This window comes from Schistocerca nitens, chromosome 2 (genome assembly GCF_023898315.1).
Source record: "Schistocerca nitens isolate TAMUIC-IGC-003100 chromosome 2, iqSchNite1.1, whole genome shotgun sequence".
NCBI classification, from domain to species: Eukaryota; Metazoa; Arthropoda; class Insecta; order Orthoptera; family Acrididae; genus Schistocerca; species Schistocerca nitens.
Genome location: NC_064615.1, coordinates 1,099,293,152 through 1,099,430,746, shown reverse-complemented (window position 1 = coordinate 1,099,430,746; position 137,595 = coordinate 1,099,293,152). Strand labels below are relative to the sequence as shown.

General features: G+C 41.2%; 1 protein-coding gene across 2 annotated transcripts; it reads right to left on the bottom strand.

The window, feature by feature from the left end:
* Positions 1 to 58,084: 58,084 nt before the first annotated feature.
* Positions 58,085 to 126,524, bottom strand: LOC126237491 (angio-associated migratory cell protein). Of its 2 annotated transcripts, none has more exons than XM_049947641.1 (9): positions 126,432 to 126,524; positions 90,489 to 90,762; positions 87,493 to 87,620; positions 80,570 to 80,707; positions 67,447 to 67,591; positions 60,468 to 60,667; positions 58,854 to 59,039; positions 58,529 to 58,710; positions 58,085 to 58,419 (listed from the first exon to the last, which is right to left on the bottom strand). In XM_049947641.1, the coding sequence occupies exons 2-9, from the start codon at positions 90,742 to 90,744 to the stop codon at positions 58,350 to 58,352; spliced, it is 1,305 nt and encodes a 434-aa protein (XP_049803598.1). In that variant the 5' UTR covers positions 90,745 to 90,762; positions 126,432 to 126,524; the 3' UTR covers positions 58,085 to 58,349. The 2 variants fall into 2 exon arrangements, with proteins under 2 accessions (XP_049803598.1, XP_049803599.1); XM_049947642.1 differs by lacking the exon at positions 126,432 to 126,524 and adding an exon at positions 126,299 to 126,316.
* Between the last annotated feature and the right edge of the window lie 11,071 nt (positions 126,525 to 137,595).

The following is a 137,595-nucleotide window of genomic DNA, read 5'->3' as shown; positions in this document are numbered from 1 at the left end:
AATGCAATTGGGACAATGAGCAACAAACGTTCATGCTAAGTTGCTGTAATCTTGTGATGCAATAATTTTAAAAGTTTGAAAAGCTTAGGTCTGTCATACACTTCTAAAACTTTACGTGCTTCCAGTCTTCCTTGTTGGTTGATTGAAGGTTTGAAGCCGTCGATCGAGGAGGTGGCGACAGTCACTCATTGTCGGCCGTCGCTGTTGCAGAAGCTGGATGTTGGCGCGCCTTCTTCTCGACACGGTCACCAGACGAAACGGGCTCTTGATGTGCGCCAGCTAATGCATCCCGTCCGAGACACCATGTCAGAAACTATCATCGCAAGTCGAGCGCAATTACATGCTGCCAAACCCCGAAAGCGCGGCAACTCGCGGGAGCTTCACTCAACACACCTGCTCCACTGCACTACTCCCGCCAGACTCCTTTCTGCCCCGCGCTCCACGCGGCAGAGTTAACACTACCAAAGATCCTAAACACTTTCGTTCTCCACACGACCTATTGATGTATTCGTTCGATAGTATAGTTTTCCCTAGGCCAGACCCAGCGTATAAATACAAATAATATTCACAAAACAAACCAATTATACATCGACATAAATGCATATATATACAAATAGTAAAACAATTACAATATACAAAGACACAGAAATGTTATATCTTCAGGTAACAAAATAAGGAAAAAAATTTGCAGTGCAATAGATGGAAATAGGAGGATATGCATTTCCGGCGTTACACGTGCCCCACATTGTCTGAGGATGTTCGTGTAACCTAAACAGACTCAGAAAATGTCCCAAAAAAGAAACAGCGGAAATGCATGTGCTCAAAGCATCAACAAAATTTAGTATTCGTCTAATTAAGCATAAATCAATTTTTAGACCATACTAATTGAGTGGAGACACTCCTAATCTTATTCCACTCTGACATCTTGCACAAAATAAAACAGGTTGACAAAATATTAAAATTCATAGAAAACAAAGAAAATAGTTTAGCTATTCTAAAATCGTCAAAATTCCTAACAGTATCAAGAAATGGAATATTATTTACAAAATTAACCAGAGTACATGGTCATAAAAAACAGGTATATCAAAATACGCAAATTAATAATTAATTACATAGAATACACATTTTTATGTAACCTTTTCACAATTAATATTCTCGACATGAGAGTCCACTTAACGCTAAACAAGAAAATAATATTCAGCAGATCGAAAAAAAGCAAATATTGACAGCAGAATTCTTTCACATCAGCTGTCCGGGAAGAAAAACTATTCCGCCTTTCGTACCCGCAAGTACAAAGAATGCCGAGAGCGGCACAAGAGCCGACAGCGGCTCCGCCTGGCCAGTATTGTTACGCTCGCCTGTGTGGCACGCTTGATCTCACTCGCCTGTCTAACGGCATTTCCAGAACGTCCGTTTCACTGAATTCTTTGGGAAAAACTCACTCCCGAGTAATCTCAAAGAGTCCATTAACACAATCACAGTGGATAACTCAACACTGTCCATCATCACACACACATACTAGCCTGAAACTTAAAACAGCGTCTAAGTACATCGGCAGTGACTAGTAAATCACATATTTATGGAATCTTACAGCTAATTACAAAATCATTTTTACATTCCTTAATCTCCCGTGACTCAGCTGAAAACTTAAATTAGCTGCTTGGATTTTTCAATTGATTATTAATCAATTCCTCTTAAATCATTTAGTCAAAATTAATTACTTATTAATTACAACTTCTTTAATGTCCTCTTGGTCAGGCAAAAGCATGGCAATGTAGCAAACTTTAAATCTTACACTCTATATTTACATACTGTACAAATTACCCATTGTGTGGTATTAATCGATCCTAGGTTGGTACAATTTCAAGTCTACCATGTTCCGTGTACCTAATAGTTTTCCTGAGCTTGGATACTCTAACCAATAGGCATTTGTGTGAGGTATACCAATGACTTTATATGGTCCATTATAAACAAACTTAAATTTAGAGATTTCATTGTCTATCTCGCTCGATTTCTCATGAGCTTTTACAAGTACTAAATCTCCGATTGCAAACTTAGCAAAACGCGCTTTAGCGTCATGACGACGTATGCGAGCATCGGCTTTTAGCTTCATTATTTCTCGCAAACGATCTTTTTTCACACCAATACTAATGTCAATCCGTGGAGGGAATTTGATTATCTCTTCCACTAGTCCCGGTTTGTCTGAAAACACACTCTTATTCTTCATTATCACGTCATACAGGCCTCTTCTTTGTTCGTGTGTTACGTTTGACACACCGTCTACAATACTTTCCAAGTCACTTTCTCCACTATTGTCAGTGCTGAGATTCCTCACGTTACAGTAGTTCAAATTCATGCCTACGTCAATGGCATCCAGCCAGTTAACAATGTGTATAGGCTGGTTTTGCCTATGCACGCCGTCTCCTGCCTCGTGAAAACTAACTACTATTGTTTTATCTTGTGACGTACATGTCAAAGTTTTGCTTTCGCAATTAATCACTGCACGGTACTTTAATAGCCAATCTAACCCGATAATTACTTCCGTAGCTGAGTCTGGCACGACGACAAACACTTGTCCAAATCGTGCCCCACATATCTCGAAGTTGACAAAAATCTGTTTTGTGACCGGTTTACTGGCCTTCCCAGTAGCACCGATAATTTTCACCCCTGTTACTGGCATAACTACGATACCAGGTCTGTCTTTCAGTAACTCAAATATTTTCCCAGATACAGCACGCAATTCTGCACCGGTGTCAATCAACACGTTTAGTTGTAGGTCGTGCATATTAACAGACACTACTATCTGTCTACACTTATCCTCGACTGTTTCTTTATTTTCCCACAGTAAATCCTCGTCTATATCCAGGTCATTCCAGAAAAAACCATCCGGCTTTGATCCTAAAACCGGCTTATCTGGCGGCTTTTTCAGCATCTGTTCACATACAGTTTTAATTTCAACACGTTTGTCATGAGGATTAGTCTGTAGCTTCGCCTCCAATCAATACCGAAACCTTTTCCTGTAACTCGTCAACTAGTGAGTGTTGCTTTGCTATCAATTCACTAATTGTCACCTTCGTTGATTCCACTTTGGTCAGATTGATCTCATCTGCCAATCTACCTGGAGGAATTTGCCCAGTAGTATCTGCAATTACTTCCTCTGGATCTGCGCAACCCACACTGCTACGGTCTGACCGTATAACATCAGCTCTAACCTCATACACACTGTAGTCTACGTGCTTTTCTACCAATCGTGTCCGGCTATCACTAAAATTCTCGTAATCTTTCTCCTCAATACTTTCGCAATGTTTAAACTGGAGATTTGCGTCGGATGGGTCGGCCACTTCTAACACTATAACTTTCGGTAAAGTCTGCCGGTTAGGGCCAGAACTTTCCGTTACTACTTCAACATCCAACTCCTGCGGGACGAAACACGACGAATCTTGGTCGTGCTCCCCATTAACATCAACTATTTCTGGTAAAGTCTGCCGGTTAGGGCCAGAACTTTCTATCACTTCACAAACACTACCTTCCTGCGGGACGAGACGCGGCAAATCCTGCCTGCGCTCCCCATAAACACTTCTCCCATACAGGCCCCTATAATCTCTTAGTTCGTCGTACAAGCGACCGAACTGCCTTAACCAGACCTCATCCCTCTCTGCATCCCCTCGCTCGATGACGGACGTATTATCCGACATCTGATCTTCTCTCAACAATTGCGAATCATTCTTAAACTCAATCTCCATTTCCACTGTGGGTGTTACAGCTGCCACTTTATAATCGATTTCCGGAACACTACGTAAATTGTTCTCACTGACAATGAATGTATTTTCTACTGCCGTGTCTACAGCTGATCTACTACTTGTGGGCGCACTCCTTTCTCCTAACACTGGCACACTCTCCCGCCGTTGATTATTCCACACGGAATTTTCATAACGACGACACCTGGGTTTTCTCCTGTTATTGGGCCGCCAAAATTTCTCCACGCCCGGTCGGCCCCTCACCGGCGCGGCTAATGGTTTCCCTGTCTCGCCCCAGCAGATACGCTCCCCGGATGCTGCTGAGGCGGCTGATCACACCCTCTGGCGTTATTACTATTCTGCGAAGCCCGTATCACGCTAGTATGATACTGGTTTCCGTCATTCCTGTTATTATTTGCATTGTACCGATTGTCATTACGGCCCGAACCACTATTGTTATTGCTGCCAAGATTGCGGTATGCATTATTCCCATAGTTATCATTGTTGTGGTTGCAGGGGTACCCGTTGTTGTTACCATGGCCTCTACCAGTATCCAGATTATTGCGCCAATTGTCCTCGTCCTCAACTCTCTCCAGGAAATCATTGATTGTCCTGTAATTGCTTCCTACGTAGCGTTTTGTATCATCTGGAAGCTTCTTGTAGAGTTCCCAGACTATTTCGGATTCCGTGCGGCGATCACGCAAATATTCAAACTTGCGGATCCAGCCCTCACAAAACTCCTTCATCGAACCGCGCGAATTCGCATCGAAAGGCCTCGATACGACAAATTCGCGCCAGACACTTTGCTGTTTTTGCTCTGACCAGTATTCAGCCAGAAACAAATTTTTAAACTCGTCAAAAGTCAGGTTCGTAATGTTGAGGTTTAAGCCCCAACGCTTGGCATCACCAGCCAACACATCAATAACCGCATTAATTTTTCTCTCATTAGTCCATGATCTGGGTAAAACTCTTTCACAATTTTTAATGAAATCCGTCGGGTGTATACCGCCTTTTTTCAAGGGGTCGAACCGCTCCTCTTCCGTCAACAATTCCGAACTATGTGCACAGATTGGCACGTAGCTCTGTTTTTCGTCAAGTTTCTTTTCTAATTCCGACACTCTCGTAATTACTTGGCAAGTGGTTGTCGCAAGCGTTTCTACTTCCCTTTTTCTCTCTTCACAGGTATTAGCCTGCTTCGTCACTTTAGCATCAACCTCGGACACTAAAGCCTTTAAAGTTTCCACCTTCTGTTGATCCTCTTTTTTCACTAATTGAATTTGTTCCGTCACCTTATTCTCGATGATCGGAGCAACTGCTTCTCCTACACTTTTCTCGATTCTGCTAATTTCGGAATTAAAACGAGTATTTATGCTCGCAATTTCCGCCTGAACGCTTACCATTTCCTGTTTAAGATTACCGATTTCGGTATTAATTACAACAATATCTTCTTTCATTTTATCAACTTTTGTGTTAACAACTCCAACATTGTTGTTAACAACATCAATAGCTTTCTTCTGATTGTCTAGCTTCCGTTCAATTTTTTCAGCCTGAGCTTCTTGCTTGGCAACCTGAGCTTTAATTTCTGCCGATTGACTCTTGATTTCGTTAATCAAAACATTCAATCAATCAGTTAAATTCCCGGAAACTACCGGTTTTACTACCGTAGCGGGTTCCTCTTTAATTGTCCCCCCGTAGTAGTCATCAAGGGATTCAGATTTGATTTTCACTTCCGATTCCGAAACATTTTCTAAAGTTTGGATTTCCCTTTCTGCTCTTTGTTGCGTTTCGGCGGTCGCGTCTTTCATGCTAGCCGCCTGCCCCTGATCAATGGGTACCGCGGTGCGCGTTTCCCACTGTTCGGCCGATTGTTCCGTATCCAAGTCTACCAAATTTTGGCAATTGTTGCCTTCACTCATTTTAATAATTTTCAATATAAATGCCGAATCTCAGATCTAATTAGGATTCCTCACACTAATATTCTCGCTGACGTATCGACCATTTCGTAACCGCTACTTTGTTACGAGATTTGCACAATGCAAAATTCGTGTCCAGGACAAGCTCAAATCCGAAGATTGTCCTGTCACCAGGTCGCCACGTGTAACCTCCCCCTCACTTATCGACCTTAATGACAGTGAAAAATTAAACCGCGTGTACCTAATGGAAATTTGGGAGAAGCAATCGTCACCGAAGTCAATTTGTCGGTAAAGAGGGAGGAAAGGGTTACATCTAAATGAAAGGAAAAATGCAAATGAAACTGGTGGAAATTAATTTTGAAAAGGGGTAAAGTTAATAAAGAAAGTAAATGTGCGGCCGTTACGTTAACAATTAACTAGCGGTAATTAGATATTTGAGATTTGGGGGAAATTACGGTCGCCAGTCCTAAGGACAATTACTATAGGAACTGAAAAAAGAAAGGTTATTACACATATAATTAGCACTAGAAGCGTGGCAACTGAAGGTTGACACGTGTAGTGTGAAAACTGAAAGTTTGTCAGAAGTAATAAATTTCGCTACACTCTGACTTAATTTAGCAAAAGAATTAATAAAACCGGAAAATCGAAAGTTAATTTAGTGACTGAAGTTAATAGTGAGCTTTCTTTCTGAAGCACATCGAAATTCAGTAAAATACGGTTAGTCTTGGACTACCTCAACAATCATTTCAAAAGCTACTTAAATCTACGCAATTTAGAAATAAGAGATTTAACTTTGAACTTGAATTAAATGATTCTGAACAATTAACAATAGTAAAATTTAGTACGTACCAAGCTGAGCTGCAGTCACAGGTAAGCTAAAATACGGTAACAAAACTCGCACTCTTAATTTGTGCTTGTGTAATCTAAATATTGTAGCCAGCTATGAATACCCTTACTGAACTTTGAAATTAAAGCAGTGAAATCGAATGATGCTGGCGTTTGAATTTCAACGACACTCGGGTTCATTCCGGAAAAGGAAGGGACCCTGCTTGGTAATGCAATTGGGACAATGAGCAACAAACGTTCATGCTAAGTTGTTGTAATTTTGTGATGCAACAATTTTAAAAGTTTGAAAAGCTTAGGTCTGTCATACACTTCTAAAACTTTACGTGCTTCCAGTCTTTCTTGTTGGTTGATTGAAGGTTTGAAGCCGTCGATCGAGGAGGTGGCGACAGTCACTCATTGTCGGCCGTCGCTGTTGCAGAAGCTGGATGTTGGCGCGCCTTCTTCTCGACACGGTCACCAGACGAAACGGGCTCTTGATGTGCGCCAGCTAATGCATCCCGTCCGCGACGCCATGTCAGAAACTATCATCGCAAGTCGAGCGCAATTACATGCTGCCAAACCCCGAAAGCGCGGCAACTCGCGGGAGCTTCACTCAACACACCTGCTCCACTGCACTACTCCCGCCCGACTCCTTTCTGCCCCGCGCTCCACGCGGCAGAGTTAACACTACCAAAGATCCTAAACACTTTCGTTCTCCACACGACCTATCGATGTATTCGTTCGATAGTATAGTTTTCCCTAGGCCAGACCCAGCGTATAAATACAAATAATATTCACAAAACAAACCAATTATACATCGACATAAATGCATATATATACAAATAGTAAAACAATTACAATATACAAAGACACAGATATGTTATATCTTCAGGTAACAAAATAAGGAAAAAAATTTGCAGTGCAATAGATGGAAATAGGAGGATATGCATTTCCGGCGTTACAACCTCTGCCTACTCTGCCGGAACCTTTACAATCACTTCTTGCATATTTAAAATACAAGGACAGGTGTATCATAAGACTGGGTCGCTGAAGCCGATGCCTAATGATGATCCGAATTTTTTCCAAATTTATTTTATGGGCAATTGTGAGGAACGCGGGGTCTTGTGAAGCAGGGGATACAACCCGTCGGTTTTGACCAATGACGTCAGAATTGGCCAGAGAGTATTTATTACACAGATGAAAGAGCTGACAAGACTGTTCAGAAACAAAGGGATGCGAGAGACGAAAAATATAGTTGACATATATCAAGGGAAGTAGTATTTTCACGTTAAGGATATCGCGTGTTTGTATCGTATTATTTCTGTGGAAAATGAAGGGGAAAAAAGGGATGGAAATATTGGTAGCATAGAATACCTCACGTCACATATCTATGGGTTGTGTCTCGAACCTCATTCCAACTGTATTGGTTAACTGAAGTACGGGATACAAGTTTAGCGTACGTCGATCTCTTCGTTTTCGTTAGCAGTAATATCCTGTTGTTCAGTTGAACTATACAGGTCAACTGAAGCACGGGATTCAAATTTTACATGTGTCGTTTCTTTCGCCTCCGCTACCGCTAATACTCTGTTCTTACGTAGGTAGTTGTACTACCGATAGCAGGAGGAGCTACGTACATAATATTTGTATCCCATACTTCTCTTGACCTATATACATGTACACTGCTAACGAAAACGCGGAAATGGACGTACGTTACATATGCAACCTGTGCCTCAGTTGAACTACGCGAAGAGGCAACAAGACGACACACACACAATTTGTATCCCGTACTTCACTATGGGGTACAGGTGTTTTTTTAGCCTTCGATGCTAATAGTATCGACTGAAAGTTATAGTTTTGATCGCAGCAGTGACAATAGTATCCCATTCTTTAGTTGAGCTATATAGCTACGTAATGGTATGAGATATTCACTCTGCAGCGGAGTGTGCGCTGTTATGAAACTTACTGACAGGTTAAAACTGTGTGCACTGTAGAGCACTTGCCCGAGAAAGGCAAAGGTCCCGAGTTCGAGTCTCGGTCCGGCACACAGTTTTAATCTGTCAGGAAGTTTCATACGTAATGGTGTAATACAACAATGAAATACGTCAAAATACTCAAATGCAGTAAAAGAAAAAAATGGAAAACTGAACTTACCTCACGGCAACTTCTTAAAAGAACCGAAGCTCGCCTAGAAAGACATCAACAAAAATCACATACCCACATACACAACAAACAAAACATTATGAACACACACACAGACACGCACAGACACACACATGCCCCCCCCCCCCACTCTAATGTGAAATTAGCTAACATATTTCGGACGGTACATCTGCCCAACACGTTTAACAAAACATTTAAACGGGCAATGTGTTTGGGGAATACTGCGCCTCCATGAATATTCGTCTAAGTGACTTTGAAGTGTGGAAATCCGGCGTTTCCCCTTTCCCTACAAGAGATTTCACAGTTGACCAAAACCCTCTACACTATTTGTGCAAGCCCCTATGGATAATGATCTGAATATTGTGATTAACTACGAGACGCTGATAACCTCTTTCCCCTAAATCCCTATAAGAAGAAAAACCAACTGAAATTAGAATGGAACCCTCTGCAACGTGGTCTTCAATTAAGCTGACGAAAACTTCCTTCCTTGGTTTGAGTACTACTTTAAACACTACATCGTCACACTCTTGACCTGAAACTATAGCCCCCCAAACCCATAATCCCACCGGAGGTTCCGCCCTGTTGTACTTCCTTTTGCCAAAATGCGACTCGTCAATTTCGACCATAACACCCTGCCTCCACAACGGCTCCCTATATTTCATGTATTCCCCACAAACTTCCCTACAAAAAGAGTACCAATCCACAACTGTACGCTTACTCACACGGCATTCATGGACACGCAGGATATCTCAAACACCAACAGTACGTGATTTTCATAATGTCTCTCAAGGCGAGCTTAGATTTTTCGAACTATGTCCCTCGTCTAATGGACCGCCACAACCGATCTTTGCTGCAGAGCCATACGAATAAGTCTTGAGTACGGTGACGAGATACACTTGTGAGGCGCATACGTTCACCGCACTCGCGACATCGGCAACGAGACCACACATTTGTAAAAAAACAAATAGTGGCCAACATGTCTACGCCCATAGCCGCTCTCAAATCATCCAGGTTCATCGGAACAGATAAATCCATATCTACAAACGAAAATGAGATACTAAAAATTGTCCCGAAATAAGTAAATAATAGTCCAAATTACCTCAATATCACTAAGAATGAAATTAAGTACCGAATGAATTGCAAACAACCAATTATTTAAATAAATGCACACGAAGAATATTTTGAGCTGTATGTAGCGATCTCTTTTAAAATCACATTCAATTATTTTAATGTACAATGATAGCACTTAACCGAACACAGAACTGTTTTACTATCTATGGCTGAAAGTGAAGACATTATTATCTATCAGTGCTTCACTAGACCCGGATCGCGTGACAACTCGGTGCCAGGATAAATCCATCGAACAAACAGAAGAGAGAGAAATTGTGACATTGTTGGAAAATTTGAATCAACTTATACAGTTGTTTAAAAGAGTGTCTCCACAAGTAAGAAATGACAACTATCGAATCGTCATCAAAACCGACAAAGTACCATTAGAAGAACACGCTGGCAGGTTCAACGTGCCAACCGTAGATGACGTTGCTGTTATTATGACTCGAGATCCAATTGACAACAACAGATATGAAAATCACACGTAGAGACAGCACTGTTAGTTCAATTCCAGGCCTACACCGTTCGTATGAGGCACTCCAGTATCGTCTAATACTCTGGCAAGGGCAGGATGAATATCACATCACCATCAAAGAGTGCGATCCAGTTAATGGTACGTTTGATAGTCAACTATTTAATTCCTTAATTTCTTATTCTTAATTTTTCTAACTTTTTAATTACTCATTTTTTGATAATGAAACGAATAAAAAAGTATGTTGAATGAAATACTACGTGCACCGATTGAAGATTAGACTTAATTGAGATAATTATATTCTTTGATATCGTCAGCTGTACTTTCAATACGTTGTGGATGTGTACGCTAAGATCGAAAGTGAACGTTTACGATTTATTAGAAATAACCAGGCTAAATTACGATCGGAGGAATACATCCATTCATGAGATGCTATTATCGAAAACATCGACGTAAATTTAAACACCAATGACATCGGTGCTGCATTTATTTTACCTTCAAGCTACATCGGCTATCCACGGAACATGCAGAAATAGAAACAAGATGCGATGACTTACGTACGTCATTAAGGTTTACGGTCGTCCTGATTTGTTTATTACATTTACATGTAATCCGAAATTGGAAGAAATACAATCTTTTCTATTACCGGGCCAACAATCAATATATCGTCAGGATATCAATGCACGTGTGTTCAAACAAAAATTAAAATCATTAATTGATTTAACCGTAAAAATTCGATTTTCGGTAACACGTTGCTGGCTGTATTCAATGGAGTGGCAAACGCGAGGTTTGCCCCACTCTTACATTTTGATTTGGCTTGAAGATAAAAACCGGGCAGAAGAAATTGAACAAATAATTTCTGCCGAAATTCCGTATCCACTAATTGACCCAGAATTGTTTGCTATTGTTACCAGTCACATGATCCACGCACTGTGCGGCACTTTTAGCATGACATCGCCATGCATGGGAGACGGAAAATGTAAGAAGCATTTCCCAAAACAATATACAAATGATACTATTACGAATATCGACGGTTATCCATTGTACCGCCGCAGAAACGCTGAGGATGGTCACCACCCATTTACAACGCAAATGTCAAATTCGACAAATCAAGTTAAAATTGACAATCAGTGGGTAGTACCACACTCAATACTGATTTCAAAAACGTTTAAGGCTCATATTAATAACGATATTTGCAGTTTCGTAAAATGCATTAAGTACATTTGCAAATACGTTAATAAAGGTAGTGATTTGTCCGTATTCCAAAGTATACCGTCAGAATCTCCAATACAAAACAAAAATGACGAAATAAGACGATACCATATGGGTAGGTATATCAGTAGCAATGAAGCTATCTGGCGTATTTTTAGTTTTCCCATACACGAAAGAGATCCTTCTATCCAACATCTTACAGTACATCGCGGAACGGTCAACGTGTATATTTTACCGAACAAAACATTCTCCAAAGAGCACTTGAGCCAAGAGAAACGGCACCAACTGAATTTTTCAGATTGTGTCAAAAATGTGATGTTTTCTGCCGATTCGCAAAAACATTATTACATGTTGATGTTCCACTCTATTTTACATAGAATAAATAAGGGCAAAAATGGGAGCCACGTATCCAAAACAACGTGAATACTTTTCTTGCGTTTGTTGTTGGTGAACATTACCGGACCAACATCTTTCTAATTTTTACGGACTGTTAAAGGTCGAGTGTTCAATATATATCGAGATGCATGTCGCGAGTTGCAGTTACTGGAAGAAGACAGTCATTGCGACATGACATTTGCTGATGCAGCGTTGACGTGCACGCCGAATAGTACTCGTCATCTGTTTGCAATTATTTTGACGACATGTTATCCAACAAATTCATCGACTTTGTGAGAGAAATACAAAAACTATATGACTGAAGACATATTGCACCGAGTTAAACAAACAAACCGATGTCCTAGTCTAGATTTCACACCAGAAATACGTATATAATGAAGCATTAGTGTTGATCAAGGTTTATGTATTTTAATTTCAATTTGTCATTTAGTCACTATGGTATGCCATCATCTGATCGTAGTTAACAGTGATTTGCAACGAGAAAAACAGTACAACGAAGTTGACTCAGCTACAATTATTGCAAATAATGAGCCATTACCGACAGCTGAACAAATAAATATTTATAATCGGATTATCTTGACTGTTGATGCTGAACAAGGCGTTTTTTTTTCTTAGACGCACCACGTGGAACCGGTAAGACACTTTTAATATCGTTAATGCTCGTCAGGCATTGCTGCCACTTTGTTAGATGGTGGACGAACTGCACATTCAACATTTAAGTGGCCATTATACATTCGTAACAAACCAAAGGCAACGTGTATCATTAAAAAAAAGCGGAATCGTTGTAGTGTTGCCAAATACTTCAATTATAATTTGGAATGAGTGTACTATGCCTCATTAACATTCACTCGAAACATTTCATAGAACTATGCAAGATTTGAAAGGCAACGATAAACTTTTTGGTGGGACTGTCCTACTATTCCAGAATGAGATTTTCACTCTGCAGCGGAGTGTGCGCTGATATGAAACTTCCTGGCAGATTAAAACTGTGTGCCCGACCGAGACTCGAACTCGGGACCTTTGCCTTTCGCGGGCAAGTGCTCTACCATATGCGCTACCGAAGCACGACTCACGCCCGCTACTCACAGCTTTACTTCTGCCAGTATCTCGTCTCCTACCTTCCAAACTTTACAGAAGCTCTCTTGCGAACCTTGCAGAACTAGCACTCCTGAAAGAAAGGATACTGCGGAGACATGGCTTAGCCACAGCCTGGGGGAGGTTTCCAGAATGAGATTTTCACTCTGCAGCGGAGTGTGCGCTGATATGAAACTTCCTGGCAGATTAAAACTCTGTGCCCGACCGAGACTCGAACTCGGGACCTTTGCCTTTCGCGGGCAAGTGCTCTACCATCTGAGCTACCGAAGCACGACTCACGCCCGCTATTCACAGCTTTACTTCTGCCAGTATCTCGTCTCCTACCTTCCAAACTTTACAGAAGCTCTCCTGCGAACCTTGCAGAACTAGCACTCCTGAAAGAAAGGATACTGCGGAGACATGGCTTAGCCACAGCCTGGGGGAGGTTTCCAGAATGAGATTTTCACTCTGCAGCGGAGTGTGCGCTGATATGAAACTTCCTGCCAGATTAAAACTGTGTGCCCGACCGAGACTCGAACTCGGGACCTTTGCCTTTCGCGGGCAAGTGCTCTACCATCTGAGCTACCGAAGCACGACTCACGGCCGGTACTCACAGCTTTACTTCTGCCAGTATCTCGTCTCCTACCTTCCAAACTTTACAGAAGTTTCATATCAGCGCACACTCCGCTGCAGAGTGAAAATCTCATTCTGGAAACCTCCCCCAGGCTGTGGCTAAGCCATGTCTCCGCAGTATCCTTTCTTTCAGGAGTGCTAGTTCTGCAAGGTTCGCAGGAGAGCTTCTGTGAAGTTTGGAAGGTAGGAGACGAGATACTGGCAGAAGTAAAGCTGTGAGTACCGAGCGTGAGTCGTGCTTCGGTAGCTCAGATGGTAGAGCACTTGCCCGCGAAAAGCAAAGGTCCCGAGTTCGAGTCTCGGTCGGGCACACAGTTTTAATCTGCCAGGAAGTGTCCTACTATTGTCTGGTGGCTTTTGGCAGACATTACCAATCATTCCTCGTTCTACTTTTGCTGATGGGATTAACGTATGTTTAAAACAATGGTTTTTATAGTGAAGTGTCGTGACACTTCGATTGACCATGAACATGCGAGTACAAATGCAGAATAATCCACCGGCACAGGTATTTTCTAAGCAATTGCTGGATATTGGAAGCGGTGAAATTGAACTGCATCAACATACACAATACATCATATTGCCAGACAATCTCTGCATTGCTGTAATCGTGCTATTTTGGCAGCAAGAAATGTTGATGAAATTAATTTCCAGATTCAACAGTTGTTGCCCAGTGATTTGATGTCTTTTAAATCAATCGACAGAATAGTTGATGAAAACGAAGCCGTAAATTTTCCAAGTGAGTTTTTAAATTCTCTAGATATACCAGGAATGCCTCCACACAATCTTCGGTTGAATATTGGTTCACCGATTATTCTTCCCCGTAATTTAAATCCAGCTAGATTATGCAACAGTACACGTTTGGACATCAAAAGGCTAGATTATGCAACAGTACAAGTTTGGACATCAAAAGGCTCACCAGAAATGTTCTTGAAGCAACTATTTTGATGGGAAAGTTTAAAGGAGAAATCGTCCTGTTGCCACGTATTCCAATGATACCGTCAGAATCTCCAATACCATTTAGAAGGCTTCAATTTTAGATTCGTTTGGCTTCCGCGATAACCATCAATAAGTCTCAAGGCCAAACAATTCTATTTGCGGTTTGGACTAGGAAACAAGTGTTTCTCTCACGAGCAACAATATATCGCTTGCTCACATGTGGAAAAACCATCAAATCTATTCGTGCTAGCAAAGGACATGTTAACCAAAAAGATTTTTCACCAATTAGCACTTAGATAACTGAAAATTTTCAATTGTAATAATTTAAAATAATGGAAATAACAGTTAAAATCAATGTTACCCCCCTCATCTACACTGCTGGCCACCGTAAATGCAACACCAAGAAAGACAAGAGGTAGCACAACAAAATTTATTTTGTAGATAACATGTTGACCAAGTATCAAATGATTACGTTTACAGACGTCTGTGACATGTGGTTCCTGCCAGAATCAGTAGCCAGAGTAGCCGCCATTGTTGGAGATCACCGCTGCCACACGTCTCGGCATTGAGTCAAAGAGACGTTGGATGTGTTCCTGGGGTACAGCAGCCCAAGCAGCTTCCACACTTTGCCAAAGATCATCTGGTGTGTCAGCTGGGGATGTAATCTGGGTCACTCGTTGAGCAACCATGGACCACATGTTTTCTATCGGCGAAAGATCCGGAGAGCGAGCCGGTCAGGGAAGCAATTCAATCTGGTTATTGACGAAGAACCTTTGGACAATGCGTGCCACGTGTGGTCGCGCATTATCCTGTTGAAATATGGCTGTGGCCGAGCCCTGAAGGTAAGGAAGGACAACTGGCTCCAGCACCTCAGATATGTTGCGCCGGTTATTTAAAGTACCGGCAATGCGTACTAGAGGCGTGCGAGAGTAATATCCAATACCGCCCCATACCATAATACCCGGTGCAAGACCAGTGTGGCGGTGCATAATGCAGCTGTCCAGCATCCTCTCTGCACGGTGTCTCCACACTCGAATCTGACCATCGTGGTGCTTCAGACAGAAGCGTGGCTCGTCAGTAAAGACAACGTCATTCCATTCTTCCGTCCACATCCGTCTGTCATCACACCATTGGCGACGGAGACGTCTGTGGTTCTGCGTCAATGGTAGACGAAGCAATGGACGTCTTGCGGACAGACCACTCTGCGTAAACGGCGTCGAATGGTACGCGCAGACACTGGATGATGCGTTACAGACGCAGTGTGCTGTGCTATGGTTCGGGATGTCACTGAGCGATCCGTCACTGCCATGCGCACAATTTGCCTATCAGCACGTGCAGTGGTGCACCGAGGTGAATGCGATACCCTCCTGCATCCAACGGTCACATATCCGCATTACAGTTGTTTGGTTTCGTCCAACACGACTAGCGATTTCTCTGTATGATAATCCACAATCTCGGTAAGCCACTATCCTTCCTCTGTCGAACTCGGATACTTGATCAAACGATGTTCGCTGTTGTCTACGAGGCATAACTGATCGTCTTGTGAAACAAACACAAGGTAAACACACGTGCCGAACGTACACTCGTCGAAATCGCCAAGCCTTAAATGGCGCTATGAGGTGGCGCCACAGGCGCGCGTGATGTGCGTCTGCGCTGAAATTCTAATCAGTTGCATATCTCATCGCTGCAAACCCATGGTGTAAATTTCACTTGATTCGTATGCTTCCTTCAGGGTGTTGCATTTACGGTGGCCAGCAGTGTATAAAATTCAATTTTTATCTGTTACTAATTTATTAAATATTCTGTAAATAAGTCATTGATTACAAACTATAGTTGAATATGAGATGAATAAAACGCAAATTTAAAAATTGTGTGTTGGTTTGTGGTTAATTTCACCATTTCGATACTTTACCAATCACTTTCAAATTTTGGCAGAACGTTTCGTTCTCATTCTCGAATGTTTTAGAATCGGCTAAACTATTTTTAGCTTTATTAGTGAATATTAATTTGATTATATTAAAAAGTTGAGTGCAAAATTAATTTAACCTATCAGAACTACTGAGCCACAGCGACGAGTGACCGGGTCAGCTAGTATCCAAATAAAGGCCAAACAACGTCGATGCTCCCACTTACAAGGCAGCGGCACAAGATCTCATTGCCGCTCACCGTCGAAGACGTGGTGTGTGGAAATCACTGGTGATCCTGACTGCGCGCTGACCCAAAATTCTACCTGCTCTTGAAGCAGTCAGCTGCGCACACGATCAACTGCACGTGATGGTCAGTGTCAGAGAAAACCAAGTTCGCACTATGGCATCTTCTACCCATTTTGAGAGACTTAGGACTCTCTATGACTGCTAAGCTAGACCAATCATAGGTGTAGTTAAACATGCTTCATAAAATACTCATCTCATAACGAAGCACTCGACAAGGTATTTAAACGGACACGAAAACTCTTTTCAGTCCTTATGATAATAATAAACGCTTTTTAAGAAATTCTGATGGATCATAGTTCCATTTCTGTACTTCAAAATCAACTCGAAGAACCGATCATTGACTTGAATTGGTTATGTTCGGCTACTTAGAGACCATCTGCAACCATTCACGGACTTCATTTTTCCATGACAGTGTGTCATGTCACCGGGCCACAATTGTTTGCGATGGAATTGAAGAGAATTCTGGACAATTAGAGCCAATGATTTAGCCACGCAGAGCGCCTGACATGAATCCCGTCCAGCATTTATGGGGCATAATCCAGAGGCAGTTCGTGCGCTAAATCCTGCAACGGCAATACTTTCGTAATTATGGACGGCCATAGAGGCATCATGGCTCAATATTTCTCCAGGGAACTTCAAACGACTAGTGGAGTGCATTCCACGTCGAGTTGCCAGGCAAAAGGAGGTCTAGACGATATTAGGTTTCTCACGACTTTAGTCGCCTCAGTGCAAACTCTCCCCATCACTTGGATGCTTAAGACCGCTTTTCTCTGGCAAATTAGATTCTGTCATCAAAAAAACTTTCCAGCACTTCCTGTTGTGATAATTGTATGCATAATAGCACCATTAAAACAATCGATCAGATCATACGTCTTCATCCGGACTTTCAATATCACCGTCGTCATCCTAGTACATTTAAATGTTGAGGACAGTTAACAAGTTGTTCAACCACTAGGGTTCTCATCTTTTGTTATCACAATGTTTCTACAGTCATCTGACTTCAAAACCAACGAAAGATAGCAATGGGCTCATAATTTACTTTGTTTTCAGATACCTGTCGAATTTACTTCTTGTAGACAATACTATACTGAGCAAAAAATGGCTCTGAGCACTATGGGACTCAACTGCTGAGGTTATTAGTCCCCTAGAACTTAGAACTAGTTAAACCTAACTAACCTAAGGACATCACAAACATCCATGCCCGAGGCAGGATTCGAACTATACTGAGCACAAAATACTTACAACCCCAAATATTTCTGGAATATAAGCATTTATGGCCAAGCAGTGACTATAATTACTATAAGGGGGAAGAGTTACTAAGGGGACCTCGTGGTTTGAGAGGGTGGGGGGGGGGGGGGGGGGCAAATGACTTCAGTGATTTATTTAAAAATTAATCATTGTATTAAGTCATGGAAACTCAATGGAAACTCATTAAGGAGAAGCGGACAGAAGCTTGCCGGTAAGCATTTCGTATCCTTTCTGGTTTAATGTTAACAAGAATGCTACAGCACTGTTTTCCTACGCGGGCAGTGACAGGTGCGACAGCTGGTACTTTGGAGTTCGCTGTCCTCTTTAGTCCTGTAACGGGATACATTTTGCTTGCAAAAAATAAGTAGAAGATTTCATTTTTTAACTTGTGCATATAGTGAAGAGGTTGTTGAATCCAAGTTTTCGACCTGAAAAACACTCGGGACAACTTTATGTGGCCAAAAAAACAAGAAATTTTGGCACTTTTTTCAGGTTTTCACCTATTATTCGGAAACTAAGCATCCTATTACCAGAATTAAGAGCATTAGATTTTGCGTCCATCGGTGTAGCCGTTTGGCCGCAATCAGTTGTCGCTGTTAGCTCACTTTTACCAACTTTGCCAAAAAGCCAGCTCCGACCTCTGTAACTCGAAAGCGGCTACTCCAAATGAAAACTGTCAAGTTATCAAAGTTGTACAGCAGTTCTTGTTACAAGAGCACCTATTTTTTCAGATTTAGGCACTATTAAACGTTCATACACTTGAAAGTCAAACTAATTCCATTTAGTTGTTTTTTGTAACTCGAAGTTATTCAGTGTAATAAAATTACCAATAGGAAGGCATAAATCTGTCCCAGCTTCGGGTGTAGAGGCATCTCTATACATCTCCCATGATTAACATGTAGTAAACAGCTGATGTTGCCATCCCCTACGTTCCTTTGTTATTGTTTCATTGTTAGCCACGCCCAGGGATCCTGTATTGAGCGACAGATGCGTTCGAAATTCCTTGTGTCTTACAAAATTATCGTTTCCTCGTTTGCGTTTACATTCGTTGCGCGGTCATTCCCCTTAAAATAAGTGCTCCAGATCGTACGGAGGTGTATTTGATAGACGACGGTGATTTGGCATGCTGATGTGGTTAAAGTGAAACAGATTTTTTAACCAAGTTGATAAAAATGACCGATCTTTGACAACTGATTGCGGCCAAACAGCTGCACCGATTTTAACATTTAAGAAGGTCATGCGACACAAAATTTAAAGCTCTTTCACTTTGGTCGTGTGTTCTGAGCAATAGGCGAAAATCTGAAAAAAATACCGAAATTTCGTGGTTTTTTTGCCACAAAAATTGTCCACAGGGTTTCGAATATCGAAAACTTGGATTCTATATACTCCTAACTATACATACAAAATAAAAAATAAAAATCTTCTACCTCATTTTTTTGCAAGCAAAGGTCATTTTTTTGTGACACCGTTACTGGACTGCTTCGTTGCCTATTTCCTTCTGTTAGTATTAACAACAATAGGGTCTCCTAGCAACAATACATCACGATTCAGTATGTTTACGACGGACGCAGTGTTACCGTGCAAGTAAGCTGGTAAGACCAAGTAAAAAGTACATCATAATGGTGTACAGGGTGGTTACGATCAAACTTTAGCTACTTGAGAGGGCCCTCGTGAAAAACTAGTGAGCGTAGGGCAATGGAACTTCGTGCAAATATTTGCAAGAACATGCCAAAGAGAATTAACGAATAAACCACTGAAAGAAACACATTTTAATCTGGACATGAGACGGCAACGTCCATTAACTGCTTGCCATGTTTACGTTGCATGGTACAAAAATTGCTCAATATGACGACAATCTACATCCACGACAGCCCGGAACAGCACTACAAATATCATTTCACAATTGTTCGTAACACTTTTCGTACGATGGACCGTGGAATGTTCAGCTGTCTTCACACAGTTCTTGCACTGCTTTAAGATCGCACATTGTGGTGAGCATTGCCAGCCACGGCAAAAGTAACTTCTTCAACAATTTTTGGCGCAGCTGGCCGTCGGCCTGTCCCAGGAGCGCAGTTCCCATATCGCCAATTAAATCGAACCTCCGAGTCACGTTCTTCAACATCGTTGTGGAAAGAGGAGCTCTCCGTATTCCCTTAATGGGGGTAGGACGTCAAACGGGCCGACTTGGAGCAGGAGAGGCACCACAGGACATTTTATTTTCTACTGTTTATACTTTTACAAATAAATTCATAACACTTTGTCAGCATGACCAGGAATGATTCTGGATTCTCACTCATAGCAGTGGAAGTGCAAAAACATAACAAAATAAATTTTTTTAGATATGAAATTTCATCATTTTTTCACTTACTGTTGGCTGCATTTGTTGCTATAGGTACATTTTTCTTCACAAGTAAGAGAGATTCTTTGATGAATTTTGCACAGCATACAAACCATACTTACAGGTGTATGAAACTCTATAATTTTCCAAATCTATTAAAAACTGTGGTAAAAATTGAGAAAATTAACTACAAAATTTAATTTTTTTCTAAACATAAAGTTTAAAACGTGACAGATCATTCATTTTTTCATAAATTAAATAGATTCTAGAGTTTCAGACACCTGTAAGTATGGTTTGTATACTGTGCAAAATTCATCGAACAGTGTCTCTTACTTATGAAGAAAAGTGTACCTATAGCAACAAATGCAGCCAATAGTAAGTGAAAAAATGATGAAATTTCACGTGTAAAAAAATATTTTGTTATATTTTTGAACTTCCGCTGCTATTAGTATGAATACTGAATCCTTCCTGCTCATGCTGACAAAGTTTTATGAATTTACTTGTAAAAGTACAGACAGTGGAAATTAAAATGTCCTGTGGTGCCTCTCCTGCTCCAAGTCGGCCCGTTTGACGTCCTACCCCCCATGACGCGTCAATACCCGAGAAGTGCAGCAGCACTATTGCTGTTATTTTGATAAAACAGCTGTACAAGTAAAGCTCTGCTCACCTTTTCCAGACTCATGTCGTCTGTCTGCAGCTGTAATGCACACCGATGCTCGTGATCAGCTCCGCGTAGCCGTACCATTACCAGCGACTAACGGCAACTCGTGGCACTGCCACTACTAACGTAAATCCTGCAACACACACGGTGAACATCGTTCCTGTTGAAGTTGGCTACCGTGACAGTACTTAATAATTTTTCGTCTAGACTGTCTCAAGTAGCGAAAGTTTAATTATAACCACCCTGTACATCAGTTATCTGTCTAATGCAATTCTCTTCATCTAAGCTCTGCTTGCATTAATGTAAAAAAAAAAAAGTGTTGTGGTCTCTCTTATATTTACTCTTATTAATGTAAACGTGTAAGTTAAAACCACAATGTCTAGAAGTAGGTCATATTTAAGTGGCACTCAAAAAAGAAAATTAGAAGCCTATCGAGACGAAGAAGTTAAAAAGAAATGAAGACAGATACAGTCTTCCAGCAATCAACTTCACACCGATTACAGCTGTGCACTAAAATTAATAACGAAAGTGAAACTGAAGAAAAGTCTGGCAATTTAAAAGTTGAAAGTAGAAGTCAATACAGTTGCAAAAACGAAAAGAGGGAAGATTCTGGCAGTTTGCAAGTTTATAGAGGAAACGATACCAGCTGTGAAAATGAATCAGGTGTAAATTCTAGCAATGCAGAATTTGAAAACTGTCCACCAGTAATAGACGTCGATTCACCACCACCAGATTGTTGTTCTCAACTTCAAGAAAATCATCAAAATGCACCTTTTAGCATTGACACACGATTATTCCATGGTAAACTGAATTAAGATACTCAACTAAAAATTATAAAGAGCAGACCATGCAAACCTCAGGGGCCTATCCATAGAGATACTAAGACCAAAACATCGTTTACCTACTATTATTGCAGAAATTATACTAAAATAGGTCAGAAAATTAAACGAAATTGGCTATGACGTTCTCCTACTTCAAATGTAGTATAATGTCTATTACGCTGGTTATTTGGAGATGGAGAAAATACATGGCGTATAGACAAATTAATGACTGCAAAAGTCAAAGCACATTTAAATGCTTGTGCTATTTGCAGCATTTGGAAACGTGGCAAAAGCAGTAATACACTTTCCGGCGGACACAGTGACGAAATGAAGCTATAATTTCTAGAATGCCTGAGTGTAACGAGTACATTAGCTCTGTATCAAATTTCCGCAGCCATCGAGGATATGAAATAGTGGAGCAGAGTGGCAATTTTTTAATTATAATAATCTCTTCAGATAGGATCCTTTTAGAGGAAAAAACTAAATCAAAATATGTGAGACCACAAATTCGACACGAGTTGTTACAACAGTTAAATGACTGTATTTTAGAGCGGATCATCAGTGAAATTAAACAGCAGCCATTCTATTCCCTTGTTCTAGACCCAACCCCCGATATACCAAGAGAGGACCAACTTAGTTGTAACATATTTCCACTTAGATTTCAGCAGACCTGATAGAAAGACGCCTGAATGAAAGAATCGTTTTTAGGATTCCATAAGGGGCCATGATGCTGAGAGTTTTGAAAAAGAAATAATTGATTTATGGAAGATGGAGCATACAACTGGATTCGTGCAGAGGTAAAGGATACGATGGTGCTGCATCTATGGGTGGCAAATAAGTTTGCAGTCAAGAATCAAGGTACGTGTCGCAAATGCTGGTTTTATATACTTTTCAACAAAAAATTGTAATTTGATTCCACCATGAATAGCGCGTAACTGCAACAGTTTTATGAGAAAATACAATGCACTCACGTTTTCTTTACTGTTTCAATGGTTCGATAGCAACAAATAGATGAAACTGTTGCAAAAAAAAAAAAAAAAGGAAATGTTAGCAACTCACAGGTGTGTTCAGATGACTCGCAGAAACTGCGCCCAACCAGATGGTCTTCTAGATTTCATTCATTGTTATCAATTAAACAGATTTTTATACAAATTTTGCAATATCACTTTTAAGATCAAGACGAAAGCACAGAATTCAGAAGCTTCTAATTTGATAAAAAATACGGAAAGTTTTGATTTTTCCCTTTCTCTAGTATTTCAAAGTCGGATCTTGAAAATTTTAACCTGGCTTCCAAAGCACTGCAGTCCCATATGCTAACACACAGGATGCCTCTCTGTTCGTTCAAACTGCAAAAAATAATCTAGTCACCTTAAGAAACAATTTTGAAGTTGTAGAAGAAAAAGTGAAAGTACTAGCGGAAGTTTGGTGCATTAATCCAAAGTTGGACTAGAAACGAACCCATGAAGTGAAGAAACTTTTGGACTAGCTTGCTGCATATCGTAGAATCATGGATCATTAAATTCTTTTCAAGTGGCAGTATTCAGTGCTTCTATTCATGTTTTAATTCAACAATATTAAACAAACGTTTCAGCACATGCAAAATGTTGATAATTATTTTTCTTTCTTATAGACTGTTCCATTTTTTAAGGAATAAAATGGAAGATATACAGGAAAGAACAGAAAAGCTGGTTAGAAAATACGAAAGAGATTTTACCATAAACCTTTTAAATGAACTTATTTGCCTTAAAACATTAACTTCAAAAGAATTTGGAAAGAAAAACAAATGTCAAATACAGATCTTACGAAATTTTTGTTTGTTGAAAATAATTTTTGCAAGTAGTCTCCCTGATCAATGTGCACAGCTCTTCAGCTGTATTAACAGGTGCCCGGAAACTAAAGACGAAGTTTAATTTTGCGCCATTTTGTCAGATGATGATTGGCAGCCATGGTTTCCTTACCAATAGTAGCCTGACAGCTTTTGAATGGTGAGCAGTGTTGTCTGACGTCTATTTCCGTCATGGAACAGATGAAAACTGAGCACCGCATCCAAGTGATAAAAAAGTTAATACAAAAACAGATAAAGTCCCACGGCAACCGTTTGTGAATTGCGTGTGACACTCTGACGTAATGCTGCTGCAACCGGATAATCATTTCGGAAGTTAATCCGGAAGCTGGAGACCACGGGTTCTATTTCAAACGTTAAGAAAACAGGATGACAGCGTTCTGTTTGAACACAAGAAAACATTGCTATCGTACGTGACAATGTGACCGTAAGCCCCAGAAAATCGGTTCACCGACGAGTTCAACAATTGAATTTATCACCAAGTTCACAGTATGAAATCCTTTTCATGCGTACTTACAAGATTTAACTTACACAAGAGTTGAAGCCTGCAGATGATGGAAAGAGAGATCGATTTGCTCAATGGGTCTTGGCTCGACAAGCGGAGAAAGAGAACTTCACATAAAGAATAATTTTCCCAGACGAGGCGCACTTCCACGTCAGTGGTACGTCAATAAGCAGAACTACAGAATTTGGGGTAAAGAAAATCCGCGAGTGACTATGGAAGATGAGATGCGTTCACAACGCACGATGGTGAGGTGTGGCTTCCGGACAGTAGCAGTGATCGGCCGGTACTTTTTTGAAAATGATAAGGGAGCCGCTGTCACTGCGAATGGCGACCGTTACCGAAACAGGCTTTCTCATTTGTTTTTCCCTTTTATTGATGAAAATGACGATTTTTGGTTCCAACGGTGCGATATGTCACACATCCAGTGAAACGATTGCTCTGCAGAATGAAAAGCGGCAACCAGGAATGGCCTGCTAGATCATGCGATCTTGCGCCTTGTGAATTTTTTTGTGGGGATTTGTGAAAAAAAAGTGTACGTGAACAAACCGCAAACAATATACCAATTGAACGACGAAATTAAAAGGTTTATTAACGGCACCCCACCAGACGTTCGTGAACGAGTCATCGAGAACTTCAATGAACGCATTGCTCGTTGCCGCGCGGCCTTGGGTGGTCATAGGAAGATATAATTTTTCATGTATGTATGGGAGAAGTTACTTTAATACGTTTGTAAAAAAATAAATTTTCCAATAAATTTTGTATGTTCTATGGCACTGTAATATTCGTCCTTGCTCCCAGACACCCTCTACACTGCCAGTTACTTCTGCTACGGCACAAAGATCATTTTCGAAACTGAAACTACTCAAAACTTTTATTAGAAACTCAATGTGAACTTTTCTGAACAAACAGCCCGAAAAAATGAATTGGAGTTTGCTTTGATGCCTATGGAAGAATATTCCAGCGTTCTGTCATTTTAATATCACAGTCCTACTTAATTTGTATGGCTCTTGTGACATATAATGAAGACACGAACACAAGATGATAGTTACACAATACTACAGTTATTTTCATAGCTAACTTTTTACGTGTTTCGTCAAATATTTCCTTAACTATTCAAGTTGTCAGCTATATAACGGGAGAAGCTGTACACTTCACTTTCTTCAATTGTCCTACTATAATAAAAAATCAATGCACCTTTCGGTAATCGAGTTATTGTCAAGAATTACATGGCACAAAATTTTGGGATAGGGTATATCTTTCACATTCAAGCCATGAATTGCATTACCATTATTTTGAACATGCCAGTCGCGATACATTTCACATTTACTGATCATTCCTTCCAGGTCACATAATTACTTTAATGACTCTGGTCAAATAGTCTGATTATGTGTGCTTTAAGTTATAGCGATATTAGGTTGCGATTTCTCCGAGCGTTGCTTACGATCTTCAGGATGTCTGCCACATGACGATGTACAAAGATACGTAGAGCAGCAAGGCGTCAGATTGGGAACTGTATCTTGAAATTCCTGCTATTATTAATTAATAGGAATGTCATTTGTAGTGTACAGTTGCGTATGGTTCAAATGGCCCTGAGCACTATGGGACTTAACATCTATGGTCATCAGTCCCCTAGAACTTAGAACTACTTAAACCTAACTAACCTAAGGACATCACACAACACCCAGTCATCACGAGGCAGAGAAAACCCCTGACCCCGCCGCGAATCGAACCCGGGCGTGGGAAGCGAGAACGCTACCGCACGACCACGAGCTGCGGACAGTTGCGTGTTTCCGCTGGTAAAAGCTGTGGAGAGGGGAAGGGAGGTCATAATTTGCTGATCAGCACTCACATAAGCTCTCTACAAAACTCATCTTTCTTCAGACGAGGATTATCAGGGAGCAGTGGAAACTTCTCAGATTTTGCTCCCACTACATAGTTCACACATCTGTAAACTTAACAAAGAGATGCGAATTCGTATCCTAAGGACTAACTGGACTTTGTGTCATGCTTCGTATATTATGATTCACACGACAAATATCATTCTCACACTTGTTCCATTACTAGAAAAATTTAAGGAGAAGCAAAAACAAATTTAATTCATATTTACTATGGGATGTAATTATCTCTGTGCACCAAGCGTGTGCACATTTCACGTAACTTTGTCACTTTGGGAACTGAATACGCTAACTTTAGGACCTTATAAGTAGTGATCTTTACAGACAAGAAGGCAGTATTTCGTGTAGCCATAGTTCAGCAGATATTCCTACTACAGTGCTTGTTGTTGCTAACAACTCACTGATATGTTAACAGCAGTAACAGTTACAACAAGCATGGAAGGCTATAGGCTGTACATTCGTGAACTTATGTCCTTCATCGTTGCAAACGGGATCAGTTACATACCAGTAAAACCCGATTCTTTGAAGAATCCAACTCCGATGAATAAAGCAGCTTCAAACGTCTGATTACTTTACAAATGATATGATGTGTTAAATATTTGGCTTTCAGTAAAAATTGAGAAAAAGTTTAGGAGAGCTTTCAGATCGTGCTTAAAGTCTGTTGGAAGTCGCTAAATGCCCTCATTATAAGCGTTGGGTAATATAGACTGGCAATTCACCCTCCATTTTAAGCATAAGCTTTCCATGAATGTCCATGTTTACGGCGCCATATCTCCTGCACTACGTGTCGTACAATGATGTAATTTAACAGGTACGCTTGGTGATATATGTGAGTACTCCCCGAAAACTGTGTTACGAATAGGAAGTAATAAACTAAATGTAATGCCTGATGCTGAAGTTTGTGTGCACAGCGAAACGGCGTAAGCTATCAACTTTTGTCCTTAAGTCATTTTGGGAGTTTTTTTTTTTTTTTTAGGGCGCTCAACTACTAAGGTGATTAGCGCCCAGTCACAAACGTTAGTGCACTAAGAGTGTAGAAAACGCAAGGGGGCAACACCAGAAAGTACTTACAAAGACGCAGATAAACAAAATAAAAGAGTTAGATCTTTTTGGACAAGTCCGTCAATGTAATAAAACTAAGGACACGAGAATCTGCTCGAGCGTCATCAGTTAAAAGTCCCTGTAAGGTAGACTGCAGACACAGGACAACGCGAGTGTGAATAAAGCGGGGACAGGACAATAAAACATGGCCCACCGTCAATGGATGACCACAGGGCACTGCGGGGCGGGGTTGACAAACTACACACAGCTGGCGTGTATGAAATTGGTTGTGCGTGTGGATTAGTCTACATAGGTGAGACGGGACGTCCGATTAGCACAAGGCTCTCGGAACATGAAAGATATATCCGCCTGAAACAACACACCAAGTCAGCAGTGGCGGAACACCGAGACGAGTGCGGGAAACCAATATTTTTTCAAGAAGCCCGCGTCCTGGCGAAACAGCCTCTCACTTTCAAAAGAAAGATTAGAGAGGCGATAGAAATAGCCAAAAGACCCGCCAACATGAATAGAGAGGACGGGTACAAGCTTCCGAGGTCTTGGCTGCCTGCAATAGCAGGGCTACGGAGCGGCGGCAGAGCCGTGGCGGCCCATGCAGACACGCGGAGAGCCGCAGTAGTGGTCGCGAGCACACAAAGCAATGGCACGCCGCAGCCGGTTTCTGGACAGCATGGAAACAGTGTGACGTCACAGCCATCACCTGTTCGCTATTCGTCCGTCTCCTCCAATGGGGTGGATTAATATAAAGACCAATAGAAAACAGCTATTTCAGCCAATGACAGATAATAAAGGAAACACCAATAAAGCATACCTTTCACCCCTCCTCCTCCTCCTTTTACAGCCAATCAAGTAACGACACGGTTTTCTCGTGCAGCTATTTAAGGAACCAAGTGTGTTCATTTAGCAGTTAACGTAAGGCCCTGATGAAGGCTAGCTGCAACGCTGGCCGAAACGTTGGCGCATTTTAAATTATGACGATGCGGTCTGATACCCTGAAGAATTTTATTGAAGAAAACAACTGTAGTTAAGATACGTTATTTAAGACCCTTTCAATTCCAATACTTTAACATTATATGTAAAATAACAGTGGACACACAGCCTCAATTTTAACACGAATACTTAGAACATATTTATTAAAACGTAACTTGGGCAATCTTGCAACTTACTAGACTAGAGAACCTTGCAGAGCGAACCACGAAATTATTCAAATGCCCATTGACTTGTAAGATGGGCTTTTAGGACATAAAAAGTTACAACTTTGTACAATCATAAATGTGTTAAAACAGAAGTAAGGTGCAAGCTTGTAAGGCCGAAGTTTAACCACGCACGGTGGGACAGACTGAGGAACGTAATACTTAACTTCGAACCAAGGCGTGGTTCCGTTTGCAACCCCACGTAGAGTAGGCCACCGAAATGTGAAGCCAGCAAACGCTACCGAAGAGGAACAAACGAGCTCAGGCGAAGTCCACCGCTCATAAGCCGAACTTGTAATCTAAAGGGAAGCTCTGCGCTCGGTTGTCCGCTGCCTCAGCTCACTGAAACACAGACCCCACCCGACAACAGGAGGCCAAAAAACATTTCTTAACTTTAACATTCAAGATTGACCAGTAAATTAACACTATAAAATCAAGGCTGAACAACAACTAATTTCACTCGCAAGTACTTTAAGTGAAACAGTAACTGATAAACAAACGCTAAGAGTGCGAAATGAACTGGCTAACGAGAACCGACACTCACTAGAACACAATGACACACTTATTGGCCAACTTGAGTGGGCCTGCAAAGCTCAACACTCATATTGCCCACAGAGGACATATTGACATGGATTAACCGATATCGTAAGCAAATTAAACACTTGCTAATAATAGCTAATGAACTAACGTTCTGTAAATACATCAATATTATGCGGAAGCAGAGCACACGCTTAGTAAGAGGAATCAAATGAAATCGAATACACATACCATCACACGTCCAGCAACGTCTTGCTATACCAAGAGCGATCAGAATCACAGATAACCAAGCGCTCTTAGTAATTAGAGTACTTAACTGGGTGTCTTGATGCTGCGGCGATTTTGCGAAGATGTCAGACCATCACTTTGCAAGACCTTAACCGCGTGTCCCTCCAAGGAGGCGGGCACATCCACAGCTCACGAGGTTGCCGGCGAATGTACAGCGCCGGCCAACTAACGCCCCCCCCCCCCCCCCTCCTCCCCAGTATAATCATGTGATAACCACCGCCCGGGCTCCGCTGCCTTCGCTTCTGCCCGCCAGCCAATCGCCGACTCGCGCACCGCCGTATTCCGTTCTCAAAGCGTTGTTCTCATGGAGGTGAAAATTAGAGGAGTTGTCATGACGTCACAAACTTGAAGCCGACCCAAGTTCATATCCGCCATGTTAGCTACCCCAAAACATTCGCTTCTGGTGGTTTGATTCCGTGTAGTCGTGAAGTGTTTTTATAAAAAAATGCCGGCTTGCGTCGCTTACGGGTGTACTAATCGTTCTGATTGTAGTCTAAAGTTTAAACAAATCACATTTCATTCGTAAGTGGACTTATTGAAGCGCTATTTTCTTATATATACTTGAAATTCTGATGCACTGTAAAGTTTTGCAGTATGGTTTTATTTCTGTGATTTGACTTCAGATTTCCAATCAATCCAACGCGAAGAGCTCTCTGGAGGTGAGCAATACACTTGGTTTTCATTGTTTGGTTATTCCCAAGTAACTGAAAAGTCGTGGCAAGAAATATCCTGGAAATGGGGACTAATGTTTTAAAATGCAATAATTTAATATAAAAGTAATGTAACTACATGTAGTTAATTAAATCTTCAGTTAAATGTGTAGAACACCTGTTACGGTGGTTAAATTATAAGTACTTAAACGGTTATGGCGCAGTGGTTAGACACTGGACTCGCATTCGGGAGGACGACGGCCATCCTGATTTAGGTTTTCCGTGATTTCCCTAAATCGCTCCAGGCAAATGCCGGGATGGTTCCTTTCAAAGGGCACGGCCGACTTCCTTCCCCATCCTTCCCTAATCCGATGAGACCGATGACCTCGCTGTCTGGTCTCCTTCCCCAAACCAACCAACCAGCTTAAACGGTTACATATGTGTTAAAGCAAAGTTCCCTATCTAAGTCCAGGCTATTTATATCATTACATTAACCACTATGTTATCGTGTTACCCTGTAAATTGCTGTTATTTGCCACACTGAATATCACTTGGTAGGTACAATTTAAAAACAAAGCAGATGTGTAAACTACAATGTGCCTAACATTCTTAAATTCCGTTCTTTTCCTTCGTAATTTAACGAATCTTTCACTTTGTTGACATGACAGCTGGCTTGTTTACATCATCCCTGCATACATCTATGGGACACCAAAGGAAATATGGTAAGTTTCTTGCAAACTTGAACATTTAAAATTTGCATTTGACTTGAAAATGCAACGAATACAAATCGGTGCCTCTAAACTATCAATCATTGCTTTTGGAGTTCTGGCTTTATCAATTATCGACACAAGCACAATGAAAGTAAACAGAAATGGGTTACGAAAGCACGTTTTTCGTAGCACATACTTCTCTTCTCGGTTTTTCAAAGTGTATCAACAAGAAGGAATTACATTACTGAGGCCAGAAACGTCATACTTTGGTCTATTACTGTATCGAATACGCATTTAAGACCAGAAAAACGTTTGAAGTTGCATTCCTTATGCTGTGTTGTTCACTAAAACCGTGTAACATTTACAGTTTAAAACAAATATCGCGTGCACATGACAGAAATAACGAACAAGAATCAATTGTAAACACTCCTCTGCTAATGTTTTGGGGGATCCAAGATGGTGGCAGGCTTCAAAACAATGTACAGCGTTAAGTCTGTAACGCCGTCTGCCCTTATTCTGCCTCCATGATTGTTCCCCCTACTCACGGTCGGCACTCGCTTATATCCCTAGCCGGCCCAAGGACACAAGACAGACCTCTGTACTAGGCAATCGATCGTCAGAGATACTACTGGCGCCGGTCCCGCAACGGCTCCCCGAACTGAGGTCTCCAGTATCTGGTAACTGATACAAAAATGCAACTTTACTGTAGCCCACTCACCCTCACATTGACGATGTGACGCAGAGATTGCGTCGCGATTGCATACTACAACATCCTCGACGACGTATCTTAAAGAGACTAATACCAACCTCAGATCTCTGGTCTCTAGTACCTTATAACTGACGCAACACTGGCATTTTACCGTAATCCCCACACCCTCACACAGACTAAGCAAAGCAGAAATTGAGTCGCAATTGCATACTACACGCTCCCTGCCTACGGATCTCAAAGTGGCTAATAGAGCCCTAAGGCCTCTAGCAGCTTCTAACTGGTGCCCAGCTGCCACTCAGATATAGTCCCCACACCATCGCACTGAAGATGCAACACATAAATTGCTTCACGATTGTAGGCTTCCGGCGGACGTATTTCCAAGAGACTAATACCGCCCTCAGGTCTCTAGTAGCTTGTAACTGATGCACCTTTGCAACTTTACTATAGTCATCGCATCCTCACGATGATGATGTGACACAGAAATTGCATCGTAATTGCATACCACAGGCTCCCTGCCGACGTATCTGCAAGAGACTAATACTTCCCTCAGGTCTCAAGCAACTTAAAAGAGATGCACCGCTACCACTTTACTGTAGTCCCACACCCTCACGCTGAAGATGCGGCACGGAAATTGATTCGCGTTTGCGTACTACAGGTAGGGTTGCCATACGCCACGGATTTCACGGACAGTCCGCGATTTTAGGGTAAATGAAAACGTCCGGGCCGAAAAGGCAAATGCCCGCGATATTTGCTGGATTGGAAGTCAACTTCCAGTAATTTCAAAAATTGCTGTCAAAGAAGCATCAATATGTTATCTCTTTGCCTTAACATTATATAAAATCCAAACAGAACAGGCTTTCGAGATATGGAAACAATGGGCAGTCAGGCTCAGGCGTACGGTACATCCTCTTCGATTTGCGAGATTGCGAGTTGTCGATACAGTGGGCGGTCAGTCATCTCTGGCAATGAAGAGTATTATCCTCTTTGATTAGCGTGTTGAATGTTCGCATGGTTTGTTGTGATTGCGATTTCGTTGTGTTATATTGTATTAAATAGTTGTTGTTATTTGCCTGGTGGTTTAATAATGTCGGCTAGACGAAAGGTTAAGTACAGGGAGGAATATACTGAACAGTTTCCAAGTATAAAGCGAGGAAGAACTGAATACGAAGCTCAAATGATGGCAATAGAACTTCGTGTACAGAATAATGTAATGCATATTCTTATTTTTTGTAATAAATGCTTTCTTAATGAAGCAGTCCTTCCTAAACTCTGGATCATTAATTACACGCACATTTCCGTTAGCTTATGGGCATGAGGACTCCTTATTCCTCTTATTTCCTTCGATCGGATACGGTGACCGTAAGTTTCGTCCTGGTTTTGGATTCCGAGATTATGGCAACCCTAACTACAGGCTCCCTCCCGCCGTATTTCCAAGAGACCAATACCACCCTCACGACTCTAGTAGCTTGTAACTGATGCACCTTCGCACCTTTACAGTAGTCATCGCATCCTCACACTGATGATGTAACACAGAAACTGCTTCGCAATTCCATACCACAGCCTCCCTGCCGACCTATCTGCAAGAGACTAATACTTCCCTCAGGTCTCAAGTAACTTAAAAGAGATGCACCGCTACCACTTCACTGTAATAACCAGACCCTCATACAGACGATGCGACAAAGAAATACCTTCACGACTGCATGCTACAGGCTCCTTGCCGAAGTATCTACAACAGACGAATACCACTCTCAGGTCTCTATTAGCTTATAAATGGTTCATCGCTGCCACTTTACTGTAGTCCCCACAACCTCACACTGGCGATGAGACACAGGAAATGTATCACAATTGCATACTAGAGGGCCCCGACCAATGTATCTCCAACTGACTAATACCGGCTGAGGTCTCTAGTAGCTTGTACCTGATGTAACGTCGCCACTTTACTGTAGTCTCGCACCCCCAAACTGACGATGCGTCACAGAAATCGCTTCGCAGTTGCATACTACAGCCTCCCTTCCAGCGTATCTCAAAGAGACTAATACCACCCTCAGGTCTCTAATAACTTGGAACTTAATCACAGTTGCCACTTTATTGTAGTCCCAGCACCCGCACGTGGAAGATTAGAACTCAAATTGCTTCGTATACGAGGTGTGGCTAGAAAAAAAAACCGGACTAGTACTGGTGAAACAATAAAGCGAATGCAATAAGGCTGAAAGTCGCGTGGCCTGTCACGTGACTCTCGCTCCGCCTACTGCTCGAGTTTCATCTGCCTCCTGCACTCAGTCTGCCTGTGGCGACCGTTTTAAGTAGTTGACGTTTTGTCTGTGCGTCGGAAAATGTTGAGTGTACAGAAAGAACAGCGTGTTAACATCAAATTTTGTTTCAAACTAGGAAAATCTGCAAGTGAAACGTTTGTAATGTTACAACAAGTGTACGGCGATTATTGTTTATCGCGAACACAAGTGTTTGAGTGGTTTAAACGATTTAAAGATGGCCGCGAAGACACCAGTGATGACACTCGCACTGGCAGACCATTGTCAGCAAAAACTGATGCAAACATTGAAAAAATCGGCAAACTTGTTCGACAAGGTCGCCTTTTAACAATCAGAGCAGTGTCTGAGTTAACAGGAGTTGACAAGGAAAGTGTCGAACAAGTTTACCGATTTTTTCAATGTTTGCATCAGTTTTTGCTGACAATGGTCTGCCAGTGCGAGTGTCATCACTGGTGTCTTCGCGGCCATCTTTAAATCGTTTAAACCACTCAAACACTTGTGTTCGCGATAAACAATAATCGCCGTACACTTGTTGTAACATTACAAACGTTTCACTTGCAGATTTTCCTAGTTTGAAACAAAATTTGATGTTAACACGCTGTTCTTTCTGTACACTCAACATTTTCCGACGCACAGACAAAACGTCAACTACTTAAAACAGACGCCACGGGCAGACTGAGTGCAGGAGGCAGATGAAACTCGAGCAGTAGGCGGAGCGAGAGTCACGTGACAGGCCACGCGACTTTCAGCCTTATTGCATTCGTTTTATTGTTTCACCAGTACTAGTCCGGTTTTTTTCTAGCCACACCTCGTATGCATATTTCAGGCCCCCTACCAACACATCTCAAAGAGACAAATACCACCGTCACGTCATTAGCAGCCTGTAACTTATGCACTGCTGCCTGCTTACTGTGGTCCCCGAACGTTAGAAGTGATCACGTGACAGGGAAATTACTTTGCGACTGCATACTAAAGGCTCCCGGCTGAGGTATCTGTAAGACAATAATACCGCCCTCAGGTCTCTAGTAGGTTGTAATAGATGCAGCGCTCCCTCTTTACTGTAGTCCCTATACCATCACACTGACGATGCGGCACAGATATTCCTTCGCGATGGCATGGTACAGGCTCCCTGCTGACGTACCTCCTTCAGACTAATAGGGCACTCAGATATCTAGTAGTTGTAACTGAGTTAGCGCTGCCACTATTTAGTAGTCTAGGCACCGTAACACATACTTTGCGACACAGAAATTGATTAGCGATTGCTTACTACATTCTCCCTGCCTACGATTCTCCAACAGACCAATACTGCCCACAAGTCTCTAGTATATTATAACTGACGTATCGCTGCCACTTTACTCTAGCCCCCTACCCTCACACTGACGATGCAACATTGAAATTTACTAGCGATTGCTTACTACATGCTCTCTGCCAACGTATCTCAAAAAGACTAATACCACCCTCAAGTCTCTAGTAGAATGTAAGTTATGCACTGCTGCGTCCTTACAGTGGCCCCCGCACCCTAACAGTGATGATGCGACACAGAAGTTACTTTTCAGTTGCATACTACAGGGCCCCTGCCGACGTATCTTCCAAACACTAATACCTCCCTCTGGTCTCTAGTAGCTTGTAACTGATTCTCCGCTGCCACTTTACTACACTCCTGGAAATGGAAAAAAGAACACATTGACACCGGTGTGTCAGACCCACCATACTTGCTCCGGACACTGCGAGAGGGCTGTACAAGCAATGATCACACGCACGGCACAGCGGACACACCAGGAACCGCGGTGTTGGCCGTCGAATGGCGCTAGCTGCGCAGCATTTGTGCACCGCCGCCGTCAGTGTCAGCCAGTTTGCCGTGGCATACGGAGCTCCATCGCAGTCTTTAACACTGGTAGCATGCCGCGACAGCGTGGACGTGAACCGTATGTGCAGTTGACGGACTTTGAGCGAGGGCGTATAGTGGGCATGCGGGAGGCCGGGTGGACGTACCGCCGAATTGCTCAACACGTGGGGCGTGAGGTCTCCACAGTACATCGATGTTGTCGCCAGTGGTCGGCGGAAGGTGCACGTGCCCGTCGACCTGGGACCGGACCGCAACGACGCACGGATGCACGCCAAGACCGTAGGATCCTACGCAGTGCCGTAGGGGACCGCACCGCCACTTCCCAGCAAATTAGGGACACTGTTGCTCCTGGGGTATCGGCGAGGACCATTCGCAACCGTCTCCATGAAGCTGGGCTACGGTCCCGCACACCGTTAGGCCGTCTTCCGCTCACGCCCCAACATCGTGCAGCCCGCCTCCAGTGGTGTCGCGACAGGCGTGAATGGAGGGACGAATGGAGACGTGTCGTCTTCAGCGATGAGAGTCACTTCTGCCTTGGTGCCAATGATGGTCGTATGCGTGTTTGGCGCCGTGCAGGTGAGCGCCACAATCAGGACTGCATACGACCGAGGCACACAGGGCCAACACCCGGCATCATGGTGTGGGGAGCGATCTCCTACACTGGCCGTACACCACTGGTGATCGTCGAGGGGACACTGAATAGTGCACGGTACATCCAAACCGTCATCGAACCCATCGTTCTACCATTCCTAGACCGGCAAGGGAACTTGCTGTTCCAACAGGACAATGCACGTCCGCATGTATCCCGTGCCACCCAACGTGCTCTAGAAGGTGTAAGTCAACTACCCTGGCCAGCAAGATCTCCGGATCTGTCCCCCATTGAGCATGTTTGGGACTGGATGAAGCGTCGTCTCACGCGGTCTGCACGTCCAGCACGAACGCTGGTCCAACTGAGGCGCCAGGTGGAAATGGCATGGCAAGCCGTTCCACAGGACTACATCCAGCATCTCTACGATCGTCTCCATGGGAGAATAGCAGCCTGCATTGCTGCGAAAGGTGGATATACACTGTACTAGTGCCGACATTGTGCATGCTCTGTTGCCTGTGTCTATGTGCCTGTGGTTCTGTCAGTGTGATCATGTGATGTATCTGACCCCAGGAATGTGTCAATAAAGTTTCCCCTTCCTGGGACAATGAATTCACGGTGTTCTTATTTCAATTTCCAGGAGTGTATATTCCCCGCACCCTCACACTGACGCTGCGACTCAGAAAATTCTTCGTGATTGCATACTACAGGCACCATGAGGGCGTATCTCTGAAAGCATAATACTCCCCCCCCCCTCCCCAGGTCTCTAGTAGCTTGTAACTGATGCACCGCTGCCATTTTACGATAGTCCCCGCATCCTCACACAGACTTTGCGACACAACTGTTGATTTGCGATTGCTTGCTACAGGCTGCCTGCCGACCTATGTCCAAGAGACTAATACCGCCATCAGTTCTCCAGTAGCTTGTAACAGATGCAACACACCCTTCTTACCGTTGTCCCCACTCCCTCACACTGACAATGTGATACAGAAATTGCCTCACGTTTGCATGCTACAGATTCCCTGCCAACGTCTATCCAAAAGACTAGTACCGTGCTCACGTATGTGTTAGTTTGAAACTGTTGCACCACTAAATCTTTACTGTAGTCCCTGCACTCTCACACCGACAATGAGATGCAGGTATTGCTTCACGATTGCATACTAAATGCCACCTGCCGACGTATCTCCAAGAGAATAATTCCGCCGCCAGTCTGCAGAAGCTGTAAGTGATGCCCCGCTGCCACTTTACTGTAGTGCTTGCGACCTCACACTGATGTTGTAGCACAGAAATTGCTCCGCAATTACATACTACAGGCTCCCTGCTAACGTATCTAGAAGAGCCTAACACCGACTCTTGTCTCTAGTAGCTTGTAACTGATGCACCGCTGCCACATTCCTGTAGTCCTCACACCCTTGGACAGACGATACGACACACAAATGGCTCTGTCATTTCAAACCACATGTTCCCTGAAACTTCCTGGCAGATTAAAACTGTGTGCCCGACCGAGACTCGAACTCGGGACATTTGCCTTCCGTGCGCAAGTGCTCTACCATCTGAGCTACCGAAGCACGACTCACGCCCGGTCCTCACAGCTTTACTTCTGCCAGTATCTCGTCTCCTACCTTCCAAACTTTACAGAAGCTCTCCTGCGACCCTTGCAAAACTAGCACTCCTGAAAGAAAGGATACTGCGGAGACATGGCTTAGCCACAGCCTGGGGGATGTTTCCAGAATGAGATTTCCACTCTGCAGCGGAGTGTGCGCTGATATGAAACTTCCTGTCAGATTAAAAGTGTGTGCCCGACCGAGACTCGAACTCGGGACCTTTGCCTTCCGTGCGCAAGTGCTCTACCATCTGAGCTACCGAAGCACGACTCACGCCCGGTCCTCACAGCTTTACTTCTGCCAGTATCTCGTCTCCTACCTTCCAAACTTTACAGAAGCTCTCCTGCGACCCTTGCAAAACTAGCACTCCTGAAAGAAAGGATACTGCGGAGACATGGCTTAGCCACAGCCTGGGGGATGTTTCCAGAATGAGATTTCCACTCTGCAGCGGAGTGTGCGCTGATATGAAACTTCCTGTCAGATTAAAAGTGTGTGCCCGACCGAGACTCGAACTCGGGACCTTTGCCTTCCGTGCGCAAGTGCTCTACCATCTGAGCTACCGAAGCACGACTCACGCCCGGTCCTCACAGCTTTACTTCTGCCAGTATCTCGTCTCCTAACTTCAAAACTTTACAGAAGCTCTCCAGAAGAGACTGGCAGAAGTAAAGCTGCGAGGACCGGGCGTGAGTCGTGCTTCGGTAGCTCAGATGGTAGAGCACTTGCCCGCGAAAGGCAAAGGTCCCGAGTTCGAGTCTCGGTCGGGCACACAGTTTTAATCTGCCAGGAAGTTTAATATCAGCGCACACTCCGCTGCAGAGTGGAAATCTCATTCTGCAAACATGTTCCCTGTCGACGTACCTCCAGGGTCTAATACTGTCCTCACGCCTCTAGTAGTTGTAGCTGATGAACTATCAACACTTTACAGTGGACCCCAGGCCCCCACACTGATGATGAGAAACAGAAATCGCTCTCGATTGAATAGTAAATACTCCGTGCCGACGTATCTCCGTAGACTAACACCACCCTCAGGTCTCTAGTAGCTTGTAAATTATGCAACACTACCACTTTACTCTAGTTCCCACACCCTCACAACGATGGTGCCACACAGAATTGCTTACTACAAGCTCTCTGCCGACTATTCTACAAGAGACTAAAACCACCTTCAAGTTCCTAGCAGCTTGTAAATGATGCAACGCTGCCACTCTACTGTAGTCCCTGCAACCTCACAGAGATGAGGCGACACAGAAATTGAGTCACGATTGCAGACTACAGGCTCCCTTCCGGCGTATCTACAAGAGACCAATAGCATTCTCAGGTCTCTAATAGCTTATAACTAATTCACCGCTGCCATTTTACCGTAGTCCCCGCACCCTCACAATCACGAAGCGACATAGAAATTGCTGCGTGATTGCAAACTACGGGCTCCATGTCGACGATTCACCTAGAGACTAATACCACCCTCAGGCCTCTAGTAGCTTGTAATTGATGCACTGCTACCACCTTACTGCAGTCCCCGCACACTCACACTGATGATGTGGCACAGATATTGCTATGCGATTGCACACTACAGGCTCCCAGCCAACGTATTTCCAAGAGACTAATACCACCAATATTTTTCTTGTAGCTCGTAACTGATGCAACACTGCCACTTTAGTATAGTACTTGCATCCTCACACTGACAGTACGCAACAGCAATTGCTTGGCGATCAGATACTACAAGCTCCCTACCGACGTATTTCCTAGAAACGAATACCTCCATGAGGTTTCTAGTCGCTTGTAACTGATTCACCAGTTCCACCTTACCATCATCCCCACACCATCACACTGACGATGCGACACAGAAATTGCTTTATGATTGCATACTACAGGCTCCATGCCCACGTATCTCCAAGAGCCTAATACAACCAACATTTCCCAAGTGGCTTGTAACTGATACACCCGTGCCACTTAACTGCACTCCCCACACACTCACACTCATGATGTGACACAGATATTACATTGCACATGCATACTACAGGCTACCAGCCAACGTATTTCCAAGAGAGTAATACCGCACTGAGGTCTCTAGTAGCTTGTAACTGATGTATTGCTACCACATAACTGCAGTCCCCACACCATCAGACTGATGATGAGGCTCAGATATTGCTACGAAATTGCATACTAGAGCCTCCCTGCAGACTTATTCAAGAGACTAATACGGCCCTCAGGTAGTAAGTAACTAATAACTGAAACAAAACTGCCACTTTTCTGTAGTCCTCGCATCCTCACAGTTACAGTGCGACACACCAATTGCGATTCACCAGTGCCACTTTACCATAGTCCCCATTCCATCACACTGACTAGGAGACACAGAAATTGCATTGTGATTTCATTCTACTGGCTGCATACCCACGTATCTCCACGAGCCCAATACCACCAATATTTCTCTAGTAGTTTGTAACTGATTCCCCAATGCCACTTAACTGCACTCCCAACACCTTCACACTGATGATGTGACACAGATAATAGCTTCGCGATTGCATACTATGCGTTTTTTGCCGACGTATTTTCAAGACACTAATACGACCCTGAGGTCTCTAGTTGCTTGTAACTGATGCAACACCACCGCTTTAGTGTAATCCTCGCACCTCACAGTGACAGTGCACCACGGCCATTGCTTGGCGATTGCATACTACAAGCTCCCTACCGACGTATTTCCAAGAGACTCATACCGCCCTCAGGTGTCTAGTAGTTTGTAACTGATTCACCAGTGCCACTTTAACATACTCCCCACACCATCATACTGACGATGCGACACAGAAAATGCTTCGTGATTGCACACTACAGGCTCCTAGCCCACGTACTTCCAAGAGCCTAATACCACCAATACTTCTCTAGTAGCTTGTAACTGATTAACCAGTGCCACTTAACTGTACTTCCAAAACCATCACGCTGACGATGTGACACAGATCTTGCTTCGCAGTTCCATACTACAGTCTCGCAGCCAATGTATTTCCAAGAGACTAACACAGCCCTGAGGCCTACAGTATCTTGTAGCTGATTCACCTTGGCCACTTTACCATGGTCCCCACAACATCACACTGACGATGCGACACAGAAACTGCGTGTGGTTGCATACTACAGGCTGCATGCCCACGTATCTCTAAGAGCCTAATACCACCAATATTTTTCTAGTAGCTTTTAACTGATTCACCAGTGCCACTTAACTTAACTCCCCACACCCTCACATAAGCGATGTATGTTGTTGTTGTTGTGGTCTTCAGTCCTGAGACTGGTTTGATGCAGCTCTCCATGCTACTCTATCCTGTGCAAGCTTCTTCATCTGCCAGTACCTACTGCAACCTACATCCTTCTGAATCTGCTTAGTGTATTCATCTCTTGGTCTCCCCCTACGATTTTCACCCTCCACTCTGCCCTCCAATGCTAAATTGGTGATCCCTTGATGCTTCAGAACATGTCCTACCAACCGATCCCTTCTTCTAGTGAAGTTGTGCCACAAACTTCTCTTCTCCCCAATCCTATTCAATACCTCATCATTAGTCATGTGATCTACCCATCTAATCTTCAGCATTCTTCTGTAGCACCACATTTCGAAAGCTTCTATTCTCTTCTTGTCCAAACTATTTATCATCCATGTTTCACTTCCATACATGGCTACGCTCCATACAAATACTTTCAGAAATGACTTCCTGACACTTAAATCTATACTCGATGTTAACAAATTTGTCTTCTTCAGAAACGCTTTCCTTGCCATTGCCAGTCTACATTTTATATCCTCTCTACTTCGACCATCGTCACTTATTTTGCTCCTCAAATAGCAAAACACCTTTACTACTTTAAGTGTCTCATTTCCTTATCTAATTCCCTCAGCATCTCCCGACTTAATTCTGCTACATTCCATTATCCTCGTTTTGTTTTGTTGATGTTCATCTTATATCCTCCTTTCAAGATGCTATCCATTCCGTTCAACTGCTCTTCCAAGTCCTTTGCTGTCTCTGACAGAATTACAATGTCATCGGCGAACCTCAAGGTTTTTATTTCTTCTCCATGGATTTTAATACCTACTCCGAATTTTTCTTTTGTTTCCTTCACTGCTTGCTCAATATACAGATTGAATAACATCGGGGAGAGGCTACAACCCTGTCTCACTCCCTTCCCAACCACTGCTTCCCTTCCAGCCCCTCAACTCTTATAACTGCCATTTGGTTTCTGTACAAATTGTAAATAGCCTTTCGTTCCCTGTATTTTACCCCTGCCACCTTCAGAATCCAGTCAACATTGTCAAAAGCTTTCTCTAAGTCTACAAATGCTAGAAACGTAGGTTTGCCTTTCCTTAATCTAGTTTCCAAGGTAAGTCGTAGGGTCAGTATTGCCTCACGTGTTCCAATATTTCTACGGAATCCGAATTGATCTTCCCCGAGGTCGGCTTCTACTAGTTTTTCCATTCGTCTGTAAAGAATTCGCGTTAGTATTTTGCAGCCGTGACTTATTAAACTGATAGTTCGGTAATTTTCACATCTGTCAACACCTGCTTTCTTTGGGATTGGAATTATTATATTCTTCTTGAAGTCTGAGGGTATTTCGCCTGTCTCATAAATTTTGCTCACCAGATGGTAGAGTTTTGTTAGGACTGGCTCTTCCAAGGCTGTCAGTAGTTCTAATGGAATGTTATCTACTCCCGGGGCCTTGTTTCGACTCAGGTCTTTCAGTGCTCTGTCAAACTCTTCACGCAGTATCATATCTCCCATTTCATCTTCATCTACATCCTCTTCCATTTCCATAATATTGTCCTCAAATACATCGCCCTTGTATAGACCCTCTATATACTCCTTCCACCTTTCTGCTTTCCTTTTTTTGCTTAGAACTGGGTTTCCATCTGAGCTCTTGATATTCATACAAGTGGTTCTCTTTTCTCCAAAGGTCTCTTTAATTTTCCTGTAGGCAGTATCTATCTTACCCATAGTGAGATAAGCCTCTACATCCTTACATTTGTCCTCTAGCCATCCCTGCTTAGCCATTTTGCACTCCCTGTCAATCTCATTTTTGAGAGGTTTGTATTCCTTTTTGCCTGCTTCATTTACTGTATTTTTATATTTTCTTCTTTGATCAATTAAATTCAATATTTCTTCTGTTACCCAAGGATGTAACACACATATAATTCTTAATTTCTTTGTGTGTTTTTGGGTACTTGCATTGTTTAATTCATAAATTTCGGGCGTATTATAGTATTTGAGAGTTGTAGCATCGTCCTTTAGTACCTGAATAGTGTAAATTCGCGTAGTTGTCTGTCTTCTGTTTTTATTTTGAACGGCTAGTGTATGTTGGTCACAGCCAGTGTGCTCCCTGCCGCCGTTCGATAAGCAGCTGCCAGCAGCAAGTCGTATACTCTTAGCTCACTTATTTGTTATATAGTTTAATTCTTAATTTCTTTGCGTGTTTTTGGGTACTTGCATTGTTTAATTCATAAATTTCGGGCGTATTATAGTATTTGAGAGTTGAAGCATAGCGCTTTAGTACCTGAATAGTGTAAAATCGCGTATTCTGCCGCCGAGCAGTGTGTCAGCAGTGCGCAAGTAGCAGCAATACTGCATTTACTAGGCAATCTTGTATTTTAGTAACTGTTTAAATTTTGTGTCGAATTGTTTGTGCTCTCTGTAGATTAGTTGGTTGGTTGGTTGGTTGTGTTGGGGAAGGAGACCAGACAGCGAGGTCATCGGTCTCATCGGATTAGGGAAGGACAGGGAAGGAAGTCGGCCGTGCCCTTGGAAAGGAACCATCCCGGCATTTGCCTGGAGCGATTTAGGGAAATCACGGAAAACCTAAATCAGGATGGCCGGACGCGGGATTGAACCGTCGTCCTCCCAAATGCGAGTCCAGTGTCTAACCTCTGCGCCACCTCGCTCGGTGTAGATTAGTTCAGACGTTCTTTGCACAACAGTTTTTAGCATGGATAGGGACTGCGACTGCTGTGTTCCGATGCGGGCTGAGTTGGCATCCCTTCGCTCCCAGCTTCAGGCAGTGTTGGCTTCGGTCACGCAGCTTGAAGCTGTTGCCAATGGGCATCACTGTCGGGGTCCGGATGGGGGTTTGTCGGGGACAGCCAGCTCGTCCCACGCATCCTCCGATTGGACTACGGCTGTGGCTGCCCGGAATACTGCTCACATTGAGGATGACCCCTCACCCGTGGTAGAGTGGGAGGTCGTCTCGAGGTATGGCAGGGGACAAAAGACATTCCAGAGGGCTGAACGGAAGGCCTCTCCAGTTTGTCTGACGAACCGGTTTCAGGCTCTGTCTCTGGCAGATACTGAGCTTCGGCCGGACATGGCTGCTTGTCCTGTTACAGAGGTTGCCCCTCAGTCTGCAAGATCCGGGCGGTCGCAGAGGGTGGGCTTACTGGTAGTTGGGAGCTCCAACGTCAGGCGCGTAATGGGGCCCCTTAGGGATATGGCAGCAAGAGAGGGGAAGAAAACCAATGTGCACTCCATGTGCATACCGGGGGGAATCATTCCAGATGTGGAAATGGTCCTTCCGGATGCCATGAAGGGTACAGGGTGCACCCATCTGCAGGTGGTCGCTCATGTCGGCACCAATGATGTGTGTCGCTATGGATCGGAGGAAATCCTCTCTGGCTTCCAGCGGCTATCTGATTTGGTGAAGACTGCCAGTCTCGCTAGCGGGATGAAAGCAGAGCTCACCATGTACAACATCGTCGACAGGACTGACTGCGGACCTTTGGTAAAGAGCCGAGTGGAGGGTCTGAATCAGAGGCTCAGATGGTTCTGCGGCCGTGTGGGCTGCAGATTCCTCGATTTGAGCCTCGATTTTGGTGGGGTTTCGGGTTCCGCTGAATAGGTCAGGAGTCCATTACACATAGCAGGCGGCTACACGGGTAGCAGGGATTGTGTGGCGTGGACTGGGCGTTTTTTTTTTTTTTTTTTTTTTGGTTAGATGGCCACGGGCAAGTACAGAAAGGGCAACAGCCTCAAAGGGTGCGGGGCAAAGTCAGGACATGCGGGGACCAAGCAGAAATCGGTATTGTAATTGTAAACTGTCGAAGCTGCATTGGTAAAGTACCGGAACTTCAAGTGCTGATAGGAAGCACCGAAGCTGAAATCGTTATAGGTACGGAAAGCTGGTTGAAGCCAGAGATAAATTCTGCCGAAATTTTTACAAAGGCACAGACGGTGTTTAGAAAGGATAGATTGCATGCAACCGGTGGTGGCGTGTTTGTCGCTGTTAGTAGTAGTTTATCCTGTAGTGAAATAGAAGTGGATAGTTCCTGTGAATTATTATGGGTGGAGGTTACACTCAACAACCGAGCTTGGTTAATAATTGGCTCCTTTTACCGACCTCCCGACTCAGCAGCATTAGTGGCAGAACAACTGAGAGAAAATCTGGAATACATTGCACATACATTTTCTCAACATGCTATAGTCTTAGGTGGAGATTTCAATTTACCAGATATAGACTGGGATACTCAGATATTTAGGACGGGTGGTAGGGACAGAGCATCGAGTGACATTATACTGAGTGCACTATCCGAGAACTACCTCGAGCAATTAAACAGAGAACTGACTCGTGGAGAAATATCTTGGACCTACTGATAACAAACAGACCCGAACTTTTCGACTCTGTAAGCGCAGAACAGGGAATCAGTGATCATAAGGCCATTGCAGCATCCCTGAATATGGAAGTAAATAGGAATATAAAAAAAGGGAGGAAGGTTTATCTGTTTGGCAAGAGTAATAGAAGACAGATTTCAGACTACCTAACAGATTAAAACGAAAATTTCTGTTCCGACACTGACAATGTTGAGTGTTTATGGAAAAAGTTCAAGGCAATCGTAAAATGCGTTTTAGACAGGTACGTGCCGAGTAAAACTGTGAAGGACGGGAAAAACCCACCGTGGTTCAATAACAAAATTAGGAAACTACTGCGAAAGCAAAGAGAGCTTCACTGCAAGTTTAAACGCAGCCAAAACCTCTCGGACAAACAGAACCTAAACGATGTCAAAGTTAGCGTAAGGAGGGCTATGCGTGAAGCGTTCAGTGAATTCGAAAGTAAAATTCTATGTACCGACTTGACAGAAAATCCTAGGAAGTTCTGGTCTTACGTTAAATCAGTAAGTGGCTCGAAACAGCATATCCAGACACTCCGGGATGATGATGGCATTGAAACAGAGCATGACATGCGTAAAGCTGAAATACTAAACACCTTTTTCCAAAGCTGTTTCACGGAGGAAGACCGCACTGCAGTACCTTCTCTAAATCCTCGCACAAACGAAAAAATGGCTGACATCGAAATAAGTGTCCAAGGAATAGAAAAGCGACTGGAATCACTCAACAGAGGAAAGTCCACTGGACCTTACGGGATACCAATTAGATTCTACACAGAGTACGCGAAAGAGCTTCCCCCCCCCCCTCCCCCCTTCTAACAACCGTGTACCGCAAGTCTCTAGAGGAACGGAAGGTTCCAAATGATTGGAAAAGAGCACAGGTAGTCCCAGTCTTCAAGAAGGGTCGTCGAGCAGGTGCGCAAAACTATAGACCTATATCTCGGTCGTCGATCTGTTGTAGAATTTTAGAACATGTGTTTTGCTAGCGTATCATGTCGTTTCTGGAAACCCAGAATCTAGTTTGTAGAAATCAACATAAATTCCGGAAACAGAGATCGTGTGAGACCCAACTCGATTTATTTGTTCATGAGACCCAGAAACTATTAGATACAGGCTCCCAGGTAGATGCCATTTTCCTTGACTTCCGGAAGGCGTTCGATACAGTTCCGCACTGTCGCCTGATAAACAAAGTAAGAGCCTACGGAATATCAGACCAGCTGTGTGGCTGGATTGAAGAGTTTTTAGCAAACAACACAGCGTGTTGTTCTCAATGGAGAGACGTCTACAGACGTTAAAGTAACCTCTGGCGTGCCACAGGGGAGTGTTATGGGACCACTGCTTTTCACAGTATATATAAATGACCTAGTAGATAGTGTCGGAAGTTCTATGCGGCTTTTCGTGGGTGATGCTGTAGTATACAGAGAAGTTGCAGCATTAGAAAATTGCAGCGAAATTCAGGAAGATCTGCAGCGGATAGGCACTTGGTGCAGGGAGTGGCAACTGACCCTTAACATCGACAAATGTAATGTATTGCGAATACATAGAAAGAAGGATCCTTTATTGTATGATTATATGATAGCGGAACAAACACTGGTAGCAGTTACTTCTGTATAATATCTGGGAGTATGAGTGCGGAACGATTTTAAGTGGGATGATCATATAAAATTAATTGTTGGTATGATTATATGATAGCGGAACAAACACTGGTAGCAGTTACTTCTGTAAAATATTTGGGAGTATGAGAATTGTTGGTAAGGCGGGTATCAGGTTGAGATTCATTGGGAGAGTCCTTAGAAAATGTAGTTTGTGGTGTCACCGCCAGACACCACACTTGCTAGGTAGTAGCCTTTATATCGGCCGCGGTCCATTAGTATACGTCGGACCCGCGTGTCGCCACTGTCAGTGATCGCAGACCGAGCGCCGCCACACGGCAGGTCTAGAGACACTTCCTAGCACTCGCCCCAGTTATACAGCCGACGTTCATAGGAATGGTTCACTGACAATCACGCTCTCATTTGCCGAGACGATAGTTAGCATAGCCTTCAGCTACGTCATTTGCTACGACCTAGCAAGGCGCCATTACCAGTTATATTGAGCTTATTATTAAACCTGTACCGTCAAGAGCGATGTACACCAATTATGGATTAAAGTTAAGTATTACATCATCTAGGTACTTTATTTGCAATTCTCAAGACATTGTCCTGTTCCAGTCTGCGTGTAATTAAACGCGTGCATTTCGGCCTCCTCTAGCAACACGGTGTTGGCTCTTCTGCCAACACTTCATAGTCCATCACCAAAGGAGGTGGCTTACAAAACACTCGTTCGACCTATACTTGAGTTTTGCTCATCAGTGTGGGATCCGCACCAGGTCGGGTTGACGGAGGAGATAGAGAAGATCCAAAGAAGAGCGGCGCGTTTCGTCACAGGGTTATTTGGTAAGCGTGATAGCGTTACGGAGATGTTTAGCAAACTCAAGTGGCAGACTCTGCAAGAGAGGCGCTCTGCATCGCGGTGTAGCTATCCAGGTTTCGAGAGGGTGCGTTTCTGGATGAGGTAAAGTGCCCACTGCCACACACCGTTGGGTGGCTTGCGGAGTATAGATGTAGATGTAGATAGCTTTGAGACTGCATACTACAGGCTTCTTGCCAGTGTATTTTCAACGGCCTCATACCACCCTGTTAGTAACTGATACAACACTGCCACTTTAATGTAGTCCTCGCACGCTGCCACTGACAGTGTGCCACAGTAATTGCTTTGCGTTTGCTTCATACAACGTCCCTATCAACGTATTTCTAGGAGACTAATACCACCCTCAGGTTTCTAGTTGCTTGTAACTGATTCACCAGTGCACTTTACCATAGTCCCCACACCATCACACTGACTATGAGACACAGAAATTGCATTGTGATTGCATACTACTGGCTGCATGCCCACGTATCTCCAAGAGCCTAATACCACCAATATTTCTCTAGTAGCTTGTAACTGATACACCCGTGCCACTTAACTGCACTCCCCACACACTCACACTCATGATGTGACACAGATATTACATTGCACATGCATACTACAGGCTACCAGCCAACGTATTTCCAAGAGAGTAATACCGCACTGAGGTCTCTAGTAGCTTGTAACTGATGTATTGCTACCACATAACTGCAGTCCCCACACCATCAGGCTGATGATGAGGCTCAGATATTGCTACGAAATTGCATACTAGAGCCTCCCTGCAGACTTATTCAAGAGACTAATACGGCCCTCAGGTAGTAAGTAACTAATAACTGAAACAAAACTGCCACTTTTCTGTAGTCCTCGCATCCTCACAGTTACAGTGCGACACACCAATTGCGATTCACCAGTGCCACTTTACCATAGTCCCCATTCCATCACACTGACTAGGAGACAGAGAAATTGCATTGTGATTTCATTCTACTGGCTGCATACCCACGTATCTCCACGAGCCCAATACCACCAATATTTCTCTAGTAGTTTGTAACTGATTCACCAGTGCCACTTAACTGCACTCCCCACACCTTCACACTGATTATGTGACACAGATAATAGCTTCGCGATTGCATACTATGCGTTTTTTGCCGACGTATTTTCAAGACACTAATATGACCCTGAGGTCTCTAGTTGCTTGTAACTGATGCAACACCACCGCTTTAGTGTAATCCTCGCACCTCACAGTGACAGTGCACCACGGCCATTGCTTGGCGATTGCATACTACAAGCTCCCTACCGACGTATTTCCAAGAGACTCATACCGCCCTCAGGTGTCAAGTAGTTTGTAACTGATTCACCAGTGCCACTTAAATGTACTTCTCAAACCATCACGCTGACGATGTGACACAGATATTGCTTCGCAGTTCCATACTACAGGCTCCCAGCCAACGTATTTCCAAGAGACTAATACCTCCCTGAAGTCTCTAGTCTAGTAGTCGCGAAGAGACCATGAGGATAAAATCAGAGAGATTAGAGCCCACACAGAAGCATACCGACAATCCTTCTTTCCACGAACAATACGAGACTGGAATAGAAGGGAGAACCGATAGAGGTACTCAGGGTACCCTCCGCCACACACCGTCAGGTGGCTTGCGGAGTATGGATGTAGATGTAATTGATGCAACGCTGAAACTTTAGTGTAGTCCTCGCACCTTCACACGGACAGTGCGCACACAGCAATTGCTTTGCGACTGCAAACTACAAGGTCCCTGCCAACGTATTTCCAAGAGACTAATACCAACCTGATGTCTCTAGTAGCTTGTAACTGATGCAACACTGCCACTTTAGTGTAATCCTCGCACCCTCACACTGACAGTGCGACACAGTAATTGCTTCGCGATTGCGTACTACAAGCTCCCTGCCGACGTATTTCCTAGAGACTAATACCTCCTTCAGGTTTTTAGTAGCTTATAACTGATTGACCAGTGCCACTTTGCCATAGTCCCTATACCATCACACTGGCGATGCGACACAGAAACTGCTTTGTGATTGCATACTACAGGCTCCATGCCCACGTATCTCCAAGAGTCTAACACCACCATTAATTCTCTAGTAGCTCTAACTGATTAACCTGTGTCACTTTACTATACTCCCCACACCCTCATACTGACGATATGAGACAGATATTGCTTCGTAATTGCATACTACAGCCTCCCTGCCGACGTATCTCAAGAGACTAATACCGCCCTCGGGTAGCAAGTAACTAATAACTGATTTGACACTGCCACTTTTCTGTAGTCCTCGCTCCCTCACACTGACGATGTGACACAGATATAGCTTCGCGATTGCATACTACGGGCTTCTTGCCGATGTATTTTCAAGAGACTAATACCGCCCTGAGGTCTCTAGTAGCTTGTAAATGATGCAACACAGACAGTTTTTTTGTAGTTCTCGCACCCTCACTTTGACAGTGAGACACAGAAATTGCTTGGCGATTGCATACAACAGACTATATGCCGACGTGTATACTACAGACTAATAAAAAACTCATGTCTCTAGTACCATGCAACTGATTCACCACTGCTACTTCACCATAGGTCCCACACTCTCACATTGACCATGTGATACAGAAATTGCTTCCTGATTCCATACTACAAGCTCCCTGCCAACGTTTGCCAGAGAGAATTTTCCCTTCGTAAGATATGAAGAGGAACATAGATCGGTGGCCTTTCTTCCTTATGCTGGAGGCTTATCGTTTAAGATTGGACGAATTTTAAGAAATTTTAACATTAAGAGTGTGTTCCGTCCACCTTCTAAGATAAGGGCACTGCTCGGCTATGTGAAAGATTATTTGGGGCTTAGGAAAACCGGGGTGTACAAAAGTCCGTGTCAATGTGAGAAAGCTTACATTGGCCGTTCGATTCGCACAGTGCATGACAGGTGTGTGGAGCCTCGCCGTCATACGAGGCTACAACAGCCGGAAAAATAGGCAGTAGCAGAACACTGCTTAAATGAGGGACACAGTATGAAATTTGATGAAACTGTGGTAGTTGCCAACATTTCCGGTTTCTGGAACAGTGTCTATAAAGAGGCGATTGAAATTAGGTTGGCAGATAATTTAATCAACAGACACAATGGGTTTCCTCTAAGCAAGACGTGGAATCCTATATTATCTCGCATCAAAATTGAACGTTCTTCGGTGGCCCTGAGTGCAATATATCGTTGCCAGCAGTGTTCCATTAAGGGCGGCGCCACCTCCCTGTCTTGGAGGGCAGCAACTGTGATGGCGGCGCATGCGCCGTGTACTGAACGGTGGCCTATATATGACGTCGATTTGCAGCCTGGCGTCAGTTCTCAGCGGGACTCCATCAGCAGAAGCAGCATTTTCCTGAAGATGGCGAACAGATGGATCCACAACCCAAAATATCGAGTCAAGTTGATTTTAGGATCCGGCAGCAAACCCGAAGAGACTTTCAAGACTTATTACGCCGGGAAAGCCTATGCAATCACAAACTGTGTCATAACTAACGTGATGCATGAAAAATTGACGCCTCATGCATGATGTTTAAATTTATTACTTCTGTGCTACTAACTCCGTTTGTAATAATTTTCACAGAAATTATCCAAATATGCTGCTAAATGCACCTGCAAGATTGTATCACGGTACAAGGGATGTTCAATAAGTAATGCAACACTTTTTCTCGCCCAGTCTCTGTTGAAAAAATGCAGAATTTGATGTGGGATATCATGGAATATTCCTGCCCATAGCTTCATGAAGTTTTGATAGCTGGCAGCACTGTAGTCATGGCAACTTTAACAGAGGTGCAAGAACTGTCATTGAGTTTCTTTTGACAGAAAACCCGAGTTGCGGAATGTCTACGGACACCTGGAAGAGAAGAAACACATGGCAAGTCATTGGGCAAGGAATCTGTCATCGCAAAAAGTTCACACAAACTTGTCCAATGCCTAGTGTGCTGGCCAGCCGTGCACAGCTGTGACTCCTGCAATGTTGGAACATGGGAACACTCTCATTCGAAGTGATCGATGGATCACAATCAGACACCTCACTGTTCAACTGGATGTCTATGTTGCTGACACACTCATCTATCAGTTGGGATAAAGCTGTGTGCCCCCTGAGTTCCTCACCACCCAACAGAAGAGCACGAAGACCAACAAAGGACCATCTGTGGGGAATTATTTACATATTATGAGGTTAATCGTGACAGGTGATAAAACATGGATAAATCACTTTGAACTGGAAGTAACATGGCAATTTGTGGTGTGGCTCCACACCACCTCCCCTACAAAGAAATAGTTCAAAGCTGCCCCCTCGGCCAGTTAGGTCACGGCATAAATTTTCTGGAAGTCTAAAGAGGTTATTCTGTTTGATGTCCTCTCCCATGGTGCAATGATCAACTCTGAAGTGTACTGTGCTGCTCCCAGGGAACTTCTTGACTTCAGTGGGTTTGTTGCCACATAAATATAAATAAGCTTCTCCTTCTCCGTGATGTCAGATCTCACAAGTCTACACACCCAAGATGAGCTCACAAACTTTTTCTATACTGTCCTTCTTCATCTATACTATAGCCCGGATCTCGTACCTTCTATCTGTTTGGCCCAATGAAGGATGCACTCCACAAAAAGCAGTACATGGATAATGGGGAGATTATTGATGTTGACTGGTGGGGTTGTACAATGTGGACATAAAGGCCCTCACATTCAACAGAGATTATATGCCAAATAGATTATTGTAGCCAAAAGAATGGGGAATAATGTGGTGCATTGGAATCCTGAATAAACTCAACTTGCTTTCAGAAAAAAAAAGTGTTTAGTTACTTTTGAATACCCCTCGTACCACACAGTTCAGGAAATATGACATTACAAACACTGAGATACATGAAAAACTGCCACATCACACAAGACATTTAACTTTATTACTGCTTTGCTATTAACTCTATTCACGACATATTTTGCAGACAGTATCTATGTATGCTGCTGAACGTACCTACACAAATATATCATTGGATGACACAGTTCAAGAGACATGACATCAAACAGTGAGATGCGAGAAAAAATGCCCCATAATGCATTAAGTTTAACACATTTCTTCTTTTCTGCTAAGGCACTACAGATGAGTAAACTTCAGGAAATCTCCGACACTTGGCAAAATTCTTGACAGCTTTCAACTGTGATGCGCAAATGCTGTAGGTGAGAACAACAGCTGTCTATAGAACTATGAAGAGGCATTGCCATACAGAGGTTTCCAAAATCATGTTGTAGACACACAGAGCAGCTGTACTTGTACATTTGTATATTATGCATATTTCTTTCTATGACTGTTTCATAATTTCTAAGGTGTTTGTACTAATAAGAAAATTATTTTTTTTCAATATTATACTATAAATGTAATTAACTTTTTGTTTTCATTTCTAATGGAAAAGTTGCAAAATAAATACCCAGGAAATGCCAGGTTTGTCAGCTAGTCAACACGTAAATATGCATAGTATCTCATTCATCATGACCACCCCAAATAAATTTTGTCAAGAAGGAAAATGAAAAATGTATCAAGTTACAAGGAGGACATTAACCAGTATGAGGGCCTTTCTTTTAACTTTGATTGTTATGAACACATGAGCAACAGTACATCTTTTTTAAATAGCATACTACATTTTTTAATTGGTAATCCACTTCCTCTGCTCAAAACTCGTTCAAAAACATGTTCACGCAAATATAAGAATATTAAAAATTTAACACGAAATATAATTTTAGAACAGTATCTGAATTATGAGCCAAAGAATTATTAGATTGGAAAATATTTCTTTACATGATTAGTTCATATTTTACAGTATGGCACAATAACAGATTACACAGTACAATATAGAGAACATCTTACTCCACTGATAGCTTTACTTTGGTGTTGCTGTCACCTGCAATAATAGGTAGACCCATCATCACAATTCTGTGTATTTGATTACAATCATGGAAGCTACAATGATGGGTACAGCCACCATATTTCTGTAATAGGGATAATTTTTTTAAATTATATCCAATGATATTACAGTAATTATTCCAACTAACAATAAAAAAATATTATTGATTAATTTTTTAAAGCCACTTGTTTATTTTACTTCAGGATTTACTCTAAGAAGACACGACACTATGTATCTTAAGACATCTTGTACATTGCCAACATTAGCTTGTCGAAGAATAAAGCTTTCCGAAAGTGGTTTTCTCAAGCCCGAAGAATCTGCATCTGGCAGCAAGAAGTAAAGTACTTTATAGGTTCCAGTTTGGGTGAAGTCAGCTTTCTGCAAAGTCAAACTCACTTCTAACTGTCAAAATTCTGTTCATAACGTATTATGAAAAGGATAGTTGTTACTCATCATATAGCGGAGATGCTGAGTCGCAGATAGACACAACAAAAAGATTGTCTGCAAGTAAGCTTTTGGGTAAAAAGGCCTTCATCGGAATCAGAGCCCCCCCCCACACACACACACGAAGAAACCATCTCCAATACACATCACCACAATCTCTGGCTGGCCTTGGCAGCCATATACTGTGGTCATGTGCGTACGAGTTGGTGGGTGTGTGTGTGTGTGTGTGTGTGTGTGTGTGTGTGTGTGTGTGTGTGTGTGATGAAGCCCTCTCTGAGTGAAAGCTTACTTGGACAGTCTTTTTGAAGTGTATCTGCGACTCGGCATCTTTGCTACAAGGTGAGTAGCAACTAACCTTCTCGTAATGTCATTATTCTATCCTGGATTTTCCATTGTAAATTCTGTTCCAGGTATTGGCTAATTTGCCACCCTCCAGCACCATGCATTTGACCAGACTCCACTGGAAACTGGATATGAGCCAGCATGGAGTCTAAGATGCAAACATTAACTTAATTACTGAAAATTTCAGTCTTATGATCCCATGTACACATCTTTGATGATACTAAAGCACTGACTGCCTCATGCTTAGTGATGGATGTTTCACCACAAGGCCAGGCCAACTGCGTTGCAGTTTTGTTGTGACCACTGATGGCCACACAGCAGTCAACATGTTAACACAAACATTTGTTTATTGCAAATTTTTGTGCAGTGTGGTCCTAGGGTGCAGCCTATAAAACCTCTCTGTAAATGTGGCCTTTTGGTGGAACAATATCGGATGAATGACTGCTAGTATTTCTCTAAATTGTACCCCTGCAACCAATAACCTGTATACAACATAAAATAACACACTGAATTGTCCAGATCAGTGTCGGCTGTGGAGGTTTCATATTTTTGTGTGTAGTCGTTCGACCTGGATTACTAGGTTATAAATAGTAAATGCATACAGGCCACAATGAGTAACATACAAAAACATCATTTTACAGTGATCACTTGTAAGTAATAATAATAAAAAATAAAAAACCACTCCCCTTTAATCATCCACTCTTTACTGACTACGAGGTTTGTATGAAGTCTTTCTTGATGTAGAGCATTACTAGTGCTTGTAACCGCTCTTTGCAGAGAAGATTTAATTTTATTTGATGTATAGAAAGATTGGTAACAGTCACCTTCACTGCCAGACCCCTGCAAACTGTTTGTAAAGAAGACTGGCGGTGCCTAATTTTGAATTTTTGTCTTTTGGTAACAGTCACCTTCACTGCCAGACCCCTGCAAACTGTTTGTAAAGAAGACTGACGGTGCCTAATTTTGAACTTTTGTCTAAATGACCTGTTTGACAGCACGTGTGCAAAACTGAAACATCGTTCCAACATCTTGATTTAAGCATAATTTAATAGGTGCTGCTTTCAGCAAAGGTCAACAATGAATTTATTTTAGAAATGTTAGTTTTTACCGTAAATAACAGTTTTTCAAATGAACTGACTGAAATTCAACAATACTCAAAAATATTAATAGGGTTTCCTTCAGTTCTTTAGTTAGGGCAACAAATTTTACCTTCATAATCCCTCTACTGTCTTTCACTTCTACATTGACACTCTCTAACGGGACACTGTCAATTACTGTTTTTGAGATGCTGCTTTTCCAGAGCATATACATGGCAGTTGACTGCCAATGTGCAGGAGTTTTTCCTCCTGTGTGGACATTTACTGAAATTCCTACTATATTTGTTACAGCATAAACCCCACTGCCAAAATCACACATATGCCCAAGGACTTAATAATTGTTGGTGTTTTACTGAGCGAAGTCAAGAAATAAATGACAGAGCTCAGATTGATGGCGTGTTTCTTTACTTCCAAAATACTTTTGATACATTTCTGCACCCTGGGTTAGTGAACAAAATATGTGGCCAAAAAATATCCAAACAGATACATGACTGGACTGAAGTCTTCCTAAAAAATAAAAATCTGTACACTGCTCTTAATGGGGGTGGCATCACATGAACTGAACGTAGAATATGGTACGCAAGTTATAACATTGGTGCTGTTCACTAAAAAGTTGCTACGAACTGCTGAGAGTCTTGGAAATGACAAGTGCCAAAAACAAAGATTTGCAGCTGACTTTCATCATAAACAAATGTAATGTGATGCGCAGAAATGGGTGATAAGATCAGGCACTGTTTGGCTCGGTGATCAGTGGCCAGTCCTGGAATCAGTGTTAACTGCACCAGTTTAGAACTAGCTATCCAGAGAACTTAAGCAATAACTGCATCAGTTTAGAATATGTCTGCTTGTGTCTGTATATGTGTGGATGGATATTTGTGTGTGTGTGCGAGTGTATACCCGTCCTTTTTTCCCCCTAAGGTAAGTCTTTCCGCTCCCGGGATTGGAATGACTCCTTACCCTCTCCCTTAAAACCCACATCCTTTCGTCTTTCCCTCTTTCCTGATGAGGCAACAGTTTGTTGCGAAAGCTTGAATTTTGTGTGTATGTTTGTGTTTGTTTGTGTGTCTATCGACGTGCCAGCGCTTTTGTTTGGTAAGTCACATCATCTTTGTTTTTAGATATATTTTTCCCACGTGGAATGTTTCCCTCTATTAATTTATATGGAATTATCTTGTATAATACTTACTTTGTGAGTCTAGAATTCTTGCAAGCAAATGTGTAATGTAAGAGCCATAACATTAACTTTTGACTGCCAGCCATATAAACTTTTCCATTTCTTATATTGCCTGCCATTCTTATGGATTTTTAATATTTTTTTATTAAGACGACAAGCCAACATATAAATGCAACACACACACCTATGCTAATGCATTGTGCTGGCTAGAAAGCAGCTGGTGTCCAGCTGGCATAATATGGGGGACAGGTAGGTGTGTGTGTGTGTGTGTGTGTGTGTGGGCGCGCGCGCGCGTGCGTGCGTGCGTGCACGCTCATCTACCTAGACATACGATTCACTCCAAAAGGTATCAAGTTTTGTTCTTTTTCGTGTGTTCCTGTTGCCTGTCAGTGCTTCTGCTATTCGGTGAGTGGTCTCATTAACTCCTGAATTTATTTAAATAATCATGTGATGTTTTGTGTGAGAGCAGGGAGGGGAGGGAGGTGTCTTCATTCAAATACCTTCTACATCTCTGAGCAATCCTCCTTGCACACAGCCAAGATAATTGTATGAATCATTAATATCATCATTCTGTCATTCTCAGCAAAATCCTGGACCAGTTCATGCAAAATTTCATTGTCCTTACAAAAATGCGAAGCCAAGTCTTTCATTTCTTTAGGTACTGAACAGACAGCTGCTGCCTTCCAGCAACTTGTTTCCATACAAAAAATGTAATGTACCAGCTGATTTAAAATCTGCATTTCCACTATGTATCGATTGTTTTAGAACCTACATGTTTCTTGCAGCACAATGAAGATTGACTGTCAATCTACCATGATTTGATATTCACAAGCCGGAGAAATCATACCTCATCAAATGACGCATCCCGTGAATTGATGGAACTGACAGTGAAAGTGTTAAGTCCTGTCATTTGCTTGTCTAAATAATATTGATGGTAGGCATTAGCATATCCAGTGAGCCAATACTGGAAGTCTGTGACATGCAAATTGACATGAAGTCTTTGTTTGCCATTTCCTTAATTTTTCCATTCCAGCAAGAAAGTTACATCACCTAGCAATCAGGCAAAAATGTTTTAATTAGTTACTTTTTGCTATTCATAACGCTGTTTATAAAATAAAAGTATTCCAAGTCTATTGTTTGTGTCCTCCTGTGCACTCAACATCCAAAGTTTACAGTCAAATCAAGATATATATGTGCTTGTAGGGTAGGCTTACAACTTCATAACATATCCTTAGAGCCATGGTCATTCTGTATTCACTTCCAGCTGAAATACTATTCAGTTTACAATCAAAACGAAACACTGACTGTTGTGCCTCCTGTTTCCTGCAGTTATTATTTTGTGAAACATTAAAAGAAATACTGATGTCATCTTTTCCTTGATCCCACACACAATTTCAGATTAGGAATGTGTTAATTTGTGAATGCAGCACAATTACATGCTACACATGTGTGTAATTCTTCTGAAAAACTGTCACAAATTTGACTGGGATCTACTTGTTAATTGAGAAAACCGCTCTTCTAACTGCTTGTCAGTTGTCACGAGTGGTACAGTATCAAAAACAATATTTAATAAATAGAATCAAACTTTTAAAAAAATGATTTTTGATCTTTTATTAAAATCAAAATAAAGTCTCCATATAGAAATATGCACATACATATTTCACAAACAACTGTTTTTGAAGTAATATCACACTTCAATAACCATAGTTTGCTGTTTGGTATCACCTTAATACATGAACAACAACAATGTGAAAATATACAACACAGACGTGTGTGTTGTATTCAATCACAACTCAGCCTATGAAACATCATTAACATCGTCATTTCTGTATTCTATTGTCCATTAAAAGTTGGTCAAATATCACAGTCTCTGAATATCAAATACGCGGCACTGTGTGTCATCGGAAACTGTTACCAGTTCTCGCCCATCCCTGGAACATAAAAAAAAGTTAGACAATAAAATCTGCACTTAAATGAAATGACACATTTATGTACACTTATACTGTGTGTGTATGCGCATCTTTGTTTTGAGATACCTACACAGATACACAAATGTCTAAGATAGAGCTTCGATGTCCACTCAACTGGCCAACTTCTTGATTGTTCTGAACATCATATATTCGTACAGAACCATCTAAGCTGCCTAAATATGCTACAGGACTATCCTTCCTCCATACAATAGTTGTTATGCCGCAATCTTGTTTTGAGAATGAACGCAGTGCCTAAAATAAAAAATGGCGCATAATAAATTTAACTGTTCCAAATTATGCAAAGAATATAAAATTGTAATTAGTATTCACTTTGAATCCTGTAAAAATAAATTAATTAATTAAATATGTAACTGTTACTTATAACTGCTACTTACCTGTCTGCTGACATCCCAAATGAATAGGCAACCATAACAGTTTCCTGATATAGCAACTGGAAAAGATGGATTTTTGTAAAATGCAATTGTCTCAACACAAAATTCTGCTGGGTGATCATCATCTGCAGAGTCACCACTTGCACTACCAGAACTGTCCAGCTCCTTGGTGTCAAAAACACTAACTACCTGGAAAGAAAAATCCCCATTACTGGGTCCAGTTTAACACAAATTAACGTACATCATTTCTTAGGGTTAGGGAGTGGGGAAGGAGGAGGGAGGAGGGAGGAGGGTGGAGGGAGGGAGGGAGGGAGGATGCATATTTGTTGACACTTCCCAGTGATGCTAGGCATATTTTAGTGAATTCACCAGCCCTAGGACAATGAGATTTCACTGAATTAGCCAGGTGCATCTGCATACTACCACCGAGCGAGACAGCACAGCGGTTAGCACACTGTACTTACATTCAGGATGACGGTTCAAACTCGAGTCCAATCATCCGTGATTTGCCCGAATTATTTCAGGCAATTGCTGGGATGGTTCCTTTCAAAGAGCATGGCTGACATCCTTCCCTAATCCAAGCTTGTGCTCCATCTCTAATGACCTTGTTGTCAACTGGACGTTAAACACTAATCTCCTCCTCCTCCTCCTCCTCCTCCTCCTCCTCCTCCTCCTCTGCATACTACCTACCCCACTATTGTTATTTTCAACAAGAAAATCTTATGAATGAGTGTCTTGAAGAAGGGGGACATATTTTAGAAGCAAATCAGGAATGTTAGTTTTATTCGTAACAGATGAATAGATTATAAGCATTGCTCAGCTACTGTCAGAGGGAAGTATCAGTGAACATTCTGTCTCGAAAACAATGTTGTTCCTCATGACACATATATTACCCACTGATGTTTGGTGTAAGAAACAAAATGAGAAAACTCATGAGTAGAACAAAAATAATACAGCCAAATTAAAGGAAAAAGAAGTGTGTGATAAAATTGTAAGACTAGTTCTTTGCATTGATACATTTTCTATTAGCATCTCACAATGGTAAAAAGCAAGTCAAAATGTGACTTAATTAATTACATTTGAAAATGAAAAGATAGTCTCAGAAAGAATCCTGGTGTATATCCAATTGACAGGCTGAAAATAACACACAATCTAAATTAACGTAATCTCTCTGAGATTTGAAGCATATCTCTTTTTACTAGCCTATGATGCTAGCACAATGAAAAAGAATTTTGCACTGTATTTAAACAGTCATTGTAAAAGATGTTGCTTTTAAATTTCTAACTGTCAGCAGGGAATAGAGAATGTTACATCAATAAATTATTGTTAGAAACAATCAAAGTATTTTCTTTCTGACTTGGTATACTATCACATCACTATAATCCAAAGATTCAAAACATTAATTAAGACAAAAATGAACACACTCAAATCAACTCACAAAAACAATTTTAGAACAAAATTTCTTCTATCAATCACATGTTTGCCAACATGAAAATCTGCTGTTCAACAACTTAAACACAATTTTTTTAACTTTTTTACTCTCTCCCGTTACATAGACTTTTTGGTGAAATACTAGTAGAGTACAGCATCTGAAAATAGATGATACTGTTTACTTACTCTTCCAGTGGCTGTTGTGATGAAAGCTACAATTCCATCCAAGTCACCAGACATAATAAGGTTGTCATCATGGAATGCATCTAATGCTGTGACACTACTTCTGTGTGCATCACCGGATTTTATATGTTGTATTACCTTGACTGACTTTATATCGAATATTTTTATTGTTCCTGACTCGTACCCCACAACAAACCTTTTTCCTGTAATATGAAAAACAAAATAAATATAAATTATCAGATTACAATCCTATCAAAATTATCAATAAGGTCAGAATAAAAAAAGAGGGGGGGGGGATGAAGGAGGGAGAGAGGAAAGCAGGGAGAGGGAGGGATTCACCAGTTATACATCTTGTACTGTTCTATGGATTGTAAGTACATAGTGTTCATTCCAAGATTCAGAGATTTCATTTTCTTCCTTTTTGTTTGCTGCTCTTGTATATGTGATCCTCTTTTTATAAACTGCAAGCAAAGGTTCTTCATACCCCAAGATCTTTCATTTTTACACTATTTATTAAAAAATAAAAGAGTGAACCTCTCCAGGCAGCAAAAGTTGGTAAACCCTTATTTCTCATCCAGAATAACATACATGAAATCACACGACACACCAATAACTATTTTGAAAGGTTTATGGGAAACTGCAAGATTCTTTTTTAAGCTGCAGTACTCCTATGTGGTAACTTTGAAAAATGCAAGGTAACATACAAACTAGTAGCTCAAGAACAAACAGCTGATCCAGCTTCATTACTGGACTAGTGGTCTGTTACTACTCTGTACAACCAAATCTACAAAACTGCTGAGTGATCAGCTCTGTTCCTTTTTCCTCTGCATAGTCCCATCTAGCATGTAGTTCACTTTTTAGGACTTCAAAAAATTAAATTTTATTATTTAACTTTCTTACCTGATGTCTTACCTGACACCACAGTCATTTAAGGGAGCAAAGATGGGTATGCCATCTGTCAGTAAATCACATAAATTTTGTTCTGTGTGTTATTGTATTTCAACTGTTTGTGCATCGTATTCTCTGAGACAGAATTTGGGGACCAGCCCAGCATTTGCCCAAAAAAGTGTGGGAAATCATCTTAAAACCACGCCCAGGCTTGCCAGTGTACATGACTGTTAATCTGCCATGCATATTCAATCCAAGAGCTGGCTCACTGCCTTGTCTCACAAACTAGCATACTGCACATTTCACTACACAAGCAGATCATATACAAGCTGCCTCTATATATCTGTTTATTTGTCACTGCGATCAAAGAACACTAAAACATAATATAATCAAGAAAGTAAAAACTAGTACTAATGATTGAGAGCATTTTCCACTTTGTGAATCCAATGTTCATTTGCTGTCAAAAAGTCTTCCATGTCACAGGGTTCACTCAAGTTACTGCAAGCCAACAAGTGTTCAGATTCCTTCCATGCTCCAAATTCACAAAGTTCACCATCTCTGATACCCCACATCTTAGAATTAATTTTGCACCTTATCACTTGTGTCTTCAATCTGTGGAGGGTTTTCCAAGCCCCAGGTTGAAGATAGCAGCCTGATGGCAGTCTTTCTTTTGCTGTCCATAATCCTTCAGATAACCATGAGTCCAAAACTATGGATGTCAGGGATGTGTTTCTTGCTTTTTCTTTTCAATCTCTGCTACTACCTGTCATCTTACATTTGAAGGGACTGCTTCCAACAGTGGAAAGATCTTATCAATGGGGTTGGTTTTAGCACCTTGTGACTGAGTGGCCCATCTCAAAGAGCTACATCAACTTCATTAGCAAGTGCAAAGTTCCTCCAGACTGGAGTGGTGTATTCTGCATCAGAGAAAAACAGAGCAAGGGCAGATGTGCGGAGGATGCTGGGCTGTGCTTCCCAGATGGTGTTTGTCAGTTTGTAGAAAGGGAAATGAGGAGACGGACAGACAGAGGGGTGTGAGCATGTGAGCAGGAGATGCACACAAAAACAGGAGGAGGAGATGTGTGGAATATATGTGTCAAACACAACTCAAATGAAATCACAGGGGAAAAGCATAACAAACTGTAAGTATGTCCAAGATCTCCTCCCAAACCACAGCATTGATTGCAACCAAATTTGGCACAGAAACAGCAAACTTCATGAGTATCAGCAATGTGAGGTTTATAACCTCTTTGCCATAATAGGAGTGGAGATATGAGCAAACACGTGTTTCTTCATCACATACCATACAGGCTGCCCTGCAAGACAGGTGTGTTGTGTGGGAATAATATCAGTCTGCCTTATTGACCTACTTTGTAGGGCAGTTACAAGGCAGGGGCAGGTAACGATTTTATAGCCCAACATGTATGCTGCCCTGAATGACAGGTGTTTAGTGTTGGGGCAGTACAGGCTTGCCTTGTTGACCTTCTATGCAGGGCAGCCAATTTGCAAAAAAACAGCCACATTGCCCCGCTTTATCAACATGCTTTTCAGGGGCTATATGTGCGGATGGGCATGGCTGGGGGAGGACAGAGGGGGTGGGAAGGAGGGGATGGGAATGGGGTGTAGCGAGATGGGAAGAGGAGAGGGGGGCAACAGAGGTGGAGGAGAGGGAATATAGAAGTGGATGCTGAGAGAAGGAGATGGAGAGAGGTGGAGGAGGGGATGGCCAGAGAGGAGGAGAAGCAGATGGACAAAGAGAGGGAAATGAGACGATAGACAGAGAGAGGGGACGGACAGAGAGATGGGGGAGGAGAGGACAGACAGAGAGATGGGGGAGGAGAGGACGGACAGAGAGATGGGGGAGGAGAGGACGGACAGAGAGATGGGGGAGGAGAGGACGGACAGAGAGATGGGGGAGGAGAGGACGGACAGAGAGATGGGGGTGGAGAGGACAACAGAGAGATGGGGGAGGAGAGGACGGGCAGAGAGATGGGGGAGGAGAGGACGGGCAGAGAGATAGGGGAGGAGGGGACGGACAGAGAGATGGGGGAGGATGAACAGACAGATGAGGGAGGAGAGGGTACGTGGAATGAACAGATAGGGGAGGAAACAGGAGTTTGATAGAGAAGGGTGGAGGAGACAGACAGAGACAGAGAGAAAGAGGAGGAGATGGGCAGAGGTAGGGTTAGGAGGAGGTGGACAGAGAGAGGGGTTGGGAGGAGGAGACTGACAAGAGAACTGAGAGGATGAGATGGTCACAGGGGAGGGGGAAGGGGCAAATGTGATGGGCAGAAATGGACACAGAGAGGTGGGGAGCAGAAAACAGACAGAGGTGCAATGGAGGGAGAGATGGATAGAGAGAGAGGGTTGGGTACATACAAAATGGCAACAATACAGCCCCTACAGGGGGAAAGGAGGGAGAGGCACAAGGAGAGGGGGAGGGGGAGGGGAGAGGGTGGGGAAGGGGAGAGGGAGGGGGAGGGGAGAGGGAGGGGAGAGGGAGGGGGAGGGGAGAGGGAGGGGAGAGGGAGGGGTAGGGAGAGGGATGGGGGCAGAGGGGAGGGGAGGGGAGGGGAGAGGGACAGGGCCAGGGAGGGGGATGGGGAGGATGAAGATGAGGGTGAAGAGGGAGGAAATGGACAGCGATAGGGAGAGGGAGGAAATGGATAGATTGGGGAGGGGGGGGGAAGAGGAGATGGGCAGAGATGGATGAGGATGACATCATTAAAGGCGGAAGGTAGAAGAGACAGACAGACATGTGGTACATATATTAAGTGGACCATGGATACATATACTGTAGTGACAAGAAATCCCAACAGTCAATACAGCATAAGGAAAGTAGTGTATGCTTTGACAGCCTTCAACTGTGGAGTGCTATTTTTGTTATGCCTATCTGCGACTCAGCATCTATGTTATATGCTAAGTAGCAACGTTTCTTTTCATAATATTGTTACATTCCATCCTGGATTTTCTATAGTTTGACTTTTGCCTAACTAGGTGTTGGGTATTTGTGCATGTTGCTGGAGCTATGTAAATATCCTATGGCCTTTGTATGTTGTCACTTGTGCCTGGCAGTACAGTAATATGTACAATGTGCACAGCTATGAGGAGTGAACATCATTTGCATTTGTTCAGAAATGCATGTTGGAGCACATAAGCGAAAGTCTTTTATTACCTGAGATGTAATCCTATTTTCACTGTGGTGTAAGATGAAGTGTACACAGCACAACCGCCTCATGGAATCAGGTTAGGTGAATTTGTTAATGCCTCTATGGAAATGCATCAGTGTTGCTGGTGGTATGTTGTAGTCAATAGCACTCCACAGTTGAGGGCCGTCCGAAGCATATGTTACTTCCCTTATACTGTATTGACTGCTAGGATTTCTAGTCACTACAATATATGTATCCATGGTCCATTTAATGTATGTACCACATGTCTGTCCATCTCCTCCACCTTCTTTCTTTAATGACCTCATCCTCATCCACCAACACAGTCAATCTCTTCACTTCCCTCCTTTTCCGCTACCCCTGCCCCATCCCTGCCCTGCCCTCCATCTAACCTCCCAACTGCTCCTAGATGCCCTACTCCACCTTGTCCTTGTGCACTCTCGCAGCAGCACTTCACTGTCACTCACCCCTACCCTTCTATCCCTCCCCCTTCCCACCCTGGCCTCCTCCCTATCCCCACCTAATTGCCACTCCCATCACGCACTGCTGCTGTTGCTCGCAGTGTGGATTCAGCTGCCAGAGGCTGCATCCATGTGTGTGAGTTGCGTTTGTGTGGGTGTGTCATCTATTTTTGACAAAGGCCTTGTTGGTAGGCATCTTATATTGTGACAGTCTTTTTGTTGTGCCTATCTGCGACTCAGCAACATCTAGTTAGATAACGCAGGCACGCGCAGAAAAAGTGCCACACCCATTTCAACTCTCTGGCTTCACATCATGCCAAGGCAACCACAGGATATCTACAAATAGGTATAAACAAATATAGGGTTATTCTAAATGGTGGACTCGTTTTCAAAAATTTATGTGTAATCAAGTACAAATCCAAAATGAACAAGCTTTATACCAATGGAAAAAAGACGTTACATAGATTTTGGCAGGCAGCGGTGGGTGGGCGGTGATGGTTTCAGAAGCTGCCGGTCGAGTTCACGCAGCAATATGGGCGTCATTCTGTTTCACTGTCAGTTGTGAGTGAGATGGCAACTGTGTAGCACAAGTTTTTCTGTGTTCTTGAGTTCACAAAAAGTGAGTTGCAAATTGCAGTGCAGTGGGCATTTCGTACCAAATTTGGTATTCAACGACCAACTTGCAAAAGCATTAGCTATTGGTTTAAGCAGTATAAACAGATTGGGAGTGCGTGCAAAGGAAAAAGCACAGGTCGACCGTGTATGACAGAGGATGATGTCAGACGGATTCAAGAAAGTTTTGTGCGCTGTCCCAGTAAGTCTACCAAGAGAGCCAGTCGAGAACTTTGAATACCCCAACCAACTGTATGGAAAGTTCTGATGCGGCGTTTGCTGTACAAGCCCTACCGATTACAACTTGTGCACGCAGTTAACCCCACTGACAAATAGAACCATCTTGCATTTTGTGGTTATGTGCTAGCAAAGATGTTTGGCATACAGCCAATGGTGACCACGTTGAACATTTATAGCATTTATCACATTTAAAATTATTAAATAATTGTTAAAACTAATTAATTAGGAATTATTAAATTTATTAAACTGATTTCAAACATCTTGAAAAAAAAAACTTTGAAACTTCTTCTTTTCACTGGTATAAAGCTTGTTCATTTTGGATTTGAACTTGAATAAATACGAAGTTTTGAAAATGGGTCCACCATTTAGATAGCACTGTATATCAGTCGACTGCGTAGATTGCGTATTATTTTTCTTAAGGTGGATGATGTACCTACAGATGTGCTTTTACATTTGCATAATTCTCTTGTGTAAACAGTTTGTAACTACAATGCTGTGGTCTCAAATACTGGGAATGGTATTTTTTGATAGGGCACTGCAAAGACAGCTCATATTACAGTAAAACCCCACTTTTTCACGTTTGAAACGAATTTTTTCTTTTTTTTTAAAAAAAGAAAGGTGTAAAATGCGGGAAAATGTAAAACGTGGGAAATAACGTTTCAAGCAGGAAAAGCTATGTATAGGATATCCCCTTGCATTTTCGCACTTTATGTATGAGATATGCACATAACAGGCATCAGAAGACTTATCAGGGACTTGTTTTTTTATCTAATAAAGGTTTATTATCTAATTAAAACTGCTGATGTAATTGGAACTGATAACTGTCTGGGAAGTAGTATGTCATAATCAATGTTTCTGAAAGCCTGCAGCTGTCATTCATTATTAATGAGATACTGCACTAGCTACATATTTTTTTTTGTTTAGCATGACGCATTTTGAGAAGTTTTTCTCATTGTCGAGAGCAAATATGTACATTTTGTTTGGTGTTTGAATGTGTGTTATTCTGCATCTGTTATTCTGCATCTCTTGCACTGTAATCAAGGTACTAAGGTTATCAGGAACTGTGCCTCCTCAGTTACGTAGTTGGCGAAGGGGAAAGGAGGAGATGAAAGGAAGGAGGGGGAGAGGAGGGGGGGGGGGGAAACATGCCGGAGGCATATGAAGAGTGTAGATAGGTAGAGGGCATATGGACGGGGAAGAAGGTGAGGAGGAGATGAACAGAGGGGGGGAGGGGGGGAAGATATGGGAAGAGTAGGGGGTGGAGCATATGGACAGAGACAGGTTGTGGATGACATGGACAAAGAGAGGGGGGAGGAGGTAGTGGACAGAGAGCTGGGGGAGAGGAAGAAGTGGAGACAGAGAGGGTGGGGGGTGGGGGGGATGTGTACAACGTGTGTGTCAAATGCGTATGGGGGCAAAAACGCAGGGAAAAAGCAAGAAGTCAAAACATACATTACTTAGTTTGTTAAATATCACTCATTATTTTTTAATTTATTGCTCAGGGTCTTACCTGTTACATTACTGGCTACCTAACTGTCAACATCTCTTACATGCAAGAAATTAATCCTTCTACTGAGAATTAATTTACAAAAAATTATTTTCAAAGAAACTTACCATCTGGCATAATAATTCCACTTTCTGTTTTCTCTCCAGATCCGGGAAGGACCTTAATTTCACCACTTGGAATTTTAAAAGCAAAGACATCACCAGTGGCAAATCCACAAAACAAAACATGAGCTGCAGGGTGCCATTTCATCCACTACAGGAAAATGAGAAAAATTAATTCTAATGAATTCCATAAAACAATGGAAAATTCAGGATGGAATGTAACATTAATTTTGTAAAACATAATCTATATGCAAACCAATATTTCATAAAATGATTACATTCAGTCACAGTTAATGACAGTCTTTTTTTAGAAACAAGTTTCACATCATAATGCCCAACATTAATGGGGAAAAAGAAACCACACCATATGGAGCCCACTTTAGTTACAATCAAATATTCTTTCACAAAACCCAAAAAAATTCTGGTCATATGTAAAAGCTGTTAGTGTCACCAATGTTAGTGTAGAGTCACTCATGACAGACAGAAAATGAAATCAAGAGTAGCAAAGCAAAAGCAGAGTGCTTAACTCTGTATTCAAAACTTCCTTCACTCAGAAAAACCCACAAGAAGTGCCTCAATTTAATCCTTGTACCAAAGTTTTCACATATAATATTGGTCTCGAAGATTAATAAGCTGCAAGAGACGCTTGGACAACAATGTTGATTTTTGTTTTGTTTTGCGTGTTACACTTAAATATACATCACACAAATGTGACAGTAAAATTTTTAATAATGACATAAATGTTTGATCTTCTGGGCTCAAAATTTTTCTAAATAATCGTCCTCAAACAGTTGATTTTTAAATGAGAGCCAAACGCTCTGGGATCTAAGAAATTAATCGTAAATTCTTGCTCATAGTTCATCACGCATTACAGGAGATTTACTTTGAAAGTAACACTTTTCAACAACCATTCGAAATGTTTTCCCGTGACCTGTTAAAAATACACTATGTGATAAGAAGTATCAGGACACCCGGCTGAAAGTGACTTACAAGTTCATGGCGTCCTCCATTGGTAATGCTGGAATTCAATATGGTGTTGGCCCACCCTTAGCCTTGATGACAACTTCCACTCTCAAAGGCATACGTACAATCAGGTGCAGGAAGGTTTCTTGGGGAATGGCATCCCATTCTTCACGGAGTGCTGCACTGAGGAGAGGTATCAATGACAGTCGGTGAGGCCTGGCACAAAGTCGGAGTTCCAAAACATCCCAAAGGTGTTCTAGAGGACTCAGGACTCTGTGCAGACCAGTCCATTACAGGGATGTTATTGTTGTGTAACCACTCCTCCACAAACCATGCATTATGAACAGGTGCTCAATCATGTTGAAAGATACAATTAGCATCCCCAAATTGGTCTCCAACAGTGGGATGCAAAAAGGCGCTTAAAAGATCAATGTAGGCCAGTGCTGTGATGATGCCAAGCAAAACAAGGGATGCAAGCCGCCTCCATGAAAAACATGACCACACCGTAACACCTCCGCTTCCAAATTTTACTGTTGGCGCGACACACACTGGCAGAGGACATTCACCGGGCATTCGCCACACCCACACCCTCTCATAAGATCACCATTTTGCGTACCGTGATTCATCACTCCACACAACGTTTTACCACAGTTCAATCGTCCTCCAATATTTACACTCCTTACACCAAGCAAGGAGTCGTAAATTTACCAGCGTGATGTGTGGCTTACAAGGAGCCGCTCTGCCATTAGATCACAACATTGTGTACCGTGATTCGTCACTTCATACAATGTTTTTCCACTGTTCAATCGTCCAAGGTTACGCTCATTACACTAAGCGAAGCGTCGTTTCACATTTAGCGGTGCGATGTGTGGCTTTGAACAGCCGCTCAATCATGAAATCCAAGTTTTCTCACCTCCCACCTAACTGTCATTGAACTTGCAGTGAATCTCGATACAGTTTGGAATTCCTGTGTGATGGTCTGGAGTACAACTCTCTTCAACTGTCGGCAGTGTCTGTCAGTCAACAGACGAGGTCAGCCTATACACTTTTGTGCTGTACGTGTCCCTTCACGTCTCCACTTCACTATCACATCAGAAACAGTGGAATTAGGGATGTTTAGGAGTGTGGAAATCTTGTGTACAGGCGTATGACACAAGTGACACCCAATCACATGACCACATTCGAAGTCCGTGAGTTCCGCAAAGTGCTCCATTCTGCTCTCTCACGATGTCTAATGACTACTGAGGTCGCTGATTTGGAGTAACTGGCAGTAGGTGGCAGCACAATGCAACTAATATAAAAAAGTATGTTTTTGGATGTGTCCCGATACTTTTGATCACATAGTGTAGGTTCGTTTCAGCAGTTGCCAGACAGCATCAGATAACAGGTGTCACTGCGCTTGTGCAGCTACGATGATGCAGGAAGCCCATGTGTTTGTACGTGTAAAACATTAAAAGATCTTACATTATGTCATAAAAGAAACTAGACATCACAGGACACTCCAAGAGCAGTGGAATTTCATGAAGCATACTAAAATGCATAATTCAGCCGTATGTGCAGATTCATATGTCCAGATTCAGATGTAAATTTTCTTGGAGTACCAGTACTGTGTGGCTTTGACAGCCGCTCGATCATGAAATCCAAGTTTTCTCACCTCCCACCTAACTGTCATTGAACTTGCTGTGCTCCCTGCCGCCACTGGATAAGGAGCTGCCAGCAGAAAGGTGTATACTCCTAGCTCACTCATTTGTTACATAGTTTAATTCTTAATTTCTTTGCGTGTTTTTGGTAATTGCATTGTTTAAATTCATAAATTTCGGGTGTATTACAGTATTTGAGAGTTGTAGCATCGCGTTTTAGTACCTAAATAGTGTAAAATCGCGTAGTCTCCTTCCGCCGCCAGGCAGTGTGTCAGCAGTGCGCAAGTAGCAGCATTACTGCATTTACTAGGCAATCTTGTATTTTAATAACCGTTTAAGTTTTGTGTCGATTTGTTTGTGCTCTCTGTAGATTAGTTCAGACGTTCTTTGCACAAGTTTTTAGCATGGATAGGGACTGCAACTGCTGTGTACGGATGCAGGCTGAGTTGGCATCCCTTCGCTCCCAGCTTCAGGCAGTGTTGGCTTCGGTCACACAGCTTGAGGCTGTTGCCAATGGGCATCACTGTGGGGGTCCAGATGGGGGTTTGTCGGGGACGGCCAGCTCGTCCCACGCATCCCCCGATCGGACTACGACTGTGGCTGCCCGGGATACTGCACACATTGAGGCTGATCCCTCACCTGTTATAGAGTGGGAGGTCATCTCGAGGTGTGGCAGGGGGCGAAAGACATTCCGGAGGGCTGAACGGAAGGCCTCTCCAGTTTGTCTGACAAACCGGTTTCAGGCTCTGTCTCTGGCTGATACTGATGTTCGGCCGGAGATGGTTGCTTGTCCTGTTACAGAGGTTGCCCCTCAGTCTGCAAGATCCGGGCAGTCGCAGAGGGCGGGCTTACTGGTAGTTGGGAGCTCCAACGTCAGGCACGTAATGGGGCCCCTTAGGGATATGGCAGCAAGAGAGGGGTAGAAAACCAATATGTACTGCGTGTGCATAACAGGGGGAGTCATTCCAGATGTGGAAAGGGTCCTTCCGGATGCCATGAAGGGTACAGGGTGCACCCATCTGCAGGTGGTCGCTCATGTCGGCACCAATGATGTGTGTCGCTATGGATCGGAGGAAATCCTCTCTGGCTTCCAGCGGCTATCTGATTTGGTGAAGACTGCCAGTCTCGCTAGCGGGATGAAAGCAGAGCTCACCATGTACAGCATCGTCGACAGGACTGACTGCGGACCTTTGGTAAAGAGCCGAGTGGAGGGTCTGAATCAGAGGCTCAGACGGTTCTGCGGCCGTGTGGGCTGCAGATTCCTCGACTTGCGCCATAGGGTGGTGGGGTTTCGGGTTCCGCTGGATAGGTCAGGAGTCCATTACACATAGCAGGCGGCTACACGGGTAGCAGGGATTGTGTAGCGTGGACTGGGCGTTTTTTTTTGGTTAGATGGCCTCGGGCAAGTACAGAAAGGGCAACAGCCTCAAAGGGTGCGGGGCAAAGTCAGGACATGCGGGGACCAAGCAGCAATCGGTATTGTAATTGTAAACTGTCGAAGCTGCATTGGTAAAGTACCGGAACTTCAAGTGCTGATAGAAAGCACCGAAGCTGAAATCGTTATAGGTACGGAAAGCTGGCTGAAGCCAGAGATATATTCTGCCGAAATTTTTACAAAGGCACAGACGGTGTTTAGAAAGGATAGATTGCATGCAATCGGTGGTGGCGTGTTTGTCACTGTTAGTAGTAGTTTATCCTATAGTGTAGTAGGAGTGGATAGTTCCTGTGAAGTATTATGGGTGGAGGTTACAATCAACAACCGAGCTTGGTTAATAATTGGCTCCTTTTACCGACCTCCCGACTCAGCAGCGTTAGTTGCAGAACAACTGAGAGAAAATTTGGAATACATTGCACATAAATTTTCTCCGCATATTATAGTCTTACGTGGAGATTTCAATTTACCAGATATAGACTGGGATACTCAGATGTTTAGGACAGGTGGTAGGGACAGAGCATCGAGTGATATTATACTGAGTGCACTATCCGTAAATTACCCCGAGCAATTAAACAGAGAACCGACTCGTGGAGATAACATCTTGGACCTACTGATAACAAACAGACCCAAACTTTTCGACTCTGTAAGTGCAGAACAGGGAATCAGTGATCATAAGGGCATTGCAGCATCCCTGAATATGGAAGTAAATAGGAATATAAAAAAAGGGAGGAAGGTTTATCTGTTTAGCAAGAGTAATAGAAGGCAGATTTCAGACTACCTAACAGATCAAAACGAAAATTTCTGTTCCGACACTGACAATGTTGAGTGTTTATGGAAAAAGTTTAAGGTAATTGTAAAATGCGTTTTAGACAGGTACATGCCGAGTAAAACTGTGAGGGATGGGAAAAACCCACCGTGGTTCAACAACAAAGTTAGGAAGCTACTGCGAAAGCAACCTCTCGGACAAACAGAACCTAAACAATGTCAAAGTTAGCGTAAGGAGGGCTATGCGTGAAGCGTTCAGTGAATTCGAAAGTAAAATTCTATGTACCGACTTGACAGAAAATCCTAGGAAGTTCTGGTCTTACGTTAACTCAGTAAGTGGCTCAAAACAGCATATCCAGACACTCCGGGATGATGATGGCATTGAAACAGAGCATGACATGCGTAAACCTGAAATACTAAACACCTTTTTCCAAAGCTGTTTCACAGAGGAAGACCGCACTGCAGTTCCTTTTCTAAATCCTCGCACAAACGAAAAAATGGCTGACATCGAAATAAGTGTCCAAGGAATAGGAAAGCAACTGGAATCACTCAACAGAGGAGAGTCCACTGGACCTGACGGGATACCAATTCGATTCTACACAGAGTACGCGAAAGAACTTGCCCCCCTTCTAACAGCCGTGTACCGCAAGTCTCTAGAGGAACGGAAGGTTCCAAATGATTGGAAAAGAGCACAGGTAGTCCCAGTCTTCAAGAAGGGTCGTCGAGCAGATGCGCAAATCTATAGACCTGTATCTCTGACGTCGATCTGTTGTAGAATTTTAGAACATGTTTTTTGCTCGAGTATCATGTCGTTTTTGGAAACCCAGAATCTACTCTGTAGGAATCAACATGGTTTCCGGAAACAGTGATCGTGTGAGACCCAACTCGATTTATTTGTTCATGAGACCCAGAAAATATTAGATACAGGCTCCCAGGTAGATGCCATTTTCCTTGACTTCCGGAAGGCGTTCGATACAGTTCCGCACTGTCGCCTGATAAACAAAGTAAGAGCCTACGGAATATCAGACCAGCTGTGTGGCTGGATTGAAGAGTTTTTAGCAAACAGAACACGTTGTTATCAATGGAGAGACGTCTACAGACGTTAAAGTAACCTCTGGCGTGCCACAGCGGAGTGTTATGGGACCATTGCTTTTCACAATATATATAAATGACCTATTAGATAGTGTCGGAAGTTCCATGCGGCTTTTCGCGGATGATGCTGTAGTATACAGAGAAGTTGCAGCATTAGAAAATTGTAGCGAAATGCAGGAAGATCTGCAGCGGATAGGCACTTGGTGCAGGGAGTGGCAACTGACCCTTGCTCGCCAGGTTTCGATGGGGTGCGTTTCTGGATGAGGTATCGAATATATTGCTTCCCCCTACTTATACCTCCTGAGGAGATCACGAATGTAAAATTAGAGAGATTCGAGCGCGCACGGAGGCTTTCAGACAGTCGTTCTTCCCGCGAACCATATGCGACTGAAACAGAAAAGGGAGGTAATGACAGTGGCACGTAAATTGCCCTCCGCCACACACCGTTGGGTGGCTTGCGGAATATAAATGTAGATGTAGATGTACTGTATTCTCCTGTTTGGTTCTTTATTATGGCATAATGCCATACGTGCTAGAAGATTAAAACATGCACATTAAATACTTCATTTCAAATAAATTGACTGCCTCAATGGAGTAGATTAATAAAAGCCAAATTTATTTAGCACACCGACAAAACTAACTTTATTGTTCTGCAAAGAGATTAATGCTTGACTGTCAGAAAGGTGGAAATAAAATGAAATCTTAAACTAATAACATAATTTAGCCTTACGTAATTATGGAAATGTCTTTTAATTCACTTGACAGCTCCCGGTCACAGAAATTCATTTTGTTTTCATTTAACGTGAGAGCAATAAATGAAGAGAAAACAGCAAACTCACTAAACGTAAACACGGGGCATGTGGAGACTATCCACCTACCCACTACAACTCAGGCTTCTCTGTGCATCAGCCCCGGATCAACAATATTTCTGAACTGCTGCAATACTAGATAGTGGTGTCCCCCCCCCCCCACACACACACATACACCCTCCCTCAAGCATTTGAGGTAGGACAGGGGGCGGGGGGGGGGGGGGGGAAGGAGAACTTTTTGAAAATATGTTCACTTTATAGTGCACATCTTTCTCAAGAATGTGATACATAAAAGTAACACAGGTGAAAGAACATACAAGACGTGTTATTTGGTCTTAAGTGTGCCAAAGTGCAGTGTCACATCTCTTCACAGAACATTCTTCTATCGCACATCACTGTATTTCGCTCTGTGGAATTCAAACCATGTATATTTTGTAATGGATGCCGTCAAACTATATTCCAGGGCAGAGGAAATTAAAATGTCCTGTGAAATTACGGTAAAATCCAGACCTTCATAACTGCATACAGGCGTTGATAAATATCAACAGGGGACACTTGAAAATGTGTGCCCCAACCACATAAAAATGTCCTGTGGTGCCTCTCCTGCTCCCAGTCAGCCAGTCTGACATCCAGCCTCTCTTTAAAAAATAAACCTCACAATTAATATTAGATGGGATTATTTGTAACTGGGAGAACAAGAACTCTTGGGAGAATTTGCACTCTTTATTGCCTATTAGCTAATAACGGCTGTTTAGTGTGACAAAACATTAAATATAGGATACGTAAAACCAATGAAGACAAGAGATAAACAAGACACTGCACATTTCAAAGTCCTAGCATTTTTTTTCCTCTCTCTAACCTTAGTACAGCTTTACATGGCGTGCTTTCCTTTCTGGGAAAGAATCTATTACCTCATCAAAGTTCGTCAAACGTTTTGCTACAAGAAAAAACGAAATGTCGTTGTCTAATACAGAAAAAGCTGTTAATATAAATAGTACCCCAGACTGGTGTGGTTTCTCAATCTGATTACGTGTACTTTGTCACTGTCTGCTAGATAAAATGAAAAAGGCCTAACATTGCAGCAGTTGTAACCCACATCAAATAAACGAGACTGTTTTGGCACAAATAGTTCTTTTTATAACACGACAGAATACAATTCACGAAGTACCAATATCAAATGCCTATTAGGCCTACTACAAGCAAAAAGCTTTAGGTTCAGAAGTAGTTTTACAGAAATAAAAGAATATGTTCATAAACCAACAGGGATGCATTTCAAAATCATATGAGTAATCAATACAAACAATGTGCACTGTGTGAAACAAGGTTTTTCCTCAAGAATATGATTTTGGCACCCCCCCCCCTCCCCCTCTCCTGAAACTGACACATGTGGCAGAAGCCCCAGTTTGCCGCCAGTGAATCTGGCAGCTTGCGCGCAGCAGTAAAATTTTTCCGGGTAGCACCTGGCTGGCTGCTTGCTGCTACTGCTTATACAGCTAACAGCCACACTTCTGTAGCCAGAAGCGGGAGAAGGTACTACACATGCGCAACTCAACTGCACATGCGCATGAGCCTGCTCACAACTGCTCAAACGAATCTAATGTAAACAGTTGTGATGTCACACTCATTGGAGGAAATTTGTTGTTATGGAGCATTGCATAATCTTCCTAATCCTTTGACACATTTTGCTGTTGGCAGACGCTTGTATTAGCACTGTGTTTTGTTTTATATGTCGCATTTCTTTGGCTACTTAAGTTTTATTTTCATTTTTTCTCTCTCATTCATGTTTCATTTCTGCAGTATTATTCTGCAGTAGTGGGATATAGTAATATCCTTTGTTAGAGTATTGTTTCTTACCAGTCAAAACTACAAAAACTGTGTGCCCGACCGAGACTCGAACTCGGGACCTTTGCCTTTCGCGGGCAAGTGCTGTACCAACTGAGCTACCGAAGCACGACTCACGCCCGGTACTCACAGCACTTGCCCGCGAAAGGCAAAGGTCCCGAGTTCGAGTCTCGGTCAGGCACACAGTTTTAATCTGCCAGGAAGTTTCATATCAGCGCACACTCCGCTGCAGAGTGAAAATCTCATTCTGGAAACATCCCCCAGGCTGTGGCTAAGCCATGTCTCCGCAATATCCTTTCTTTCAGGAGTGCTAGTTCTGCAAGGTTCGCAGGAGAGCTTCTGTAAAGTTTGAAAGGTAGGAGACGAGGTACTGGCAGAAGTAAAGCTGTGAGTACCGGGCGTGAGTCGTGCTTCGGTAGCTCAGTTGGTAGAGCACTTGCCCGCGAAAGGCAAAGGTCCTGAGTTCGAGTCTCGGTCGGGCACACAGTTTTAATCTGCCAGGAAGTTTCATAAAATGAAGTTAGCTGGTGTTTCATTTCACTCGCAGCAATGTAAGTTGAGCTATTAGGTCCCAACCTAACCACAACTTCAGAAATCATGACATAGTATGGAAAAACATGTGTATATCTTGTATACAAGTTGGAATAATTTTGTCTTGGCTGGCTCTGCCAAGGATTTTAATAATTCTGATGGAATGTCATCTACTTCAGGGGACATGTTTCAATTTCGGCCTTTCAGAGCCCTGTCAAATTTTTTCTTAGAGCATCATATCTCCATCTCATCTTCATTTACTTCCTCTTCTCTTTGGATAATTCTGTCTTCAAGTTTGTTACCCTTAAGTAGACCATCTACGTATTCCTTCTACCTTTCGGCCTTTTCTTCCCCTTGTACAGCGTTGCCATCTGAGCTTTTAACATTCATACAGCTGCTGCTCTTTTCTCCATAAGTTTCCCCCCCCCCCCTTTATGCTGCAGGTATCTTTCCATTATTCATACAAATTTCCTTGTATTTCTCTTCTAACCATTTCTGCCTTGCAAGTTTGCACTTCATGTGAATCTCTTTATTCCCTTTTTCTTGCTTTCTGTATTTTTGTTTTCCTCCTTTTATCAATTACATTGAATATCTTATATGATATCCAAAGATTTCTACTGGGACTTGTCTTTGTGTGTATTTGACCATATACTGCCTTCATTATTTCGTGACTCAACCCCAACAATCTCTGTTTTCCTTTCTCCTGTTACAGTCAATCATTGCCTAATGCTGTATTTGAAATGTGGAACAATTTTGGGTCTTTTAATTTATCCACATCCCATTTTCTGAATTTCCTACCTTGCCGCAATTGATTCAGTTTTAATCTGCAGTTCATAGCCAACAAATTATAGTCATGAGTCCACATCTGAACCTGAAAACGTTTTGAAGTTTAAAATATGGGTTCAGAAACCTCTATCTTACCATTAAGTGTCAGTGTCTCCATTTCACTTCTACATACACACCCTTCCTTCATTATATTTAAACAAGTATTCGCAGTTATTAAATTGTGCTACATAGAAAATTCTACTTGCGACTTTCCCCTTTCATTGCCCCTCAGTCAGTCCTTGTTCTACTATCTTTCCTCCTGTTCCCAGTATAGATTTCCTGTCCCCCATCACAAATTTTCATCTATCTCAAATCTGATAATATCTTTTATTTACAGAATGAGATTTTCACTCTGCAGCGGAGTGTGCGCTGATATGAAACTTCCTGGCAGATTAAAACTGTGTGCCCGACCGAGACTCGAACTCGGGAACTTCTTTCAGGAGTGATAGTTCTGCATGGTTCGCAGGAGAGCTTCTGTAAAGTTTGGAAGGTAGGAGACGAGATACTGGCAGAAGTAAAGCTGTGAGGACCGGGCGTGAGTCGTGCTTCGGTAGCTCAGATGGTAGAGCACTTGCCCGCGAAAGGCAAAGTTCCCGAGTTCGAGTCTCGGTCGGGCACACAGTTTTAATCTGCCAGGAAGTTTCATCTTTTATTTAATCATATATTCTTTCAAAATTTACACCATTTGTGGAATTAGTAGACCTATAAACTTGTATTACTGTCATGGAGTGTTGGCTTCGTATGTCTTGGCTACTATAATGTGTTCACTACGCTATTCATAGCAGCTTACCTCCATTCCTATTCTGTTATTCACTGAGTACTCGGTGCTGACCAGGTATGTATTTATTTCAATTTTAGTGTCCATCTCCTCCTCCCCGCCTCCCCCCTTCTATCCATCACCTTTCCCCCCTTCTCTCTATCCACTTTCCTCACTCCCTAATCTCTGTCCACTCCTCCCACCACTCTCTCTGTTCATCTGCTACTCTCTCCTCTCTTTGTCCATTTCCTCCTCCCCCTCTCCCTGTCCATCTGCTCCTCTTCCATTTCTCTGTCCTCCTCCTCCTCCTCTGTGTTGTACAATGATATACAATTTTGTTGGTTCATTCAGTGGCATATGTGGATACTGTCTGCTAAATGTGTTGTGAATATAGTTAGTAGCAAAGAAGTAATAAACTTGAACATCATGACATCATGCCTGATAAACAGCAAAAAATGTAGCAAGTGCCAAACTCCTTTCCTCTCATTTTATTGTGGGGGTTACAAGTGAAAAAGTTTTGTAAAGGTTTGAAATTACGTCTAAAGTTTGTTGCAAGTCACTAAGTGCTCTCATTCTCAAATACTGGATGCTCTTAGCATGTTTACACTCAGGAAACAGGGAGGTAAGGCACTAACAGGGTACAAATTGGTATTCTTGTAAATGAAGCACCACCACACAATACACATTTGTATGTCAATGCTCTGCATAGCACAAATGATAAATGAAGATTGGCACTTTTGTTCTGACTATACTCTACATATGATATAAATTTTTCCAGCACGTTTTCACGGAATAACACATATGAAAACCACTGGCCATTTCAACTCTCACAGCTAAAATGTTTGTAATAGTCTAATGCAGTCTGCCTTTTTTGAAACTATGTTGTCTGATTTGACATGATAATTCACCTACTGAGACACAATTTCCAAATAAATATCATAGAGAGGACAATTTTTTTCACAAGTGGACGATGCAGGTCAAAGTGGTGGGGGAGTGGGCTGGTGGAGGGGGCAGAGGTGAGAGAAGGGACTGAATGGCAATGTATGCCACAGTAAAGTCATTCACATTGACGGACCTTGTGCAGGAACTTCAGCCCCAATAACTGGATGACGTCAAATGCCCTGCTATCCACTTACCTATCATACATTACAAAAGAAATCACTGTCACAATTGTGAGTTGGTAGAGTGCACATAGCATCAGATAGAAAGTTGCTGTAGTTCTCATAATGATTAAAAAAATTGTTGGTGATAAAGTGCTTTGTGTAAATGATCAAAAATAAGGGTGAAACCCACTGAATTTAAATGGCTGCAAAATTAATATACGAGAAACCAATAAAGCAGTTTCCCCTAAAATAATTGAAAATTTATTGGAGCCGTGGCAAGGTGACCTTCATACAATGATCATGGTGCGAGAACAAATTACCTGACTGATGTTTTATGTCTCAGTACTGAAGACCACAACAACGATGTTTTATGATGAGTATTGATCTAAAAATTATAAATCATAGCATAGTAAAAAACTATTACGTACCTATCACATATTTAATATGAAATCAATTGTATGTTCTTTCTTTGTCATCATTTTGTAACTAATTCAATGAAGATGGTTATCAGCTCTCATCACATGTGAAAGTACAGCAAAAATAAAGACAAAGAGAGAAGAAAAATTTCATACTGAAACAGTATCAAACCCCAAACCTCAATAAACTAGCTTGCAACCTTACACATCACACTGTCATGCTCTCTTGCAGGCTACAATCAATATCAAATTCATCTCCTGAACAAATGTCCCAGTTGGATGAATGGTTTTAGGGTAAGATACAGGACATTTCAAACCACATAACCATTCAGTCAGTTCTCCAATCCCCATCCCAAACCCCCTGCCCTCTTTGTCAGTGTTTGTTTGCTAGCTTCGAACTGTAGTATTGTAAGATATAAAATGTGAAGTTCTAGCGAAGTTATTATTTCCTAACATTAGTCATAATGTCACAGAAATTGTTGGCAGAGAACAGATTTATCCACATTGTCAAGGCGTACTTACTGTGGCCAATTTCCACTCATCTCATCATTGAATCCATCCCGTTCTACTTTGCACACTATCAACTTGCTTTGTTTAAACATTTTGTTTGCATATTCTGTCACTTTTTCCATCTTTCACTCCTTTCTCCTTCTCATTGCTAATGAATTTAATTTTGTCAACAGTCAGCTTCAACTGTGCAATGTGCGCTACTTTAATTGGAGCATACCTGTACCATGTCACATGACCAAGTCAGTGCCCACTATTCCTGGCTCTACAGTTCACTTTGCTGAGTAATAGTAAATTAATTGTTAATGTTTATGTTAACATAATGACTGTAGGAGTATTTACGATGCTCACAACACTGCAGATAAGGTTGCTGTTGACAATTAGTGGAAATGTAACTATTATGCATCTTACAAAAAATTTTTAAGAGTTATATGATGAACGTACCTGAAGATCACCATAACTGTCATCAGAACTCCAAGCCAGAGTTTTGGTTGGCACTTTCCATACCTGGATAATTCCAGACATATCAGCAGTTGCAGCATACATTCCATCATGGCTGAACCCAACACAAGAAACCGAATCCTACGGAAAAAAAAGGATGCATAACATTGCTAAGTTTTAACACGATATGATTATGACAAGCCTAACATCCCTTACTACATCATGTTTGTGACTGACATAATCTGTAATACATGAAACAACACAATTCCTCCTTGTGCAGATTACATATTCTGGATGTATGGGCACAACATTTCACTGTACACAATTTTCAACAACAGTTCGACTGGTATCATACACTTCTATGATTTTATCTGCTTATTCAACCTGAAATTTTTTATTATTCCTGAGATCCACTGACAGTGATGCTTTCTTGTGTCTGTATATGTGTGGATGGATATGTGTGTGTGTGCGCGCGCGCGAGTGTATACCCGTCCTTTTTCCCCCTAAGGTAAGTCTTTCCGCTCCCGGGATTGGAATGACTCCTTACCCTCTCCCTTAAAACCCACATCCTTTCGTCTTTCCCTCTCCTTCCCTCTTTCCTGATGAGGCAACAGTTTGTTGTGAAAGCTTGAATTTTGTGTGTATGTTTGTGTGTCTGTCGACCTGCCAGCACTTTCATTTGGTAAGTCACATCATCTTTGTTTTTATATGGTTATAATAGAGGGAAACATTCCACGTAGGAAAAATATATCTAAAAACAAAGATGATGTGACTTACCGAACGAAAGCACTGGCAGGTCGATAGACACACAAACAAACACAAACACACACACAAAATTCAAGCTTTCGCAACAAACTGTTGCCTCATCAGGAAAGAGGGAAGGAGAGGGAAAGACGAAAGGATGTGGGTTTTAGGGGAGAGGGTAAGGAGTCATTCCAATCCCGGGAGCAGAAAGACTTACCTTAGGGGGAAAAAAGGACGGGTATACACTAGCACACACACACATATACAGACACAAGCAGACATATTTAAAGACCAATATATAAATATGTTTTTAAACTTTTAAATAATTACTTAATACGAAATACAGGAAAAATATGATATAAAATGAAAGGCTGGAACATACAGCTACTACAAGAAAAGGAAAAATTCCTCTTGTATGAATGATTCAGTTAGAGTTTGTTAAGGAAGTAGGAGTTCACAGCTACGCCGTGTTTATTTTATCTTTCATTCTTGCTACCAGTTATGGGGTTGTAGCATCACTTATAACCAATCATTCTCACAAGCAGTTAATCTGTACATTTATTTCTAATGTAAATTTATATTCTTTTTTCCTCTAAGTTACATAAAGGAATTATTTAACAGTTTTAAAAATAATGAAAAATAACTATTTAAAACAGTCATGGGCAACCTTTGGTGATCCATCGGCAGGATTCACACACTTACTTAAGCTTGCAGGTCACCTCGTCATGTGACACAATAGCAGCACTTCTAGTGCACAAAGGCCCATTTACATTGAGTTCAAAACACGTTCTGGAACATTGTTTGCGGTTAGTACTGAACTAGCAATGTTGGCAACTCAAAACCGTTGTTCTATGGCTGTATCGGTACAGATCAAAGGAACACAGTTCTTGACCTGCAGTCATTAAATGCCGTTACACAGCACTAGTGTCTGTATTCTGTCTCAAGTCTTGCATGCATGTTGTCTTTCTGTGTGTTGCTTTGTTACAAAATGGAGTGGACAAGGTGCAAAGTTTCAAAACTTTTCTCACTCTATCAGGCAGAGGAGTGCCTCTGGAATGTTAAAAGTAAAAATTATAAAAATATTTAAATCCAACATTACTCATTTAAAAAAAAAACTGCTGTAATGTTCGGCATCATTGTCAGTGACATTGATAACAAAATTAAATGTCTCATATCAGAGTACAAATGTGAGAAACATAGAACTGAAGAGAGTAAGAGATCTGATATTATTGTTTACGAACCGAAGTGGAAGAAACAGTCCCTTGAACAAGTCCACTGAAATGTTATACAACAAACAATGATAACAAGACTCAACATTTGATGGAAAATTTGCTGCCAGGAAATTATTGGAGCTTCCATCCCACAAGAGGGAGGTAGAGGGGAAGTAGGGGGGGGGGGGGGGGGGGAAGAAAGATAGATGCATTATACATGGCTGAATCAAATGTGCTTAGGAGGATGCAGACAACAGTGAATGTGTATGTGGCAGAGGGATCACTTTATCGAAAGTGTTACAGACTTCGAGGCTGCAGCTGAAGAAATTATCTTCACTGAAAATGCTAATTTAATTTCAATGTGAAAATAAAAATATATATTCAAATAGGTGTTTCAGTGCCACAACTGAATTACCTTACAAAATCTTCCAACCAAAGCTACATAAACTGCAGAAATTATCTGAGATGTGGCTGGCTTCGAAACATGAAATAAATATGCAAGGCTTTGACAAGAATCTCCTGCTGCCAAAAAATTAAGAGTAATAGCAAGTCTTTCCTTCACAAAAATTTCTTTTCTGAAATTTGTCTCTGTCTTCGAAACAATTGGCCTCGTAACATTCATTAAAATTTCAAAATCTTACAGCAACACCCTAGTGAAGTTACAAAAAGCAGAACCATCCAATTTCAGTTTACACAGCATGTCATTCCCACCACATCTTCTAAAAGATGTTTTGGTCCGCCAATGATGAGAATGTTGCTTTCTTTGCTACTTATTTCATTGAGTATGATTAATGTAGATTTTATGTCACTAATTCTTTCTTTCCACTTGTCATAGCGCAGCTCTTGCTGCAAATACACAATGTGAAATGTTTCATGCCAGGTCCCCACAGCAGATGATGTGAATACATACATAGTGTAGACAGGGATGCAAACAATGAACAATGTTGCTAACATGTTGTGGAGTAAGTTGCAAACAGAAACTCAGTGTAAATCTGGCTTAAAGTCAGGACTATAGCATCCGTGACTTGCAATGCATCAATATAATGGCATGCATTTCCTGACACGATAAGCCAACAAACTGTTCCTGTAAACACATACTTTTGGGAGTACATTCATTTTATGTTCACACTATCTTGAGATGTGTACACATATATATACACTCCTGGAAATGGAAAAAAGAACACATTGACACCGGTGTGTCAGACCCACCATACTTGCTCCGGACACTGCGAGAGGGCTGTACAAGCAATGATCACACGCACGGCACAGCGGACACACCAGGAACCGCGGTGTTGGCCGTCGAATGGCGCTAGCTGCGCAGCATTTGTGCACCGCCGCCGTCAGTGTCAGCCAGTTTGCCGTGGCATACGGAGCTCCATCGCAGTCTTTAACACTGGTAGCATGCCGCGACAGCGTGGACGTGAACCGTATGTGCAGTTGACGGACTTTGAGCGAGGGCGTATAGTGGGCATGCGGGAGGCCGGGTGGACGTACCGCCGAATTGCTCAACACGTGGGGCGTGAGGTCTCCACAGTACATCGATGTTGTCGCCAGTGGTCGGCGGAAGGTGTACGTGCCCGTCGACCTGGGACCAGACCGCAGCAACGCACGGATGCACGCCAAGACAGTAGGATCCTACGCAGTGCCGTAGGGGACCGCACCGCCACTTCCCAGCAAATTAGGGACACTGTTGCTCCTGGGGTATCGGCGAGGACCATTCGCAACCGTCTCCATGAAGCTGGGCTACGGTCCCGCACACCGTTAGGCCGTCTTCCGCTCACGCCCCAACATCGTGCAGCCCGCCTCCAGTGGTGTCGCGACAGGCGTGAATGGAGGGACGAATGGAGACGTGTCGTCTTCAGCGATGAGAGTCGCTTCTGCCTTGGTGCCAATGATGGTCGTATGCGTGTTTGGCGCCGTGCAGGTGAGCGCCACAATCAGGACTGCATACGACCGAGGCACACAGGGCCAACACCCGGCATCATGGTGTGGGGAGCGATCTCCTACACTGGCCGTACACCACTGGTGATCGTCGAAGGGACACTGAATAGTGCACGGTACATCCAAACCGTCATCGAACCCATCGTTCTACCATTCCTAGACCGGCAAGGGAACTTGCTGTTCCAACAGGACAATGCACGTCCGCATGTATCCCGTGCCACCCAACGTGCTCTAGACGGTGTAAGTCAACTACCCTGGCCAGAAAGATCTCCGGATCTGTCCCCCATTGAGCATGTTTGGGACTGGATGAAGCGTCGTCTCACGCGGTCTGCACGTCCAGCACGAACGCTGGTCCAACTGAGGCGCCAGGTGGAAATGGCATGGCAAGCCGTTCCACAGGACTACATCCAGCATCTCTACGATCGTCTCCATGGGAGAATAGCAGCCTGCATTGCTGCGAAAGGTGGATATACACTGTACTAGTGCCGACATTGTGCATGCTCTGTTGCCTGTGTCTATGTGCCTGTGGTTCTGTCAGTGTGATCATGTGATGTATCTGACCCCAGGAATGTGTCAATAAAGTTTCCCCTTCCTGGGACAATGAATTCACGGTGTTCTTATTTCAATTTCCAGGAGTGTATGTGTCACGAACATTGTTTCTTTACTTACGTTTTACAACTGCTGTCTTAAGAAGTTCCACGGCAACATTCTGCAACACTGTTAGTAAAGAAACAATGTTCATGAAACGTAAATAATGATAAACATGTAAAGACTGGATTCGAGGCGACTTGAAATGACATCACGGAAAAGTAAATGCCTATAAAAGAAACTGGCTGCTGTTAATTCTTTATAAATTACCTTTAGTTTGAGAAGTTGCTGTGTTCTAACAAGGAAACCTCCCCATCGCACCCCCCTCAGATTTAGTTATAAGTTGGCACAGTGGATAGGCCTTGAAAAACTGAACACAGATCAATCGAGAAAACAGGAAGAAGTTGTGTGGAACTATGAAAAAAAAGTAAAATATACAAACTGAGTACTCCATGCGAACATAGGCAACATCGAGGACAGTGGGAGTTAAGGAGCGCCGCGGTCCCGTGGTTAGCGAGAGCAGCTACAGAACGAGAGGTCCTCGGTTCAAGTCTTCCCTCGAGTGAAAAGTTTAATTTTTTATTGTCAGTTTATGTGACAAACTCTTATGTTTTCATCACTTTTTTGGGATTGATTATCACATCCACAAGAAAACCTAAATCGGGCAAGGTAGAAGAATCTTTTTACCCATTCGCAAAGTGTACAAGTTAGGTGGGCCGACAACATATTCCTGTCATGTGACGCACATGCCGTCATCAGTGTCGTATAGAATATATCAGATGTGTTTTCCTGTGGAGGAATCGGTTGACCTATGACCTTGCGATCAAATGTTTTCGGTTCCGATTGGAGAGGCACGTCCTTTCGTCTTCTAATCGCACGGTTTTGCCGTCCGGCCGCAAAACACAGACACTAAACTTATTACAGTGAACAGAGACGTCAATGAACAAACGGACAGATCATAGCTTTGCGAAAATAAAGAAAGTAAAATTTTCAGTCAAGGGAAGACCTGAACCAAGGACCTCTCGTTCCGCAGCTACTCACACTAACCACGGGACCACGGCGCTCCTGAGCTCACAATCTCCTTGATGTTGCCTATCTTGCACATCGACTACTCAGTTTGTATATTTTGCTTATTTTTTTCATAGTTCCACAAAACTTCTTCCTGTTTTCTCAATTGATCTGTGTTCAGTTATTCAAGGCCTATCCACTGTGCCAACTTATAACTAAATCTGAGGGGGGTGCGATGGGGAGGTTCCCTTGTAAGAACAGACAAGAAGTATTTACTAATATTAATACCAGAAAGAACAAGAAAGCAAAACACAACAATAAGTACACAATCCCTGTTGACAAGCAATTAGGTGTAATTTTGTGACAGGTCATTCAAGTGTTTGAGATCTCCTGTATATATATCAACAAACACTATTAGCACACATCTTTTTTTTAATATTTGTACAAAAATACTTTTTGTGACTGACTGCACAGGCACAGGTTGCTTCTGTAACACAAAATAAATTAAGTGCTCAGACTATAGACCCGTGTTTCTCTTGTTCAAATTCAGCAGCGGCGGAATGGCATCATGCATGCACAGAGTAAGTGAAACTTTCACTGGTCTGCACCATGCGCCAAATCCCAAACAAACCAAGTGTCAGTGGAAATATCCGAAAAATGCATCCCAGATGGAATACATACAAGTGCCTCACATTCACTCACTCACTCACCCACTCACTCACTCACTCACTCACTCTCTCTCTCTCTCTCTCTCTCTCTCTCTCTCTCTCTCTCCTTCCCTCCCACGAATTTCTTCCGTGGACTGTGTTGAAACCAATTGCAGCAGTTTAAAGTCTCATTAATGACGATGGAGCAAAAATTTAGATTGGATATAAATACCTATGCCTTTTCAAATGAACCACACCAGTATTTACCATAGTAATTGGTGGAAACTATGGAAACCAAAATACGAATGGCTGGAAAAATATTTTAAGTCCACTTCTCCTGAAATAGAGTGCAACATTACTAAGCCATCTTGTTTGACCGAAAAACTACACATTCAGCTGTGGGTTTTCTTTATTAATGTGTTTTCTTGTTTATTCTTCATTAAAAATTGATGATGTTTCAGCAGCTGATAAGTAGATGCTCTCTTCCAAAATAATATTCAAATCATATCAAACTTCCTTTCTATAAGCGATTTTATTTAAATACAGAAGGTTTTGAGATGCACCAGTTTTGTTAACCCAAGCCCCAACAAATTAATCTGAAGTAAGACTTACAACACTAACTATAGACTATTATCTGGAATCAGGGTTATGGATTTACTGACATATGGCCATTTCTGAAAGGAACAGCAAAAACTTGGGATGTTGCCTGTTGCGCAAAATGGACATTAAATATTGCTGAATATTTAAAAAAAGCCTACCATGATACACTGATAACCGTGGAACTTACCTTGTGATTTGTACATTCAAACAAAATTTCTCCTGAGCTTGTGTTCCACACATATGCTTTTTCATCTTGTCCACCTGTTATCACGAGCTTGGATTCTTTTGGTTCAATGTCACAACAGAATACAGAACCTGAAAGAAAAATATATTACTGGAAGGAACAGGTGTCCAAGAAGACATGGATGATAAATAATTACAAACTCAGTAATAAAATTATTTGTAACCCACAATTTTGGGTATTCCTCAACTCTGAAATGTAAAGCTGATGCCAAATTAAAGGTAATTCTACTGTACTGATTTCTGAGTGTGAGAAGCAAAAACAGCTAAACACAGGGCATCCCCAAACATATCAACCAAAAAGTCACACTTCCCTTTACATTGTTCCATTAGCCTACCAACCTATAACTTTATTATTGTTGGAGAAGTTTCTCTATATATGGCTTACCCTCCTAATATTGATATTAAGAAAGCATTTTAAGTAACTCTTTCAATGTTGTTTCCAGCACTCATGAGTACATAGCCATTTGCTGGTTTTGAATGTTAATTTGAAATCTTTATGTTCTCGAAGTTCCAGAACTAGTTTTTCCTCGTATTATATATACTTTCATTTCTTGTATTTTCTATAGATATTTTTCCTCTTCTCTTCACAAAGAATTATACTTGCTTCTCTGAGCTGAAAACGCTATTCTGGTGCTTTGGGTATATTCTGACGGAGGTCTTAGCATGCAGTTTTTTTTTATCCTTCATGGCATCTTGAATTCTGACATCAACCAGGCTTTATTTTTGTGCTTCTCATAACCTCATTACTGCAGTGTCAAGATTTTATTTAAAACATTCCATTCTTAAATTGCTGATAATTTTTTGTACTAGCCCAGGATGTAACATCCTCATTTCTTCACATGTTCCTTGTTTTCATGCAATGCACAATAAGTCTTTGCCACACAGAATATAAAAAAAGGGGTGGAATGTGTTGCTGTCTACTTTATTGAAGCTACAAAACCTAGCATTTAGTCAAAAATCAAGGAAGGGAAATTAAGGTTTAATGTTCTCTCAATGACGAAGTCATTAGAGATGGACCACAAGCTCAACTGGGAAACACGGGAAGGGAAATGGCTCACACCTTTTCAAAGGAATCATTTTGGGAAATCACAGAAAATCTAAATCTGGATGACTGGATGAGTATTTGAACATATATCCTCCCAAATATGAATCCACTGTTTTCCCACCTCACTCAGTAACACACAGTTTTATTGAGGAGCTCTCATAGTCTCGTTCTAGACAAACCATCATTTCTGTCCTTGCCATTAGTATGGTGATAGGAATGAGAAGGTGATAGTGTAGCGGTCAAGAGTGGTCACCACTACATGAAGCAGCAAGTACACTGTTACTGATATTGTGAGCTTTTAAATGGGACAGTAAATCAAGTGAAGTATAAAGAAATATCTTAATCAAAATAGCATACAGTTATACACAAGAATTTTGTTTCACTCCTTATACATACTTGGATATCACAAACCATGCTATGTAATCACGTTAACATACTTAGACCTAGACTTGAGCTTGTTGAAAGGAAGGCTTTCAAGCTGGAAAGTGCAATATCGGCTGCTATCTGTTCCACACTTTCAAATGCGCACACCACCAGCTTGTGCCACTGCATTTCCTACAGCCAGCACCATGGCATGAGGGCTCTGCCACAAACCACACAAACGATTATGCCACAACCAATGAGAAGCAAACATTCATTCTCCAGAGCTCCAGCTGCAGGAGTACTTAAATTTGAACATTCACGCACTGAGCTCATTTTGCGTGTTTGCTTGTTGAATAAATTTACAGACTTTCAAAGTGGCTAAGGCTTGTGATCTACTGAAAATTTATTGTATTGAAGACTGACTAATTTGTAAATCTGCAGTATCTGTATATGTTACAACATTCAAGGCTACTGTTTGCAACAAACAGAAATCTCACGAATCTTTTTACTATTTGATATTAGATGTAGAATAAATTAATATCTGAGTTTTCTGCTCACGAACAGCAACTTTTCCTCACTCCTGTAGTCACTATAGAACCACGCAACATGCAACGAATGTATAACAGTGAAGTACAAGTACAGTAACCAAAAAAAGAAAATAAATGCATAACCTGCCTTCTCGGATAAATTATCATGCTTGCCTACACCAAAAAGAGCTTTAGCTGAGGTCCACAACTGTCAAAGAATGGTTACATAACTCTTGTGTACCTGTATAACAGCATCTCAATTTGCCGATGTTTACTGCTTCAAGCATTGTATTGCACGCATATGAACACTTGTTTTGGGATATTGTTCATTTTTAAGCATGTGATTACTGTGTAGATGTACACATGACAATCACTACTGGCATCTCTGCTCTTTCTCCACTACTTTATCCTGCACCAAACAATCCAATCGCAACACATTATTATCCAATGATAAATTTGACAAGCTCCAAGTATTCCCTGTTTTGCTTCCAGTGTGACACAAATAAATAAGTATATGCTTTGCTGCAGACCAGCTGGCGGGTATGATAACACATTCTTTGAGTTGCTGATGAGTTACATGGAAATGAACTGAAGTTTGATAAAATCTTAAATTACTCATTGTTTTAACTCCAACACTCAACAAAGCATCTAGTCTCCATGAAGGTATATGTTTCACTCTGCTAACATAAAACTGCTGATACATTAATCCTGTAACTGATAATCTACACATCTTCATTTAGCCTATGGTTAAACAGCTTCATTTGAAATGTGACTCACAGATAAAATTTTGGAATGGGTTGATCCCAATTAATGTCATTTTGCATGTAGAGAATATAATCCATGTTTGCAATTGTATCAACAACGAATTCTCAAATAATTATCAATTTTCAAGAGACACTGCCCACTGCAAAATTCTATAGCATCAAACAACTACTTTCCAGCCCCACTGGGCAACACAGACTTAATCAATACAGTAAGGTAGAGACTGCAACGAAGAATCTTTACCTGTATGGTTTGTGAAAACAAGTTTTGAATCATCACTTGTCGGTACCATGGCCTCTGCACCTTCTTCTGCCTGCCCAGTATCATCGTCGTCATCATCGTCATCATCATCATCCTGCTCCAAGCCTTCGTCAAGTTCTTCAACTGAAACTTCTTCATACCACTGTATTTCTTCATCAATATTTTCTTCTTCTATGAAACCTGGATCATCATCCATTATTATTTGTGGTGATTCTGGAGGAGTATCCAGAAATACCATTTATCCCACCACCAACTTCTGTAAGGAATCGAAGATTAAAAAGATGAACATAAAAGTAAAATGTACTACAAACATGGAAAATCCTCTATGGAATATAAATATGACATGTTGAAAAACATCAACAATAGAGAAGAGAGGTAGGTGTGTGTGTGTGTGTGTGTGTGTGTGTGTGTGTGTGTGTGTGTGTGTGTGGTACACTGGTGGACATTGGTGGAGTTTTGTTCCCAGTCTTGACAGCAGTGCTGAAAGGCTTCCACTGGTAGGGCCATTAGACTGTCAGTTACATTCTTTTGAATTATTATGTAAATTGAAGATGGAGGGGAGAGAAATGAAAGGAAAGGAAAGGAATGATACTAGTAATGTCAGTTGCATGGAGACTTTATGCAGACTCAGTGGCAATGAGTGAAAATGTGCGCCGAACCGGGATTCGAACTCAGGATCTCCTGCTTACTGCACAGTTATGTTAACCACTGTGCAATCTAGATGCAGTGTTTATCGCAACTGTGCAGACTATCTCAGCATGCCTCTCAGCCGACCCACATTCCCACCTAGCACCACCAATCCGAGGCCCAGCCCCAGGCCCAGGCCCAGTCCCCGTCCTCCATGCTCACTTCTTTGAGATTATCGCAGGACGCTGAATAAATTATATGTATGCCTGGTGTCTGTTCTTTCATGTGGAAATCTCAAAGTAGCAGGCGTAGAGGACACGGATGGGACTGTGGATAGATGGCGCTAAGTGGGGACGTGGGTCGGCTGAGATAGTCCACGCAACTGCGATAAACACTGTGCCCTAGTACAGAGGAGGTCGCAGGTTCGAATACTGGTCCAGCATATATTTTAGCTTGTTGTCACTGATTCCGCATAAAGTACTAATGCAGCTGACATCAATAGTTTCTTTCCTTTTCCCCCTCCACTTTTAGTTTACACAATACATATCACAACTGAAGATTCTGTGCGGTGTCTGTTTTTCGGACATGTCTGAAAGCAGACATCAGGCATTTATACAGTTATTTTGAATGATCTACAGAGTCCCAAAACGAAATGCTTTCCAGACAATTTTCAGTTTCAGGAAAAAAAAGAGTCACAAGGATCAGGTGAATAGGGGGGTTGTGGAACAACAATAATCTCTACTGAGGCCAAAAATTCCATGACAGAAGTGGCCATGTGACAAGGGGCACTGTCATGATGCAGCATCCACTTGGCTGTAATGTCCAGTGTCATTTTATTCACCAGCTTTTCCTGAGGCCTTCGAGGACATCTTTGTAAAACACCTGGATGGTACTTTCTCATGGAGGAACAAATTCTATATACAAGATACCCCTAGTGTCAAAAAATCAAATCAGCATTATTTTGATCTTTGATTTGTTCATTCGAGCTTCTTTCAGTCAAGGAGATGGCTCAGGGCGACACTCATCACCCTGCCACTTTGTCTCAGGATCGTATTCAGAAATACAGGATTTATCACCTGTGGTCATACGACTGAATGATTTGTGGTCATTGGCAACTCTCTCAAGAAGATAAATGCACACGTTTCTTCGATTGTCCTCCTCCTCAGTTGTGAGGCTTTTCAATACCATTTTGGCACAAACCCTTCCCATGTGATAAAACTTCAGCCAAAATTTAACGTGCAGTGAAACTGTTTAACACAGGCCACGCATCATCCTTATTGTACAATATCAATCTGATCTCACAAGAGCATGCACACATTTGGCGTTTTTGTCAGTTTTTTAAGTTGAAAGTCTCCCTGAGAGAGGTTCATCTTCAAAATGTTTTTAGCCTTCCAAAAATGATTTGTGCCAGCAAAAAACTCATCCTCTTGATAGGGAATGTTCCCCACTGGCCTGTTTCAACTTTTCGAAGGTCATATTCACATAGCTCTAAATTCTGCTGTTTCATTTTCATAACAAATCACGTGATGGCTGCACTCAGCAGAAACTCAGATCGACCATCTGGAAGGTATGAACACACTAGCGTACACAAGTAGAGCAACACAGCATTGCCATATTGCTCACAGTGTTGTCAGTCTCTTTACTTTCCTCACACACATCGCAATTCAAACACAGTCAGAGCACTTCTCCCCCATGCTGGGAGAAAGGTCGACATACACAATACCTAGTCTACCACTTCAATAAAATTCTTCAGGGTATCAGACCGCATCGTCATAATGTAAAATGCGCCAACGTTTATTGAAGAAGACAACGGCCGCGGAAGCCTACGCTTACATTTAGTCTACCACTGTTCCATTGTTGTTTTCAACTGGTACTGTCCCCCTGTGAACCACTCACATACAACACCTGTCCCATAAAACCCATCCTCCACTTCCTATTGCAACACATCAAAGGCATTTCCTATTATGTTAGACTCAATCATAACCAGTGGCATAGCAAAAAATGAACCACACAACTGCTTAAATATGTCGCATGTCAAAAATCTAATGACTTCAGCAGTTATTGTACTAGCCTTGCAATTTGTATCCTTTACTCCAGCACCACCAGCTCTGAACTGTGCAGTGGGATCTTTCCCTCCAGCACATCCTCCATATCCAAAGTTCCTGTGGCCTAAACCAACAAACATCCTCAACCTCCAGCCATCCCCAACCTTCCAATCACTACTGCCACTACCTATTCTTGTCTCCAGCCCTTTCTTGATCTGACCTTCTATTCCACTTTCTTTCTCACTTTCACAGTGATCAGTTAACTACGAGAGCCATTCAGTAATTAAAGAGACAAATTGGTCTGGGGAAAAAGATGTTAGTAGGGCAAGTTTGGTACTTTTATGGCTTTAAGTTGGCATCACTGGGATGAACCCTGATCAGCTGATGTATCAACATTATTTTGTTTATAACCTCAAAAACACATTTCAAGATGGTGAATCCGCTTGAAATGTCCACATTAGTTTAACAAATTTCTGTTATTCATTTTTTACTTGCTGAAGGCGAGAAACCAGTGAATATATACTGTAGAACGTCTAAAGATTTTGGTGAAGGTTCTATGAATTGTGCTAATTTTTACAAGTGGATAGAGCAATTCAAAAATGGTTGCAACTCAGTAACTGATGAACACCGTTCTGGCTGACCAGTTTCAGTTTCAACTACCTCACTTGAAAGTCAAATTATGACATTATTCGTGCCGGTCGCAGTGTTACTGTGGAAACAATAGTTGATAAGGTTCATGTTAGTACTGGTACAGGTCATAACATCATCTGTAACAAGCTGAAGTACCACAAAACATATGCAAGATGGTTCCCAAAGGAGTTGACATAGCTACACAAGGAAACAAGGTTGAGACTGTAAACAGAGCTAAAGGAATGTTATGAAAGAGAAGGTGAGAACTTCCTCAAAAAATTTTAGCTCTGTGATGAAACTTGGGTTCACTATTATGAGCCAGAATATAGACAAAGCATGAAGTGGCAGCACACAAACTCGCCTGTCAAGAAAAAATTCAAAACCCAAACATCAGCAGGAAGAGTCATGGTGACGGTGTTTTGGGATGCTGAAGGTCCATTGTTTTGTGATTATCTCAAACAGCCACTACTGCTTGGATTTGCCTTTAAACAAGGTGAAACCAGCTATATGATAGAGATGTCATGGATCTCAGAGGAGAGGTATGATTCTCTAGCAAGACAACACACGTCCTCATATTGCTCAACTAACCAATGAAACCATTGACAAAATGGGCTGGGAAGTACTGCCTCGTCCCCCTTACAGTCCAGATTTAGCACCTCATGATTTCCATTTGCGTGGTGCACAGAAGGAGGCATTATGTGGGAAGAGGTTCCAGGACAATGAGGACGTGAAAAAGATTTTGGAAAATTGGTTCAAACATCAAGATAGAGAGTTCTTTGCAGCCAGAATAAAAATGCCTGCACCCTGTTGGAACAAGTGCATAAATGTTCAAGGGGATTATGCTGAAAAGTAGAAAAAATATTGTTTTGTAAAAATAAACGCTTTTTCTCGAGACCAATTTGTCTCTTTAATTATTGAATGACCTTCGTGTATTAATGCTACAAAATAACCCACAGTTTCAGAGGTGAGAGCATACGTCCTCCTCCCTTACCCTCGTGTGTTTAGCAGGAAAGGGGTGGGGGGGGGGGGGGGGGGGCATGCAACTAAAAGCTTCAAATGGGGCCTTATTCTGAACAACCAGAACTATTTTGGAATGCATTATCACTCTACACAATATCATTTCTATATCTACATATGTACTCGAAAAGCCACCACCATATTAAGTGCAATGGAGGGCACATATTATACCACGTTAATTTTGCCTTATTCCTGTTTCATTCAAAGATGCTGCATGAAAGGAAAGATGCTAATACCCTTCTTCACAAGCTTAAATTTATCTAATATTGCCTCCATGGTCACTACACATTTTAAAAGTTGTAGAAAGTAACCATTTTTTGATTTGCGCTGAAAAGGGGTGTCTCAAAATTTTTGTAGATAGGCTCTTAGAAGTCGCTATTTATCATGTAAATGATACATTGTCATTTGTTCACATTTCCATGAGACTTTCATGCTGACAAAACAAATCTCTGACAAACTGCACAATTCCTCTTCAAATCTCCTCTATCTTTTCTGTTAAGCCAACTTCATGATGGACACACATCAATGAGTAATTTCAAGGGTTGTTCAAAAGGGGTCTTCAAAGGTAATTTACATTTGCTTTGGATTCTTCTGATAAATCACATTGCAGAATCTGCTATCTCATAGTTAGAATTATTAAGTTGTTGTTCCTCAAAACTATCTAGACAGATGCTCCTAGCTACTTGACAATTGTGACTGATTGCTTGCAGTCTTAAACTATTGGATGTTTACATTCATATATGTATATTACGCTTATTATGTTGTGCACCAGCTGCCAGTCTTCATAAAAAGTGTCTATTACTGCATGTCTTCAAGCATTTCATAATAATTTTATTGTCATGAGTAGACTTCAGACACAGCTGTGTCTGAACAGCACAAGAACTTCTGATAAAACCTCTTCATTAAAAACAATATACTGAGTTCTGTGTACTAGGATAGCTCCAGTTCAATTGTGTACCTATTATATTCCCGAATTGTGTATTTTACTAGCTGAAGGAGTGGAAGAGTATTGAGAACTTTGCAGAAGGCATTGAACCCTGGGGTTCACTATTTATAACTAACTGGATCTCGTGAACAAGTTGAGTTCCACACAATTTGTAATTGTGGAAACCATGTCGCATCCTACAGAGGAGTTGTTCAGTCAAAAAAAGCCACAACCTGTGTGACCACAAAATATGGTCCATAATTCTGCAAGAAAGTGATATCAATGAGACAAGTCTATATTGCTGTGTAAGTTCTACAACCCACCTTAATGGAACAACATGCAACTTCTTCCAAACATACAGGATGTTACACTGTCAGTTATCTACAACAGACCATTGGTCATTCCCACCATACACAATATAGAATCTACAGGCTAACTAATCAGATTCAGTTGCCCCCCTCCTGTAAAGCATATATAATTGTTTGTCAATTCTGTAGACTTATTTCTACATTCGACATTTATGTATCAAAATTAAACCTATGTTGTGAACTTTCTCTACGAATATGCCACAGAAAACTGGGCTATACCTCAAATAAGAGTCACTTGGTAGGAGTCAGCTACTAGCTAATCATAGTTATTTTTCAAGCACCATATTCCTATTGTGTCATCTCTTGAATAGTTGTATGCAAAACATTGTCAAGTTTGGCTGGCTGTATTCTGGTAACATAGCTTTTCACTATTCACCACTGCAATCCGTACATCAAAAAGTTATTTTAGTCGTACCATAAAACTAAACTAAAATTTAATTACACACTGAAAATTACACCTTGTTCAAGTTTCTCGTGACAGAATAGATTCCTTTCCTTCTTTCTCTTGCACTTTCTGAAATATATACCGAAACTGTTAGCACCAGTACATTAACAACAAAGGAGTGTGGATGAATGTTTAATATTAAACTGCAGCATACATACGAAATATAATAAATGGCTGATACACCTGGTAGCAAGCAACAGAAACAATACACGAAGGCTGTTCAAAATGCATCTGACTTTTATTCATAACATTAATCTTTATTCTGATACAATTGTTTGACACTAGTCAGCTTCAGCGTCTACACACCTCTCCGAACGCTGCTACCATTTCTGGAAGTGTCACTAGAAAGCCTCTTATGGTATGGTCTACAGCTGCTCTGTCAAATTCTGCATAATGTCTTCCCTGTTCTGAAATCTGGTCCATTTCAGAGTCTTTTTCAGTTCAGGGATAATTCAGAAGTCACTATGCCTTGGTTAATTGGAAACAAACAACAGCTGTGTTGTGTTTGGCCAAAAAACTCTGAATTCATTGATAAAGATGAGTTGGTGTGTTGCTGTGGTGAAGTGCCAGCTGCCCACTGTCCTCAAGTCTGACCATTTGCATATTATTGCTTCACAAAGGTGACACGGAACATCTTGGTTGTACTCCTTATTGACATTAGTAGCTTGTGCTGTGTACTTGTAATGGACCACGACACTGGAGTCAAATAAGGTAACATGACTTTCGCATTGCTGCAGACCTGCCTCACTTTTCTGGGTCTCGGGGACGATGGATACTTGTATTCTGATGACTGGAATTTTGTTTCTGGCTTGTACCCATAAACACTGCACACATCATCATTGATCACTATGCTACGAAATTTGGGATTGCTGTTCAAATATCCAGCATGGCCTGTGCAATATCCGAACGGAGTTGCTTCTGCTCAGCTGTACGCAACTTTGACACAAGTCTTGTTGAGATCTCCTGAGGTCGAAACATTTCATTGAAATGGAATGAATGGTCCCAAAACTAATTTTAACCTTGTCTGCAAGTTCTTTAATCATCATTTGTCTACTCTGCATCACCAGGGTTCTTCGTGATCAATAACTACTACGTTTGTGGGTGGTGCTCCACTCTTCACTGATGAGTGGCTATCTTTGAAGCGATTGTACTAGTCCATCTGTGTGGTACCCACAGCTTCGTCCTCAAACACTTGTCGAGTCTTGGGATTGCTTCAACTAGAAAATCACCACCAAGCTTAAAACAATATTTGACACAATGTTGTTCCACTTTTTCTGTCATATTGTCCACATTTTGTCCAATAGGAGCAATACCACTATTCGACAATGTCGGCAGAAATGCGAGAATCATGGCCGAACACAGCATCAAGAAGAAAGTGATCGACCTAGAGAGACAACAGAACATGAGGCCCAAGCAATTGTGAGAGGCACTCAGAACTGCAGACTCATCATTATCATAATTTGACTTTCAACTGGTGCTTTGGTGAACACAAGCACCATTAATAAGCAGCTCACACAAAGGGATCAAAGCTCACGATGTCCTTTGTGCTAACTATCATTGACTTCTTACGCCAACAAGGCCATTTGCAGCGTGTCTGGAATCTCACTGACTGGAATAGAATTGTCTTCAGCAATGATCTGCAGTTCAAACTGAGCCCTGGTAACCAGCAAAGACTTGCTTGGTGACGCCCCAGACAGCGTCGGGATGCTTGGAGATGCCCCAGACAGCGTTGGGATATCAACCTGACTGTCGTCCACCACACGGCGCCACAACCATGAGTGATGGTCTGGGATACCATTTCATTTCACATAGCAGGACCCCTTTGATTGTGATCTGTGGCACCCTTACAACACAGCGCTACATCAACAATATTCTATGACCTGTTTTGTTGCTCTTCATGACAAGGCAACCTGGGCTCACATTTCAACAAGATAACGTCCGCCAACAGCAAGAGTTTCTATTGCTTGTCTTCATGCTTGCCAAAACCCTACATTAACCAGAAAGGTCACCAGATGTCTCCCCAATTGCGAATGTTTGGAGCATTATGGCCAGGACCACCCAACCAGCTAGGGATTTTGATGATATGACATGCCAGTTGGACAGAATCTGACACAATATCCCTCAGGAGGACATGCTACAACTCTGTCAATCAACACCAAGCCAAATAACTGCTTGCATAAGGTCCAGAGGTGGATCAACTCATTACTGACTTGCTCACTTTGTGAAGCTCTTTCTCTAGAAAAAAATCATTAAATTTTTCTGAAATTGTGAACATTTGTCTCTCTATACAAGTGTCATATCTACCAATTTACATCCCATTCAAGTAATTCGTATATGTTGTTTTATTTTTAAGAAAAGAAAATAAACAAAGAAGGAACATGCTACAGCAACGAACAAAAGTCTGCATTTTCTTTTTCTAAATATTAATCTAGATTCTTCCTTGTTGCAGTGTCCAACATGGCATATAATATTAGGTAAGCCATATTTTTTTCAGTACATTGCTGAACTTTCTTCACATCTGTCAACATGATACAATGCCCTTATTTTTAAGAATTATTTAATTCACATTGATGTCTCGGCAACCAAACTCGCCTGATGTAAATCCTATGGAACCCAAATACTTCTCTATCAGACGTCATCACCGTGTATGCAGATCAGCGGCCCGTTATTTACACAATCTATATGACCTGTGCGTAGAATCTAATTGCACATACTTCCACAAACCTACCAACAAACTGAAAAAACTGTGGGATCCCTGATATGCAGAATCAGTTATTAAGCAGGTGGTCATAATGTTTTGGCTCATCAGTGTATAGTTCACAGACAACTAGCTACTGTTATATCCATGTGCTGTGGCTCCACAAACAAAGATAACAGCACCCGTGTGTGGGAGGGGGGGGGGGGTCGGGGAAGGGAGATGCCTTGCCTTCCCACCCCCACCCCCACCCCTCAACCTACTCTGTGTGATGGCTAACAACATTAAAATGTCTACTTTTAAATGGGTTTGTCCACTGCTCAGTCCCTTCTCTATGTGATGAGTAACTATCTACTCTACTTCATAACTGTTATTACATCATGGATTTCCCATTGCTTGATTTTTCAAAAACACAATGTTACTACAGGGATTCTCCTCTTTTAGTCAACAATTTCACTAAAATTTTCAATGCCTATCTGTTCTGCCAGTCACTTGTTTCAAGTGTGTTAAAAATAATTGAAATATCAGAAAGTAATTGCTTGAATTGTATCCCTCGATAATGGTACAGCTTCCCAAAATTTCAATTCAAAATTACGATACCAGTCCAATATCATATACTGTCTGTATAGTTAAGTGGGTATCGTATATTTCTATATGTCCTAAAGTCTGTATAAGTATCCTGAAGTCTGTATAAGTAAATGTAACATTCCAGTTTCATCACCAAGTACATTCCTAATTGTTAACTGACTGAAACCATTAATCATAACCTGTGCCTATGCCAAACTAGTCGTCATTTTGTAAAATTGTAGTAATCATTCTGTAACAGTAAATAATTAGAGACTGCAGAAATGTCAGCACGAAAAATCAATACTCCTAATTAACAAAATGGTAATTCAAAAATTTTATTACTGAAACCCTCATTACTTTTGTGAAACAGCTTAAAAGTTATTACCAAGTGATGTACTTTCATTTGTTGTTTATTTTTATGTCCTCATTTGTAATTAATATTCTTTGTAATTACATTTCTAATTAACTCTCCATTGTTTACACCACCCAACTTTCCGATTTCTAGAATTTGAAGCTATATTTCAGAGTTTTACATATGTAATCAGATAAAGCATAAGTTTTGTACTGTCAGTAAATGTTAGTAACAAAACCCCCACCGTGAGTAATTGCGAAACTAATATAATTTGAAGAACATTATTGTAATTAAAGTTCAGATTGATTTTCATATTTAAAACCACAGACGATACTATAAAAATTATATCATTCTATTTTGTATTTTATACCATATTCAGCTGTATTATCAGTTTCTTTACGTTTTGCGAATTTTAATTATAACATTGAAATTGAAACAAATTAAAAACTAATTATTTTGAAATTCATTGTTGAAATTCTACAAAAAGAAATGCAGTGCAGTCCCCTGCCCTCAGTTTTTTCTGTTAGGCTCAGTCTTTAGTCTTTTTGTTTTGTCTTGAGGTGCTAAGGACAGTCAGTCTTTTGGTAATGCTATTTGTATCATGTGGAGAACAAATAAACGATGATAAAATTGAAAATACACCTGAGTCTTATTTACATAGTTTCCACATGCAAATACAGAACCAGGCAAATTTCAAAAGAAGAATTCGACAAGGTGGAGACAGCTACAAAAACAGCTTATGTATCATTTTAGTGTAACTTCCACTCATCTCGATACTGCTCGGTGTGTTAAAAACTGTGTTTACTACAGTAGAAATACCGCTTGGACTGTATCAGTGTGACTTTTGGATATTTATTTTTAAAGAGAAGGTGGTAGAGTTACATCGCCTTTCGTTTTTTGTCTTATATAGGACAAAAAAGTGAAGACCTAGCAGAAATCCTCAGGTAACACAGTTGATACTTAATTTAACTGACGAAAGTAGAAAATATAAAAGTACAGCAAATGAAGCAAATTACAGATTCTATAAAATCAAACTAATCCACACCAGCAATGAAATCCTTTACCAAACTACCGAAAAACTTGCAGACACATGAGGAAAAGAAGAATTGATTTTAATGGACACATCCCCAGACTAAACCTACATAAATTAAAAAAAAATACTACTTCCACAACAAAAAAAGCAAACGAAACTAGTTCAAGGAAATGTAGGAAGACTTAAGAGAATCCCAAAGTACAGAAAATATGCTCATAGATAAAAATGTAAAAAGAGAGGTTCCAAGTCAAAATCAAAACCAAATGAACAATCCAAATCTCTGAAGAAGAAAGGACAGCAGGATTAAAAAGAATGAAACAATACTATGCTACCAGAAAGCAAAGAACTTATAAAATTAATTTAACTTATGTCAAACTCAGGCAAACTGAAAGACAAAGAAGAAGAAGAAGAAGAAGAAGAAGAAGCAGTTGTAAGGGAATACACATTTCTAGAAAATGAGATTGACAGAACTTGTGAAAATTGGTGAAAAGAAAACCAGCTGTATGAATATCAGGATCTCAACAGACCACTGAAAGACCTAGGTCATAGCATGGTCCCCGGAGCAGACAGCATGCCCTCAGACTCGTTGAGATCCTTAGGAGAGCCAGCCATGACAACTTTTCTAGGTAGTGTGCAAGATATATGAGACATGGGATATATCCTCAGACTTCAAGAAGAATGTAAGCATTCCAATGCCGAAAAGGAAGGTGCTGACTGGTATAAATATAAACAAACCATCAGTTTAATGAGTCATGGTCGCAAATACTGACATGAACTGTTTACAGAAGAATTGGAAAGCTGGTGGAGGTCTTTCTTGGGAAACATTAGTTTGAGTTCTGGAGAAACGTTGGAACTCATAAATCAATACTGACTATGTCTTATTCTGTAAGAAAGAAATCTAAGTTTATACTATTTGTAGATCTAGAAATTTCTGACTATGTTGACTGGAAAACACTCACGGAAATTTTGAAGGTAGCAGAGATAAAATACAGGGAACAAAAGTTTGTTTGTAACTTGTAAAGACACCAGACTGCAGTTACGAAGTTGAAAGACACAAAAGGGAAGCAATAGGTGAGACGGGGTGGCCTCACTACAGCACATTTTTTATTCTTGAACTTGATGATGACAATGCCTTGTATGACACCAAGAAATTCTTTTCTCACTCTGCTTTTGACACAGTTTATTATCCTTTTCTTTCCTCACATATTACTGATAAAGATTCTGTTGCCATTTTATAAAAATTTTACAACAGATAACAAATGAAAAATACTGTCTCATACAACACACAATTGACATGTCACAATGGCCAGGTGCAAGTGTTTTCCACTGGCCACCACTTCCGCAACTACTGCGCCCCTAGGATAGAGGCAGACCAGGATTTCATCATGCAACCCCAAACACCTTACACTAATTCACTCAAAAACTGGCATTGGCTCCTGAATGGACACAACATCTCACAATTCATTTATGCATTCTGCTGCTGACTTTGCCACTAGGTCACCATGCCCAACATATCAATGATAGGCAACGAAAACATCGTAACTCCATCTGTTTGTGAAAAGCCTCATAGTTCCAGTAACCTGTAACACTATTATCAGACAGATTTGAAAGGGCATGGATTTTCCTATTCTGTCAATAACTATGGTTCTACAATACTTTTATGCATGTAGTAACTTTATCTGCGTAACTTTATAATATTTGTTAAGAAATCATTTTTGCTTCTCCCCTAAAGTTTAACAAAATTGAGTTACGGGGTCTTCATTGCCTACCGTGGATATATGAAAGGAGTGTCACTGTTAATATTGTCTGTACTGAAATTTTAACAACGTGTGCTCAATTTATTTTTTCTACTATTTGAATGGAGACACCAAACCAAAATGAAACAAAGAATATGACACCACAGACTGCACTGGCCCAAGTCACTGCTGTCTTGTGGTATACCAGATGTACAATCTACAAGAGACTGAGACAGAAGCAACCAGCAAACAGCATCCACCACTAAATTAAACTACAGTGGAATAACATTGACACCGGCCTTTTTCAATGTTTTGTTTCATTTTACTGTATGCTGTATTGAGAGCTAATAATAAATCTGATAAGCAGCTGAATGTGCCTTCAACCCTGCTTGTTACATTTAACATCAGTGTATGTCAATACCAAGCAAAAGATATAGTTTGGCTACACTCTGTACAACGAGTGGAGCAAGGACTCTTTTTCTCTGCTTGTCTCACAATGCAATCGTAATGTTAAGCTGTTTCATACTTCCTTCCCTGAAATGGCGCAAAACAAACTGCATTAATAGTATTCAACTTCAGGCTCCTCCTGGTCAAAGAGTTATTGTGAGGCAATGCTCATAAGGTTTAAATGTAGGTCCACTTCTTCTATCAGCAGTGTGCCACCTAATAAGGATGGCAGTTATCACTGGAACAACCAATTTTTGGTTACACCATTTCTTTTTATCTCCAGTTTAACCTGACTATTAAAACACTCAAAATGACCGAGATCATGATCAATATGGGTTTGAAGCAAAGTTTTCAGTTATTTCTACTGAAATAAAGTACAGCACTCCATTTGCATTTAAAGATTAAAAGCTGGGGCGATATGACAAACTTTCATCATCATATAAGGAGAAAACATCTACAGATTCCTTGGAAGAAAGGGTAAATTTGATGGATATACTTATAATTTTATTGACCTGTTATAAACTCAGGATAATCACTGAACACATAATTTAGTGGATACTTCAGGATGGATTACTGAATCATCTAAAAGTGACCATGGAAGGAAGTCATTAACTTCTGATCTCTCATTTTTGCCATTCTCCTTCAACTTCGCAATTCTTCCTGTAGACAATGAGACCAATTTCTGCTACAGCTTCTACCCAATATTGATCGTGATCTCGCTCACTTTGAATGGTTTAACACTCCCAAACTAGGAATGGTACCAATCTGCAATATAACTGAAATCTGATGATGACAGTGACAAACTATCCTACAGACAAGGTTGGTGGCAAGTCTTGCACACTGCACATACATGTTTACTGTCTAATAGGCTATGCCACATAGCAGTGGGTACATTATTGTCTCTGCAATGCTGTACTGATTCTTATGCCATGTGTTTGTTATTACTTTCTAACTGTAGGTGTTGTTATTAAAGTAATAAAAATAATAATCATCCAATATTTCAAAGCAATGGAAATTTGGGGAACAGACATATATTTTGCTAGAATACTTACATATAATAACTTCTAGAAAACTCAAAAATAAGTGTAGCAGTTTTGGGCATAACAAATAGTCTCTCTGCAAAACTATTAGGTTGGTGCATAAATTCATAGCATTTTTGATTTGAATGTTGGTATTCCGGTTGCTATAAGTTTATTTATCATTTTTATTTGTAGTTCACAGATGCTATTTGAGTTTACACATTGCCATTTTATCATTTGGATATAGTGAATGCAAGTGTGGACATTCACCCACTCCAGTTCAATAGAGGAGCGGCAAGTGTGGACATTCACCCACTCCAGTTCAATAGAGGAGCGGCAGCAAAGTAGTCAGTCAGAAACATTTGTGCCTTGTATGGGGATAATGATATTGGTCAGAGCACAGCAAGAAAACGGTTTTCTCATTTTAAGGAGGATTGTTTTGCTCCACGTTCGGCTAGGCTTTTGGTTTTTGATGGAGAGTGTTTACACACATTAATCCACAATTATTCATTTAAGTGTACTAAAGAAATGGCAAATATGATGAACTGTGATCATTCCACCACCATGCAACACTTGCAGACAATAGGGGAGGTTCAAATATTGGGTGTATGGGTACCACATGCTCCAAGCCAAATCACGAAAATCAGAGGGTGGCCACATGTGCATCTCTGCTTGCTCATCATCAATTGGCTCCTGAACAAAATCAACCATTCCTATCTTGCATGGTTACCGGTCACAAGAAACAATGTCTTTATTGCTCTCCCAAGGTGTAGCCATCACTACTGACATTTATAGGCAACAACTGAGACATATTCGGGATGCAGTCCAAGAACAATGACTAAGAAGACTGCATCAAGTGATACCACCAAAATATCGCCCACCCACATTCTGCTAGACCAACAAAAACCACTGTGTGGTTCGGAAAGTCATTCAGCACCTACCTTATTCACCTGGTCTTGTGCCCTCAGATTTTCACTTTTTATGATCTCTTATCGAACAACCTTTAAGGAACTTCTTTTCTGGATGAAAACACGCTCTGAACATGGCTCAGCGAGTTCACCGCAAAACCACTTTATTTCTACAGTTGCGGAATCAAAATGTTACCCCTGAGCTGGCAAAATGTAAATAGTGAAACAGAATATATTATTTATGACTAAACACTCTGTTATGTGTATCTGTGTGTTTATTGAACATATGGAAAAATGCTATGAACTTGTGCACCAACCCAAGATAACATTCAGTGCCAGTTTTTATTGGCACTTGTAACAAGACATGGCACCTCGGCAATGATGGGAATTCCACAATTCTTAAAATTTATTTGTGCAGTGTAGCCACTATTATGAATTTCTGGCCTCTGCAGGTAAGGAACAAAATGCACTATCTTACAATATATATAATTATGACACTCGGTTTTAATCCACAAAAAGGGGGGACATATCTGTATTGTCTTTCCCTCACTGAGGAGGTTGATGGTGGTTTAGTGGTTATTTAGGTGACAAATGGTTATTACTATCATCTTACACAGACAGCCCAAAAAACCGATGGCATGTAATAAAATGATTAGGAAGCAGTTATGTTATTAAATAACCTGATTTATTTAACAGAAGTATTTTTATAAAAATGGTTGCTGTATGTATTTTTTACACTACAACTTCTGCTCACTGAAGTTTATTCTATCAAATTTTCATTTCATTTCAGCTTTCCAGTGACAAAGTCTCAAGAGGCGCCCATCGGCATTCTACAGGCAACATCATTATTGACACAAAATGTACTTAGCCTGCAGCACCAGGCTTACAACGATCTGCCTGTTCGAAGGAAGTGAATCGTCTCCACAATAAAAATTTTTCCTCCTAAACCACTAACAAGAAGAAGAGACTTAATTAACTAAGGCTTTTGGCATATTGCAGAGTGTTACTAATGGACATCACAATGAGTGTAATACATTTGGAGAGCATATTGTCACTAACCTTAGGAAATTTCCTAACCAACAAAGATGCATCATAATGCATAGAATAAATAGCCTGATTTTTGAACCTGAGAGGGAACTGTACAAGCAACAGCAACAGCATTACACATGAAACAATAATGCGAATGGCGCACTATGTTTGGGGGGGGGGGGGGGGGAGATTGCACTCGTGAGTACAATCATGTTCTGTGTAGTTTTGAATCACAGGGTGGTCAATTCTATGTCCTCCAATTCAGGTAGCTCAGTCGTCCCATCAAGAAGGGCATCATGTACTTCCATCACAGTAGTGCCTCTCTTTGTGGGAATTTGTTAGCAATCACACCTCCAAAGTTGTACTGTATTACGGGAAATTTGAAATGAAGAATATGATTTACTTACTTGTATATCTCATATTTTTTCAATGCATCATTATGGGCCCTGTGCACTTCAGAATCAATCAATGAGCTACTTTGAAAAGTAGGTACATCAAACTTGAAACAAATATGCAGCAGCCAACAAACAAAGTGTTATCGACTCTCTCTTTATAACTTATCGCATTTTGACAATTGGTGTCCTGTTTTTTTATCACCGGTTCAATCAAACAGACCAAATGTTCAAAATCTTCCAACAACATGCGACAAAAATTTTCAAAACTTTCCATCAGTGCCAATAACCATTTAAAAGATTATTTCCTCTATATGTATGAGGTCTGTTCAAAAAATTTTGAAACATTCATAATTTCCCGCCAATGGTGTGTTGGAGCAAAATGTGATTGGCACCCCTGCACACGCATGTGTTAATGTGTAACTGCTGGAAGATCCATTGTTACATGTCTGTCAGTTGTTGTTCAGTGCTGTATTGAATTGAACGCTGAGTCGAAGATTTTGCGAATTTCGATATGGCAGAGTTAGAGCAGCAACGTGTTGGCGTTAAATTTTGCTTGACACTCAAGAAAACCTTTACAGAGACATACTAAACGATGCAGGAAGCCTACAGTGATGAGTGCTTATGCTGTACTCAGTATTACGAATGGTTCACATGGTTTAAAAATGACTGAATGTAAGTTAAAGACAATCCTCATTCAGGACACTATTTGATGTATACCAACAATGCTCGTTTAAGGAACGAAGAGACTGCAGAAGAATGTAACATTTCAGGTGGATCATGTGATGAAATCGTGACACAGCATCTCGGAATGCGAAGTGTTGCCACCAAGTTCGTCCCAAGGCTCATGAGTCAAGACCAAAAAGACCTCTGTCTCACAATCTGTGAAGAGCTTTTGAGCACACAAATGAGAACCCAATGTTCCTAAAGAGAATCATAACTGGTGATGAGACGTGGGTCTACTGTTATGATGTTGAGACCAAGGTTCAACTTTCACAATGGGTCGGGAAAGGTTCTCCAAGACCAAAAGCTCATCAGATCTGTGTTGGATGTCAAAGCCATACTGGCAGTTTTCTTTGAATTTGAAGGATTAGTTCATCATGAATTCACGCCACAGGGACAAACCATTAATCAGTGGTACTAATGGGACATGTTGCGACACCTGCAAGAAAATGTGAGGAGACAAACTGAAATGGGGCAAGACACCTCATGGCTCTTGCATCACTAAAACGCACCCACACATTCATTCCAGATGGTTTGTGACTACTGCACAAAAAACGAAACCGCTGTGCTGCCTCATCCTCTGTACTCTCCAGACCTGGCCCCTGAGGACCTTTTTCTTTTATTTCCAATGTTGAAGACCCCATTGGAAGGACAACGATTTGCAATGATAGACAAGATAAAAAAAAATTAGCAGACAGCACTTCGCGCGATCCAGCAAGAGGCATACCAAGACTGCTTCCAAAAGCGGAAAAGGCATTTGGAGCGGTATGTATCAATTGCAGTGGACAGTATTTCGGATACCATGCACAGTAAGTAACAGGTAAACATAGAAAAATTTTGTGGACAAAGTTCTGGATTTTTTTGAACAGATCTTGTATTTCTACTTTTTTATACTGGTGTCACACACTGACGAAGTTTTCTCTGTTTTCCCCACTTCAGCTAATGATAAATAACTATGTATGCAGCAATTACAATTTTCAAGTTTCATCTTCCATTTTTATTGGTGCACGCCGGCTGGAACATTGCTGCATGCCTACAAACACTGTGCTCCATTCTGTGTTGTTCTGCTCTGCTCCACGCCATGTGTTTGTGCATGGATCAGTGCACCCGGTGTGGACGGAGTTTTATGTTCACTTTCCCTCTTAAGTTATTTATAGCTATTTTAATAGAATCGAATTTTTTGAATAAAGCATCTAAAAATCTCTCATTCTACTCATAATCTGTTTCCATTATCATTCAATTTAAACCAGTCTCTCATTGTCACAAGTCTGCCCTTAGCAGTTAAATAAGTGCACACAAGGAAAAGAGTTTGTGATAGCTCTGCTGCGGAGAAGAGAAATTAACCAGATTAGGAAGAATAGCCAGTCAGGACCTTGGATCACAAGGTATATAAGAGGGAAATCATCATGGACATACCAGCAGTAAACAAGACAGTAAATCTTGGAAAATGAAAGTGGCAAAAGTAACAGCACTAAACGATATGCCCCCCCCCCCCCCCCATACCGTAGTTAAGGCATCGAATAATATTAAGCATTTGCTAGCTATTTTCAGTTAAGATATTAATATGTGCAGACAAGCATGCTTCCTGTCCAGTGTCATTCCTAAAGTCTAACATGTACCTTCACCTGTATTATCTTCCGTATATGTTAATGAATGTCTTGGTTGGACATCCTTCCTAGTGAATATGACGACCACAGATTTTTTCGGCACCGTAATCACACCATTTCCACAGAACCACTGATTTAAATTACTTATCAATGAGGTAAGTTTGGATATCGCTTCCTGTAGTATTGTGTGGGAAATAAACACATGTATGTCATCCAAAACCTGAATAATACAAACTATTGGGTTAACACTCTTTCCATGTCATAGGTATATATTGCACATAATTATAGTGCCGCTACCTACTTTTACGTGAAACTTACAGAAATTCATAAGAAAGCCACCACGAAGCATTCTGTTCGACACCACGGGCCTGTAAGTGCAGTATGGCAACATGTGTAACAGAATAACATGTACACAAACGGATTGCAACATGGGCCAGTCGTGCTTAGTGAAAACTGCACCGCACAGTGGTAATAGCCAGAGCAAGCAGGATGATGTCACAACACCAGGGCAAGACCCATGTTGTGAGGAACGTCACTGCAAAATGGGTAAGAGTACAACAAATAAGCCCCTTAGCCATACAAAAAGTTGTGAATTTTGAGGCATATTCATTCTGAGTCCAGCAGCACCACGAGTATGCCAGGCCCACGCTAGATGACTGGGCACCACAAGCTGGAGCCATGGCACCAAGACAGGGTCAGGCCAGCCATCTCCTGCATTGAGTTTCCTTGTGGGACTTGAGGTCAAGGTGCCGTTGACATGCCAGCCATGCCCGCCATTGCCAGAATCCTGTCAGGGGTGGTGGGTCTTGGCCAGTGCATGGCAGTCTCACCATCTCCACAGTGGAGAGGAGGGGGCCCTGAGCACCCAGTGTGACCTTTCCACAGCGGAATGCCGTCACAACAGAAGTAGGCAGCACCACTGACAACGCCATGGCCTGCTTGCAGGCTATCAGCCTCTGCTGAGCCTGACAACAACACAGAGTGTCTATGCATGCATCTCCTTGCCAGTGTGGAGGCCGCTGATTACAAGCCGTGTCTGCCTATTGTTAGCAGCAACAAGATGTGTATTTGAAGTCTTATAAAACATTTCTTTCAACCACCAGTGTGTCACTGGGCCCCACCTGTCTGCCTGTCCGCCACATGCACTGCCATGTGTCAACACAGCACTACACAATAATGGACTGAGTAGCAATCCTTGCAGTATGCGACTGTTCACTGTGCAAGAGATCTAGAGTCCATTAGCCTTTTTAATGGTTCAAATGGTTCTGAGTACTATGGGACTTAACATCTAAGGTCATCAGTCCCCTAGACTTAGAACTACTTAAACCTAATTAACCTAAGGACATCACAAACATCCATGCCCGAGGCAGGATTCGAACCTGCGACAGTAGCGGTCGCGCGGTTCCAGACTGAAGCGCCTAGAACCGCTCGCCCACACTGGCCGGCTAGCCTTTTTAATATCTGCAGTTTGTTCACTGATAAATGTCAATGCTTCTTCTACAAACTGAGATGGTGCTCCCAACTGAAGTAACTTATCTCATATGATCATATGATATTTATCTGAAAACTACCATTTGCTCTCACCAAAACCAGATAACACTGAGGAATCTAATGTAGGTATGTGCATTTTTAGCTTTTCGTGGCGTAATGAATAGTACATTAAATTTGGGCATGCAGTCACGTAAATAAAATTTCTTCCACTGGTATTTCGGCCGCGTATTGTCCGGCCATCCTCAGAGTGAGTTGCAAGGTGATGACACCATGATGACTTGTCTGCAGTTTAATTATCCCAAGAGTGGGATTCCGTACTTTGTCCAAATTAAAACTATTACCTCTAATTATTAAATTATTAGTTGATCTAATCACTATAGCTTCCTTGAAGACAGAATTCCAAAAGGAAGAGGTGGATGTCAGAATCTTCACATCACTGTAGTTCATGGAATGTCCTGTATCAACACAATGTTCGGCCACAGCTGACTTGTCTGGCTGTGAGAGGAATGTGTATCTTCAGTATTCCACACATCTCTCATGAATTGTGCATGTTATTTGAATGTATGTATGACTTCTCACAGTTTCCACATGGAATCTGATACACATCCCCATTACAAAGCAATAAATCATCTTTTACAGAGCCGAGTAAAGCTGCAATCTTTGCGGCAGGCCAGAAGATCTCCTTTGCACAGTGTTTCTCCAGAATACGGCCTATCTTCAAGGAAAGCGCACCCACATAGGGCAAAAATGCACTTGATCTGGATCTTCCCCATCACATACCTGCATTCTAGATTCCACGTTGAATGCTCTATGAATTTGTTGTGGAGAAAATCCATTCGCTTTAAAAATGCGATTGATGTATGTGAGCTCTTCTTGCAAATTATCTTTATCAGATATACAGTGTGCCCCATGCACTAAGGTCTTAAGGACACCTATGTTCTGTGAAGGGTGATGTGCAGCTACTAGCATGTAGATATAGATTTATATGTGTACGTTTACGATATATGGCATGTCCTAATGTGCCATCAACTTTATGACAAATGAAAACGTCCAAAAAGGGGAGGCAGCTGTCTTTTCCATATTAAATTTGATACTAGCATGGATAGAATTCAGATGCTCAAGAAATCGATGTAATTTATCCCCTCCATGAAGCCATACTGCAAATGTCTCATCCAAATACCTCCAGAAGACCGTTGGTTTAAAACTTGGTGCGTCCAGTGCCTTGTCCTCGAAGTCTTCCATGAGTAAATTAGTTACCAGAGGGGAGAGGGGGCTTACCATAGCAACTCCATCAATCTGTTCATAAAATTCACCATGAAACTGAAAATAAGATGACAAAAGCACATGTTCAAATACGGCTGTGATGTTCTTATCAAAATGCTGGCTGATAAGAGATAAGGAGTCCTTTAAAGGTACCTTGGTATATAATGATATCATGTCAAAACTAACGATCACATCCGTAATATTTAGCCTAACATTTCTAAGTCTCTGAATATAAACCACAGAATTATGAATGTGGTGGCTACATTTTCCTACCAATGGTTTTAATAAGGGATTTAAATATTTGGCAGAAAAATACGTTGGTGAACCCATAGTGCTCGTTATAGGCCTCATAGACAGATACGCTAGACACTCACCCTTACCCATCTAGTGAACTTTAGGAAGCCCATAAAATCTTGGTGGTACTGCACCCCGCACTTTTAAACTTCTTATGACTTCCTTTAATAGTGATGAAGTGCTAAACAAAGGAAGCAGTCATTATTGTCACCTTGCTGGTAGGATCCTTGTTGATCTTACAGTATGCACCAGAACTAAATAAACCACATATCTTTTCCTTGTAGACTTCCTAAGGCGAAAGGACGATAGCATAACCTTTATCAGTACGCAGGATGGCTGTGTCAGTATCATCATCCAGCTTTTGTATTGCAAATCTCTCTTCCTTAGAAACATTACTTATTTGTGGACAATTTTTCGTGATTGCTCGGTAGCTTTCACAGCTGATTTCTTCAGCTGAATCCTCTGATATCAGTCTGAGAGCTTCTTCAGTGGCACTGACGAAAGATGATATCGGTAAAGTCTTTGGAGTCGGAGCAAAATTTAGCCCTTTACTTGAGACAGATAATGTAGCTTCGTCCAGATCCTTACCCGTCAAATTTATGACAGGACGTCGAATAACAGAGTCCACCTGAGAAGGCTGGTCTAATTGGCTATACTTGGCAATCTGTCTTTTTGTAGCCACTTCACGAACCCAGTCAGACTTAGCCCATGTCGTGCCATCAATCCGGTCCCATGAGTCAGGAGATAAAACAGCTACTATCTTTACATGCAGATGATACAGGTGTTCAGAAACAATGTCTAACTTCCAATGAGTAAAACGAATTCTTTCTCTGACAATGGCAGAACCAGCACTATGTAAAATTGTATTTACTGCAGCATTCTTGATAAAGTGAACCAACCTAGCAAATTTTGGAACAACTCTATGGTCCTGGCACTTTAGTAAGAAACTCAGGGATCTCAATAGACTTGCTCTCTGGTGCCATAATTTGCCTGGACTATGGAACCACGAAACCATCTCCTATCCCTTGAGGTACTTGATGTGCATTTTATACTTTTCAAAAAAATGTTCAAATGTGTGTGAAATCTAATGGGACTGAACTGCGAAGGTCATCAGTCCCTAAGATTACACACTACTTAACCTAAATTATCCAAAGGACAAACACACACACCCACGCCCAAGGGAGGACTCGAACCTCCGCCGGGACCAGCCACACAGTCCATGACTGCAGCACCTTAGACTGATCAGCTTATACTTTTCGCAGCATAATAAACAGTTCATTAAATTGATGGCATGACATGGGCTAAGTCTGGGTTCGTGAAGTGGTTACAAAAAGACAGACTGACAAGTATAGCCGATTGGAGCAGCCTTCTCAGGTGGACTCTGTTATTCAACATCCTGTCATAAATTTGATAGGTAAGGATCTGGATGAATCTGTGTTACCTGTCTTAAATAAAGGGCTAAAATTTGCAACTACTCTAAAGGCTTTACCAATATCATCTTTCATCAGCGCCATTGAAGAAGCTGTCTGATCACTATCAGAGGATTCAGCTGAAGTAATCAGACATGAAAGCTGCCGAGCAATGACAAAACATCATCCACAGAGATTAATGTTTCCAAGGAGGAGAGATTTGCGATACGAAAGCTACGTGAGCATACTGACACAGTCGTCCTGCTTGCTGATAAAAGTGATGCTACTGTCCTTTTGCCTCAGGAAGTCTATAAGGGAAAGATATGTGGTTTGCTTAATTCTGGTGCATACCGGAAGGTCAACAAAGATCCTACCAACAAGGTGGCAATAAGGATGGCTGCCTTGCTCACCACTTCATCACTACCAAAGGAAGCCATAACAAGTCTGAAAGTGTGAGGTGCAGTACCACCAAGTTTTCTTGAGCATTTGAATTCTATCCTTGCTAGTATCAAAGTTACTATGGAAACAGAAAAAGACAGCTGTCTCCCCTTTTTTGGATGTTGTCATCCGCCATAAAGTTGATGGCACATTAAGACATGCCGTGTATCATAAACCTATGCATACAAATCTACATTTCCATGCCAGTAGCTGCCATCACCCTTCACAGAACATAGGTGTCCTTAAGACCTTAGTGCATGGGGCGCACTGCATATCCGATAAAGATACTTTGCAATAAGAGCTCACATATAACAATCGCATTTTTAAAGCAAACGAATTTTCTCCGCTACAAATTCATAGAGCATTCAACGTGGAACCTAGAATGCAGGTATGTGATGGGGAAGATCCAGATCAAGTGCATTTTTGCCCTATGTGGGTGCTCTTTCCTTGAAGATAGGCCATATTCTGAAGAAACACTGTGCAAAGGAGATCTTCTGGCCTGCCACGAAGATTGCAGCTTTACTTGGCTCTGTAAAGAATGATTTATTGCTTTGTAATGGGGATGTGTATCAGATTCCTTGTGGAAATTGTGAGAAGTCATACATACATTCAAACAACATGCACCATTCATGAGAGATGTGTGGAATACTGAAGATACACATTCTTCTCACAGCCAGACAAGTCAGCTGTGGCCGACATTCCATGAACTACAGTGATGTGAAGATTCTAATATCCACCTCTTCCTTTTGGGATTCTGTCTTCAAGGAAGCTATAGTGATTAGATTAACTAGTAATTTAATAATTAGAGGTAATGGTTTTAATTTGGGCAAAGCATGGAATCTGGCTGTTGGGATAATTAAGCTGCAGACAAGTCATCATGGTGTCATCCCCGCTAAACATACATCAATAAGCGAAATTGAATGACTGTACGCCTTCACCACAGGTGGCGCGTGTATAAGCGAGTCTCTTTGCTGCCAACCAGCGCCTGTAACTTGCAGGTGCGTACCACCGCGGCAGAGCATATAAGGCTGCACTTGGTACCTTGTTGTCAGACTTACGACCAAATAATGGATTTATCAATGTAAGAAGGAAAGACTATAGAATTTGATAAAGTTATAAAAAATTGATTTTCCCATCAATCAAACCTAAACTGGTTATGCCACTACCACCAACAATTCAGTAAGTCAGTAGTCTGTGACTGGAGTACCGACTCATAAAACCAGCACATAAACAATTGAGACAGCTGCTTCTAACAGACGAAGCACACTGCTCAGCAGATGATGACAAACTAAGGCAGCTGCCTCTTCTGAAGAAAGGGGTAGACTCGCCCTGCACTGACAACAAGAATCCACTTCTGAGCAGGTGCAAACTTATTCCGCAGTAGCTCTGTTCACTATTTATGGAATTAATTTTCCAATTTATATTATCATAAGCTTGTATAGTGAACATGGAGTCTTTGTACTTTAGCTTGCCAGATGCTGCATTGCAATTTTACCTACGTTCTGCATTCATAACCATAAAAATTGGATGAATAATTTTAAGAGTTGTTTCAGAACAGGACAGCGATAATTTTAAGCCCTTATCTGACAACATAATTATCATAGTTTATTACGAAAAACTGTGAAATAGCCATGCAGTTTTTGGAACAAAGTGTTATTACTTTTGGAATTTACAAGTTCGGTCATTCAAGTATCCAGTGCATCTGCAAAGAATGCCAAATTACACACTCTACAAGATACTTCATTTCACTTATCGCATTTCCTGTTATGCTCTTAAGATCTGCAATCTCGAGTCAATTGCACCTACCAGTAATGGATGTCAGCCTGACTTGTCGTGCAAACAAAAAGACACTAGAACACTGAAAAAATTTTTGTTTTGTACCTGCATTATTTTTTGGAATGCTGGTTGTGATGGCAGATTTATATGTAATACAATCCAAAGTCTAGGATAGGATGAAAGATGACAGTTTGGTTACAAGTTGAAGCAAACAAATGTGACACCACGAGAATAACTGTAATTCTTGTTATAGGGCACATGTTGTGCATGTTGAGTCCAATGAGTTGATTATGTTTACCATTTTGATGAACTCATTCATCAATGGAAACGGTATTGAAGGCTTCAATTAACTCGTAGTTTATCTCTGATCATGAAACCACTGAAGTATTTTACTTTAACCACCCCACTTTACGATAACAAGGAACAATTATATAATTTGGAAATAATTATGTCTAAAGACTTTATATGCAAGGTGAGTCAGGAGGAAATGTATATGTTTTGTGGGGTGATACCATTAGTGATTCTGAACAAAAAAAAAACTTCACTTGGGCATATGGGTATATTATTCTTTATTTTCTGTATTATTCAAGCATTGTCAGTGTTTACAGCATTCCACAGTAGCGTAGACGAAGTTGAGATGAACAATTTGATACAGGACATTTGAGGTTAATCAAGCCAGAAACTGCCTCAAATTGGTCTACAAAAACTACCTAAGCTACAAAATGTGCATCGTGCGAGATTTTCAATATTCTCAGACTCTCTTCATGCAAACTATTAGACCTACAAAAAGAATAGGACCTTTTCTGTAGGGAAAGTGATGTGGTTTAATTTTGTACTGCAATAAGTCTTCACCAGAAGTTCTAGTTTCTGCAAAAAGATATTAATTTTGTACTATCTTGGAAACCATTCAGAACAGAGCACATGTCAATATGAAGTTTTTATTATTCAGAATCAGTAACACTGCCACTCCTCAGCACATAACTTGCCTCCTGACTCATCCTGTATTGTCAGACACTGGGAGCATTTGAAAACACAAACAATTATAACTGCTCTAACATATTGCAGATTTCACTAATCTTTGAAATTTTGCTTGTGGATAATGAAGTGAATACCTGTGGATATTTCGGCAGGGTCTATAGTTGCACTGCTTTTTCAGGACCTATTCCATAAAACTCATGCATAACCACTGCAACAATATCCTCACTACACACTACAGATAATAAAATCCTTTAAGTTCACATAGTTCAAACCCTGTGCTGAATTTCATACGTTTATTCAGTAATAATTGTTACATTTAGTAGCATAATCATCAGAGCTATTTACGCCATACTGAAATCTACGTTATCACTTCAAATAAAAATTAAATGTTGAGCTGTTATGGAAGCATTGCAGCTCTTCCAAACCTATTTAATATTCTGCCAACAGAGAAATCTTTCTTATAAACCCTTTGTTTTCTTTTCTTACTAACCATAATTTGTACCTGTCAGGCCATAGTATAACATGACAAATGAACATTCTCAATATTTACTTTTCAAAACTCTTCATATCTGAAGCACCCCATTAACACATTTAGGTACATGCTCCTTCAGCAACAAATGACATACAATATTTAGCAATGTTGTTGTCTAACATTACGCTGGCCACTGAGTATGTTGTGGCACTGAATTCTTTGCTGCTGGGTACACAAGATTTTATTGAACTTTTGCACTGCGTAGTTGGGTCAACTGAAGGCTCCGATTCCACCAACATGTTTTGACCCATGACATAACTACGTTGTACTGTGTGACAATATTATGAAATGGAAATTTGCCACTCATCATATAATGGAGATGCTGAGTCGCAGATGGATGCAACAAAAAGACTGTCACAAATAAATAAAGCTTTCTGCCAGTAAGGCCTCCGTCAAAAGCACACACACACACACACACACACACACACACACACACACACACACAGGCGTGCCAGTGTGGTTTCAGATGCCTGAAACTGCAGTTGTGTGTGTGAGTTGCATTTGCGTGAGTGAGTGTGTGGTCTATTTTCGATGAAGGCCTTACTGGCTTTATTTATTTGTGACAGTCTTTTTGCTGTGCCTATCTGTGACTGACTCCGCATCTTTGTTGTATGGTAAGTGCCAACCTTCCTTTTCATAATACTGTTACATTCCATCCTGGATGAAAATGGTGGTTTTAATTTAAGCTGTATATCACAAATGAAATATTCAATTTCAGTTGGGTGTTTTTCATATTTTTGTTCAGTTTATTCTCCACAATTTCGTGTGTTATATATTCAGCCTGCCGGACATCCGCATAGTTCCCTTTTATTCCTGTACTTGACTTCTTTGTCCGCAGGTGTATTTAGTAAAGTTATGGTCGGCAGATTGTACATGCTCGTAACAGGAGTGTCCACCATTTTGATGAAATCATCGATTAAAGCGTACAATACTCTGCAAACCACCATGAGGTGCCTGGCAGAAAGTATCTCCCACTGTACCAATTATTTGTGTTTCTTCCCACTCCATTTGCATATGGAGTGCAGGAAGAATGACTGTCTGAATGCCTCTGTGCATGCAGTGATTATTCTAATCTTATCCTCGCGATTACTACGTGAGTGATACATAGGGTGTTGTAGTATACTCCTTGAGTCTTAACTTAAAGCCGATTCTTGAAACTTTATTAATAGACTCTCTCTGGGTAGCTTACATTTATCTTCACGAATCTTCCAGTTCAGTTCCTTCACTATATCTGTGACACTCTCATAGATCAAACAAACCTGTGACCATTTGTGCTGCCCTTCTCTGTATACATTCAAAATCCCCCCGTTAGTCCTGTTTGATACAGGCCCTATACTTGAGCAGTATTCTAAAACTCCCCCCCATGAACCATGGACCTTGCCGTTGGGGAGGCTTGCGTGCCTGAACGATACTGAACGATACAGATAGCCGTACCGTAGGTGCAACCACAACGCGGAGGGGGGGGGGGGGGGGGGGGGGGGGGGAATCTGTTGAGAGGCCAGACAAACATGTGGTTCCTGAAGAGGGGCAGCAGCCTATTCAGTAGTTGCATGGGCAACAGTCTGGATGATTGACTGATCTGGCCTTGTAACACTAACCAAAATGGCCTTGCTGTTCTAGTACTGCGAACGGCTGAAAACAAAGGGAAACTACAGACGTGATTTTTCCCGAGGGCATGCAGCTTTACTGTATGATTAAATGATGATGGCGTCCTCTTGAGTAAAATATTCCAGAGGTAAAATAGTCCCACATTCGGATCTCTGGGCGGGGACTACTCAAGAGGACGTCGTTATCAGGAGAAGGAATACTGGCGTTCTACGGATCGGAGTGTGGAATGTCTGATCCCTTAATCGGGCAGGTAGTTAGAAAATTTAAAAAGGGAAATGGATAGGTTAAAGTTAGATATAGTGGGAATTAGTGAAGTTCGGTGGCAGGAGGAACAAGACTTTTGGTCAGGTGAATACAGGGTTATAAATACAAAATCAAATAGGGGTAATGCAGGAGTAGGTTTAATAATGAATAACAAAATAGGAGCACGGGTAAGCTACTACAAACAGCATAGTGAAAGCATTATTGTAGCCAAGATAGACACGAAGCCCACGCCTACTACAGTAGTACAAGTTTATATGCAAACTAGCTCTGCAGATGACAAAGAAATTGATGAAATGTATGATGAGATAAAAGAAATTATTCAGGTAGTGAAGGGAGATGAAAATTTAATAGTCATGGGTGACTGGAATTCAAGAGTAGGAAAAGGGAGGGAAGGAAACATAGTAGGTCAATATGGATTGGGGCTAAGAAATGAAAGAGGAAGCAGCCTGGTAGAATTTTGCGCAGAGCATAACTTAATCATAGCTAACACTTGGTTCAAGAATCATGAAAGAAGGTTGTATACATGGAAGAATCCTGGAGATACTGAAAGGTATCAGATAGATTATATAATGGTAAGACAGAGATTTAGGAACCAGGTTTTAAATTGTAACACATTTCCAGGGGCAGATGTGGATTCTGACCACAATCTATTGGTTATGAACTGCAGATTGAAACTGAAGAAACTGCAAAAAGGTGGGAATTTAAGGAAATGGGACCTGGATAAACTGAAAGAACCAGAGGTTGTAGAGAGTTTCAGGGAGAGCATAAGGGGACAATTGACAGGAATGGGGGAAAGAAATACAGTAGGAGAAGAATGGGTAGCTCTGAGGGATGAAGTAGTGAAGGCAGCAGAGGATCAAGTAGGTAAAAAGACGAGGGCTAATAGAAATCCTTGGGTAACAGAAGAAATATTGAATTTAATTGATGAAAAGAGAAAATATAAAAATGCAGTAAATGAAGCAGGCAAAAAGGAATACAAACGTCTCAAAAATGATATTGACAGGAAGTGCAAAATGGCTAAGCACGGATGGCTAGAGAACAAATGTAAGGATGTAGAGGCTTATCTCACTAGGGGTAAGATAGATACAGCCTACAGGAAAATTAAAGAGACCTTTGGAGAAAGGAGAAACACTTGCATGAATATCAAGAGCTTTGATGGAAACCCAGTTCTAAGCAAAGAGGGGAAAGCAGAAAGATGGAAGGAGTATATAGAGGGTCCATACAAGGGCGATGTTCTTGAGGGCAATATTATGGAAATGGAAGAGAATGTAGATGAAGATGAAATGGGAGATATGATGCTGTGTGAAAAGTTTGACAGAGCACTGAAAGACCCGAGTCGAAACAAGGCCCCGGGAGTAGACAACATTCCATTAGAACTACTGACGGCCTTGGGAGAGCCAGTCCTGACAAAACTCTACCATCTGGTAAGTAAGATGTATGAGACAGGCGAAATACCCTCAGACTTCAAGAAGAATATAATAATTCCAATCCCAAAGAAAGAAGGTGTTGACAGATGTGAAAATTACCGAACTATCAGTTTAATAAGTCACAGCTGCAAAATACTAACGCGAATTCTTTACAGACGAATGGAAAAACTGATAGAAGCCGACCTCGGGGAAGATCAGTTTGGATTCCGTAGAAATGTTGGAACATGTGAGGCATAACTGACCCTACGACTTATCTTAGAAGAAAGATTAAAGAAAGGCAAACCTAGAGTTTGTAGACTTAGAGAAAGCTTTTGATAATGTTGATTGGAATACTCTTTCAAATTCTGAAGATGGCAGGGGTAAAATACAGGGAGCGAAAGGCTATTTACAATTTGTACAGAAAGCAGATGGCAGTTATAAGAGTTGAGGGACATGAAAGGGAAGCAGTGGTTGGGAAGGGAGTGAGACAGGGTTGTAGCCTATCCCCAATGTTATTCAATCTGTATATTGAGCAAGCAATAAAGGAAACAAAAGAAAAGTTCGGAGTAGGTATTAAAATCCATGGAGAAGAAATAAACACTTTGAGGTTCGCCGATGACATTGTAATTCTGTCAGAGACAGCAAAGGACTTGGAAGAGCAGCTGAACGGAATGAACAGTGTCTTGAAAGGAGGGTATAAGATGAACATCAACAAAAGCAAAACGAGGATAATGGAAAGTAGTCGAATTAAGTCGGGCGATGCTGAGGGAATTAGATTAGGAAATGAGACACTTAAAGTAGTAAAGGAGTTTTGCTATTTGGGGAGCAAAATAACTGATGATGGTTGAAGTAGAGAGGATATAAAATGTAGAGTGGCAATGGCAAGGAAAGCGTTTCTGAATAAGAAAAATTTGTTAACATCGAGTACAGATTTAAATGTGAGGAAGTCGTTTCTGAAAGTATTCATATGGAGTGTAGCCATGTATGGAAGAGAAACGTGGACAATAAATAGTTTAGACAAGAAGAGAATAGAAGCTTTTGAAATGTGGTGCTACAGAAGAATGCTGAAGATTAGATGGGTAGATCACATAAGTAATGAGGAGGCATTGAATAGAATTGGGGAGAAGAGGAGCTTGTGGCACAACTTGACTATAAGAAGGGATCGGTTGGTAGGACATGTCCTGAGGCATCAAGGTATCACAAATTTAGCATTGGAGGGCAGCGTGGAGGGTAAAAATCGTAGAGGGAGACCAAGAGATGAATACACTAAGCAGATTAAGAAGGTAGGTACTGGGAAATGAAGAAGCTTGCACAGGATAGAGTAGCATGGAGAGCTGCATCAAACCAGTCTCAGGACTGAAGACGACAAAAACAACACTCTAAAACTGGTCGGATGAGTGATTTGTATGCAATCTTCTTTGTAGACTGATTGTCCTTCCCCAGTATTCTACCAATAAATTGAAGTCTACATCTGGATTACCTACAACTGAGCCTATGTGACCATTCTATTTCATACCGTCACAAAGCGCTACACCCAGGTATTTGTATGACTTTGCCGATTCCAAATGTGACTCAGTGATATAATAGTTTGTTTTGTGAAGTGCACAATTTTACATTTCTGAACATTTTAAGCAAGTTGCCAATCTTATCACCACTTGGAAATATCAAGGGCCGATTGAATATTTATGCAACTTCTTTCACACAGTAGTTCATCACAGATAATTACATTATCTGCAAAAAGTCGTAGGTTACTACTATTAATACTGTCTGCAACATCAATGATATACACATAAACAGCAAGAATCCCAATACATTTCCCTGGGGCTGACCTGAAGTCACTTCTAAACCAACATAATATGCAGCATCCTCCCTACCAAAAAGTCCTCAATCCAGTCACAAATTTAACTTGATATCCCCATATCATCATACTTTTGACAATAAGCATTGGTGTAGTACTGAGTCAAACATTTTTCGCAAATCAGGAAAACTGCATCTACCTGACTAGCTCGATCTAAAGCTTTGTATGTCATGTGAGAAGTGCGAGAGTTGGATTTCACATGATCAATGTTTTCAGAATCCATGATGGTTGGCATTGAGGAGGTTATTCTATTCATGAGACCTTATTATGTTTGACCTCAGAATAAGTTCTAGAGTTCTACAACAAATCAATGTGGACTGCAGTTTTATGCATCACTTCCATTAAATTTCTTGTGGACTGTTGTGACCTGTGCTTTTTTTCCAAGAACTAGACACAGTTTTTGGGATTACAGAAAAGTCCGATTCCACCCATCTGCTTTGACCAATGACATCACCAATATGGCAGAAACGACCATTCAGAACGACTCCAATATGGTGCCTATGATGTCATTACGGAAACATGACAAAAAAAAATGAAAATAAATAAAAAACCAATAAACACATCTTCCTCCAAAAAATATAAACTAACGGGACCTGGGAGTTTCTGGGTGGGGACAAAATAAACATAAACATGTACAGACACACACCACCATCCCAAACCACACAAAACGACAACACAAAATTCCCAAATTCCACTACTCACAATATCCTCAGGAAACGGTCACTTCCTTTCATCTACATAACTCAACCGCAACTGTCGATACCACAATATAAAACTCCAAAAATTACACCACCACCACAATTACACCAGCCACAAAACCAACACTTTAAACAAACAAAATTGGAAAAGAACATTTCACTTGACCTATATAGCCCAGCAGCAGCTCATGATACCAAAACACACAGCTACAACGGCCCATTGGAATCGGACACTTCCCTTGGCCTACATAGGTGAACAGCAGCTCACGATACCAACACACACATAGATACGACGACACACTGGACTCTGACACTTTGCATGACCTATATAGCTCAAAAAAACTAACAATACCAAAAAATTTAAATCAAGTACTTCCCCAAAGATACATAAATCAACCCAAAGTGCCAATACCAAAATATCAACCACCAACACATGCAGTAAATACCACCGACCACACAACACAGAAATACCCCACCGAACATCATAACACAAGAAAAATACACAAAAAAGGTTCTGGTGCTACCCACTAGGTCAGCCACCGAAATCACATACAGACACAGCCAGCCTCAAACACACACACACAAAAAAACCTAAACAAATTCCCAACCCACCACAACCTACCAACCCCCCCCCCCCAAATCCTACCTTCACCCTCCGCCCCCCAAAATCAAAGCTCCATCAACAAAAAAATACCACAAAATAAACAAATCTCAATCACAAACAACAACTTTACCACCAACTCCCACCCCCTCCCCGGCCAAGCCGCAGCCCCCCCACCCTCAACACACATCTTTAACCAACCACCTTCAGCCTATACATTTTACTAATATCCCTTAAAAAAACATGAAAAATGCAGTAGTCCCCAGGGAGACTCTTCCGCCAACAACCTAAATGAGACTGAAGGTTAGAAGAGTGCCTCCCCCCCCCCCCCAATAACTGACTTAACCACCCCCTAAAACCCCTCTATCGTATGTGTGCATGCTCCAGTCTCATAATTCTTGAATTCTAAACTATGGTTAACAACTAAATGATCATAACCACTCTGGCCTAACCCCCTATAAGATGTAAAAGCATCAGAAACTGTTCTACTACCCTCCTCTATATACTCCTCAATTAATCCCACCAATTCCCCCTCTGTACATCCAACCAAAACCCTAAAAACACACTCTGAATAACCACCCCCAGGAACAACAGCCTCCTTCACACCCATAAACCAACCCAAGACTTACCCCTTCCATACTTCCTCTTCCCAAACTGCGACTCGTCAATCTCCATGATGACCCCAGGCCCACCCAACTTACCGCTGTGTTTAATATATTTAGAAGAAACTTCCCTACAATATGAAAACCAGTCAAAAACTGTCCTCTTGCTCACACCAGTCTCGTGTGCACTATGGGAGGATCTATAACAAAAATGATATGTCATCAAAATTATCTCTCTCATGCCCAATGTAGACCTCTCAAACCACGCCTTATGGAGTCCGAGACGCCGGAACTCTGGCCAACCGCATGTTCTGCAGACACACGCCGCATTTCACGATCTCAACCAGCAGCCCGAATAATTGCAAGAATTTAATGAGGAAGAACATATCCCTCATTTCAGCCCGCAAGCGAGCACTATTGTATTTCTCAGTCATATCCATACGTAACAAAAGCAGCCACAAATTAAATTAAATGACTTGCCACGCGACATACAGCAAACGACACTACAATAACTTAAACACGATGAAACAAATTCTTAACTCACTGAAACCAATTTCTGGAGAAGAACTTATGTTGCACAGTCACAACTGACAACTGAACAGTACAAGCAGCGATACAAAATGAACCCAATACATCATACAACACGTGAGTCATAAACACACCACGAGAGGACACTAGCAACTGCAAAAAATGACGTCTACAAACACAACACACTCATACACTAAAGTCTGCACTATCGTGACAACACACAAAACAACACCCTTGCGCCACGGGTCAAAGCCGGTGGTTGGGATTGGACGCCTTGGTTGACACCACTTATTTTGTTTGATCTACCATAGATTATCGTTAGAAGTGGGGTTAACTCACATTCAGAGTAAGTATAAAATCTGACAGATTCCATAAGGCCCTAGAGCTTTGTTCAATTTTTACAACTTCAGCTGTTCCTCAAAACCACTGATGCTTATACTTGTTTAATTTGTTTTCAGTGGTAAAAGGATTAAATTAGAGCAATTCTGCTGGGTATTTCTTTGAAAAGGGAGATTTTAAAATGGAGTGAAGCATTTAAGTTTCTGCTTTGCTACCCTCCGTTTCAGTTCCTGTCTCATTTGCCTGAGACTGGGCATTAACTTTGGTTACACTGACAGACCACAATTTCTTTGGGTTTTGTGAAGTATCATTTGACAATATTCTGTTGCGGTAGCCACTGAACGCATCACCCACTGCTCTCTTGACAGTCAAACATGTTTCAGTATCCATCCATCTATAGCCATACACTTCATTTTACACCTATTATGCAGTAATCTCTGTTTCTTTAGAAGTTTCTTTACAGTGGCCATAGAAGGTCCCTCCCGTTATAAACCGTTGTACTGGGTACGTATCTATCCAGCCCACTACAACTATTCTTTTAATCTTGAGCCATAGTTCTGCTACATGCTCCTACCCTGTACTGAAAGTTCCATGTTCCTCGCTGAGGTATGACAGTACACATTACACTAAATTCAAAGCAAACACACTGTTACTAGTCAATGTTAGCAAACAAGAAAAGGGATTAACAAGTTTTCAACCAGGAAGGTAATTTCTATTTGTTTATAAATTATGAAATGTATTAAGTGACTCAGTGTTCGGCATATTAGATCTATACGCAACGTAATAGGTAGAAATTTCACACTGTGTAACAATATGCTTGGATACAGTGACAGACTTAAATTGTTCATGCGTGACATTGCAGTGTCGAAAATAATACTCTTGCAGCAATTTACGGAAAATCTGTTTCAAGCAATCAATCTGTCAAACATAAAAGATCTGCAAATATGAGTCTACGCAATATTTAAGAACCTGCTGACCACATGTCACAATTATAGACAGACACTATTGAGCCACACCTACGAACCCATAAGACAATTTCCCCACTTGTTGTCAATGCATGACTATTTGTATACCAAAATACAACTCCTTATTGACATTTGGAAGCGTGTCACATTTATCAGTTTGAAAAATTTGATAGTTACCGTAAAGAGTGGTACAAAATGTAACATTTGGTACGCCCACATCATTATACAAATTTTAAAAAAATATTAAGCGCATTCAATCTTTGTCACACATATTTACAAGCACACAAATTTTACCAGTGAACATACTCACAGTTCCTCTCCTTGCTGTTAACTTTGATGAGTGTTGTTTCGCGCTTATGTTCAAAGATTGTAGGACCTTAAGATATCACTCCGTTGATTGGACTTGCGCCATTGCAAAAAAGTTGCGGCACTCAAGTGACACCACAAGAATGGCCACTACACTAGTGTCATTTTAGTTGCATTTGGGAACATGGAATGGGACCATCCATTAATTTTTACCGCCAGACGCATACGTCTTCCCATTTCCGTTTGCTAGGATCACATTTTTGCTGACGCTCCTTCAGTTGTGGCAAGGGATATTTATTTTGGAGGAGACAAATAACGGATAAGATTTTGCAGGTAAGGAATTTCATTTCATTTATTAATGTCTTTTACATCCATTGTGCACATACGATCAATAAGGCAGAGATAAGTGAATCTGAAATTATGTTGAAAACGTGGTCCAAATGCAATTCAAAAAACAATGTAGATAGTTCTCTACATTCTATACATTCTGCAAGCCCTTTTTGTGGAGACGTTTCCAAATTTGATCGCATACGCAGCAGCAGAACCTAAATGAAATATGATGATAACAGCAGTTATTATGGAGGTTTCAGAGACACTGAAGTTTCTCAGTTCTTTACAAATACACTCCAGTAGTTCAGAGTCCATAAAGTATAGTGCAGTTCAATAGGTAGTTCGAAGGTACCGCTCTACAAATAAAATAAGTACTAGGAAATCAAAAGCATAATATAAGCTACTGCACCATGAGTGAGCATTGCGAGACCAGTTTAAATTTCCCTCCAACAAAGCCAACGACAAAACTTTCTTCCCCATTAACCTTCACGTTCAACTTTGGCTCCAGTCCGCTGACAATCTGTGTGGAATGTGACGCTCTGTTCCACTACAACAAGAGTGAATTGACAGAAAATAAAATTTAGTATGGAACTTCATAAACATGAAACCAGAAAAGACAGATATAAGTACAATACTGCAAAAATATGAGATAGAACCATATTAATGGAAAATACAAAGGGAATAGCAAATATTGTTAACGGTATTTTTCCAGGATTGCAGAGAAACTGCAACAAAATTTCTCTAAAGCTGTTGCAGAACTCTAAATGTATTGTATAGTGAGCACAATGATGTTATATCCCAAAGCAGAGCATGAAGTCAGGAAAATGGAACAAATATTTTTTTTTAAATAAGACGTCAGCAGGCCCAGATGAGATGTCGATGTCTATTCTGAAGGTTTGCATAAAAAACATAAAATTTAGAGTAACAAATTTGTCAGGTAAGTTTTTCAGTTCATGCTGGAATATCTAAAAGCATGCATAATTTCTGATCCACCAAAGAAAGGTAGTGTGAAAAATATTGAAAACTGCAAGCCAGTTTCTCTACTCTCATAACTCACAAAAATAATATCGTAAACTCAGAATAATTAGTTACCTAGAGAAATAAAGCATTCATAATGAAGTACAGTTTGCTTCTGAGGTAGCAGAAGTCCAGTATTGTCCATAACACAGTTACCAAAAGTGATACTTTAACCTCTCCACTGTGATCACTGAGTTAATAGCATAAAATTTCCATTGATGTGCCATATTCCCATACTCTGCAATACTTTGTTATTAGGTCTTTAAGATTACTGATATGCATCTAACCCACATAATAATTAATTGTTTCATGTACTCACTAACCATACATTCAACTAAAGCTGCTAAAATTATGAGACATTCAATAATGAAACTACCTGGCAGATTAAAACTGTGTGCTTGACTGAGATTCGAACTTGGTACCTTTGACTTTCGCAGGCAAGTGCTCTAGCAACTAAGCTACTGAAGCACATCTCATGACCTGTTCCCACAGGTTCAAATCCACCAATATCTCATCTCCTACCCTCCAAACTTGAAACATGCTCAGTTGTTATAGCATTTGCTCAAGAAAGGCAAAGGTCCCAAATTTGAGTCTCGGTCTGGCACACAGATTTAATCTGCCAGGAAGTTTCATATCTACCCACACTCCACTGCTGAGTGAAAATTTCATTCTGGAAACATACCTCAGGCTGTAGCTAAGCAATGTCTCAGCAATATCCTTTCTTCCAGGAGTGCTTGTTCTTCAAGTGGTGCAGGTGAGCTTCTGTGAAGTTTGGAAGGTAGGAGACAAGGTACTGGCGGAACTGAAGTGGCAGGGACAGGTCATGATCGGACTTGGATAGCTCAGTTGGTAGAGCACTTGCCCCCAAAAGGCAAAGGTGCTGAGTTCGACTCTCGGTCTGACACACAGTTTTAATCTGCTGGAAAATTTCATATCAGTGCACACTCTGTTGCACAGTGGAAATTTCATTCTGAAACTTTAATAATAATTATTCTGCCTCCAGAGCTATATCAAGTTGAACCTGTAACCCAGGTAGAACTGAAAAAGTTGCCCCCCCCAGAAAAAAGCTTCATTTCTTTAATTTTTACCACATAGATTTACTACATTTCATAATTTTGTTAATATGTTTAGAAAAAATGAAGCATTGGTGCAAAATATTAGTTAAATTAGGTATATTCATTTAAAACACTGCACACAAGCAATGAAATTATGATTGTAGGATATAGATTAAAGTTGTATAAACATCCTAAAAAAATGAAAATAGAACAAAGTCTACTTCTAACTGTTTAGGGTAGTTACTGTACATTTATTTTCATATGATGTGTAATAGATAACAGATTTTATGAGTTCCTTAAAGATTATTTATAGTCCATAAATTACTAACTAGAAATAAAAGAACAAGGATTGAAAATCTGGGAAAATATCACTTTCCAGGACATGTTCTTTATTACAATTTTACTCTTCATTTTCTGGCTTCGAGTGAAGCAAACTCATTGATTATGCCATGGGAGTCAAATTTAACAGCTGCATTATACAGGGTGATTCAAAAAGAATACCACAACTTTAAAAATGTGTATTTAATGAAAGAAACATAATATAACCTTCTGTTATACATCATTTCAAAGAGTATTTAAAAAGTTTTTTTTTCACTCAAAAACAAGTTCAGAGATGTTCAATATGGCCCCCTCCAGACACACGAGCAATATCAACCCGATGCTCCAACTCGTTCCACACTCTCTGTAGCATATCAGGCGTAACAGTTTGGATAGCTGCTGTTATTTCTCGTTTCAAATCATCAATGGTGGCTGGGAGAGGTGGCCGAAACACCATATACTTAACATACCTGCATAAGAAAAAATCGCAGGGGGTAAGATCAGGGCTTCTTGGAGGCCAGTGATGAAGTGCTCTGTCACGGGCTGCCTGGCGGCCGAACCATCGCCTCGGGTAGTTGACGTTCAGGTAGTTACGGACAGATAAGTGCCAATGTGGTGGCGCTCCATCCTGCTGAAATATGAATTGTTGTGCTTCTTGTTCGAGCTGAGGGAACAGCCAATTCTCTAACATCTCCAGATACTGTAGTCCAGTTACAGTAACACCTTCGAAGAAAAAGGGACCAAAAACTTTATTGACTGAAATGGCACAGAAAACGTTCACCTTAGATAAGTCACGTTCATACTGAGTTGTTTCCCGCGGATTCTCAGTGCCCCATATACAGACATTGTGACGGTTGACTTTCCCGTTAGTGTGGAAAGTTGCTTCATCACTAAACACAATCTTTGAAACGAAAGATTCATCTGACGCCTAGTCAACAGCGCCTCAAGCGAACAAATGTACAACTAAATGAAACTTTATAGCTCCCTTAATTCGCCGACAGATAGTGCTTAGCTCTGCCTTTTGTCGTTGCAGAGTTTTAAATTCCTAAAGTTGTGGTATTCTTTTTGAATCACCCTGTATTCTAACCCCAACATCTGTTTTCACTCACACTCGACCTCAACAGCATTCTTCATCATCTATAGGCCGGGTTTGCACAAGAAACTAATATGACGTCACAGCTTGTGGCTTTTTGTAGTGACACCATGAGGTACCATTTACAAAGGACGCCACAAATTCTATACAGCTACACAGCTTTCCATATAGCACTAATTGAAATCATTTGGGGAAGTATCAGTGTTATAGCGAAGGTTATTACACTAAAGAAGTGACAAGAGTTAAATACAAGGAAAACGAAACCCAAATGTTGCATCCGAAAATATATTTCGAACATGGATAAATCACAGGCCACATACACATGCTATGGCAAACTAACCAACAGCTGGTATGTAAATATCATGTGCAGACATGTCACATTTCCAAGACATTAAAATCTTATTGTGTTCTTTGATGTAGGCAATTCTAATAACTAATTTGCGGTCTAACAGCTGGCACAGCACACTCGTGGGATATTTCCCGCATTTATAATCCATAATTGATATAGTGCATACAGAGTCTTGTCTGGCAAATCACGAATTTTATACGACTCCCTTTTTCTGTTACATACTAAGTTTTTTTCTCTATTCATTAAAAAATCTCTTAATGTTGTTAAGGTACTTCATTGGTTTGCAAATATTGCGTGCAGCAGGCGTTCACACATGCTCACCCCCCCCCCCCCCCACAGACACACACAAACACTGCTGCAGAAGATCAGACAGTTTCAGAGGTTGCGAAAATGTACTACCTGATCCCAGTTTTCAATTTTTACCGTTATAAACTGTGAACATACTGAAATCTAATAGAGTACGCCGGCACTTATTCCACTATAACTGCGACAGAATGCTAGTGTTTCAAAATACAGCCAACAGGGAGCTATGATGGAAGGAAAGTGGAGCAACAAAGAACAAACAAGCTGAACATTTTGTCGCTTTACAAAGGTTGCGCCTCTTAAGTTCCGCCAAAAAAAGTGAGAATTCACATATGCAGCAATAGTATGCCACTAGCTGTGGTGAAACTTTTGCTGCGTGTGTGAATGTGGCTTTAATTTGTTGAAACTGCGTTCAAAGTACGCTACGATTACTGGTTTTGTCATAAATATATTCATAGCTTGTTTGATGTTTGGACAATCATCTCTTAACTCATACTCTAAAAAAAACTTTAAAATATCCAGATAGTAAGCTTTGACAATGTTCTGCAACAGATCTTTCATCTGTATTTGAGAACTATTGGATTAACTAGCACCATAGTACCAATACCTCCGCTATGTTTGGCAGACAAATCTGCTGGACATTAGTGAGGATTAGATAAGGAGTTTTAATTTAGGGCGTTTCTTGACAGTAAATTAATGCCAGATTAAACTGTGTGTTATACGTGAGATCTGTTTTCTATTCGATCTATTATTCTGTGAAATACTTTGAAGCATTCTTGTTCAAATAGTCGAACTCCAGTCCACAAATTGCAGAAGTCGACAAAAATTGACAATACTGGGTCGAAAAGTATATTTGCTTCAACACCTTTTAGCTGACCTTTCAAATCCTATAAAACAACAAGAATTCTGTTCTTGAACTTGTGCTATTTGTGTAGAAAGCAACTGTGTTAAAAAATGCACTGTTGCTAAATAAACTATGGAGAGATACATGTCTGTTCAGCAGCAGTCATTTCTGTGCAAGGGGGTCCATACAATACTTATTAGGATGGCCTAGACCTGGAGGTATGGTATATTTTTAGTATTTTGGAAGACAAATGGAATCTTGTAAGTAGTTATAAAACGTTTTCATATCCAACTATGTTAAAAAGCAGTGTAACACTGACTTCTGAATCGTTTTCTTGAAAGAAAAAGGCCTGAATAAACTGTATTTTTTTCCTTCCCCCAAGAGGTAGAGGTGGGGACCGCCACCCCTTGCCCATGGGTATGGGTGCCCTTGTTTTTTTTTATGATACTACCTTTACGAAATGGCATTATAGATATGACTCTGCGACAACAGGATACATTCTAGCTGCAGGGCAAGGTAAAGTACTGGATTCTTGTGATAGGCAGAAGGCAGGAACACAATGGTTAGGAGAAATCATGCACTTCTAAAAGGTTAATTGTTAAGTTACCTGTTTTTCTGGTCAGTTTTTCCGCCCTCTCTGTGCCTGGACCATTGGTGGGGGCATATCTCACCAAGCCCTTGGCACAACCTTATCTGTTTCAGAAGAAATTAATATAGTTTGGAAAAATACTTTATAAAATTCTCATGGCTGCTAAAATTGCAATATTCACCCATTATTTCACAATCATCATCCACCATTTCTTCAGTGCTCTGACATAGCACATGTTATATGTGTGAACATTGTATGTATGTAGATAAGACTAAAAGAAAATAGCAAAAAAAAAAACAAAAAAACATTGTTTAGATTAGATTTAAGGGACAAATTAAATAAAATAAAAATTGGCTTGCATAATCTCATGAAGGATGCATTTCTAAATCCTTTCTAAGTCAAATTTGGACTATAAAGCAACTTCTGATATCAGAGTTTCCCCAGTAAATAGTTCTGAATATCAACAGAGTTCATTAATTGTAGAGTGTAAATTTTTTTATTAGCCATTTTATCATACATTTGTTAAGAAATTTCATTCAGCAGCATATGCCACTTAGTTTTTCATTAATGAAACTTATATGTTTGGCCCACTTCAAACTTTTCTCTATTTACAATCAATAATTATAGTTTATAATTGTTCACTACTTACGATTATGACAGGGTTTAAAGGGTGCTTCTTTTGTGCAGCTTAAGGCGCTGATAGGTGAACACAATGAGAAATCTTGAAAAATTTTCTAAATAGTGTAGTTCAAAGAATAAGAGCTGGAAGCCCATACAATGTGTACCATCTTTTAACAGATCCTTTGGGGATATTTTTGGGTATGAAGCACAGCTTTTGGGCTCATGGCTATTTTCTGAAGTTTATTTTGTGTTGCAAGTAAAATAAACATGTTAATTATTTATATTCAAAATAGGTAGACAGATCTCGAAATAAAAACGAAGTATAAGCTTGATTTTTTTCTGGAAGCTCTTCACACTATTATCTTTAAAGCAGAACTTTAAAAAAGGTGTAGCTTTCATAAATTATGGTTAAAAAAATGTTAATAATGATTATTACAAATTTCAGTAATTAATTCATAGTTTTTCTTTAAAAAGTCTTTAATTTTCAAATTTAAGTCATAAGAATAGACTACGTTTTAATTATGTATGTCTTAAGCCAGTATACGAAATTTCAGACCTTTGTCTTTAACAGATTTTAGTCACTGCATGCCATAGCATAAAAAGTGAACTTTAAGGAAATTCAAGTTAAAGTTAAAACTTCTGTCTCTGTCTAACCTGCATGACATTGATGCATCCCAGATCCATATTCACTTTGTTTCTGGCTCTGGTTCAAATGGCTCTGAGCATTATGGGACTTAACATCTGAGGTTATCAGTCCCCTAGAACTTAGAACTACTTAAACCTAACTAACCTAAGGACATCACACACATCTATGCTCGAGGTAGGATTCGAACCTGCGACCGTAGCGGTCGCGCAGTTCCAGACTGAAGCGCCTAGAACGGCTCGGCTACACTGCCCAGCGCTTTGTTTCTGCTGATAGTCTTTCTTCTTTTCTTTGTCAGATTTATTCTTCTTATTCTTACTTCTTTGGTGACTTCAAACACTGATTTCTCTATTTTGAACAGTCGCCAGCAGTCTGAGTAATTAAACCTATTTGCATATTTAGTGCACCAGACAATCTCATTAATTCCATAATCTTAAACCTTGACACTGCACCATCATTAAAACATGGTACAGCGTCCAGCACACTTATTTTCAGATTATTTAGTACTACCAGAACAGCTTTTTGAACCTGTTCTCATACACAGGTGTTAAAACTCTTATTTGCGTTATTGAATACTATTTCTCTAATAATCTTGTGTCATTAAGACCCCTTTATATAGGTTTTACAACTTCCATTATAGTAAATGGCAAAGTACACTTGTGGTTATAGGTCTTACCTTGAAAGATAGCTCTGTGGTAGCCACTCCACAGCTCACTACCCGATGGGCAGACTACATGACACATCTTCTTACCTGTGGATGTTTTATGAAAGATGGTACCATGTACCGCTTTTTTCAAAAGACGTAATTTGATGGATTTTAAGAGATTTCCTCCACTACTAAAATACACATAAATGTTTCTAAAGTTTTTGATGAAGGCCACACAGAACTATTACAACTAATTCCATAAATGTTAGCGGCAAAATAATGATCAAATTTTTGGTGCACACTAAAGTGATGCAATCGGTATCATCATGTGTGCAGCCACTTTTAAATTCCTTTAATCTTGGTCTTCCTTCAGTCCAACTTCCTTAAGGATACAGGGTACTTATAAATGTTGGAAAAATAGAAATTTTTTATGACTTTATTAAATGCTACAGTCTTTCCTGATTATATTAATATATACATTACAGGGTTTCAAATGAAAAATGTCTTACATATACCAAATTTTTAAGTTACAGTCATGAATGCCGCCACACTCCACTTATTTCTGTTACAGAAACCAGTATTATTTCAAAATGAACTGTGAACGTCCTGTTTCCAGCAATTATACGTACGATACATTGTATATGTTAGTATCAGTGCAGGTTTCTACTATCTTTAAATGATTATCTTTGCTAGTACTTACCTTTGTTTCACTGAGACAGTTTGTTCACGTGTTACTGAATGTTTGTTGCCCAGGTGCTACATATATTTGTGGAAGTACACATCCTTTAGTGTGCAATAAATACGAACTATGCCACAGATCAAGAAATTCAATAAACGGAAATTCCGTGGTAACCAGTTCACAAACAAAGCAAGCCACACTGTGGAAAGTAACCTAGGTACTTTGTGTCAGTTCTTCAGTGAAGAAACTCTTACATGGCACACCTCCTGGTGATTCAAATTTTTGTATTGACAATGACACTGTTTGTAGTGGATTTGTTGTTGTTGACGTGGGCATCTTATCTTCTTTAATAAAGGAAGTGGCAAAATGTAAATAATGTGATAGTGTATGCTGTCTGGAAATAACTGAACAACAAAGTAGCAGGAAGGGTTTAGTGTCAAAATTAGTTGTTCATTGTACATCCTGGAATAAATCTACCTCGAAAATGACTTTGAACATTGTGCATAATTCATATGATGTGTATTTGAAGTTAGTGTATGCACTGCATGCAATAGGAAAAGCAAAAAAGGCTGCTCAAACGTTTTGTGGTTTGATGGACCTTCCTCCTCCTCTCAGTAGGTCGTATACCTATATAGGTCAACTGAACTACAGGACAGAAATTTTTTATTCCCCTTCGATCCTAATAGTATTGACTGAAAATTATCATAGCAGTAGTAGCGACGGTGAAAAAACCTACAAGAGAAAAATTTGTACCCCATACTTCAGTTGACCGATGTAGGTCAGCTGAAGAATAGGATTAGCGAAGGCGAAAAACTCGACTTATTAAAATTTATATCCAGTACTTCAGTTGATATATAGATCAACTTAGGAACAGGATACTACCTTCGCTGTTCAACTGTGGTACAGGTTGCCAATGTTACGTATGTTGCTGTTTTCGTATTTGCTAGCACTAATATCCTATTCTTTAGTTGACCTATATAGGTCGACTGAAAAACATCGTAGTAATACCAGTGCTAGTGAAGGTGAAATAATGTAACAACTGTAAAATTAGTATTCCATTCCGCAATTGACAAACCCTGCTTCAAATCTTCCATATTCATGGGAATAGATAAATCCATACCCACAAACAAAACTCTAAAAATAAAAATTGTCCAGAATGAAAACCAATTCTTCAAAAGTATTTCAAACTCACTAGGAATGAAAACAAGTACCAAAAGAACTGGAACAAACAAACGATTTAAATTAATACAAGCGACAAAAATCGTACACAACGTCTAGTCCTGTCGCATAAAAATACGTTCATATATTTCGATTTACAATGATGACGCCTAGCCACAGAAGATAACCGACTTTTCATCTATGGCCTAAAATAAAGACATTAATATCTATTAGTAAACTATGATATCACTGGTCAAAGCCAACGGGTTGTATCCCATTCTTTAGTTGACCCCCATAAGCAGTCGTCATATTCTTTTCTATATAACCCATCACGCTACAGATATAGCCCCGCTCGTACCACGAATATTGCACTTTTAGCACAAACTCGTTGTGCATGTTCTATTTCTGTAACCACTTCAGGGTTATTGTTGGGTGCGAGCAGTGGCTAGCAGAGGGTAGTCCTCTGAGAGGGCGCAAGCGCAAGGGAGGCTGGGTCTCCTCACATTTCTGAGGTAGAAGTGGTAGTAAAAGCGGCAGTAGTACTAGTATTAATAGCAATAAGTTTTAAAATAAACCTTTACGAACTTTTGTCATCGATCACGAACACTAGAGAGCAAGTCACAGTAAGAAAGCTAACAGTAACCTATGGTGGGGAGGTTCGAATCATATCGTGAGGAAGCTATAAACATACCAGGTCGTCTGTAAACTTTCAGTTGTCATTGTGGAATCCTGCCCACTCGTCTCTTATAGGGTGCCTAGGAAGCTGTTTTCTAGGATAACTAGACAACATACTAGCAAATCATTTTAATGGAGATTATTACAGCAATTGCACTGACAATACTTAACTTTCGTGTCTGCATGATGGGTCGCAATCAATGTCCTTCGATATACAGGGTGTTACAAAAAGGTACAACCAAACTTTCAGGAAACATTCCTCACACACAAAGAAAGAAAAGATGTTATGTGGACATGTGTCCGGAAACGCTTACTTTCCATGTTAGAGCTCATTTTATTACTTCTCTTCAAATCACATTAATCATGGAATGGAAACACACAGCAACAGAACGTACCAGCGTGACTGCAAACACTTCGTTACAGGAAATGTTCAAAACGTCCTCCGTTAGCGAGGATACATGCATCCACCCTCCGTCGCATGGAATCCCTGATGCGCTGATGCAGCCCTGGAGAATGGCGTATTGTATCACAGCCATCTACAATACGAGCACGAAGAGTCTCTACATTTGGAACCGGGGTTGCGTAGATAAGAGCTTTCAAATGCCCCCATAAATGAAAGTCAAGAGGGTTGAGGTCAGGAGACCGTGGAGGCCATGGAATTGTTCCGCCTCTACCAATCCATCGGTCACCGAATCTGTTGTTGAGAAGCGTACGAACACGTCGACTGAAATATGCAGGAGCTCCATCGTGCAGGAACCACATGTTGTGTCGTACTTGTAAAGGCACATGTTCTAGCAGCACAGGTAGAGTATCCCGTATGAAATCATGATAACGTGCTCCATTGAGCG

What these genes read in the sequence shown, in the direction of transcription:
- LOC126237491 (XM_049947641.1), bottom strand. Translation starts at nt 90,744, where the DNA reads ATGGTATTTCTGGATACTCCTCCAGAATCACCACAAATAATAATGGAT. An exon ending in TGTTTTCACAAACCATACAG is followed by an intron (nt 87,621 to 90,488) that starts GTAAAGATTCTT and finishes TTTTTCTTTCAG; the next exon opens with GTTCTGTATTCTGTTGTGAC. An exon ending in TTGAATGTACAAATCACAAG is followed by an intron (nt 80,708 to 87,492) that starts GTAAGTTCCACG and finishes TTTTTTCCGTAG; the next exon opens with GATTCGGTTTCTTGTGTTGG.